The 101,310-nt window shown below is 35.1% G+C and overlaps 4 protein-coding genes across 90 annotated transcripts; 2 read left to right on the top strand and 2 right to left on the bottom strand.

Annotated features, from left to right (window-relative positions):
• Window positions 1-261: 261 nt before the first annotated feature.
• Window positions 262-49,882, bottom strand: adam15 (ADAM metallopeptidase domain 15). 13 transcript variants are annotated; one of them, XM_001335282.9, is made up of 27 exons: window positions 49,351-49,882; window positions 45,544-45,638; window positions 31,583-31,659; window positions 31,428-31,506; window positions 29,674-29,750; window positions 28,273-28,483; window positions 27,705-27,770; window positions 27,179-27,250; window positions 26,488-26,657; window positions 26,314-26,398; window positions 24,769-24,917; window positions 24,512-24,689; window positions 22,392-22,484; window positions 22,126-22,321; window positions 21,925-22,033; window positions 21,294-21,489; window positions 18,723-18,800; window positions 18,527-18,638; window positions 18,210-18,357; window positions 16,118-16,168; window positions 14,152-14,260; window positions 11,392-11,460; window positions 11,190-11,270; window positions 8,606-8,674; window positions 7,072-7,232; window positions 6,852-6,964; window positions 262-1,124 (listed from the first exon to the last, which is right to left on the bottom strand). In XM_001335282.9, exons 1-26 carry the CDS (start codon window positions 49,526-49,528, stop codon window positions 6,895-6,897), a joined length of 2,979 nt encoding a protein of 992 aa, XP_001335318.4. In that variant the 5' UTR covers window positions 49,529-49,882; the 3' UTR covers window positions 262-1,124; window positions 6,852-6,894. The 13 variants fall into 13 exon arrangements, with proteins under 13 accessions (XP_001335318.4, XP_073782177.1, XP_073782176.1 ...); XM_073926076.1 differs by lacking the exon at window positions 16,118-16,168 and having other exon boundaries at window positions 262-927; XM_073926075.1 differs by lacking the exon at window positions 16,118-16,168.
• A 263-nt stretch (window positions 49,883-50,145) lies between these two features.
• On the bottom strand, window positions 50,146-68,170 carry dcst1 (DC-STAMP domain containing 1). Of its 50 annotated transcripts, none has more exons than XR_012392133.1 (19): window positions 67,915-68,170; window positions 67,478-67,542; window positions 67,267-67,392; window positions 66,312-66,386; window positions 65,880-65,941; window positions 64,461-64,589; window positions 64,216-64,355; window positions 63,553-63,724; window positions 63,321-63,464; window positions 63,134-63,234; window positions 62,884-63,038; window positions 61,874-61,973; window positions 61,709-61,804; window positions 61,191-61,317; window positions 60,989-61,105; window positions 60,103-60,188; window positions 56,550-56,665; window positions 53,923-54,033; window positions 50,571-52,034 (listed from the first exon to the last, which is right to left on the bottom strand). XR_012392133.1 is itself a non-coding variant. In XM_073926094.1 (18 exons), the coding sequence occupies exons 4-18, from the start codon at window positions 66,323-66,325 to the stop codon at window positions 51,795-51,797; spliced, it is 1,851 nt and encodes a 616-aa protein (XP_073782195.1). In that variant the 5' UTR covers window positions 66,326-66,386; window positions 67,267-67,392; window positions 67,478-67,542; window positions 67,915-68,170; the 3' UTR covers window positions 50,252-51,794. The 50 variants fall into 50 exon arrangements, 32 of the variants coding, with proteins under 32 accessions (XP_068070255.1, XP_073782195.1, XP_073782191.1 ...); XR_012392131.1 differs by having other exon boundaries at window positions 63,134-63,255; XR_012392132.1 differs by having other exon boundaries at window positions 63,134-63,255; window positions 67,893-68,161.
• dcst2 (DC-STAMP domain containing 2) lies at window positions 66,356-94,312 on the top strand. Of its 26 annotated transcripts, none has more exons than XM_073925018.1 (18): window positions 68,582-68,655; window positions 69,985-70,084; window positions 71,924-72,100; window positions 73,750-73,842; window positions 76,601-78,377; window positions 80,080-80,181; window positions 80,289-80,483; window positions 81,009-81,074; window positions 82,933-83,146; window positions 84,505-84,662; window positions 88,075-88,239; window positions 89,715-89,882; window positions 91,390-91,490; window positions 91,789-91,919; window positions 92,613-92,743; window positions 92,838-92,925; window positions 93,960-94,046; window positions 94,145-94,310. In XM_073925018.1, exons 5-18 carry the CDS (start codon window positions 78,275-78,277, stop codon window positions 94,221-94,223), a joined length of 1,788 nt encoding a protein of 595 aa, XP_073781119.1. In that variant the 5' UTR covers window positions 68,582-68,655; window positions 69,985-70,084; window positions 71,924-72,100; window positions 73,750-73,842; window positions 76,601-78,274; the 3' UTR covers window positions 94,224-94,310. The 26 variants fall into 26 exon arrangements, 19 of the variants coding, with proteins under 19 accessions (XP_073781117.1, XP_073781118.1, XP_073781124.1 ...); XM_073925024.1 differs by having other exon boundaries at window positions 83,018-83,146; XR_012391474.1 differs by lacking the exon at window positions 91,390-91,490.
• Window positions 94,313-94,709: 397 nt separating this feature from the next.
• s100v1 (S100 calcium binding protein V1) lies at window positions 94,710-100,243 on the top strand. The gene is made up of 3 exons (NM_001366340.1): window positions 94,710-94,770; window positions 96,006-96,137; window positions 99,512-100,243. Exons 1-3 carry the CDS (start codon window positions 94,759-94,761, stop codon window positions 99,683-99,685), a joined length of 318 nt encoding a protein of 105 aa, NP_001353269.1. The 5' UTR covers window positions 94,710-94,758; the 3' UTR covers window positions 99,686-100,243.
• The last annotated feature ends 1,067 nt before the right edge of the window (window positions 100,244-101,310 follow it).

The raw sequence follows: 101,310 nt of genomic DNA on the forward strand, positions 1-101,310 counted from the left end.
TCTCTAGTAAATTCACATCAACACCCTGAGGAGCATCAGTCTAGTATCACAATCATTAACTTTATATGGCCAACTCGCACCATAAAAAATGTGCTGTCACATCTCTCTGTCATATTATTTTACGTCTTAATTTTGCCTGTTAGCACATGTTCATACGGTCATAACCTGTGAGATAAATCTAAACGACTGGATAAACACAAGAAATAACCATCATACAATACAAGGATTAATCATAAACACATTAAGTCAATCAAATCTGCATTCAACTGTAAAAATAGATCCCATGTTTATTGCATTAAAAATACTGCATATTTCAAAATACACTTAAATATTTTCATCGACCTTCCTCAGTGCTTTGATCAAAAAAAGGCAATCTTCATCTTTCAACCAGCCAGCAGCAGCATTTACAGTCACAATCTGTAGTCTGACATTGATATAAGACTTATTACAGTAAAGACTTTACAGTGATCTTGTGCGCGTGTGTGTTTGTGTCTGTACTAAAATCAACCTAGGTTGAATGGAATGAACTAAATCAGACAGAGTTTACTGAAAACCTTCAGCTATAGAAATAAAAGTTCTGGGATTCAGATCTGTGTCTATTTTGAACAATCACTGCTAAAATGTGACAAGTCTAATTTAATTAGGCACCGAAGAGATTCTGTAGGAAAAAAACAAACAAACAAACATTGTTTTAGGCAGGCAAATCGATCATGCATACAGCATCTCAGAGAAAGAAATCCTTCCTCAAGGCATCATCTCATCATATCCAATGTCCATGCGTTTAACTTAGCGTCTAAACGCAAAAGGAATGTATATCCACTTTCAAAAGCTTTTGTTTGTCCACTCTGAAAACATCTTCAGGTTGATAGCATCCTTTCAGCTTTATTGGAGTCCGTAATTCCTCCCATAATAAGTTCAAAGTTGAAGCTGTGATTCAGAAGCAGAGCAACAGAGGCCTGTAAGGTGTTTAATGTCCACCCTGCAGAGTCAAATCCTCACTCATGGTCAGTGCAAAAAGAATTGTGCAAGTCTTCGTCACATTGTTTCCCACAGTGGATCCATACATTATCCATACGGCTTTTTTCCTAAATCAGTGTTATTGTCTTGTTCTCCAGTAAAAGTCCCTAAATTAATAATAATAATAAAATAAAATCTATCATAGAATAATTCTTGAACTGCCTTTTCATATTTGGCTTCCTAATATGCTAACTAAATCTAACAAAATTTGTGTAAAAATATCAGGTTAAATCAAACTACATAGAAATAGAAACTACATTTGACTTAGATTTACTTCACAACCATCAGAAAAGTTTAAATAGCAAATATCAGTCCAAGGCACTCAAAAAATGTGGAAAGAGTATTAAAAGTATTAAAAAATATTATTTTTTTATTACTTTACCCACATTTTTCAAGTACTTTGGACTGATTTTTGCTGTTTATTCTGATGAACCTCTTTCCCAAAGAGCACAGACACATTATTTAAGCTACACCTAAGCACTTTTTGTTAGATTTTGCATTAGAAATATATGTTTAATATATTATTAATAGGAGTAGTATTAATGAAATTCAGGTGTAGTGCAGCCACCGTTTGTTATTATCACATGACCTATCCCCATCAGTTGCGTCAATCTTATTCATAAATTAATAAATGTTTTTTTATTGCTGGCGCGTTGCTATTTTGAGAAACTATAATCGATTATTCAATAGACCAAAACAAAGCCGGTCTAAAGTAGAGCACAGAGTTGCGCCTTGTTTACACACTGCTTAATACACACAAGATGTAGAGCAATATGCAAATATCTTTACATATGAAAAAGAATTAAAATATTAAGGATATATAGGATATAATAAGGATATATATATATATATATATATATATATATATATATATATATATATATATATATATATATATATATATATATATATATATAGGATATAAATATAAAGGATTAAAATATTACAAAACATATTATTTTCTAGCCTACATAAATATGAAAACCCACTGCCTTCATGCCTTCTTCATCTCGGGAGGCTTTTTCAGTTTATTCAATTTACTTTTGTATAATGTTATTATTATTAGCAGTATTATTTATCATATCCATATTTATATTTGTTTTATTAAAAACAAGCTTAGATTTGTCCTGTCAGGTTTTAGACCATATGGTGCACAGCATGTGTATTAGGATATAACTCAGGTTTTTGAACACACTTCGTTATTATTGTTCATTTATTCATTTGCTGGAAATTAGAACTGAATTTAGAAATAGTTTTGAAATAAATATTTGCGTTTAACAAACAAAATGAATTATTTTTAGGCTAATTGATGTCTGTGCGTACAAGGTTTCCCTATCCACGAGAGCGAAAGTGAAAGTAGATCATTTATCTCTCATTCTCGCGCTGTAGATGCTGTTTAACTGTTTGCTTGCTAGTGAAATGCTCAGTTTTTCCACTTACACTTATTTTACATCATGTAAATAGCAAATGTGCCATGGCGCAAAGCAACTGGCTTTTAAAGGGAATGGGAGATGAGACTCTGATTGGTTTATTCTCAAAACACCAATAACTCATTAAGAAAATAAACTTAACCCTTTTAGACCATGCGCCCCGGATTCTGGATTCTGACACGCCCTGAAAGCATTTGCGCACTGTGCTTTGTGCATGGATCGTCAAAATAGAGCCCAGAGAGATTATTAGCCACACACTGAAGAAGATGACGATGAATTCTGCATGCCTGGCCAGTAGGTGGCGATGTCACTTATAAAGAAACACTGCGCCTACATACATACAATCCTGCAGTCAGCAACTGTTGTCAAGTACTCATGAGTTGCTCTAGGCTTAACACGAAATATATCTGTGCATGACATCACAGTTTTCACGAATGCACAATTACATAGTTTAAAACTTTTTTTGCATTTTTTTATTTTCGAACCACCAAAATACTGTTATCATATACTTGAACAAATAAAGTGCATTAGTTTTTAATTGTGTAAATCAGGAGTTCTCAAACCTTTTAGTCTGCGACGCCCAAAATAACAATGCCAGTGACTCGCAACTCCCAATACCCTCTAAAGTTGTTATACATATATAAACCTTGCACACAACGGGTGCATACATACCAATAGGCCCAAGTCTATTCGTCAATTTATTTTTTGAGAACGCCACTCGGAGACCATCCTCTATGTTCAGTTGTGGTCTGTTTTATTTTTAATGTACAGTATGTGAGTGTCTTAAAGGTGTCAGAGAGGTGACATAAAATCAATGTCTGACGCTATTGCTGTGTCTTTAATATAACGTAATCACCCCTGGGGTCACAAAAACAAAACATTTCTAAAGGCTGATGGCTTTTTAATTGCATGTTGTTTTTTAATGTTTATTATTAACATGATAGCAATGTTACTATTAAAGGGCAGCTATGGTAAAAAATCTACTTTTTAAGCTGTTTGGACAGATCTGTGTGTTGGTATAGTGTATAGACCGTCATACTGGGGTGATATGAACACACCCAGTCCTTTTTTTTTCAATTTAACTACAAAAAAAAGTGTCGGCCAATTGGAGCTGTTTTCAAATCGATCGCACCATTACGTAGGTGTGCGATTCCCCCGCCCACCGAATTGATTGACAGCTGCGCGCATTAACATGTTCCGGTAGTCGCGTGTATATGTCAACAAGACCAGACAGACATACGCAAAGCAACCGGGAAAAAAAGCTCTGTACTGTTCGCTAGGATCAGCAATCATCATCAAATGTGATTAGGAGTAAGTTTCACATGTTTAAAGTGTTTTAAAACAGAGTATGTGTGTAATTAATTACAGCTTTTTACTTCAGCTTTACTTCATCAGCACAGCCGCGTGTCAGAACAATTATAAAAGAAGACGCTTCAATCCCGGTTTGTGGAAGTTAAATCAGGTTTATTTTGTACATTAGTATAACAGATATCCACACTTGAGGTTAGCCTTAACTAGGCTAAGTGCGCTCTGTCTGTCTGCCTGCCTGCGTGTGTGTGTGTGTGTGTATCATCTGCGGTGTGTGTGTGCGTGCGTGCGTGCGTGCGTGCGCGCGCGTTAACTTTGTAACGATATTGTGTGTTACTCATCTATGCAACTTCACAATACTGATTAGTAAAGGTTAGTTCTTACTGTAGTATCTCACAAACGCTACGTGAGACCTCCTTCCTTTAAGTCTGTCTGTTGTCTGACGCAGCTGAGGGAGGAGGCATGTAGAAACAGTGGGCGGGAAAGAATTGGCTTAAAGGCGCAGTACGACAAAACCACCCCCTGCTGGAAATCAGTATAAGACTGCATCTTGTAAAAGGTATAAGGAAAAATCTGATGGGTATTTTGATCTGAAACTTTATATACACATTCTAGAGACGCAAAAGACTTATATTAAATCTGAAAAAAGGGGTAACCTAGGTGCCCTTTAACTACTTATTTGTTCTTCAGTAGGTTATGGATAAATTATGGTAATTAATAAAATGTTGATTTTTGGAAACCGCTAAGCGACCCCCCCTCATTGTCCCGCGACCCGCCTAGGAGTCCCGACCCCCACTTTGAGAACCACTGGTGTTAATGACCTCTAAACCAACAGCACAAATTTCAGCACATTCAGTGCTCAGCTTACAACAAACGTTCACCCAATATTTGTTGTTGTTGTAATGGTTTTGTATAATTGCCACATCTTCCTTTGAGTTCCACTTGCTAATTGAATCCTGTTAACTGAATCCAGCTAAATTGTCTCTGAGTAGTATTTCAGAGAGAGGGTGAATGATATGGTAGTTGTAATTTGAGCATGGAAGCAGATTCAGCGAGTTGAATGTTCATGTTGGTTTAGTATTTAATCACTTGTGCTTTTTTGCACTGTAGGGACTGTTTTGAGATATTTGCTAAATGCAAGGCACACCATGTTTTGTCTCTTTACGTTCAGTTAATAATGAGAAATAATGTAAATTATAGATATATCTGAACTGTTTAAAACTGCTAAAAATTTTCAAAGTTGGATTTTACAGTTTATCATTTAGCCCTTATAGGGTAACAGTTGTCAAATAGAAAATGTTTTGCTACATCATCTTATATTACTGTCCTTCAGGATTAATCTCTGAGCTTCAATAATGAAATCTGCACTCTGCACAAACCCTGCTGATTAAGGGACTACTCACACTATGCCATCCGTACCGTGCCCAGGCCCGTTTCCCGGATTGTTTGAGAAGTGTGAGTGCGCTGAATCGGGCTCAAGCACGGTTCACTTGGATGGCCCTGGCCCGGTTGGAAGAGGTGGGCCTGAGCGCGGTTCACTTGGGCTTTGGCGCGGTACGCTTGTGTGGGAGTGCAAAACGCGCCAAAAAAGCCAGAAACTGAAAGCGAGACGTGACTTTTAAGGGACTGTTTCATGTGGCTTTATTAATCTTTCTTACTGTTCAGTGAACGCAAACTGCTTGCTATTAAAGATGCAAACTCCTTACTGCACGACAGCTGCGCGCCTTCAGCAAACCTCCACATTCCTGCAGCACAAGAAAATTATGATTGTTTATGAGCGGCAAAAGTGGCGGATCTGTTCGGCGAAATATCTGACTGCGTGTCACCGCATCCCTAAGGACTGTTTGGCAAAATATCTGACTGCATGTCACTGCATATCACACGACTAAAACGAGAGAAATCTCCACTGTGCTGCTGAGTGAGTGAGAGCGCTTTTCACTGAACAGTGCAGCAGCGATGACGTAAGCGTGCCGAGGCCCGATATGGTGTGAGTGCGGGCCGTCAGGGGAGACGGGAGGGGGGACAAGCGTGCTTTGGCCCGGTTCGAGGCAACTGTACCTAGTGTGAGTACGGCCCTAATTGAACTGGCCATCTTAGAAATTTTTACTTTAATGAACAGCATTAGAGAGCTGATGAAAACCAGCCAAAAATGTACCTTTTGTACACATACAAATGACTTTTTGTCATCCTTACAACACTCAAAAAATTATGTTTGCATTTTTTTCAAACTACTTACTTAAAATGAGCAGCAACAACACACTTCTTGACTTGTTTGGGGGATAACGTATTTGTATTATGTTCAATCCACTAGCTACTACTAACTTTACTAATAAGTAGGCCCACACGGAATTCGCGCACAGAAATCCCTCCATAGAGTCTATTTATTTACTTGTGTGTACATTTATATTTATTCATTTTTTTTATGAATTTTATTAATATTATTAATTAATAAGAAAATGTTCATAAGATTCATTTACAATAAAGTTTGTAAAGTAATATTTTCCGTCTTTTAGAAGACATTTTATAAGAGACTTGCTTTGTTTACCAAATAAATGGATCTAATTGAGATCTAATTTGATTAACATGTATTGTTTTTTTTTAATTTAACATATTAAGTTTTTATGCGATTCCACAAAAATCTGCAGATTTTTTCAATATTCTGTGCAGAAATAGCAAAAAATGTCAGCCGATTTTGTTTGGCCTAACTAATAAGTAAACTAAATTCCTCCATGTTGTCTCAAAACAAACCGATCATGAAGATCCCAGCATTTTTTTACAGAGAACAGAGCTCTGGCTATTTTATTTACTTGAGGACTTGTGTGACTATTAATCTCTTAGTTTGGTTTGACTTTTGTTGTAGACTTGTTCTTTTTGAAAAGGAAAGAATATTTGAAGTCTATAAAATAAATATACAACATTTATAAAGAATATATTAAACTATATTCATATATTAACTAATTAATTTATTCATTAATAAACAAATCAGAATCTATATTTAAAACAAACCTAAAACGTATTATCAAAGTTACCTTGCTTTCAAGAAACTCAGATGTTTTTTTTTTTACTGGAAAACAAGACAAAATACTGAAAACAAACCATAGTGCAGAAATTTGCAGTAGGGCCGGTGTTTCCTTCCTGACTATACGGGGTGAGAAGAGTGGGGTTTCCCATGGTACTGCTGTCTCCGTAAAGGCGGATGAGGAGCAGGCCTGTACAAATAAATACAATTTCAATCAGATTCCTTCTTACAAGCTAGTTTACTCACTTGCACAGACTTCATATGAATGATTTGCTAAAACAGCTTCAGCGGTCTCACCTGGCGGGAGCAGCGGCTGACGCAGAATTTCTTGAGGAGTATGAAGAAGAAGATGCAGCAGCAGATACTGGATGTCCCATCAGCGGAGGGACAGGAGGGTGACATGAAGGATCCACAGGCAGGGGTTTCTTGGGAACAGGAGGTTTAGGGGGAACAGGGTTCTGAAATAGGATAAGGACAGTTTTTCAGACTTTTTTAATCTCAAGTTCAACTTGTTAATCATTACAGTTTAAAAGAACAGCAAAAGTCTTAGATGTATTAGAAGAAGAGCAGATTAGTGTTGTTAATAGAGGGCCACTCTTAAATAGACAGTTAACCCAAATAATGAACATTTACTCACTATTTAAGCACCCTCAAGTGGTCACAAACTTGTTTGACTTTCTATAGTTGAAGACGTAAGAACCCAGCAGGCACACAACATCATAAGACGTTAATATTAGGTTAGATTTAGGTCGTGATGTCAGGTGATCAAAATTCAATGTCTAGCCCACGTCTAAGGACAACATTATTTTGACATCCAATAACGACATCAAATTTGGTTGATTTTTGGTTGGACACTGGATATTGACGTCGGCCTGACATTGGGTTCTGACGTCAACCTGCTGGGTTCTGACGACAACGTCCTCACGACGTTGGGGTACATTGGGTACAAGGTCAATAAGACGTCAGGTAGATGTCCAGTGCCTGCAGGAAAGATTTTCTGAAAATTGTTTGTGGGTATTAACTTCCATAGTTTTTTTGGCTACTGATTATTACGAACAACATCCAGATCAGACATTTTTATTTTTAAATAAAACAATAATAAACTATAAAACATTGTTAGTATAATGCCAAATGGTTATTTAATAACAAAGTGTTTATGATTATAGTCACGGGCAGGAGTAAAGAGTTCCTATAAAGCAGCATCAATTTGATAAATGTCCTTATTTACACTGAATATGACATTATTTTGTACTGTTTCATAATGTAGTCTAAATGCTAATGTGCGAACTCCTGCTTTTCCACTTGGAATAAATAGCATGTAAATACAATCGAAGAGTATATAAATAATAAAATAATATTTTTGCATCAGAAACTAAGCAGAAGGAAAACAAATAAATAAATGAATATGTTTATATATAGTATTCAGTGTTGGGTACAAAGAAACACATCCCAATCCTAAGCTGATCTTCATCTTTAAAAAAGCAGCAAAAAATAACATAACACATATTTTAACATTAGTAATCTTAAATTCTTTTTTTAAAGACTAAGATAGGCTAAAGATTGCACCGAAAAACAAAAATAAAATAACGTTAAAAACACTGCTATTTTCACTTGGTTCCTCATTGCTATTTGCATTTAGTGTGATTAGAATCTATCACTATTTGTTTTTGGCCTAAATAGCCTCTTATTCTAATAAAGTGTGTTATTTCCATTACTTAAACACTGACAAAAAAGTAACCCCAAAAGATTTGTAAGCACTTGAGTTCAAGTAAATGTTGAGTAGGTGTAGATTTCTGGGTCAACTCTCTCTTCAACAGGGCTGTGGTTATACCTGTCTGCTGGAGAGAACAGGGTCAGGTGGTAGAGGTTTGCTTGGTGCTGCTGGTCGAGCTCCTGTAGGCTGGACGTAGTGTTGTGGATGCAGGCATGTGACAGAGAAAAGCAGGCGCTGAGTGAGACTAATTTACGGGGGTTTTTACTGAGATCACTGGGAATTACCAACTACTGCATCATGATTGCACCCCTTAACCACAAGGCTAGTTTGTCTAAGACCAGACTGAATCACAGGCCATGCATTGCACAACTGATTCTTCTGACTATGCAAAGCAAGCAGCTGCACTTATATTTTGGTTTTCCACTTGCAGAAAGACTGGGAGAGATACAAACGTGTGCAAAAACTCAGCTGTGTAGACCTTCCACAGCAACTTGGTAAGACTAAACTAAGGTTAAATTATGTTTTATATTTCTATATGAATAATGTTCCCCCTTGGGAGGGGAACTTCAATGCTACGGAATGAAAATGCTATGTGGAAACGTCCACTATGGGGATTTCGTAATAGTGGAAGTTTTCACATAGCTTTTCTGTGCGCCTCATGCAATTTTCAACAATTGCATTGCGCAGTGCACCACATTGCGCTGGGTGTATGATAGGGCCTAATGTTTTACCACAATGCCTACCTCAGTGTGTGATATGCTATTTTCCTATAAAATAATGTTTTTGAAGGTAAAGATATTTTTCGTGTTGTTGATTATGATATACTGAAATGAAAAACAGACTGTTGGTACCCATCGAGTAGCCGTCTAGACTATAAGAAATGTATTTTTTATTGTTTTGGTCTGTTGGAATTTCATTGTGTTGATGTAAATATGCTATTTTCCTGTGAAAATGTTTTTGAAGGTGAGAGTAAATAATTCTTGTGTGGTTAGTTATGTGTGTTGAGGTGAAGGTAAGATTGTCTTTAATCATCGAGTGACCGTCAAATGTATTTTTTTTGTTATGGACTGTTGAATTTTCATTGTATTGATGTACACTTGGCAAATGATGATAATTGATATGCTTTTTCTCAGTGAAGTAATGTTTGAAATATGAAGCTAAATAGTCCTTATGTGGTTAATCATAGAATAATGAAATGAAAATGAGATTGTTTTTTGATCATGGAGTGGCCGTCTAACTAATGACGCAGTGTAATTGCCTATGGGATAAAAGGGTGGAGTGAGAAGATTGCAGCACACACTGAGGAAGGCATTGTGCCGAAACGTTTGTGTTTTTAAATCACCCGTAAAAAAAATAAAAAAAAAAAAAAAAAACAGTACGAAGCAATTACTTGATGAATGCAAATCATTACTATTTTACATCACTTTTTGAATAATAGCATTTACAAGATTGACGCACCAAAGAAGTTTTGTTTAAAAAACTGCGAGCGCACAGGGCAAACTTCATTACTCTACGCACATTTTTTTATATTTCCCAAATGATGTTTAACAGAGTATGGGAATTTTTACAGTATGTCTGATAATATTTTTTCTTCTGGAGAGAGTTTTAGTTGTTTTATTTGGGCAAGAATAAAAGCAGTTTTAAGTTTTTCAATGAGCATTTCAGGGTCAAAATTATTTAAGTTGTATAGAAGTGTCTTGAAAAAAATTTTGTCAAATATTATTTACTGTCATCATGACAAAGATCAAATAAATTAGTTATTAGAAATGACTTATTAAAACTGTTATGTTTATAAGTGTGTTGAAAACTCTCTCCCTTAAACAGAAATTGGGGGAAAAAATAAACAGGGGGGCTAATAATTCTGACTTCAACTGTACATGCAAAAATATCTAAATAAAATAACATTTCATTTAATAAAATAAAATTACGGGGTCTGCTGGTTCTAAACATCACTATTAAATATCTTCAACTGTCAAAAAATGTTTGAAACATTCATAAAAAAATCAACTTAATTGCAAAGTTTCACTAAAGACCACTAAGAATTTATGTTTTTTAGTTTCTATTCAAGTATTATTTAACATATAACTTAAGGTGTAAAAAACAATAACTGAGTTAAATTTTTACATTTCCAGATCACTTGAGTTGCAGTTTTTTATTTTATAAAAAAAAATCATGTTCGCGATTTTTGTTAAACTATCTTCACATAAAACGACCTGCAGCAGTAAATAATACATAATAATTTAATTGAATTTACCCTAATTCAAATAAATAAAATATTTCCAAAACAAATTTTAGGTTAATTTAACTTTTAAATAAATTAAATTAAAGACTTTCCCAGTACTGGGGTGCAGCTGGAAGGTCATCCGCTGCATAAAACATATGCTGGAGTAGTTGGCGGTTTATTCCACTGTGGTGACCTCTGAAATGGACTAAGCCAAAGGAAAATGAATGAATGAATTAATGAATTAAGACCTCTAGTTCTCTCTCAGTCTGATCTACAAACTCCATTCACTCCAGAGGAACCATCAACTCATCCACATGCACAAAACACCATCATCCTCACTGTTTAACCCAAATCACAGAGATGTAGACAAACCAGACAGAGACACTATTCAAAACTACAAACATCGAGTTTCTAAAGCTAGACACTGAACAGACAGTCGAACACGGCTGCTCCAGCAGCAGCAAGAGCACATTCTACCTTGCACTGCATCTTGCTCTCTGAGGGGGCGGGGTCAGGTGGAAGGGGCTTGGTAGGAGGGGCGGGCCAATGCGCCGCCAACTGAAGAACCACAAAGAGTAACAGAAACAGCATTGGATTGTGTTAAGCACACACACACTGCTAAATCCACTACACACATCTGTGTTCCTCACAAGCGTTCCTGGGCAGCGAGGACATTTACCTGAGCAGGTTTAGAGACAGGTGGATCGGGCGGAAGAGGTTTAGTTGGAGCAGCAGGCCTGTTCTGGACCTGACAAGATAAACAGGGTTGCAGATGGGGTAGTAGAGAGCGAGTGAGCGTTTACAGCACATGCATGTTAAAATAAGAAAAGTTAGTCAGCTTGTTTGAGTTATGACATAAAGCTATGAAGAGTTAACTGGTGGGGTTGCAATGGCAGCCGAAGCAAATGAACTTCAGTTACTGTCAGATGTTTTTGCAGGTTGTTTAGAAATAAAACTTCATGCAGGAAAGATTTGACAAATGAGAAGCAGCATATGTGTTTCACACAGAAGGTTTCATAAAACAGGCAGATCTTTTTGTCATTGGTTGTGTCCGAAATTTAAAACTACTAAAAAGTACTTACTATATATTATGTGTGTGTAGTATGAATAAACTACAACAAAAATACATAAAATATCTCAAAATTCATAAATCAAGAAGCATTTTCTAGACTAGCAAAAAATATTGTCTTGCTTTAAGAAATATTAGGCCAAAATCAGATGTTTTTTTTCCTTAAAACAAGCAAAATAACCTGCCAATAGGGTAAGCAAATTAATACTATATTATTATACTATATTATTATGCTATATAATATATATAAAAACACTTTTTGTGCAGTGTGTAATCTGGTCATGCGAAATTCACCTAGTCGTCCTTATGAGTAGAGCTTACTTATTTTGAAGAAATCCTAATTTTACAACTACTAAAAAGTACTTGCTATGTTATGAATGTCAGTATGAATGTAATCTGCTCATACTACATTCACCTTGTCATCCTGGTAATTTTTACAAACATGTTGAGTTTAACCAGGTGAAAAAAAAATCTGGACTATGACCTCTAAAACCCAAACATTGACTTTCAACCCTTAGTAGCTTTGCTCGTCCTTACGTTGGGTCATAAAACTTAGAATTTGCCTCTGTCCTGTCCTGTAACTCATAAAAAAATGAATAATTTACCACAGAAAATCACAACATGCAATTACAGTAGGTGTTTGGATCGATATCAGAAGTCTGGCTTTAATACGATACTAAATCTAAATATATTACACTGGATCTGTTCCCTAGGCAACAGTTAAACGTAGGATCGCCTCGGGCAACTGATGAATCAAGACCTCCACATTGATTAATACACTACATTTAATGATAAAGCTTTTACTTACATTATTAGCTTATTAGTTTAACAGTTTGGAGTTTAGTTCATTTTTAAGAAAATCGTAATGTGTAGCATTTGTTGGTTTATTTAGATTATTTTATTAAGTTATCACTTCTCAGTATTTGACCTTACACGAAAAAAATATTCACTGGATTTACAAAATTTCTTTATGGTAAATGGTTGCAAACAATTTATTTGGGATGAATTTAAACAAACAAATTAAGTTGAATATTACTGAATTTATTTTATTTGTTTAAATTCAGCACATATAAATAGTTTTCAACCATTAAGCAAAAGTCATTTTTTTATCAGTGTAAAATGTAAATGTTCATGTTCAACTAAACGTTCATACCTGATAACACCTCTTAAATTTGTAATTGATAATAACTGATGCAATTTGTAGCTTTTTATTTTATAAAAAAAAACATCTAAGAACATGTATCTCATGGTCAGATATTCTGAGGTGACAACGAAAAAGTTTAACAGGTTCAAACTGTGAAAAAGGCTTCTTTTCACACACAACCTGAACTAAGCTGAATCCTATTGAACCCTATTGAAAGTCTTGAGATGACCTGGAGTAGACAGTGTCAGATAGTGGTGATATTCCCGGTACAGACAAAAGATCTCAGCCAAAACAATTATGCTTCTGTTGATTAAAATAAACACTGTGATTTTGCATAAGGTTGACCAAACAATGCAATGGAAAACCATGCTGTAATCAAAGATGATCATGTACAGTATATGGTCACTATCTGACCCAGAGAGTAACCACTTAATGACACATTTAGCAAAGTTCAGGCCACATGGTGGTCAATTTATAACTTTCAACTTCATAACCAACTTTCTAATCATAAATTAATGTACTGGTTAATTAAATCCAAGTAGTATATATCAGCATATTAGTGCTGTTTAACAATTAATCATGAGTAATCGAATACAAATTTAAAGTTTGCATATATAATAATTTTTAGTGCACTGTGTATGTTTATTACACTGTAAAAAATGCTGGGTTCCACATAATTACTTCATGTTGTCCCAGCATAAATAGATTAAGTTAACTTAGAATTTTTACAAATTTAAGTGGATTGAACATAAAACAATTGAGCTGTGCCTAAAAAACTCTTTTCAACTCATTTTAAACAAGTAATTTAAACAAGAAGCAAAAGTCATGTTTTGAGAGTATGTATACAGTTTATAAATAATATATTAATCATAAATAATAATTAAACATGAATATATGTAAATGTTTTTTTTATTATGCATAATTTATGAAAATATACATAATCAACATACATAAACATTTTATGTATATCGAAACTTTTATTTTGTATGCGACTCGTCACTGTTAATCATTAAACAATACCAGCAAAACCCAAAATACCTTATATTCTGTTTGATCACCAGCTTCTACCAGCTCTCTGTGCTATTGTCCACTCTCAGGACATTAAGCTCATTTTTCCTAATTCTGACTCTCAGTAACCCTAAACCCCATTACAGCCGAGTAATCATATCATCGTGTGGGCCAGATGCTCTGAAGCAGTGCTGTTTTTTGGCAGTGCTTGACTGTACCTTGCTGATTGCCTGGGTGAGGGGGATGTCACTCTGGTGAGGCCACTGGTACCTGAGCGGCTGCGCCTGATCACCATTTCGAGCGTTCGCAAGCTCCATTGCAGGAGTCCTAAGTGGAATATAATATTTACTTAATGTACAATACTGGACACTTTATACATTGTTTTAGCATAGAGAAATTAAAGAGTTTGTTCAGCCGAAAATAAAAAATCATGTTCTTAATTATCCACTCTCATGTCATTCCAATTCCCGGAGACCGCTGTCTCAAGATATTTTCACACAAGATATTTTATAATGAAATCTGAGAGCTCTCTTATTCATCATAGACAGCAAAGGTCCTGAGATGTTCGAATACTAGAAAAAAAAACAGTGTCAAAACATTCATGTGGCTTCAGCAGTTCACCTGTAATCATGAGAGGCTCTAAGTAAACTTTTGTGCAAAAAATAGTCCAATTGACTTTGTTTGCCTTTGTTTTCTCGTCCTCAGCAGGTCATCAGGGTGCATGTTTACTACTGGCAGTGTGACGTATTGCCACTTGAGTCAGCAGTGCAACACGCTATTGCCATATTGCACATAGTAAAGGTGCACCTTGATCTGACGCAGAGATAATTAGCGAACATAGCCAAACAAGAGTTATTGGAGCTTTGTAAGCTTCCTGTTGAACCATTGAAGACACATGGAATATTTTGACAATGTTTGGTTCCTTTTCTGGACTTCGAATGTCACATGACCCTTGCTCTCTATGGAGGATGAGAGAGCTCTCTGATTTCCTCTAAAATATCTAAATTTGTGTTCAGAAAATGATCGAAGGTCTCCGTTGATTGCAATAACATAAGTGTAACTAATTAAAAACAAAATTCAAATTTGGGGGTGAAGTAACCCTTTAAATTGAATGAGACAAGGGCTGGATGATAAAACAATAGCAATCATTATCTCAATCTAATGTGTCCTTAATAAAACGGCAACACGTGTTTGATTAATGTTGTAATGATGATTGCAAAAGCAGTGGACCACAAGTTTAGCTTTTATTCGAACTGATTATGCAACCAGCTCCAAAGAAAAACCACAGAATTCATCAAAGAACACAACTGTCTTTCAGTTTTAGATTAAAGCTAGATGAAAAAAAGCAATGCTCTCAACAGCACTGACAAACAGACAAACACTGTTCCATGAATTACACAGTTAAAAGCCTACTGCATTGATTTACTGAAGTACCAGCATCTGACACTGTGGTAGTGTGGCAGGACTGGAAGATACAGATTTGGATTGTATTCTATCATTAGACCAGTATTATTTAACGGTTGTATTAGTTTATAAATACAGTAAATGTACTCATTAAGGCACAACATGTGTGCATTTGTACTTCTTGTATTCAGGCTAGTGTTTTTCATACATTAAAAACCACATATACCCACATAAAACCTCATATAACTTTCTAAAAAAAAAATATGCCTTCAAATTTTTATCAGGACATTTATTGTAATAATTATCTTTGTTAATTACTTACTGATAATAAAAATGTATCATCATTTATTGGTATTGATTTATTTAAGCCATATGATCCAGCCCTACAAGCCTCAGTCCATTTTACATCCATTTTATACTGATAACATTAGAGGGAATGCACTGTTACAGAACCGGGCAGATAAACATGCATCTCACTATCTAAATCTACCGTTGAGTAATAGGAAACTGGAGATCTGTGCGAGAAAGACAGCTAGCAGAGAAACACTGCACATTTAATACTAAACAAACATCACCACTGATCTCTGGTGTTTTACAAAGACTCTTCAGAGTAACTATTCTGCTTGAAGTCACACAACACACAGAGGAGCTAGCAAATCACAGAGGACTTCGTGCCTATTTTGTTAATTTCAGTTTTTTTCATTGAGAAAAATCTTTAACAAAGTACAGATACAGCTAATATGCTATACAGCTTATGCACTACAATACATTTGCAGATACCTCGGGTTTTCCTCCTTCATACAGTATTCAATGTAGGACACTGTGATTCCACTGCACCATGGGTAAAACACAACATAATAAATGATTTAATATGTGATAGAAGAATGTGATGGAAGATCTGACTGAGTTTCTGTTGATTTACTGCACGGGTTTTGTTTATTGTATCTTTAGATTGAGCACACCAATTAAAAGAAAAAAAATCTTTCAGAAACATGGGTAAAAATTTCTGCATTGTTTTATATTCAGAATCAATTACAATTTTAATATAAATCTACATCGTTTACCATAGAACTGTTATTCAAGATATTTTGTTAACAACTTTAATATATTTATAGATATTTATAAGCTCTATTTATTAGTGAACGGTTATTTGCACATAACAAATGATAATGGCTCTGCAGAATGTTTTCTGTTAAAAATTTTATCTTTCTTTTGTTTAGGGATGTCCAAATCTGATCATATGATCGAAAATCAGGCCCAATCATGTGATTTCAGACTCGATCGGAATCAGACGTTACCTCCCAATCAAGACTCGAATATATATGTATATTATATATATTCTCGTTATATATATATAACACATCTATAGTGGTGGCACAGAGTTAGACTTCTTTCTTGACTTCACACAAAAACAGCAACGCGTGTAGCATGACATCACTTTGTTGCAGAAACACTATCGGTTAAATGCAACTGTTGTGCCGAGAAACGCACCGCTGCCGCAAAATGCACCCCCTCATAGACTTTCATTAGCATTCTCAGTCCGCATTGAAAAAGCAAAAAACAAAGGCCATATATGATTAAAACATAAAATGATTAATTTTGATGGATAAAACAAGGACAAGAGGTGAAAAACATTTTAAAACGCACAAGATTTACAAATAAATGTTAAATTATAGTATTGACTGTAGTGTAGCGGAAAATGTACATTTTAAACAGACATTTAGGCTACATGGAACACAAAAAAAACACACAAGCAATTTAATTAATCTCATCTGTATTGTATTTAAATAAAGAAAATGTATTTATTTATTTATTGTTGCATTAAAGTCCGAAAGTGAAGAATTTGTGTTATTTATTACTTGATTGTTCATGCTACCTCACAGAAGTGCTCTGTTTGTTACCAGAGTTGTTGAATGTTAAAATATGGTGAATTAAATAAAAAATCATCCTGGATCTGTTTCATTGCTCTTCTTCATTTTTTTATGTTTTATAGAAGTATCGTTTCGGGTTTCGTATTGGTAGATACCCAAAATCAAATGACTCGGAGCCAAAATACCTGATAGTTTTTTTTTTTGTAATTATATTATAATTAGAATAATGTAATAGCACATGGATTATTCTAATTTAATTTAATTTAATTTAATTTAATTTAATTTAATTTAATTTAATTTAATTTAAAAATGTATTAAACATTAAAAAAAATTTATTTAACATTTTTTGTTCTGGTCCTGCATCTGCTGATTTTTGGATTGGTTTGAGCCTATAATTATATGTTTAGCTTGTAAAACTACAAGCATATGTTCATCAAAGTTATAGCTTGCATAAATTTACATAAATTAATATAGTTTCATTCATTTTCCTTTGGCTCAGTCCCTTTATTTATCAGGGGTCGCGCACAGCGGAATGAACCGCCAACTTATCCAGCATAAGTTTTACGCAGCAGATGCCCTTCCAGCTGCAACCCATCACTGGGAAACATCTATATACTCTCATTCACACACATACACTACGGCCAGTTTAGTTTATTCAATTAACCTTTAGAACATGTTTTTGGACTGTAGGGGAAACCGGAGCAGCCGAAGGAATCCCTCGTGAACACGGGGAGAACATGCAAACTCCACACAGAAAGGCCAACTGATCCAGCCGGGAGTCAAACCAACAACCTTCTTGCTGTGAGGCGACAGTGCTGAACACTGAGCCACCATGTCGCCCTAATATAATTTCAGTACATTATTATTATTATTATTATCATTATTATCATTATTATATCTCTTGAAATTGAACAGCAGTTAAACCTTCTTGCACTAATTATATCAATTACTGTTATCATCATTGTTCTTTCTGTATGTCTTTTGATTTTTGTCAGTCTCACCGGCTCTGTCGGGTCTTGTTGAATGGTGTGTGCCCAAGGTACACAAGGCCTCGTCGACAGCGAGGAAAACGGAGAGCCACAAACAGCAGAGACACCGGCAGCACAAACAGGAAAATGACCAAAAGAGCCACCCGCGCAGGATCTGAATCTGTATACAGACAAAAGCAAGGCTAAACACCAGCAGAGCACTGTAATCAGAGTGGTGACGTGTTACTAACTCAGTCTAAATGTTTACACACAATTTATTTTTGCTTGCGTGTGTGTGTGTGTGTGTTTGTGTTTGTGTGTGTGTTTGTGTGTGTGTATGTGTGTTGTACCTCTGGGTTCTTGTGCAGGTCCGCTGTCCACACTTCCTCCATTTCCAGAGTATCTGCAGTCAGGAGGAGCCCAGCCCTCATCACAGTGACAGTTCTTATTACTGTTACACACCTACCAATCAAATGTTTTAATGACACATGGCTTTTTGTTAATTGTTTTGAATTCTGTGAAGTTATAGCAGTGTTCGCTACTCACCCCGTGGCCATGGCACTTGCTGCGGCATTCGTCAACACCAAACATGGACACGTCCCGGCATTTCTGGTCCACACATGCCTAGGAATACAATGATACAATACAATTCATAAGGCCTATCAAATATGATATTTAATATTGGGAAATATTAAAGGGCAATATTATGCAAAATCAACATTTGTAAGATGTTTGGACAGAACTGTCTGTATCTACAGTGTGTCCACTGTCATATTGGAGAGATATAAATCCAACGAGTCTCTTTTTTAAAATTTCCTGACATTAAAATAAGATCCAAATCCCAGTGATTTTGAGGCCCATCATTTGAGACTCATCATGTCAGAAAGGCTTGAATAAACTCCACAACAAATACATGAAATAAACTTACTTGGTATTTTTGACTAAGCTGTATTTCAGCGCCATCCAAGTCTGTCTCTATCACTGACTGCTGTTAACACTAACATGACGCAAGTGAAGCAGACACGCACGTGGGAGTGGTGGGCAGGAAGAAGCAGCTCATTTGCATTTAAAGTTACAGGCTTCAAAAACAGCTACAGTATACTCAGACAACAAAATGGGCAGATTCTGAAGGTCATAATAAACAATCTGATGGTTATTTTGAGCTGAAATTGCTACAGACACATTCTGGATACACCAAAGGCTTAATCTTACATCTTGTAAAATACTATACTTTAATACTCTTTATTATATATATATCAGTGTATACAGTCAAGCCTGAAATTATTCATACCCCTGGCAAATTCTGACTTAGAAAGTTACTTTTATTCAACCAGCAAGTGTTTGTTTTTGTGACCAGAAATGACAGACTTCTCCCAAACCACAATAATATATACTAAAGGTATTATTATGGAAAAAATATTTCTCTTCAATTCAATCATTCATTTTTTTTTCAGCTTAGTCCCTTTATTAATCTGGGGTCACCACAGCGGAATGAACTGCCAACTTATCCAGGATATGTTTTACGCAGCGGATACCCTTCCAGCTGCAACCCATCTCTGGGAAACATCCATACACAATCATTCACACTTATACCCTACGGACAATTTAGCCTACACCATTTCACCTGTACCACATGCCTTTTGTCTGTGATGGAAACCGGAGCACCCGGAGGAAACCCACACGAACACGAGAAGAACATGCAAACTCCACACAGAAATGCTAACTGACCCAGCCAAGGCTCGAACCAGCGACCTTCATGCTGTGAGGTGACAGCACCACCTACTGCACCACAACGTTGTCTGCTTTTATATACATTTGAACATAAATTAATAATAAGTAATTTTCCAGGGATAATTTCAGGCTTGATTTATATAATGGGTTGTGTATATACACACACCTGTACACAGAGAATATAATTAGAAAGAGAGAATATAATAAAATTGTATAATAGCAATGTGTATTGCTTAAAGGGGCTAATAATTTTGACCTTAAAATGGTGTTTAAAAAATTTAAAACTGCTTTGAAATAAAACAAATGAAACTTTCTCCAGAAGAAAAAATATTATCGGACATAATGTGGTATTTTCCTTGCTCCGTTAAACATTATTTGGGAATAATTTATTTATTAAAATAAATAAAAAAACATTTAAAATTGAATAATAACTCTGATTTTGACTCTAAACACACACACACACACACACACACACACACACACACGTTTTTGTGAAAAGTGTGTATATTACATAGGTTTCCATTCATTTTATGCAACACAAACCATATATTGTATTGCCCTCACCCCACCATACCCCTAAACCCAACCATCACAGGAGACTGTGTACAGCTTTACTCTCTGATAAAACTCACTCTGTGAGATTTATAAGCATTTTGAGAAATGAGGACGTCACCAATGTATATATTTCACCTCCTTTTTGAAATACCTGTGTCATACCTATGTCATTATACAGATTTGTGTCCTGATATGTCACACACACACGCGCACACGCACACGCGCGCACACACACACACACACACACACACACACACACACACACACACACACACACACACACACACACACACACAACCACACACACACACACATTTTCAAATACTTCCCAAGTATTATTTAACAAAGCTGTAAAAAAATTTCACATTATTTCCTATTATATTTTTCTTCTGAAGAAAGTCTTATTTTTTAGCTTGGCTGGAATAATAAAAAAATAGATATAATTCTTTTAACTGTTCAATATTAAGGTCAATATTATTATTGGTCAATATTATTATTTTATTGGGAAATAAAAATGTTGTGTATTGTAAAATTTCAAAGGAGGGCTAATAATTTGTCTCCAATATATGATATTTAAAGTTTTATATGGTATTAATTCGAGTGATCATATTTGTTTCTCTCTATATAAATATTTAATGTTTACATGTATGAAAAAGCTGCAATCACTAGATGGTAAGAAAATCATATTGCTAAAGTAAGCCATAATTTGAACGCAAGATCTATGAGAAATTAGATAATTACATTATTTCTACAAAAACAATTTACAACAGATTTGTAACAAGTATTACATTAACAATCAAAACAAAAAGTACACAATTTATAAGCATTCACCTTGTTGGGCCCACAGGCTGTCCCCTGTAACACCATGGCTGGGTCAGAAACATCATCGCCCAGATTAAAGTAGGTCCCGCGACAGGTAAAGTCACTCTGGTTGAGTATGACCGTTGTGGTCAGAATCTCAGCATTAGAGCCCAGGAGAGGACGTTCACCTCCACCCTGACACTGGATCCTACCACAGTGCACATCCCTGAGCAAAACAAGACAAAGTCATGATGAAAAGTCCTCATTTTACTAAAAAGGCAACATTAAAAAGGGGTACAAAAAAAAAGGTATAATACACCCAAAAATGATAATGTTCACACCATTTACTCCCCCCTTAAGTGGTTACAATCCTTTATGAGTTTTTAATCTACTGAACAACAAAAATATGTTTTGAAGAAAGCTGAAAACCTGTAACCATTAACTTCCATAAAAGAAAAAAAAGTCTATGGAAGTCAATAGTTACAGGTTTCCAGTTTTCGTTTGTGTTCAACAGAAGAAAGAGCATCAAACTGGTTTGGAACATATGAAGGGTGAGTAATTTTTAGTTTCAGATGAACTATTCCTTCTACCCTAATTTATTAAAAAAAAAACAAAAAAACACACACACAAGCAAAGAGAACATTAGAGAACATTCTCTTACCATTTCAAACAGGGGATGTAGGAACCATTGGGCATCTGACCACAGTTCCCATACTTATTGCCCTGCTTGTTCACAGAAGAGAAGCAGATGGGGGGAGCTCGGGTGGAGTCTGAGAGAGCCAGAGAAATGGACAATAAGACACATTAAAGTCAAAGTTTCATCAATAATTAAATGTATAATTTCAAAGCATGAAACACTTACTCTGTCCCCAGAGCATCTGGCACTGGTCATCCAGACTGGCACACACACCGCTGTAGCAGTAGGAGGAACCACCTTTGCATGGTTCTCCATTCTGTAGAAAGACATTGGGAGGACAGTATGGAGAAGAACCAGTGCAGTGTTCAGGCAAATCACACTCTCCCAGTGGCTCCCGACACACTGAACCGGCCACACGCAGCTGCAGGCGAAGAGACGGGCATTAGTGGGCATGCCTGAGTGTGTAATTGTTTAAAAATAAACTTACAAACCTTGCAGTTTTCACAGCAGATGCCATCTGAAGAACACTGGGCCCCTGGAACCAGTTTACATGTGCTGGCATTGCAGCAGGGATCATTACATTCCTGAACACACACATAGTACACACATATACACACACACACAGCGAAGAGACTGATTAGAGATGTGAGAGCTTATTAGATGCTTTCCAGACTTATATGTTTGGACAGTGTTGACAATGGCAGTAATTATTAGAAACGGGTGTTGTTTGGATTATTTTATTTGATTTTGACGCTTGGGATGACCTTTTTTTTATCCTACCCTTATTTATCAATGATTTATTATTCTAGTCTGTAATTTATTTATTTATTTATTTTCATGTCATTTCAAACCTTTGATCTTCTTTGTAGATTATTGTTTGATAAGTTCAATGAACACAATTGATATGAAATAGAAAAATTAGTTTTTGTTACAGTCGTCGGAGGGGATGCGGTGGCGCAGTAGGTAGTGCTGTCGCCTCACAGCAAGAAGGTCGCTGGTTTGAGCCTCGGCTGGGTTGGTATTTCTGTGTGGAGTTTGCATGTTCTCTCCGCGTTCGCATGGGTTTCCTCAGGGTGCTCCGGTTTACCCCACTAGTCCAAAGACATGCGGTACAGGTGAATTGGGTAAGCTAAAATTGTCCATAGTGTATGAGTGTGAATGAGAGTGAATGGTGGTTTCCCAGTAATGGGTTGCAGGAGGAAGGGAATTCGCTGGGTAAAACATATGCTAGATAAGTTGGCAGTTGATTCTGCTGTGGCGACCCCAGATTAATAAAGGGACTGAGCCTAAAAGAAAATGAATGAATGAATGAATGAATGAACAGTCTTCGGACTGGGGACAAAATCTTGAACTGTACAGTATTTATAGCCTATAAAACACCATTAAATATTCATCTACAATATGTTTATACAACAGAAAATACATCAGATGTAAATATGACGATTTAATATTTACACTGTAACGTTTGCTTTCACATTAAAGCAGTGGAATTTCAGTAATTATTAACTTTTCAAATTTGCATTGCTTTCTTTCCTTGAATTATTTTTTTGAATCTCATATTCTCCTCATCTACCATTTACCCTCTTGGTCTTTGGCACCTGCTGGACACATCGCATCAAAATAGGCTCTTTTAATTACAACAATGATAAATAATACTTATGTACTTCTTAACAATATGTTTATGCTCTGTGTTGGAGGATATGCAGTACTTTCCCCATTTACCACAAAACACTCAAATACAACATTGGTTTGAATAAGTCTTTTTAAAAAGATTAATTACCTTAAAGATGATCTAAATTAAATAGAAGGTGTTTGTGGATACTGATCTAGGTGTTCGGATGAAATAATGTGCTAGTATTTTAACATACATCCAGCAGAGGGCTATAAAGATCCATTCATTCTACTGGACGTCATGTTGCCAACTACTACCATCATCTTTTTTGATATATTTCTTAACTAAAGAATATGTACAAGTCATACATAACTAAAATGTAAATAGAACAGGAGTTTTATTTTTGTGCACTTTCATGTATGTAGGATATGTCCTTCATATCTGTTTGAGATTTGTAGCTGATTTTGTTAGTCAAGTTTATGTTCAAATGCAAATTTACTCACCATTTACTTACCCTCAAGTGATTTCAAACCTTTATGAGTTTCTTTATCCTGTTAAAGACTAAATAAGAGAAAAGCTGAAAACTTGTAAACATTGACTTCCATAGTAGGAAAAACAAATACTATGAAAGTGAATGGTTACAGGTTTTCAGCATTCTTCAAAATGTCTCCTTTTGTGCTTTAAAGAATGAAATGAAAGCCATAAAGGTTTTGAACAAAAAGGCCAAAATAATGATGACAGAATTTTATTTTTTTATGAACTATCCCTTTAATGCCTAAAGTATTTCTATTTATAAGCAAGCAGCAGACAAAAAGAAAAACACTTTCATTGTATTGAAATATGTCTATTTCACACTAATCACCAAGAGTGTAACTTTTTTTAACCATGGCATCAGAACATGCCAACTCAAACCCAGGTATATTTTGTGCGTGTGTACAATCCTCCAATTGGAAAAATTGTGATTCAACAATATCAGTAAGCAAAAAAGGTGCTTCTTACATCCAGCAGGCCGCAGTCACACTCCTCTCCTTTCTCCACGTACAGGTTCCCACAGCGTGGTCCCCCAAGAAGACTCTCCGGCTGAGGCACATTAAACAGACACATGCCGCCCCCGTGCAGCAGACTAAGAGACAGGTCGCGTTCACTACAGCTGCTGAACAGCTGACCTGGCATAAACCTGCACATGAAGACATTTACATCATGATTAATCATCAGCGATATGGTATCAGACTGCCACACACACTTATTTTCCTCACCCGGTGGACGGCTCCATGATGCAGCCCCCAAGGCGAGGCTCGTTTTGGCAATGACAGCGCCTGTCAGCAGTATCATGACTCATTCCCAGGTTGTGACCCAATTCATGTGCCACTGTCGACGCCACACCCAATACACTCACCAGGTGATCCTGTGAAACAGAAAATACAAATAAACACAAAAATAAGGCCTGATTTGTTGCAGATTAAAGAGGATATATTATACAACTTTTCATAAGATCTAAAATAAATCTCCGGCGTCCCCAGAATGTGTCCCTGTGAAGTTTCAGCTCATAATAACTTACATATCATTTCTAATAGCTTGTCAAAAAAAAGTGTGTGTCCCTTTAAATGCAAATGAATAACTGCATTACAGAAGAGGGTGGAGTCTTTGTGCTATCCTGACACTATAGAAACAACAAAGCAAGTGAATCTCACTTTAATCTTACTCATAAGTTACCGTTAACAGATTAAAGACTTATTTGATCTAACTACATATGTAAATTTATGTAGTTGTTGTGGATTAAACAATCTTCTTATTGATTGAATAATAGTCTTCTTATATCTTATTTATTTTACATTCGTTAACAGGAAAAGGCACAAATGTCTTGGTTGAAAGCTTTCCTCTTTGTGTGTTTAACAATTAAACTGATCTACACACTAAAGAAGGCTTCTTAGTCAAAAATTCTGTGTGTCTTTTCCCAGTATTGAATGTAAAATAAAATGAAACAAGATAACTGCTCTCCTGAGTGCCATTCATAGTTTTTTTTTATTAAATAAAGTCTCTTTAAAGTTTTAAACAGAGGTGGAAAAGTATTGTGACATATTTAGATATGTATATTTAGAGGTTGCTTAACCTATCATCACTGTAATTGGATGTAACTACAATGCAACACAATGTAACTTGATGTACAAATGTATCTTCTGTGAAGTAATTATGATGGCAATATCTTTTATTTTTATTTTTACATTTTTTTTATTTTATTTTTATTTTCTTTCTTTATTTTCTTTATTTATTTTATTATTTTTTATTATTATTATTATTATTTCATCATTATTATTATTATTTTTTATTTATTGTATTCCCTCGTGTGTAAGGGGTAAAACTGCTGGGAAACATTGTTCTGTAAAAAATATATATTTAAAAATCTTAAATAAAAAGTATTTAAAAAAAAGTCTTTATTTTTTTTTAGAAATAAGCTTTTTTTTAGGCACCAGAATCGGAGATCAGTTGAATGGATTCAAAAATGGACCCAACTGTTTAACTCTAGGGGAGCTGTTTTCAAAAATAACATTGAGCGTTCCTTTAATTAATATAATAGATCAATATACCAAAATAAGGGATAAAGTTGTGGAAAAGCGTGGTGCAAATGGCATTGGTAAATTTGACCTGTCAAATAGCATGTTGCTGCTCACTTGTGATGTGTTGGCTTTTGCAAACAGCCATTACACTATTAGTACAATTATCTTACTTTTAAAAGAAAGGCATAAAACACTGAAGCCTGATTATTCAGTGAATACTGTGATAAATTCATTTTTTTTTCTCACCACATTTACTCCTCCTGACCGATCCTTCGAGCACATGGAGGATTGAGACGCCATGCCAACCGTAGTTCCATCAAATGACTCACCCCTGAACATATAAGCAAATTATGATTTTGCCCAAAATGTTCAAATCTGATCAAACTGTTGTCATCATTCCCACAGTGCATCTGAACTTACATGATGAGCTGCGCATTGTCATGTCGTAGTCGTGGCAGTAACTCCCTGGTCCTCCAATCCAGGAAGCGGTTTAGAGTTTCAGTGGGACTTTTATCCACTTTAATCTTGTCCTGGTCACTCCAGATCTCCAAACCCAGCAGAGCCACACGTACATTCAGCGGCCGGTAGAACTGAGACACAGAGCAGACAGTGATTTAAAAAAATGGCAAGACTCAAATGCTTTCAGTATATAAATAGTGACAATTTCGTCAACTGAAATATATTGTAAAAATATTTGGATTAGCTGATGTATTAGCTAAAATAATGAAAATGAAATAAGATGAAATAACCAAAAACTATTAAAACTGTGCAAAAAAAATATTTATTTTATTAAATATATATAATAAAATGTATACTATAATTTTACAAAGACATTAATTACCTGTTCTCATTATAAAAACAATAATACACGTTTCTTGAACACCAAATAATCCAGATTTCTGGAGGATCATATGTCAATGAAAACTGAAACAATCTATGAAATTAATAATATTAAAAGAAAAAGAAATCCATAAAATCAATATTATCATAATCTAGTATTAGTGTTTTTACTGTATTTCATATCCAATGAATTCAATATCCAATATATCCAATAAACTCAAAACATAAATAAAGGTTTGTGTAATATAAAACAGGTAAATGTATAACATACCCAGTCTACTTGGTTTGCGACATCCAACATGCGGTAAATTATAGTTTTGTTATTCTTTTGATAATTCAAATACTGTGAGGAAGACAGAAAAGCAAAACAAATGCAATGTTGAAATCCCAAGTATTGATAAAGATAAACTGACTAGATGTCATGCATTGTATGTACCAGCAGAGGGTGGAAGAGTCTCACAGATGTGTGCGTCTGCATGCGTTTTGTGTCTGCGACAATATATTTGAATTTGTAAAGACTATATAGCTTTGTAAAAATCATCGTTTGTGTGTATAACCTTTATTATGGGAACCAAATGTCCTCACAAAAAAACAAAGAGCTCAAAGTGAGATAAAATATTAAAAACACTAAATGATGTTTATCTGAGAATGTAAAATAAAATGTAATAAAAATCTGTGGTTGGGTTGACATTTAGTTGATAAAAAAACTAAATGGTTAGGTCAGTATAAAAACAATACAAGTCTATGACAACCCACAAAGTGTGTTTGTGTGTGACATTATGGCTTCACTCTCTTACCTCTTTATGATCTGCCACCAGAACCAGCTCAATATATTTGATCTCAGAGAGAATGTCTCTCTTACTCTGTAAGAAAACATCAAAATAGTAATCATAAGTACTATCTATCATACACGCATTCGCAATGTCTGGAACCATCTTCAAAGCATTGTTCATTTGTGCTCAAAATTTCACTGAGTTTCCTTGCGAAGTGTTGCATCCTACTGCGAACAGCAGGTGTTGAGGATGGCACATAAAATAACAGAAGATAGACACACTCCTTAACTATGTGGATGCCCCTGCCTTGGGCGACGTCTAAGGACAATTAGTTGTTCCACAAATTGTTATAAATTTACTTTTGTGCCTGAAGCTATTTAATTATGTAATACATGTAGCTGATCAATGGTTCATTAGTATTATTTTTTATTCTATTATTATTATTATTTGTTATATTTGTCTAGGCTTGTGTACTTAATGTTACATGTTGGAATCTACTGTATTAAGTGTGTCATTTGAAGCACCATACCATGTCAGAATGAATTGCCCAAAGGGGACTAATAAACGTTTAAACTAAACACTCCCTGCTCACCCTGTGTGTGTGTGGGATGATCTGAATGGGAGGTATAGAAGTGTGTGACACCCCACAGTCTCTAGACTCAGATGTTGGCGAGTGTGTAGAGTAAATTGCATGCATCTCTCCTTCTTCCATTTCTCCACTCCCTTCATCATCTTTTCCTCGCTCTTCTTCTCCTTCAGGAAGCAGTTCAAAGCTCAGTGTGGCGTTAATGACTATCACTCCCCTGCAGAGAGAGAAAGATGTACTGAATAACACAGACTGAGCATCACCTTCCAGCACACATCTGATGATATTAGTGTAGCGGCCTCTTCCTAGTTTATGGAAAGGCCCTGAATTATGAATAATGTCTCTAGATTATTCAATATTGTAATTTTTAATTAATTTTATTTTCTACTTAAAGAAACAGTAAACACGGCCAGTCTGGTACAAAATCTAATTTTAAAATGGGCTTAAATTCAAATAAAGCAAACAAGTGCATATAAAAGAAGGAAATAAAGGTTTCAGTTTCAGAAAAGCTCGTCTTGTTTTCTCTTTTTTTTCACAAATTCAAACAAAACATTAAAAGTCAAGCATTCAAGTTGGTTAAAGCTTTTGAGATGGTCTATTATGAAACATTTTAAAAATATTTTTTATTCATAATCAAGTAAAATACAGTCAGAATCAATCATTTGGTTCAATTTTCAATAATCAGAAATTCATATTTTAAATGTAACTCTTAATTATTATTTTTTATTCACATTTTTGGTTGGGTTTGTCCATATTTGACCAAAATTTGGGTCAAAACTAAGCACCGAATAAGTACATTACAATGCTTCTAAAGGATCGTGTAACAATGAATACTAATAAAAATTCACAATACAACACATGAAAATATTTTACAAAAGATATATTACAGTCACAATATTAATACTTTATTGTTTTTTTTAATAATTACAGCTTACATAACTAACTAATGGCGGTTCAATCCGCTGTGGTGACCTCTGATTAATAAATAAAAGAAGCCAAAAAGAAAATAAATAAATAAATGAATAACTGACTAATATCAAAAGCATTGAAAATACTAAACTATTGAATAGAAGTGTACAGCTCCTGCGGTATTTAACTTTTGATGTGTTAATCTTGTAAACATGTATAATTTAAAAGGTCATAATCTTCCAAGTAAATCAATTAAAGCATATTACATTAAGTAACAAACTTTCCAAAAATTGGCTTTCAAACCTATAAATAATACAAAGTAATTATTATAGTGAAGAGTCTTTCATGGTCATAACCTCTGAACTCTAAGCTGGTTTTACCATTTAAAAATACTTTAAGCCACAGGATTCTTAAAAGTTTAGCAATGGCCATAATACGGTTAAATCTCTCACAGGAAGTCGTCAGTGAACTACATGAGTGATGTAAAGAAAGTATTACCGTAACCCAGAGCAGGAGCTGAGAGCCACGCGTGACTCAGGGAAACCTTGCACTGAACCATGATAGTAACAATGTGTCTGACAGAGGGAAAAAAAGATAAAATTTGCATTCAGTAGATTAAATAATGATGCTGGGCAGTAGACAAAAATGTGCAGGGCAAAAATATTTATTGTGCTTAACCGCATGCAACATAAGAGTTTGTGTGTGTGTGTATTATATATGTGTGTGTACTATAAAAACAAAACTATATATATATATATATATATATATATATATATATATATATATATATATATATATATATATATATATATATATATATATATATATATATATATATATATATATACATACATATATATATATATATATATATATATGTATATATATATATACTTATATATATACATATATATATATATATATATATGTATATATATATATATATATGTATGTGTATATATATATATATATATATATATATATGTATATATATATATATATATATATGTATATATATATATATATTTTTTTTTTTTTTTTTTTTAATCAAATGGATGTGATTTAATCATAACTAGTATTTGCCCAACACATTTTTTTGACCAATGGACAGACAACAAAGAAAAAAAAAACTTTTGTCATACTTCAATTGGCCACATTTTTGTTGTACTACACTATAAACTTGTGTCAATACAAAGTGAATTTTATTACATATTTTAAAAGGCAATTTTTCAAAATCAGTCATAAATATCTACTTCAGCATCATTTACACCACTGGGTATACAACACATTAACCTTATGTACATGAAGTTTTATTTATACTGCATACTGTATACTCTCAAGAGATTTGTTCCTTCATAATTTTCCTGATTATATAAAACAATTACTCAACAAAAAAAGTGTGATTTCCTTTTTTTGCTTTTCTTGCAGTATATTCTGAAATAAGGAGTGATAATTGAATATAATTGAATACACACACACACACACACACACACACACACACACACACACACACACACACACACACACACACACACACACACACACACACACACATATATATAAATAAATAAATAAATAAATAAATAAATAAATATATATATATATATATATATATATATATATATATATATATATATATTTATGTATGTAAAATAAGTATATATATATATATATATATATATATATATATATATATATATATATAAAGGAATCAAAAAATTTGACTTCATCCAGTGTTTAGATTTTTTTTTTGCAAGAAATGTATGCACATATTTAGCAAATATTCAATGAAATATGCGTCATTTGCGTATTTAAACATTTTATAAAATGTACTATTGCAGTTCTTAACAGTCAATCAACTGCAAAAAGCGAAGTATAGTGAATACAACCCGATAAAGGTGTAGTTCACCCAAAAAAATGTAATTCTGTCATCATTTACTCACCCTTCACTTGTTCTTAAAATATTGGTATTGGTATTGGTAAATAACTGGTCACCTTTGAATTTTGGTGTTTGCTTCTCCTATATGGAAGTCAATGGCTACCGGTTTCCATCGTTCTTCAAAATATGTTTTTATGTTGAACACAAGATAGAATCTCAAACAAGTTTGGAACAAGTGAAGGTTGAGTAAACCGTGACAATTGTGTTTTTTGGATGAGCCATCCCTTCAGTATTTTACCCTATTCAACTGCAGTGTCTTGCCTTAAACCATTATGAACTGAACACAGACTGACATATGAAAGGCTTTACTCACCACTGTGTTCTCTTTCATGGACACCCCAGTTCCATTTGGCAGGTAGTAAAACACATTAGGTGGTTTTGGCAAAAGATCTCTGCAAGCAAATGTTCACATATAATGACTGTATCTTTATTAGTTGCTGATCAGACCCCAGACAGGAAATGACTTACTGGTTTTTCTCCAGGTCGAGGATATACAAGCTGCTTCCCACTTGTAAACCACACTGCAATCTGTCAGGGTGACCCTTCTGGAGAGAGAGAAAAAGAGAAAGAGATAGATTTCATGATAAAAAGAAAGAGATTACCCAAATAGTGTATTATATACAGATTCAACAAAGAATTTAGTATGCAAACTCATAGACTACATTAACAGTTTTGTAAATTACACAGTGTTTAACTGTAATGTGAATTGTATTTTACTATAGGACTTTTATGCAGTATGTAACTATATTTTAAAGTTGCATTCTGAAAATGACTATATTGGTTTGTACAACTGTTCTGTCTGGTTCTCGATTCTGAATGGCTGATAACCATGCATATCAGCACTCGTACAGCCTGTTCTGCCTTGTATATTACTCAGCCCACATAGAATGACAGCAGATGAATAAACACTACAGTTTGGCAAATATTGCAGGTGTTGGACAACATAATGTAACTTTGAGGCTTTCTTAGGCAAGTTGTTTAGATTGCAACTATGCAGTTTATTTATATTATTTATAAGTCTAAATATTTATAATTTCGAAGATACAGCACGCCAGCATCCATCAGCCTGTAATACTGTGCAGAGCAAAGATGGTTGATGTTTACCATCCACAAGAAGGTGACAGAGATTGCACAATAAGAGTTTTGAGAAAAAAACATCATTATAAGGCGGGTAAGTAGGCATGGGGCGATAACCGTATTCAAGGTATACCGTGTTTGGACAAGTCAAGGTTTTATTAGTTCAATTTTTCTGTAATACCATTCCTAAGGTAGGTGTAATATTTTTTTGTTTACTTTTTTTGTTTTGTGTTTTAGGATAACAGTATCTCTAGTAGAAAAAAAATATCCAAATATGTCGTTTTAAATTGTAACAAAATCAAAATAAAATATATTATGTTCAAAGGGGAAAAAGGTTTTAGTTTTTTACCCAGACAATTAAAAAGAATATATTTTAGCACAATACTGTAAAACCGTGATATTTTTATCCAAGGTAATCATACCGTTAGAATCTTATACCGGCCCATGCCTACGGGTAAGTGACATTCTCAATCTCTTTTATGTTGTAGTGCTGTACTTATTCCATAGTAATTGTAGTGTATTGAGTGTGAGATGGGACTCACATATCAGGAATGTATGTATTTTGTGTTGGCAACACTTTGCAAAACCCTGAGTAACTTTTTGGTTGGCCATCTGTTTGTTTCTAATGAGTCTCCGGTTTTTAATAGTATCTGGATTCAGCCTTTATGATGCAAACTGAGACTGCATATTTCAGAGATGCAATGTCAGACACAATGCACTTAATGGAGTTATAGTGACATCACTGTGAGTGGTAGGGTTAGGGGTGGGGTTAGGTGAGCACATTAAAAAGCATTGGATGCAGCTCAGATTGCACTGCACCAAGTCTGCAGCCAGACCCCTCTCCCTGTTTTATTACTGCAGACTAGTTCAGGAAAAACAAAGAAAGTGATCTCAACAGTGATCTGGTAGTGTTTGCATTTGGCTTTTTCTTTTTTAATTTTTTTAATTTTTTTTAATTTTTAATTTTTTCTTTTTTATTTAACAGAGCAAGGAAATTTTCACAATATGTCTGATCTTATTTTTTCTTCTGGAAAAAGTCTTATTTGTTTTATTTTGGCTAGAATAAAAGCAGTTTTTAATTTTTTAAAAAACATTTTAGGTCAAAATTATTAGTCTCTTTAAGCTATATTTTTTTCGATAGTCTACATAACAAACCATTGTTAAACAATAACTTGCCTAAAAGCCCAAACCTGCCAAGTTAACCTAACTAACCTAGTTAGGCTTTTAAATGTAACTTTAAGCTGTATAGAAGTTTCTTGAAAAATATCTACTAAAATATTAATTTCTGTCATCATGGCAAAGATCAAATAAATCAGTTATTAAAAATTTGTTATTAAAACTATTATGTCTAAAAATGTGTTAAAAAATCTTCTGTCCGTTAAACAGAAATGGAGGAAAAAATAAACAGGGGAGCTAATACTTTAGAGGGGCTAATAATTCTGACTTTAACTGTATACTTGCAAACTCATTACAGTATCTCCACAACAGTTTCCTTGTTTAAGGGAAATATATTTCATTTGCTGCAAAAGCATGAAATCTATGCAGGTTTGAGATAAGATAAAGACATTCAAGTTGAGTAAATGATCACAGAATTTTTTTCATTTATTGGTTAAGCTAGGGCGAGGCAGTGGCGCAGTAGGTAGTGCTGTTGCCTCACAGCAAGAAGGTCGCTGAGTCACTGGTTCGATCCTCGGCTCAGTTGGTGTTTCTGTGTGGAGTTTGCATGTTCTCCCTGCCTTTGCGTGGGTTTCCTCCAGGTGCTCCGGTTTCCCCCACAGTCCAAAGACATGCGGTACAGGTGAATTGGGTAAGCTAAATTGTCCATAGTGTGTGAATGTGTGTGTGGATGTTTCCCAGAGATGGGTTGCGGCTGGAAGTGCATCAGCGGCGTAAAAACTTGCTGGATAAGTTGGTGGTTCATTCCGCTGTGGCGACCCCGGATTATTAAAGGGACTAAGCCGACATGAAAATGAATAATTGAATGGTTAAGCTGTCTGATTTTTATTGATATGAAAATACTAAATTGTACCAGACGGTGACAGTAAATGTCGAGGCGTTAAAATTATATAATGAATGAATAAAATATTCATTAAATTCGTTAAAAAGGTCTATAGTCAATAAAGTCCGAAAAGCCCTGAGACACAATGGCGCAGGATTTTACTTGAATATGCATCATTATACTACTTATCCATTTTTTCTTTTAGCAAATCTGTCATATTTTAAAGAAGTTTTTTTTTGACATCTCTGGACTTAAATACAGTATATCAAATATATGGCGTGTAAATATGAGAAAGAATAAAGTTTCCCCAATGATTTTTTTTTCTTAAACTGACTTAATGAAGTGATGAGCCAAATTAAAAAGCTGTTTTGTTCTCTTACTAACACTTAAAAATGTACTATGTAAATGTTATGTTAATATAATACAAACAGTACACAAAAACTCATCTTGAATTGGTATCTGGAATTTTAAGGGCATATAACTGCATTCTGTAAGCTTCATCATGCGGCAAGTTGTCTGCCTGCATCAAATGGCATCAAGAGATTTGATTAGAAAAGTTGGGAAAACACATTATTATTAATATTTTCACCATGATAAATTTAATAAACTGGTTAAAACAGAAAACCCAAATTCTAAAGAAATAATTTTATTAACCCTTAATCTAAAAGTGCCCTGTTTAGTTAAAAATATTATGTAAATACAAATTTACTATATCAATAGTAAAAAGAATAATTAAATTTAGATTATGCAGGAATCTACAAACATACCAGTCACTGTTAATGCATGATTGGTATCAAATCACAGCATCAACACACTGCCAGAGGAAAAGATGGGTTCTTCAAAAGGATAAAACAGCATTTTAAGGCTAAAAACAGACTTCCCCCTCCTCTAGACTCTTTCTGTGCCTTTCTCTCATCTCACTTCCTATTCTGAGCACTTTTTCCTGCCATTCTATCACATCCCCTTGGCTCGCGCACACATTCAGCAGTCTGATGAAAAAGTGAAACCCCACTCAGCTTCCTGTTAAACCACTGCTGCTGTTTCCTGCTTTTCTCTAATGTGCTAACGGGAACAGCTCCATTTATTGACCCCTTTCTCCTAGCCAATAAAAGCCACCGTATCTGACCTCTCTCTGTAACCAACCATTCAGAACAGGGTTTACTGGACTCTAGTCAAAGCAATCGTCAATTTCATCTGTTCTCATGATTTTTTTTTTTCTGGAAGTCTAAGCCAGGTAAAATTATTTTATTTAACACTTTACAATGCCAGACAAGTGGTTAAATGTTAGTTAATGTATTTACTAATGCAAATAAACAACGAATAATACATTTATGAAAATAAATTATGTTGTTAATTATTTTGTTTTTCAAAAAAAAAAAAAAATATATATATATATATATATATAAATAAAATTGGCCTGATTGGATAGCTTTACATGGACATAAGAAGACCTACAACCCAATATTTCAGTAAATCTAAGACTTTTTAAAGCCCTAATATTCTGTTTTGGAACTGTTAGACATTTTTAGACCTTTTAAAACCCAGCGGACATCCTTTTTGTAAAACACAAATATGAACTTGTGTGTTGTATGTAATTTGCATGTAATTCTATGTAATATAATTCCGCATGTAACATAACTCAGCAAGTTTTGAGTACTTGTATATATTGATGAATAATGCATAAAAGGACCAAGAATGTAAATTCCAAAAGTAAACACGGCCATTTTCATTTCACATCTCAAGTACAAGACGGTGCTGAAATCCAGCGTTTTAAATGCAAATGGATGTTGAATTTCTTACAGCTCAGATCTCATTCAGCCTCGAATAAAAAAACACAAATGACCTTCAAGATACTGTGTTACTGTGGTGATGCACACAGTTTCTTCAAAAGGCCATGAGACTGACATCACACAGACTAACCAACATCTGCAGTCATTTACCAAGCTGCACAACACACCCAAACATACACTTCAACAGCGAATTCAGCCATCAGATACCGTTCCAGCATTGTTCAGGTTTCCTACAAAATCATAGGCATCTAAATTGAAGGCCATGCATTTATTGGTATCAGATGCTACTGGTTAGTGGCTTGCCTTCACTATGAACTCTTGGGAACAGACTATAGTTCACATGGAATGGGTGGATCACATGATTCAGAGCAACCAGGGCTAAGGCAGACTGGTAACTGAGGGAATGGTGAAAATGAGGAGTTTTGTATGTATGAACTTTGCTATTACGATGAACATCTCCAGCATACAATGTTTATTACCAAGTCATTCAACAAAACCAGCAAGTTTTCTTTTATTGAGTGTCTTCGTTGTGCGTCTTTAATATTATGTTAATAGTCATGAGTGTGTGAACGAGTCCCATACTCCATTCCATTTTTATTTTGTTTATTTATTATTTATTTATTTTGGATTGGGTTAATAATACTTTCACTTAACCTTTAATACATCTACAGTTTTTTGCATTTTTTATAGATTTTTAAAATTTGTATTATGCATATTATTATCCAGCAGCTAGCTGGAACTCTCACATGGTTGCCCACTGAAGCTAAGCAGGACTGCTCCCGGTCAGTAGCTGGATGGGAGACCACTTGGGGAAGCTAGGTTGCTGCCGGTTCTGGTGTTAGTGAGACCAGCAGTGGGTGCTCAACATGCGGTCTGTGAGGGTCCTAACACCCCAGTATATTGAATGGGACTCTATACTGCTCAGCTTTTGGATGAGACATTAAATCGACGTCCTGACTCTCTGTGGTCGTTAAAAATCCCAGGATTTCCTTTGAAAAAGAGTAGGGGTTTCACCCTAGATTCCTGGCCAAATTTTCCCATTGGCCCCTGTTCATCATGGCCTCCTAACCATTCCCATATCATTATTGGCTTCATCACCCTGTCTCCTCTCCACCAATCAGCTGGTGTGTGGCGTGCATTCTAGCGCAATATGGCTGCCATCTTGTCATCCTGGTGGACGCTGCACACTAGTGGTGGATAAGATTTTCCCAAATGCGAAAAGTGTTTGAGTGTCCAGAAAAGCACTATATAAATGTAAGGATTTATTATTATATATATCATATCATTGATATTGTTTGTTTTAGTATATTTCTGTCATTTACTCTTTAGTTTAACCGGCCAGTTTGCCCTTTTTAATTGTTGTTTTTATTATTATTATTATTATTATTATTTCACAACTCTCTGTATTCCTGTATTTTGGTTATTACATGTATTTTCTTTTTATGCTCACTGTGGTATGCTGATTGTCTATTTTTTTGTGTTCACACAACTTCCAAAAAAAGTGCTGGAAAAGTTGGTTGTTCTTCTGCTGTGGTGACCACAGATTAATAAAGGGACTAAACCGAAAAGAAAATGAATGAATGATTGATTGAAATATGATTTGTCCCCTGAACCAAATATGAGTTTTCAGCATTATTATTCCAGTTCTTCAAAAACTAATAAACTTTCCCAAACATTGCACCAATGACTTTTCAAAAATGTTAAAACATTTTAAATAATTTTTTACCTTTTTAATTTTTTTATCTTTTTAATCTTTCTGCCTTAAAAAACTGTATTCTGTGTTATTTTTTTTTATTAACAGTATACTGTATTTAACAGGTCAAGTTTACTAGAAATATTAGAGTAAAAACTGGGACGTCAGGGACGTTTTATTTAATTTAACCCCATTTTAGTTGCTGAAAATAAAATGTAACAAACTAAATATAAAACTAGAGGGTATAATGAAAACATAACAATTTTTTTATAAAATTAAAACATACAGTAAATGCTTATGTGTATGTTTAAAGGCTGCATATTAAAGGTAATATTGTTCTAAATAATGCTCTGTGTATTCTAAATGCCTGTATAGGTCAAACATTTTCATTTATAAGACCTCAATGTACTACTAGGATCCACATGTATTAGATTGGATTTGTATAAAACATTAATTAATTGTTGGTTCATTTCGCTTTGGCAACCACTAATAAATAAAAGAATGGAAAATTAATGAATGAATATGTGTTTTGGGTACGACGGTGTATTAGGTAATGTATTTACTAACATGATCAAATAATGAACAATACATTAATTACAGAATTTATTCATCGTTGTTAACACTAGTTGATGGAAATAAAGTTGTTCCTTGTTAGATTGTGACATTACATTAACTAATGTTTACAAATATGGGTGTGGATTTTATTAATGCATTAATGAATGTTAAAATATGATTAATAAATGCTGTACAACTACTGTTCATGCTAGTAAATACATTAACTAATCAAAGCTTACTTTAAAGTGTGACTTTGTTTTGTTTTTTACTCAGTTCAAACATTTTAAAATTAATGATTACGCAATAATAATCTTAATGATCCACTCATTGATCTGGTGGTTCTCTAAATAACTTCAGAACAAATCCTGTAAAATGCCACTTTTTAATAAGGTTTCTAATTCTTTTTAATGGTTTCATTGTGTTCGTTTTAAAGCCTGAACCTCTCAGTTCACATGAGGATTAACAGCATTAAATGAGCCTATTGTGTTCTCCAGAGGAAATAAAGTCATACAGGTTTGGATTGATATGAGGGCGAGCACATTTTCTGTTGAACCACTCCATCAACCGCTACATTGCTGAACACTCATTCCTGATTCCCCTCTCTCTTTCTTTCTCTACCTCAGCCTAATTCTTCTCCTCTTTCCCCATCTATTCAGCTCTCTCTCTCTCTCTCTTTCTGCCCTTCTCTGGTTCAGTGTGAGGTAATGTCCCTGAGCACATGCTGTAAGCAGCTCAATGAGCTCAGCAGTAGATGAATGCTGGGTGCGGTACTTTTACTGAGGCTAGCAGAGGGTGAAGCAGAAAAAAAATAAAAGAGTGTGAGGAAAGGGGGAATGGGTGGAGGTTTGAACAAGAACTCATGGTTTGCCTCTGACTTAACTGCTCAATTGGGTTTACATTTTACTGTTATTAATATTAATTTCTTAAAGATTTCAGTTTGCTTGTTTTAATTTTGGCAGCCTTTATTATGATAGGACAGCAAATATATCTACAATAAAAGAAGAGGGAGAGAGAGGGGGATGGGATTGGGAAAGGCAGGGTTTCTGCAGGTTTCATCAAGTCAGATTAAAGACTTCTTTAAGACCCTTTTAAGACCGTAATGAATGAAATTTTAGGCTTATATGGGGCTAAACATTAAGGATTTTCTGTAATGGCCTGGTTGGGCCAATAAAACAAAAACAAAAAATCAAATGTAGTTACATCTTATCCACATATTTAATATGTCAAAACAAGAAAACTCTAGTTCAGAAAAGCCCAAAGTAGGACCCATGGGCCAAGGTTGGCCCATTGTAATCTTAGATTTGGCCCACCATCCGATCTGAAAGGAGAATGAGAATGATGGAGAGGTTTGGGGCGAATGCCTTTAACACAGAGATCGTCAATTCTAATTTAACATAACCTTTTTTTGTTTGTCTTATTGCTTTTTATTACTTTTATTTAGAGTAAACTGAAATGAAATGTTTCAATTAAATGTTGTAAATGAACTTTATTTTCTTCAAAAATGTAAATTGCAAAGAAAAATGCATAGAGGACTATGTTGAAGACATCAGTGAGCAAATCAAGGCAAAAACTAGTGTAATTCTGTTATAATTCAGGTGTTTTTTTACTGTAATAAGTTCATTATAACATGTAAAAAATACTGTATTAGTTAATATAAAGTAATGGTTTCCAGTCATTGTTAAACATGAATAAATTAGGAAATTACACATGGCAAATATTTACCTTGGGCCAACTAGCCTTGATCAAGTTTGGTTCTTGGCACTTCATAAGAAAAAAAAGATAGGGCACCCCTGCTCTAGTTGTATATACTTTTTATTTTCAATATATACACACACACACACACACACACACACACACACACACACACACACACACACACACACACACACACACACACATTTTTTTAAAAGACAAGTTTAACATTGTTAAAAGTATATTTATTATGAAAGAAATTACATGAAATATTCAAAAATGTATATTTGTATATTTGTTTGCTTTTGGTCCAAATTAATTGAGTATTTCTCCTATTCAACCTAATGCATTTCTGCTCTATGCCTTTTTATAAGTCTTATGTCCACTCACACTTACTTCTGTAAATGTTTTTTTGTGTCAATGGAAGATATGTAAAGGGATATATTGATGTTATAACTATAAGAAATTGTGTAATTGTTTTTAATTTTCATTAGGGAATTTATCTAAGATGTCTTAAATGTCTAACAGCTATTGTGAAATAAACACATCTCTGCAATAAAAATGTTTTTGTTTGTTTACTGCCATAAGAGTAACGTATTAATATTAGATAAAACATATTACATTATAATAACAACTTTGTGAATTAATATGAGACAATAGAAAAAAACACTTAAAGTTTTACTTTAAAAACATTCATTGTGATAGTTCACTTTGATTCCTGAAGATTTCTGAAATGATTTCAATATTGAATCTCACAGCAAAGATGTAAGCATTCTTCATTTGAAGGTAAAACGAAATTTGAAGCACATAAGCATGGCTTTAATGTTTGCTAATATGGAAAATCTTCATCACATTTGGAAGAAAATATAAATAAGTGCTCCATGCTTTCCTTATATTAATGAAAAAAATGACAATTAAAGCAATGAGAAATCAAAAAAAAAAGTGTCTGATAACACTGATGTGGATGTTTGCACAAACTTGATTGATTTCAGCTGTAAATGGTTGATTAGCACAATACATGATGGGATGTGTAGTCCGGGTGAAGGGCTGGTGGAGTGTACACATAGCTGGGGTGCACTTTCATGAGGCTGATGGGTACTCCAGCAAATTATTTGGTAGGTGAATGAATACAGCCTTTTTTTATAGTTCACTCAAAATCAAAAAGTCTGTCAGAGCCTAGTGGTACTGCGCACCGACAAATAGTACAGAAGTGCTCACGGCGACCCGAGTTCGATTCCCAGTTCAAGGTCCTTTGTCGATCCTTCCCCTCTCTTTGCATTCAATGCTTTGCTAAAGGTGAAAACCTCTAAAAAATAATCATAAAAAAAAACAAAACAACAAAAAAAGAAAATTCTGCCAGTTTACTCATCTGCCACTTGTTCCAAACAAGAGTTTCTTTCTACTGCTGAACACAAAGGAAGACTGTAAGAATAGTTGACTTCACTTAAAAAGTAAGCAAGCCAGTTGCCCTAAAACTAAAAAAAAACTATGTGTGTAATTAAAAAAAATCAAATCAACATAACAGTTTCAAGTAACATCGGGTTTACTCACTTTTTTTAAACTAAAGTCAGCTTGTCGCATTTAAGACAATGAATTTATTCACTTATAAGTAAAGGAACTAATCGCTTTTTACAGTGAAGGTCTCCTGAAGAATGTTGGGGGGAAAAAAACAGCCACTGACTTCCATTGTATTAAGGATGTCGATGTCTGCCTTTTACCAACATTCTTCAGAATATCTTGTTATGTGTTCAACAGAAAAAGCGAACTCATGAAAGTTTAGAACCAATCGAGTGTCTGTAATTTATAATAAAATTTTTTTTTTTTTTTGGATGAAGTACGCCTCTAAGCAATAAAGACAATTTTCAGTAGTTAGCTTGAAATGAACACTTTATCTAATTGCTGTTTTATTTTGATCTAGTTTGTGGGTGGTGGATGGTTTGAGGACACTGATTATAATCAACACTGTATTCATTGACACACACAAAAACAAACACACACACACATACACACACACACACACACACACACACACACACACACACACACACACACACACACACACAAATCATCACCCGCCTTTCCTTTCCACGGCAAAACATGCTAAAAACAGCCCATGGTTGCCTCGGTTTCTGTGATTCAGCCAGGCAACAGAGGGGCTGCTTTACAGTGTGTGACAAAATAAATGAATCAGCTTGTAACCCAGAGACCATTTCACAATGTCAGTGGTAAAAAAAGAGATTATGGCATGAAAGAATGAATGAGACAGTGAATGAGTAATTAAAGGTTAAGAGAGGGAGGTGGGATTGTGTCCGTATCTGTCCCATCCTGGAGGAAGAATGTAGGTGTGTTGACATATTCGGCTGGAAACTTCCTGACATAAAGCATGATCTGAGAGGAGGGGAACTAGAGGCAACATTAAGGGGACGGACACTTCCTGTGCAGCTGAGAGCAGCTCTGAAGTCATGTCCTGCCAAATTCCCCCATTCCTCAGTCTGCACACGCGCACACACACTTTCTATAACTAGTTTCCGTTATGAGTAATTCCATCCACATAAGCATAAATTATGTGTCTTACTCGATTAAACATCGCATCTTAAAAGGCGCCTATGATGAAAATCAACTTCTATAAGCTATTTGGACAGAACTTTCTCTATAGTGTGTCCACTGTCATATTGGAGTGATATAAACCCAACAAGTTTCTTTTTTTTTTACTTTATTGACAATAAAATAGGACCCAAATCTCAGTGATTTTGAGTGTGGTTTTCCCCGCTCACCGAGTTGATTGACAGGTGCAATGTTTTTTATAATTACATGTATACTAGAGCTGCAGGATTCTGGCTAAAATGAGGATCGCAATATTTTTTTTTGTTTAAAATAAAAATCACGATTTTCTCAAGATTCTGTAGATGTAAAACAAAGCTTAATATGAGATTATTGTTTTTTCTCAAATATATGGTAAAACAACAATATTAATATTATGTGTAGGTATACTGGTTTCTATAAATAATTCTATTCTACTTATAATAACTCTGATGTTGAATTATGTTTGAGATATATGCTTGCAATTTGTCATAGACAACATTTTTAGACAATTCACGGGTAAAATCAACATTATATAGGCTAGAGTAGTTATACTGACACTAAACATTTATTTTCATGCACAACTCTGTTTGCTATGAAAGAAAAAACTTGTTGCAGTCATAACTCTAAAATGCGACATGATTATTTAAATGATGTGACGCTTTCGGTTTCATTTTCAATGCTAAGTGCTGTTCATACTTCGCACGCGGCTCTCAAACGACCACTCTGTGGCACAAACTGAAAATTATTAACCACTTTAATACCAGTTACTCAGGTATGCAGGTTCTTTTCATTAAAGTAGACGCGCACGCGTCTATCATTAAGTAGGGCCAAGCCTGCACAGTCAGCAGCTTACGTGACGTGAAATTTCCCGGCCGCGAATACAGCATTACATGAAAACAAAAATGACATTATTAGGTGATTTATACCTTTTAAATACAGTATGTGACTCTTTTAACATCATTTGGAGGTGTCCATGTAGCTGAGCTACGTGTGTGAAACAATAAAAAGACTTGTGTGGCCGCCTTTGCTTCCCTCCTGAACTCGAAAATATATTTGACAGAATCGTAGAAATGCTGGATTAAGATCGTCTAGGGGTTCGAACCCAGATCGTGATTTTTTTCGATTAATTGTGCAGCTCTAATGTATACACATGTTAACAGAACTTTTTTTTCAAATACACTGAGATAAAAATATTTGTTCCAACTTGTTTTTAATAAGCTTTATAAGTTTAAAATGTTTTTTAAAAAAAGAGCAAATTTGTAATAATGACAGTGAATCTCTATTTAATTCTTAATCGCTGTAATCACCACGGCCACATGGTGTCAGTAAACGCTAATATGTGTGTGTACTGTAAACGGCATTTGTGTGAGACTCATCATTTCAGAAAGGCTTTTCAAATTCCACCACAAATACATCGAATAAACTTGCTTGGTATTTTTGACTAGTGACCTTATTTCAGCTTCATCTGTGTCTATCACTGACTGACTTTTATCTGATGTAACGCAAGAGAAGCAGACACGCAAGTAGGAACAGTAGGCGGGGAGAAGCGGCTCATTTGCATTTAAAGTCACAGGCTACAAAAACAGCTACAATGTACTCAGACACCTAAATGCAACACAGGCTCATTCTGAAAACGTAAGCCCGTGGACATTTCTGGAGACTGTTTATTACGTAGCCGAAGGTATGGCTGCATTTAATTTTTTTAGCGAACGCTATGGGGCGGTATGACGCCGTTCCTTTTCGCGCTTACCGGCTGACCGCTTACCTCCGTGTGGAGGGCTTTCCTGCCGCAACCAGTTTGTCCAATTAGCTTGTCGTGTGCATCTTGTCGCGGACTTGAGACTCAGAGAGGAGTTGACTACGACAATGACCCGAGTTTGATTACCGGCTCAAGGTCCTTTGCCGATTCTTCCCCTCTCTCTGCTTCCAATGCTTTCCTGTCTGATATCTCTACAATCCTATCATGATAAAAGGTGAAAAACCCCTAAAAAATAATGATAAAAAAGAGAATATGGTAAAATCCGAAAACGTGGTAAAAATCAGACGAGGGCTTTTCTTTTTCCGGACGACTTTTGAAAAGCTTTGGTTGGGTTTAGGGAAGTAAGTGAGTGGGCGGGTCAATCGGTAAAATTGGTTGGGTTCAGGGAAGGAGGAGGATGGGTCAGTCGATTGGCCGGTCGCCCAGTCAATAAATTAGTCAGTCAGTCAGACAGACAGACAGACGGTCAGTCGACAGCAGCCTCTGGTGGGTTTACGCAAGAACAGCGCAAGATGAGTGTGAAACATTTGAGATGCAAAAAAGTGCACACAGCAGCCTCTCGTGGATTTGCGAAAACAAAAACTGCAAAAATACGCACCTCCCGGGACGTATTTCCCAGTCTCCAGAAACGTCTACGGGATTACGTTTTTAGAATGAGCCTGGGTTGCCCAAATGGGCAGACTCTGGAGGCAATAATAAATAATCTGATGGTTATTTTGAGCTGAAACTTTACAGACACCAAAAGGCTTAATCTTACATCTGGTAAAAGAGGTAAAATAGGTGCCTATTAAGATTAAAAGATTGTTTACAGCAAAATGTCAAATCTGTCTACCTTTTTTCTTCTGCTAAACACAAAATTAGTTATTTTGAACACTTTTGGACACCTGTAGTATTTGACATACATAGTAAGAATAAATATAATATCAATGTCTACTTACTTTAAAATATCTTCTGTTTAAGTCAGTGGTCACCAAACTTGTTCCTGGAGGGCCGATGTCCTGCAGATTTTAGCTCCAACCCTAATCAAACACACCTGAACAAGCTAATCAAGGTCTTACTAGGTATACTTAAAACATCCTGGCAGGTGTGTTGAGGCAAGTTGGAGCTAAACCCTGCAGGGACACCGGCCCTCCTGGACCGAGATTCGTGACCCCTGGTTTAAGTGAAAAAAAAAAAAATAAATTATGGAACCCAATGAGGGTGCGTGAATTCTGATACAACTTTTTGAGGGTAAAAATGTATTCCTTTGTTTTGTTGTTATTTGACAGTACAAAAACATACCTGTAAAACATCGCTCAGGCTTCTCCTAACTCCATCAACAAAAGCAAACGGCCTTGTCATTGCCAGAGGCTTCTGTTCTCTTCTATGGTTTGTGACTGTTGAAAGAGACAACATTAGTTCTTTAAACTTACTAATATGAAGCAACAGTACAGTCAAGAGTCACCAAAATATGTACATTTACAAGGCTGTTTTCAATCACTTTTGGCATCTAAAAAAGGATAGTTCACTCAAAAAGTAAATTCTGAAATCATTTACTCACACTCAGCAGGTTCCAAAGACACATACATATTTGTTTCACTAAAGACAGGGGAAAGTTTTGATAGAAGAGATTATAAGAGATATAAGAGATTTGATAGAATGTCAGTAACTAAACCGATCTCACCACACATGTACTGCCATAGCTGAAAAAATAAATACTATGGGAATAAATGAGTTTGATGACCAACATTCTTTCAAATATAAATGTATACAGGGTTGAAATATCCTCACTGTAAGAAACAAAGTTGACTCAACTTAAAATTGTAAGGCAATTTGCTCCAGGGTGTTTTTGAGTTGACAACTTAAATTGAGTCGAGTGCAGTACTTGGGTTGAAAGTTGAGTCAACTCAAAAATCTCTGCAGCAAGTTGCCTTATAATTTTGAGTTCAGTCCATAATATTCTTACAGAGCTAAAAGTAAGTAAATGATGGCGATATCTTTAAGGTGAACTATTCCTTCAAGTGCTTCATAACACAAACTGAATCTCTAGATCTCCACTGAATCTCTGCATAGTCAGTGTGTTCACATCTTTTGCAACAAAATATCTGAATGGCACTTACATGAAGCAATGTCTATTTAAAGGAGCTGTACGAGTTTCTTTTGCATTGCCAATTTGTGACACAATTTAGAATTAAAATAAGACCTTCGCCTACTTTTTCCTTTGATGCAAACAGGCATTTGTTCAAGCCCTCTCAAAGAGGGCTTTTTTAAAAATTTTTTCCTCTTTAATTTTTGCACCCAAAAAGTATGAATTCCTCATCATTTCTTAGTGATGCTCAATTTTTATGAATTTCATTTGTCTGTTTAACACAAAACAAGATATTTAGAAAAATGCAGGGGGGAAAGGCAGCCATTGACTGTTTTTTCCCCCCAGCATTCTTTAAAATATCTACTTTTGTGTTCAACAGAAAAAAGACAAGCAAACAAATTTTGAACAAGTGGAGAATGAGTAAATTATTGCAGAATGCGCAATTTAGACTATCACTTTAAAACAAGTCAACTATGAGCCATAAACCTATTTTAAAAAGCAGTAGAGACAGGGAAACATGGAGACAGGGAAAACAATAGTTTCTTGTTTGGCTATAGAGTCAAAAACCTCCATGTATGTCAAGTACAATGAAATTAACATGACCAGTTCAGTTTCTTTTCTTTTTCGGAACAGTAAGACTCTTTTCCATCTGTATATCAGTGTTGTAACAATACAGTATTATCTTACGAGATCATGAATCTATCAATTACAAAAGATTTGCCTTTGGTGTTTCTTCATTTGTAATAATGCAAGCTCATCTCACAATATCAGTGTGGTTTTACTCAGACGCATACTCATACACAGATGTCCTAACAGGAACACGCTGTGAATGAGCAATACGCATTATAAAAACTAGCTGTGTTGTGAGGGCAGCTGTTGTTTGGTCTGTGACTGACAGCTGTGCATGGATGGCACTGTTTGTAGGGCGTCTAAACTGCACCAGAAGCACAAGCTAATGAATCTGGATCAAACAAACAGCTAGAACAAGCAGCCAAAAATTACAAAACTTTCAGGGGTGACATTACGGTTCTGGGATTCTCAACTTGGAAAGAAGTCAAAAATGGAAATCCTGAATGAAATGAGCAACTGTTTTGGATGCGTATGTTTTTTTTTTTTTTTTGCTTCTGTCTCCGGCAGCTCGGATCGAAGAGCCATTATGCTCCAGAATAAATCGTTCTATATAATACTCCAGCAGCAGTTTACAAACATTGAGCCTGTGATTAGGTGGGTAAATGACACCGTTGATCTGCCTTCTTAAAGAGCCTTTAGACTAGCTAAAATAGCTGAACTCTTTTGCCCAAGTAAGACAGGAGCTTTTTAAAAAATAAAGTGCAGGCACTGCTGGGATTCTCCATCCAGAATACCCATCTTGATAATGTCATTATGCTGGTAGAAAGTAATATTAGCTGGAAGTAATATTTTTTGGGCCAAATATGTCAAAATTTAAATGACAAGCTAAGCAAACGAGTGCTGCATCTGCTTTCACTGTCATTTTCATTGTGGCATTCAAACTAATTTAATAATACAGACTAATTTGCATATTCTATGTATATACTAGAATCTCTCAGTGTCAGTCCTTAAATATCAAGTGTCATTATTGCTGTTAATATGCCTTAAGAGACTTTTTAATATATAAACAATTGTTACACTGAATGACTTTATTTTCATAGTAATTGCATTATTGCTTTAACCCAAATAAATAAATAATTTAAATAAATAAAACCTAATTTAAATGAACAATTGCATAGAGTACTTTATTTTATTTGTATTATTTAAATTTAGATACGTTGATAGATAAACTATATACAGTTGAAGTCTGATTACTAGCCGCCTTGTTTATTTTTTCCACAATTTCTGTTTAACGGAGAGAAGATTTTTTCAACACATTTTTACAACATAATAGTTGTAATAACTAATTTCTAATAATTATTTATTTTATCTTTGCCATGATGACAGTAAATATTTGACTAGACTATACAGCTTAAAGTGACATTTAAAGTCATAACTTATTGTATAATGATGGTTTGTTCTGTTGACTATTGAAAAAAAATTGCTTAAAGGGACTAATAATACTGACTTTATAATGGCTTTTTAAAAATTTAAAACTGCTCTTATTCTAGCCGAAAAAAAACAAATAAGACTTTCTCCCAGATGAAAGAAATAATATCAGACATACTGTGGAAATTTCCCTGCTCTGTTAAACATCATTTGGGAAATATTTAAAAAAGAAAAAAAGAAAATTCAAAGGGGGGCTAATAATTCTGACTTCAATTGTATAAACACAATTAAACTAGTATAGACAGCATGAAATCTCCATTTGAAATAAGTCATCAAACATGACTGGAAAGATTGTCTCACAAATTAATTCAAACCTAAAAATAAGTGATGCCATAAAAAAACAAGATATTTTAAAGAATTTCAGAAACAAGTAGTAACTGATGCCAATAGTAAAAACAAACAAACAAACAAAAAAATGTCATGGAAGTCAATAGCAATTGTTTTCTTAGCATTCTTCAAAAATATTTTCTTTTGTGTTTAACATATATAATTTAAATAAATTAAACCTAATTTAAATGAACAATTGTAAAATGCAGAGTATTTTATCTGTATTGTTTAAAATTACATATGTTAAACTATATGTAGAGAATATTAAATAAAGTATAGACAGTTTGAAAATCATCAAATCTGCATTTGAAATGGGACTGTCATCAAACATGACTAGACAGATCGTCTCACAGATTAATTTAAACCTAACCATAAGTGAAACCACAAATCAACAGATTTTAGGTTCTTGAGAGAACCTCTCAGTGAACAGTTCTTTCCTCCCTCGTTTTGCTCAATGGAAGGGCTCCACGTGTGTGAAAGGTTCTTCATGGAACCACTGATGTCAATAATGAACCTTTGTTCTTTCTTGTCAAACGTAAACCAACAATTGTTTTAGTTGGAACTTTGAAAATTATGTCATTTTAATGCAACTGTTGCTTCACAACAAAAACAAAGCGGAGTGTTCTGTCCCGTACCGTTGTGTGAGGAATGAGTTATGCGCGCGTCCGGCTGCGGTGTGAAGCTGCTGTCATTTCTGTGTAGGGTCAGAGTGAGAGACCCCCTGAACATCATCAAAGGTGTGCCTTCAAACAGAAGAATGGTGACGAGAGTCCGCCAGAAACACCTGAACAGCTGGTGATGGTGCTGCTTCATGGTTCGGTGACGCACTGATTTTGCCTTTATGAATTCTGATCGAAACACTTCTCAAAAACAGTCAGGCTAACGTTAATCAAGTTAATGCGGTCCGTCACACGTAAACTCGCACCTGACCATTCACCTGCTGGACGCCCAACTGCAGTCCGTCCTGAGAGAGCGCTCCCGGCCCAGTGTGGGCTCTGTCCATCCTGCTCAAAACCTCAGGTCTGCCCCAGCAATAATAGTGGTTTTTCTGTAGCGCTCGTTTCGTTTTGATACCAGCAGACTCGTCTGTGATGCTAACCGCGTTGAAGCTTTCTCTATGAGCCGGATCTTATTGTGCGCAATCCGTCCGCTCGCCCGCGTTAAACTGAGGCAGTATAATCGCATTTCTCCGTATGGCCAACCAGATAGGATTTCCTCTTTCGCCTTAACTCTTTGCTGTCCGGCAGGGCGGATTTACATCTCTGAAAGACTGATTATACGCATAGTTTCACCAGCAGCTGCTATAATACAAAAGGGTCCTACTAGAGGGCGTAGCCTAGTATTTGTTTACCCCTTAAAGCAGGGGATGGGGTGTACTAGGGGGTCAAAACAAGGTTGGCAAAGATCTGAAATGACATATAAACATACATGGTGTATATCGCATAGCAACATATTCCAGCTGGTTCCAGCTTTATATGGAAATTATAAATGTCTAAAATTCCACAATACAAACTTTAAATGCAAAGCACAAAATTTGGTTATGTAAAAGTGACCATTTACTAAAAAAGTTTTAGATGAAATTCACCACTGAGAAAAACAAAACTGAAAATTGTGTTTTTGTCTTTCACAATTTACTTTCGTAAACTCATAATTGTAAAATAAAGGGGTAACTCACCCCAAAAATTTAATTCTGTCATTTATTTACCCTTGCAGGAATTATTAGCCCCGTTTATTTTTCCCCAATTTCAGTTTAACTGAGAGATTTTTTCAACACATTTCTAAACATAATAGTTTTAATAACTCATCTCTAATAACTAATTTATTTTATCTTTGAAATGATGACAGTACATAATATAATATAGGTACACAATATTTACTAGATAATTTTCAAGATACTTCTATACAGCTTAAAATGACATTTAAAGGCTTAACTGGGTTAATTAGGTTAACTAGGCAGGTTAGGGTAATTAGGTAAGTTATTGTATAATGATGGTTTGTTCTGCAGACAATCGAAAAAAAAAAAAGCTTAAATGGGCCAATAATATTAACCTTAAATGTTTTTTAATGCTCTTATTCTAGTCGAAATAAGACAAATAAGACTTTCTCCAGAAGAAAAAAATATTATCAGACATACTGTGGAAATTTCCTTGTTCTGTTAAACATAATTTGGGAAATATTTAAAAAAGAAAAAGAAAATCTATTTAATAATTCTGCCTATAACTGTATATTCTGATATATTCTGCCATATTTAAGAAACATTCTTTAAGTATCTACTTAAACATCAGTGGCATCACTTTTCTTCTATTCAATTACCCTCCTGTCAGAGTGTCTATTAGAAGGCCTCAGTAATCTTCTAAGCAAACTTTTCAAAATGACTTTTGATTAAGTGGAAAAAAAACTGTTTCCCACTGTCTTGAAAAGCTTACAGGTAGCCCACAGATACAAACATGGACAAAACCGTTGATACCCCTCCACTGAAGAAAGAAATCTACAGTCACTGGAATAACTTGAAAGTGGAAAAGCAATGATTGATTAATAATGACTGGATAAAAATTAGATATTGCTTTCGAATTGTGGATCAACACATGCATTAAAAAAGACAAACTAATAAACCTGGCCTGGATAAAATTGAAAGGTACCAACAAGATTGTGTACATCTGTATCTGTGGGCGACCTGTAAGCTTTTCAAGACAATGAGAACCAGGTTTGTTTCCACTAATTTAAAAGTCATTTTGAGAAGTTTGCTTAGAAGAATACTGAGGGTCCTCAGACAACCTGATGTCCCAAAAGGCCATAGGAGGGGAATTGGTATACTTACAATTACAAAATGTAGACCTGAATAAGCCAGGTAAATTAAAACACATAGGTATTTTTATACACATTATGAATATATATTTTTTATTTAGTCCAAGCTTTAAAATATTTTATACAGTAGAAATTCTTTATTTTCTACCAATAAAAAAAGTCTATTGATCTACCATCCTTTTTAAGTTTCTACGCATAAAACATCAGCCATTCATTGACTTTGGAACTGTGAAAACACAGCATGTAAGAAGTTGAAGCTTGGAGGTAAAGTTTATCAGCAGCCATAATAGACTTCAGAATCATAGCTGCTGTCTTGCGGTGCACATTGGTTACGAGGGTAGCAGATGCAGCAGATGTTGTCCAGGTCTGTCCAGCACTGCTGACAATAGATCATTGTGCAACCCACAGAACTGCACTCCACAGCTTGATTCTGCCTCACAAACCCCTCACACACACAGCACCAGAGCAATCTACAGCCCACACGCTTCAGAGGAGCCAACACACCCGACAGCACCTGCCAGAGAACAGGAGAAGTAGCCAAATATGAGATCAAACTTTAAAGGTGTATTTTCAGATTTATTAAATAAAAGCAATACATTTGGTTGCTGAATTTGCTGACTATTTTACTAAGTAGGGTTATTGTTGTGCATTTACTGCTACAGCTGGAGAGGTGCAGCATTTGAAGAATGGTGAGATTGTTTTTGTTTGCTTGTCAGCTACTTAAATCACAATAATCCCACAAAATAGTTTCCAGTTTTTTAAGAGGGGAAGAACATCCAAATGAGTCTTAGATTTTACAGAATGTACGATTCATAGCAACCCTAAATGCACATGGTCTATATGATACATATTTTAATATGAATATAACACATTTAATTATACTTTGTGTTCTCATGTAAAATGTTAAGTTTGGGGATAATGTGAGGTGGGGGTGGGGGAGTGGATATTTTACTGCTTTCACAAATGAGCACAGAATTTCTTTGGAGAATGCACAAATTCTGTAAGAGAAAGTAAATATTTTATGAGAGAATGAGACAATTTTTTGCAATGTTTCGTAAGCAAAAGCACTGAAGCAATATTTCCTCATATTTTTTCCTCACCATGTTCAATAAAATTATAGACAGATCTGAGAGAAGACCTTGTCCATATTTGTTTATTCTTGTAATGTATGTTTACAGATCAAATCCTAAAACTTTGACAGGTAGACAGGCTGGTTCCATAATCATGTTTGATATTAAGATTTCAAACCTTAAAAGATGATTGCGTAAAAATGAAAATCTGTGAAGATTTACGCATGATGCAAACTAAATATAACTCTCCACTTTTTTGGAAATGGGCTCATTTTACAAGTCCCCTATAACAGGGGTTCCCAAACTCTTCAGCCCACAACCCCAAAAATAACAATACCAGTGACTTGCGACCCCCAAATTCCTCATAGGTGGTAGACTGGTGGGCACAATGTTTTCAGCACAAGTGTATTCTTGGTTTAATTTTGGACCGCCAATCAGAGATCATCCTCAATGTTCAGTTGTGGCATGTATTTATTTTGAATGTATTGGATTGCTATAAAGGTGTCAGAAAGTTTAACATGGTGCTATAAAATCAATCACTATACACACTCCTATGAAAAACCTAATTTAAAGGTATTATTTGACTTTTGAAAATCACCAAGTGACCACCTATCATTGTCCCGTGAACCCCCAGGGAGTCCCAGCCCCCACTTTGGGAACCACTGCCCTAGTGTCCCATTGGAGCAGTATAGGTACAATGATATTATGCAGCACCTGAAAACCATGCAACCATGAAGACATTTCTGAGAAGATTCAAAACAATTTGAGGTGATAAGTAATATTCTGCCTGCTGCAGCCAAGGTATGACAGCAAAGTTGCTTTAATATTATGCCGGAATAAGAGTATTGTTTTTAGCCATATCAACAAAAAAAATGTAATTATCCCTCAGTCATAGTACACAATTTAACTACAGAAGAGTTTTGTTAACTACATAAGTGTTAAACAAAAAAGTTTTAGAAGCTAATTTTTGAATGAGATGCTAATGGTCTAATCCGATTCAATAATTTATGCTAAGCTAAGCTAAAAATGCCCCAACAGACCCAGAGCTCAGCTGAATCTAATAATAAAATGGTAAGACTCAACTGTTTAACATCTGGGTGAATTGTAAAATGAGCCTATTTTCAAATAATTGGAGTGTTTCTTTCAGTGATTAGCATATAAAAGCATATGTAATGTGATCCCACTGTCAGGTGTTCAGTGTTAAATGCATAAACTACTGAAACACATCAAAGTTTAAACGCTTGAATGCATCAAAACAAAAGAACTGAGATGTGAAAAAGCTAAACAGGTTTTTCATCAACGACTTCAACAGTGCAGATGTATCACACATACCATTACAAAGGTTTGTTTTGGATTTCTAAGCCGATGACATTGTCTGTTGATGAAAGAGATGCGCTTCTGAATTTGCAGGTTGTACAGGAAGAGAATGCGTTTCTTTTCTCTCTAAAAAAAAAATCATGACAGATCAGAAGCGAACCGAAAAGTTCTGAACATAACATTTCAGATTAAAGGACTGAAAACCCTATGAGGTTCACCTGTAGGATTATAGGAATGAAAACACTACCAGAGTACACCTTTTCGTGAATGAGGCAACACTTGCACTAGCTGAATAAGGCTTTACAGGGGGTCTGTAATCCTTCTCACGCCAGCACGGGCACACAAAATGCTGTAAATCTAATGCTATTACTTTAAAACCCTCTTATCTGATTAGTGTTTTACCCACACCCTCACTAGAGAACACATATTTCACTCAGTATATGTGAGAAAGTATGCACTGTGTGCTGTGTCTCAAAGGCTTTGAACTTGCTGATTCAGGATATCGGTTTCAATAGTACTAAAGCTATTAGATTGCATAAGGTATTTGCACATGTGCTCCAAAAACAGTGCAGACGTGAACCAAGAAACCAAATCTGCAGTGTGTGTCATTAAAATCCTCTCAGTTTTATTATTTTGTTAGAATTTTTATGAATAACTGCTTAAAAATGAATCGTTCTTTTTCTCAATCCAGACCACCTATCTCATAAAAACAAAACTGTGCATAGTTTATTTTATCAGCAGAAATGGCTGTAAACAAAAAATGATATCAGAGGAAGTAATTTTGCCTGTCATTGTGCTTTTTGTTTGTTTCAATTATGTTAGGAAAGACCTTTAGCATTTCTTCAAGCTTTCCTGTGCCAAGAGTACAACGACAAAACAACGGCCTGCGGAATAATAAATATTCTCCTGCTGGGGGAAATCTTTTATGAAAGGAGACCTCATACCAAAACGTATTCCTGATACTCTGATAAAATGTCATTTAATAAAATAAATGAAATCTTTTTTGTTGATAAAAATGCAACACTAAAGAAAAAAGCCTTTAGATTGTATTTGGAGATCAGAACATTAGCTTGATACTTGCCAAACACACATTACATTACTCCAAGTCTAACAGCTATTATTCCAACATCTGTCGGGTTATGTAATGCTAAACGTGAATAGCATTAGAAAGCAGCAGCACATGCAGAACCGTGACTCATTTAAGCATCTTAGCCAAATAAAGCATAAGGAGCTTCTGATGTTTATGACTGACCAATACCGATAATGACAAGCACGCTGCCAGGAGTACTACAGGAGCTTCTGTCTCTCAAATCCAATCAAACCCATTCACACAATCAGTCATTCGTAGGGTGCTATCAACGGTCAAAGTTAAGGTTTGAAAATTAGTCTGGGGTTGTAAACAAATGTGCTATATTAATGGCTACAATTAAAATATATGTGTATATATTAAAATATATATATACATTTAATTGTGCAGTTGTGAGCTTTTTAATTAGTTGTAGCATTGTAGTTACTTGCACTTGCATCTCACCTGCCTCACCAAGTCCCTTATTAGTCTTTGGCCATAGTATGCAACCGTGGAATACAATAGTGCATATATGAAGACATCAGTATGTCATAATCAGTTATGATCTACTACTGGATGGATACCAAACTATCCATGTTTGTTTTTCAATGCATTGAAGAAACAATTCATTTTGAAACCCCTACAACCTAAAATGACTAGATCTGGCGACATGGAGGAGCTGAGGTGGCTACATGAGGTAAGATGCTTCCCTTAGGCTGCATCTGACAGCTGCTGTAAGTAAGCAGGGTATATGCAGGAATCCTAAAGATAATTTCAACACCTTTTTAAAGACCTTCTCCGAATATTTTAAGGCCTCATCACCACTTCAATTTCTAATCAGAATCAAACCTTCTACTTAATAAACAGTTGTTAATAAACAGTAAATAAATCAATGCAGCAAAACCACACAACAAAACTCAGATAAGCTCGGAAGACACAAAGCTTGAAAGAATAAATTACGTGATTGTTTTCAGTGACAGGCTTCAGTTAAAACTCGTCCTCTCCAAACAAAAGAGTACGCAAACTTACATTTTTTCCATTTCGCCGTCTGTTTCGTTCAATGGTTTTGCTACATGTGAAGAGCGTCAAATTACCTTCGAAAATTACGTCGCAAATTACGTGACATCCCCCAGATGGAGGAGCTTGGCCGGACACACCCTGGCCCGAACCAATCGCGTGGATCGAGCATGCCGTTATTAATATTAGGAGGAAAATAAATATATTTATGTTTTTTTGAAATCAAACACTTTGCACAATGCTTAAACGAAATGTAAGACCTTGTAAAAATGCGATTAAGACTTTTTAATAACTTTTGATTTTCTCATAATTGATTTATCAGCTTTTAATACTTTTTAAAATCCCGCAGACACCATGGTTAGACATGTGAATGTATTCAGAGACATGATTTTAAATAAGGTTTAATTTCTAGAACTTAAAATTTATTTCTTAAACATTCAAATTTTAGGTCCTCGCAATCTCAAAGCTGGCTATGGGCCTGAGTGCTTTATCAGTGAGAAATAAGTTATCTGGGCTTACACGGTGGTTTTACCTTAGGGAAGTAAAAGGCAGTGATTACCCTGCGCAGTCGATTGCTGTACACCTGCAGGAGACACATTAGGAACATCAATAAAAGAGGGATGAAGATCCTTAAGTAGTCTGACAGGATCAGAGAATGCGGCTGTGGCAAACAATCTGTAAACACATAAAAACACAAGTAATAGACTAAAAATGATGTAATTTGTAAATGGAAGAAAGAAAAAAGGAAGACAATTTGAAGAGATCTCAGAAAAAAAGACTCATTGGAATTATTTATGTCAAATATTAATGATGTATTCATTATGTTTTGTATTATTTCAAGATTTTTATATGTGATATTATATATAATGTATTGGTTATAATATTCATTCATTCATCTTCAGCTTAGTCCATTATTTGTCAGGGGTCACTACAGTGGAATGAACTGCCAACTATTCTGGCATATGTTTTACACAGCAAATGCCTTTCCAGCCATAACCTCAGTACTGAAAAACTCCTATACACTCTCATATTCACACATGCACTCATACACTAAGGCCAGTTTTGTTTATCCAATTTACCTTTAGCACATGTCTTTGTACTGTGGAGTAACCAGAGCACCCATAGGAAACCAATGCAAAACGAGGGAGAACATGCAAACTCCACACAGAAATGCCAACTGGCCCAGCTGGGACTTGAACCAGCGACCTTCTTGCTATGAGGGGACAGTGCAAACCACTGTTTTCCCTATTTATCATATTTATATGTAATATTATAATTTAAAATCTAATATAAAAATGAGACAATATTATTCACAGTGGCGCAATGGGTAGCACGTTCATCTCACAGCAAGAAGGTCGCTGGTTCGAGCCTCGGCTGGGTCAGTTGGTGTTTCTGTGTGGGTTTCCTCCAGGTGCTGTGGTTTCACCCACAAGTCCAAAAACATGTGGTATAGGTAAATTGGGTAAGCTAAATTGTTCGTAGTGTATGTGTGTGGATGTTTCCCAATGATGAGTTGTGGCTGTAAAGACATTTGCTGTGTAAAACATGTGCTGTATAAGTTGGTGGTTCAATCTGCTGATTAATAAAGGGACTAAGCTGAAAAGAAAATGAATGAATATTCACAAAACTAAACAGTTTTAATTAAGTATGCATCCTATAACATACAAATATGTACACTACAGTTTACTACTTTGTGGTCGGTGTGTTTTTTTTAACAGGCTATACTGTACGTACAACTTGTAAAAACCTTTGTTATTAGTATTATTAGAATACACCAGTGACCATTATGTGAACTGCATCCAATAATTTATTGCTTTTGGTTGCACTCAGAAGACTAAATGATTCAGTATCCTAAAATACTAAGAGCTCTTTTTTCTTCTTGGAAAAATCAATGCGGCAATATAATGATAATGAAGAACCAATTGCATCCCTGACAATGCAGCTGAGTGACATTTAGATAAATATGTGATGCCCGCTTTCCTATGATTAACAACATAAAACCTAAGAAAAGGGTCAGGACAATAGCTGATGTCTAACTGATGTACAGTATGTTGTCTGGAATGCATGCTCCTAGGCTAAGGCTTATATACATTCCACTGAGGAACAGCCTGCATGTGTAATGCCGTGTGCCAACCAGTCTAGAAAAGGGTCAGGAAAATAGCTGATGTATCTAACTGATGTACAGTATGTTGTCTGGCATGTATGCTGCCAAGCTAGTGCTTGTATACATTCCACTCAAGAGCAGCCTGCATGTGTAATGCCGTGTGCCAACCAGTCTAGACCAATTTAGACTTGAATAAGGCACACAGTTTAACTCTGATCAGATTAAACGGACATCCAGACCAAAGACGTCACTTAGCCTCAAAAGAAACCGACTGAATCATTGAGCCACTGCCAACAGTCACCTAGTGAAGCCAGTAATGAGGCATTGAGTGTCTCTCAGACTGCATTCTCAATCTCTCTAATGATACTACAGCCTGAGAATTAAAGTCACCAAGGTTTTCAGGGCACTATGAATATCTGAAAACTAGATATTTCTGAAATTAAAAAGTACTAGAAGATAGATTCTGCTAATCACAAGTAAATTAACAAATTTATTAATTAACAGTTCATCAATTAAGACAGAGACACATATTGCCTCTCATTGAGCCCATGTCAGAGGAAGTTTGCGAGATTCAGCATGTAAAATCGCCATGTGTGAAAAAGGCAGCTGTGATTGGCTGCTCAGCTAATTATTCAAAAGACACTAATCAAGAGTGAACTTAAAGAAGCCGACTATCATGTCAGGTGCTTTATGTAAGTTTTTGACTCTTCTAAAGCATAAAAATACCTTAATATGTCTGCAGATATTTAAGAAACATGCAAAGTGAACATTCTTGTTTATCTAAAAAACAATGATGAAGATATTCTGCTTTGAAAATGTGTGTTACATTTCAGAACGTCGGTCTTTGTTTTGGTTCTTTTAACCTGCTCACTGTCAGTTTAGCCAATTAAATTTCAGCACCCCGAGTTGCCTTGGTGGAAAACAGCGTATTTTATTTATTCAGTCAGGAAGGCTCTCAAAGTGAAATGAGTAGCAGATTCCGAGTTCCACAAGAAGTGTTTATTATTTAGCAAATAATATAAATATTAGAAAACATAAAAAACTAGGTGAGCAGGTTACATTGTAACACCGTGTCCTTACAACACACTGTCGCAAGATTTAAAGTGACAAGCAATTTGTGTGCCTGTACCAAACGCAACACGACATACAAATACAGCCATTCAGAAGCAGAGAATAATGCACTCACTGCACTCCAATGAAATGGTCAGGTTCACAGTCTCATTAATAGACCTCTTTACCTTTTTAATATTATTAAACATGCATGCTGAATGACTATTGCAACCTGCACTTGTGTGGAGTCATCAGAGAAGGGGCTGAGTGGAAATGTGTTTTGAACTAGGAGTAGAGGTCTGCAAATTTCCGAATAAATCGCGGGAGCGGTCGGTAACAGGTTTAATTTGGAACGGGAGCGGGCTGTCTAGCAATATCGCGAATATTGCTATGCGAATGAGAGAGAGAGAGAGCTTTGCCTGTGTGTGTGCTTGGTGCTTGTGTGTGTGTATGTTAGTGCGCGCGCAAATGAGAGAGAGAGAGCTTTCCCAGATACACTCGGAGACTTACCACTCGGCCCGGCTCCGGCTGCCGGAATCAATCGGGCCACATGCGGCGGCCGTAAGCGAGCCGACTCAGTATTTATATACCTTTATATAAAACACTTATTAAAAATTATTTATTTATTTACTTGACCACAGCCTTCTAATTCATTATTTTATCGCAGCTCTGCTCTTTTTATCCATCTTCTCGTAGCTTCGTGAGCAAGCTGCAGCCTGCAGGTTAATGATGATATAAGTCACCATTCAATATACAGTTGTTGTGGTACTGTGGTTAGCACGTTAGGTTATGATGATGCCAGCCCAGGTTCGATCCTCAACTGAGTAACTTTTTTTTTTTCATTTTTATTGTTAAGACATATAATACTGTAAGGGTTGTTGAACATTTGAAGTTCTAAAACAGCTGTTTTCTCAAAAAAAGATGTGATAGTGTGATTAGAAACTGAAATGGAAATGACCTTATTTTAGTATAGTCAGTGGTGAACTGAGGTCGGCCGGTCTAAGGCTTGAAACTCCAGGGCTGAAAAAGAGTCCCACTCCGGCCCTGTTAACAGACGTATTTGCACGAGTGAATTCCTCTGTGGTGCGAGAGAAATTGTAAAAATTGTAACTTTATGTAAACGCTGATTTGTTTACGATTTGGACGTGTGCAGCACTAGTTTCAGTTTCCCTTAGTGGAATGATAACACAGACTACTGCCACCTTTCAGATCCTAGATCCTTTCATGCAGGCACATAACATACATTATCATCTCAGTTGTTCGTCATACAGTATATTTGGTGCATTCTTGTGCATATTCTTAAAATCTAAAAGTAAAATCTGACCAAGGACTTGTTCATGTTTTGTTTTACTGTAATTCTTTTGGTCTTGACCAAAAATAAATAAATACATTTAGTCCTGGTCTGTTAATTGTTTAATCTGTTCATTTTAAGGATATAAAAAAGAAACATACATCTAAAATAATGCTGTATGCTGAACTAAATGCATAATAATGTCATGGTATTTATATCAGCTGGAAACTTGGGAAGTTCTTCTGAAGTACCATAACTTTTTTAGGCAATTTTGCTACAGTTATGAGAAAAATCTGTTGTGCTTGAGAATTCTATGCCTTTCATGGTCACATCTAGTGGCATGATATCATCTCTTTGGTTTGTTTAGATGCCTTTGGCCTGTTTTGCATACACATTTCAGTGAAAGTGCACAGGGTTTGGATGGCAGCATTCATGCTTATTCAGCAACATAGCAATCCAGTAGTTTGTTTTAAACTAACTGAATCCACAAACATGTAAATACACCATAAGTAAACAGATGCAGTATTTGCACAGTAGTTTTGAATAGACCTACCCAAATTACTGGATTCTATGTCAAAGTTGGATGAGGTGTTGAAGGCACCAATAGTTTTCCGCAAAAGTCTGGCTAACATGGAATCACCACCGATCACAATGTCTGCATGCTGAACACCTTAAAAATCAAGCAAAGAAAATAAACGTATTCAAAATTTAATAAGAAAAATTATGCAAATTTGCAAGTGTGCATTTGTTCTCACTAGTAATAGAGTATGTGGTGAAAGTGTGCCTTCGAATGAGGTCAAAAATGTTGTACAGGATTCCATCAACAGCAAGCAAAACACACACAAATAGAGCTAGAGATGCAACTTGCAGGAAGCCTACAATCTGCACAAGAGACATTGTTTAAGAACTAACATCAACACAATTACATACACAAATATCTAGGTCAAATCATAGGTTGATTTCCCTGATAAGGCCCAATACTGGCACAATAGTGTTATTCCTACAACAAAGCATTGCTCTGTTTCTTTAAGGGCACAACAGCAGTGCTGATTTCAACAATGGCATGAGTTTGGGGGGAATTTTCTGTTTAAATATTTTAGAAATGTGTTTTAAAACATTAAATTTGCTACTCTGTTTGGTGCCATAACAAGAACAAAAATGTCACAGTTGACTTTTAACCGTTATCCATTTTTAACAGACTGAATGAACAACAGATAATGTATTTAATGCTGAAAACAGAAACTATAATTAGCATATGGCCCTCAAACAGTACCACAGGCATGAGCTCGCTGGCGTGAATAGATAATCTCCATGGGTTGATCAAACTCTCTCGCTCTGCTTTTTTCAGCGGCAGCAAATGCCTCTTCTCCTACAACAGATGCTCAGATTAGTGCAAACACAGATATGGATCTTTGTAAAGTGTAAGGTTTTAACTTACAGCTCTGATTCTGCGAGCGTCAATCTGTCTGAAGTAAGTAGTTATGTAGACATTGTCGAACAGTATGTCTCTGCAATATTGACGAACATATCCAAATGCTCTGCAAAAAAAAAAAAATACAATAAAAACTTGATTGTTCAAGCTTTGTTCAGGTTTCAGGTGTTCTTAAAAAACAATTTCTATACTCTTATATTAAAACATAGAAAAAACAGTACTTTTATGAAATGCTCTTAAAGTTTAAACTATATTCATTTACATTTTATAAATTATTGTAGGAGCAAAGTTGAATTTTCAGCCCTCATTAAATTTATTGAGCTACATACATTTTTTTTAACTGTCTGAAATATATATATATAGAAAAAATATTTATTATGTAGCATTCAAATGGTCAGGTTAGTGCATCTTTGCTCAATAAATAAAATGTTTTTCTAAAAAAAAAAAAAAGACCACAAAGATTCTTGTTTTGAGATTACTGTCAGTTTCTATCTATCTATCAATCTATCAATCTATCAATCTATCTATCTATCTATCTATCTATCTATCTATCTATCTATCTATCTATCTATCTATCTATCTATCTATCTATCTATCTATCCATCTATCCATCTATCTATCTATCTATCTATCTATCTATCTATCTATCTATCTATCTATCTATCTATCTATCTATCTATCTATCCATCCATCCATCCACATATATATATATATATATATATATATATATATATATATATATATATATATATATATATATATATATATATATATATATATATATATATATATATATGTGTGTGGGTCAGTAGGATATTTGTTTTTTGCCAATATATAAATATATAATATTTTGTCATATAAAAAATAATATATATATATATATATATATATATATATATATATATATATATATATATATATATATATATATGAGTATTTTATACTCTAAGAATACAATAGCCCATAAAAATCATAAATACAAACACCATTAAACATACGAAGGAGGGAGAACTTACGAGGTAAACACAGTGATAAAGGTGAATGAGAGAAGGAAGTTAATAACCCCAGATATCTTCTCAGCAATGGCTGTTTTCTCCTGAAACTCACGGCTCAGCTCCTTTGAGAAATCCTGAAGGACATTCACTCCAAGCACTGCTTGCTGCTCTAATTCCTTGAGGACCAATCATGAGAAAATATTCTTTTAAAAATGAACCAAACATCAGGTTATTAGCCTTCTATCTGAAAATTGAATATTTTTCATTTTACCTCAAGAACTAAATTGGTGGTGAAGTGTTCTGCAAGCCTGTTGATCGAGTCATTTAATTTATCAAAGGTCTGACCAAAGTTTCCTTCAACTGGAATCTTCTCTGTGCACCAAGGGTTCATCACTATGAGAAAAACGACGTATTACGCTGGAAGTCATTGGTGGTTACTAGGTTCATGTAAATCTTACCTCTCATGATATCACAGAGAAAGTGGAACTGCATTGGTATGCAGATGAAGTGGTTAATAAGAGGGACTTGAATAGTATTCATACATTCATCCCACTTCACCCTGAACCAGTCTTGACATCGGGTGATTCCCTGCTGCACCACATCTGTTACACATGCCATCATTTCAATAAAGCTAAGCTTAAAACCCCAAGCACAGTCGATAATATTTGTTCTCTGGTCATTGACACTCACAGTCACAGCGTGCTCTAGTCTTGGCTACATACTCCTCCTGAGTGCTGTTGGCTGTATGGACAGACTCCTTCCCAAGAGAGTTAAATCCATACTGACCCATTACTTCATCCCGAACCTTCTGGAACTGCATGCTCACATTTTGAGCCTCGTTTTGAAATTCTTCACTGTCCTCCTGAGGTTAAACATAATTAAAATCAGCAAACCATTTGTGCATATTAAGGGAAAAAAAAGAACTCCAGTCCTTGGTTATACATATAATGCAAGTCAATGGTTATCAGAACTTTAAGAGTTAAAATAAACACATAGAGGCAAAAATAATACTTCATTGAGGTTTTACGAAAGAAAACACTTAATCTATGCAAGAAACTGACCATTACTTGCAATTTCCCTTTGACAGCCTCTATAAACAAACCGTAGCATGAACTAGTTTAATTTGTATATGCGTTTAACTTTCAAAATGCCAGCAGCTGTTAACTTGTTTTTTCTGAATCACAATGCACAACAGTTTCAGCAAAGCATCCTCAATATTCCACTGAACAAAAAGTCAAAAACATCTTGGATGGAGTTAATTAACAGCATATTTTCAATTTTGTGTGACCTACCGCTATCTAAGACTAAGAATAAATAAAACAATGGCTGACGATGTGAACTTTAAAGATTCACCACTATCTCCTGCACTACTTCCACATAAGGCTCTGTCAGCATTCTCCACATCAGCTTGCTGTGTGTGATCTGCAGGTCTATGTTACAGCCCATGGAGGAGGCCACATCCTGTACATTATGCTGGATGTTCGCAATAGGGCCTGATGGGAAGAGCACAACTAATGAGTGGATAACTACTGAACATTCATGGCTGTCCTAGTTTCCAAGATCTGTTCCCATATACTGTAGGGTTCTTGGATTTTTACCTTGATAAAGTCCATGGAGCACAAAAACCATCAAAAATGTACGACCATGAGATCCAATCATACTAGGAAACATCAGGAGAACAGAGCAGCGAAACAGTGAGGAAAACATGCCTCCAAGAGTACACAGACCTGCCCAATCACACAATACAGCACAAAACACAAAATAATGGTCACATTTTACAATTACATTTATTAGTAATTGTTAGTTCATGGATTTACTAAAAAGAATGAGTTAACAATGAACATTACTTTACAGCATTTATTAATCATAGTTCAACATTTACTAATGCATTATTAAAATGCAAATTCATCAATATCTTTACAGTATCAAACACTCTCTTGGTATGGGAAGATGTGGTGAACTATTTCAATATTACTTATACTCTTTCCTTAAAATCTCCTATTTCGTGTAACCCTGATCTTCCCCCTGCTATTCAGAACATTGGTTTTTGATCAAGAAGACTAAAAGGGATTATGATAATTTTGGAATTACATCAGATTAGGCCAGATATTTCATTTTCTAGAATCGTCCCTTAAGGATAACTGAATACATCTTAAACTTTTTAACATGGAAAAACAATTGTATTCTTCACTTTTTCTCAAAAGGAAGATATCTTTTTTTACTCACTGTTATCTAATGTAGGGTGTTCTTCCCTTACCTCCTTCAAAGTTATGAGAGAAAGATTGTGGAACAAATTTTATTGAAAAAAAAAAAAGGCTTTAGGTCTGTTTTGGCATATTTTTCAAAGGTACCACAATATCAAACCACAAGCAAAATGTTTAATTCTTTTACAGAACTTATTTACCACCAGTTCATCTCAATAAGATATTTGCTAATGTTTCTCATTGTTTTTAATGCAAATCCAATGCTGGTACTGTGATGCATATATTCTGGGACTGTGACATGAATAAGACATACTGGAAAGAAATCCACAAATTAGTTCAGAAGATTTTTGGTAAACCTTTTGCCCTATCTCCAGCTATTTATCTTTTGAATTGTAAAACTGCTCTACACCTTAGTGATGGACTATAATCTTTGTTACACTTTTGTATGTATCTAGCAAGGAAATGTATTCTTCTGTCCTTTTCTTCATTTCTTCGTCCAGTGTGGATAAATCAGATTGCCATTTTCTTAGCCTTAGAAAGACTGACTTATGACTTGTGTCAGAAATCTGATGATTTCTGGCATACCTGGAATCCTCTACAGGCGTTTTTTGATGTATCTTGAAAGACTATTAATTCATTCATTTTCTTTTCGGCTTAGTCCCTTTATTAATCCGGGGTCGCCGCAGTGGAATGAACTGCCAACTGATCCAGCATATGTTTTACGCAGCGGATGCCCTTCAATCTGCAGCCCATCACTGGGAAACACCCATACACACTCATTAACACACATATACTATGGCCAATTAAGCTTACCCAATTCATCTAGAACACATGTTTTTGGACTTGTGGGGGAAACCGCAGCACCCGGAGAAAACCTACGTGTACACGGGGAGAACACTTGAACACTTATTTTTTTTTTTATACATTTTTTGTTAACTTTACTCTTCACAAAAGGTTTTAATAACTAGCCGATGAACGATTGTATAACACATGGCTCTATCATTGTATGATGACATGACACCTACACCACTGTTCTGTCATTGTAAATCTTTAAATTCATGTTTAAAAAAAATGCTTGTGAACATTAGTTAATGCACTGTGACTTAACATGAACTAACAACAAACAACTTTATTTTTATTACCTAATGTTAACAATGTGAACATTGCTTATTCATTTTAGTAAAAAAATATACAACATTAATGCAAAGTGTTACACAGTATGTTCACTTTCTGCAGTGTACTTACCCACAAACACACATCCAACAATAATATGCTGTACCGTTGTCATGGCGATATTGTAAATGAGTCCAAAAAACAAACCTTAAAAACAGGTAAAGACAAGATCAGCACCCCAAATCGAAGAAATTATCAATTGCACTTACAAAGTTTTGATTTAGATTTAAAAAAAAATTTAATTCGTTTTTTTATTCAACTAGGATGCATTAAACCTTTAACTTGGAATATAATAACATGGAATGTTTAATATTTTCAAAGCATTTTATTAGAATGATTCAGCTGATTCAAATGTTATCAGCTGATAAAATATGGGCCAGTAGAGGCCTTCTGCACCATCCATCCACATGGTTAATCAGCAATACCAATAGAGAAGACTGCAGATCCAGATCTGTTTTTACTGTGACGGTTGGATTTAGGGTTGGGGTAAGGGCAGACGTTAATAAAACAATGAATGGGAAATTTAATAAATAATTAAAGAAGAGATGGATTATTGGTGATTATAACACGTGTCAGCCCAATAGGATAGCTTTAACTACACTTAAGAGAATAAAGACCTGTTTAAAATAATTTAAGTCCTACAACCCAATTTTTCAACAAATTTAAGACTTTTTATGACCTAAAATTTTCAAAGTTTTTAATTTAAGACATTTTAAGACTTTTTAAGACCTCGAGGAGACCCTGCCATCAGCTGATAACCACTGATAACACCCATTCAGTCGCGTGATAACATTCAAAGCAGGTGGAATAATTTCTGAAGAATAGTGTGAAACTGAAATCTGGAGCAATGGCTGCTGAATATTCAGATTTGCCTTCTGAAGAATAAATGATATGCTATACAATTTTAAAATAGAAATCAGTTCATATAAGTCGTAATAATGTATTTTTGATCAAATAAATGCATAATACATTTCACAGACCATACATATTTAAACAGCAGTGTACAACTGGTTTTGCAGTTACTTACCAGCTCCACTCAGAGCTCCAAACACAGCACCTGTGATCCTTCTGGCCACAGAAAACTCTGACAGAGGCCCAAACAGGAACTTAAAAACTCTAAGTGGGAGAATTCGCTTACACACCTGCTCCAAAGCTGCCAATACAAATAATGACAATTTATATCTGCATGACAGCTACAGTAATAAATTGATGTTGTCTAAGAATGTAGTTAAACGCACTTGAATGGGGGGTTTTACGTCTAGTTTCCATTGCTGTTTTCTTGAGCCACCGCTAGGCTACACCGCTAAAGAAAACAGGTTTAAAAGATGCAACGAGTCAGTTACCGTTAGAATGAGCTCTCGTAGACTAACGAGATGACTAAGATGTCTATGAGATTTATGATAGCAAAATGTATTATTACGAGCTTCATAAGGAACAAATATGAAAACTGATTATATTTTTCACTGAAGACCAGTTACAAGCACAACAAGATTTTCAGGTAAGTCTTTAAAAAACAGTGATGTTTTTGGTTCCATCAAATCGTCCCTCTCTCTCTCTCTCTCTCTCTCTCTCTCTCTCTCTCTCTCTCTTTAATCACTAAACTGATAATAAATTTTTGTCACGTCACGTATTATAAATATTTTCTCATTTTACTTCAGGATGACTCCACAGGAACCTGTTTTGACGTCTCTCAGGAGGAAACGGTTGCGGAGGAGTTTGGCGGTGCGGCAGGTGAAGCGCAGTCTCACTGGGTTTGCTCTCGGTCTGTTCCTCGCATCAGTTTACGGGGTCACGGCGCTTTACATCCAACATCACGACGTTTGGTTCTGCGTCATCAGCACCGCCATCCTGGCCGTTTTCGTGGGGTTTGGAACTGGTCTCTCCGAGCGCGTGCGCACAAATGTCATGCTGATGTTTCCAGTGCTGTGCTCGAGTAACTAGACACCTGTCACTCTCTTCTCTTGTGTTTTATGTGGAAAGTTTACATGAAAACTATGCTGTTGTGTTGAGGCACGCATAGGAGATGAAATTGGGTAGACATGGGATAATTGTCACGCATTTCTTGTAGGTTTTCTATTTTTGCAGTAATAAATGAAACAAAATATTAGTATTTACACTGAAAAAAATGATTTAGGCCTCTATTAAATTAAACATAATTCAATTTAGTTTATTTTAAACAATTTAATTTAGTTGTTGATTTTATTAAGTTATTTTTAATAGGTTTTAAGTGAATTAGATGTGTTTTGATCCAATCTAAATTAATTAATTAAAGTCTATTAGAAAAAAATATGTTAGCTTTGTGCGCATGCGCGTTATGTTCCGTTGCCTCGGCGCCAAAGCCCAAAGGAAGTTTTACAGAATCCAGTCAGATGGAAGCAAGACGCCAGAGCCGGATTTCTGTACATCCATTTGCACAGTAAGTCACATTTTATATTGTACCAGACTGTTTATTACAGAAAAAAACTTTGTGGGTAACATAGACGCATAAAATGGTCTCTCGTTCGGACTGTCTCTTTTGGTCGTTTTTAAATTTCACAGCGACCAGCCGTCGAGCGCGCTCGCAAGTTAAGCTAACAGTTAACGTTACACACGGTTTGACAAATCTCGCTTTTATGTCGCAGAATATATTTAAGATTCTTTTTAGCAAGAATGTAGTTATGTAGACTTGATATATAATGTTTTTAATTAAGTAAATGGCTATTTTCAAGAGAATCAGCATTTTCTTTGATGTGACGACAGTGTCCGTGATCCGCCATTCCAAACGAAAAAAGTTTCGTTGCTAACGTTAGCTCAGTCCTTTGTGAATTTACCGTGGCTTTTTACTATGGTTAACATTAAACATGCGTTTAGATAGTTGTGAACGGACAGTACCATACTGATTTTGTTTTAGAACGATTTGGTCTGGCGTTAGGGCACTACTGACTGTCTTAGGAGGTTGTCGAATGTGTGCCCATACTGGCGTAACATAACCTTTTAACGTAAAAGGCGTCCATTTATACAGTTCTGTATTTTTTACGTAAGATGCTGTAATTATGTCTTTGGGGTTATAATGCTGTTAATGGGCTAACTTAGATTCACAGCAAGTGTTTGTCAGCCACCGATAAACGTCCAGCGCAAGGTTAACTTAATGTGACTTTTTCCATATTCATAAAGTGCCTTTTACATCAATGATAATGTAATTTAATTAAAATAATATCATTTAAATAAGCTGAAGCATTCCTTTAGTTGTTCAAACGTAAAACACATGCAGACGACTGCTAAAACTTCATGGAAAATACTGTGGTTAAAATAAATGTACATATTTTTAAGACATAGCGTTGAAGAATGGAATTTAATGCAGTGCTTTGTCTGGTCTGAGACCCACTTTATATCGTATCAATCAGGCAGTGACATTCACTGATTTAAAAAAAAATCTGACTTTGAAGGAGTAAACCCAAAAATTCCCCATTAACGTTAGTTTACTTACCCACAGACTTTCTTCAGTAAAACATTAAAGAAAATTCAGCTAAAATATTTAATGTTGAACTGAAGAAAAAGTTCTTGCTAACCTTATTGGTGTTGGTATAAAAATAACCCTAACTAAACATATTAATCACGTTCAGCAATTTGTTTAATAAGTAATTTATCTAAATGTTGCCTAATATAATTAATCGGTAAACAATATGTTGATTAAGAAGTTGGTCATGTTGTTACTTGTGCTGAATTTTGAACCTAAATGATAATCATGTGCTTCCTTTCATTTGAGGTACTGTACAACAAGTTTCCTTTGCTGAGTTCCTTGGTCAGGGGTTTAAACACATTTTCTGTCCAGTACTGCAGTTGGAATTTTCCATCAACTTTTTATGGTAAGTAACTGCAAAACATTTATCACTACACATTACAGTAAACAGTCTCTTAACTGAATATGTTGCTCTGAAAAATCTAAATAGTCCCAAAAAAGGAAATTTACTCACTATTCACTCACCATGTTTCCATGGTCCCAAACCTTTGAGTTTTTTTTATCTGTTGAACACAAGATAAAATATTTTGAAGAGTGTTAGAAACCAGTAATCATTGACATTCATAGTAGGAAAAACATTATGGAAGTCAATGGTTACCGGTTTTCATCATTTTTCAAATGATCTTATGTTGTGTTTATCAGAACAAAGAAACTCAAACAGGTTTGTGACAAGTGAAGAATAAGTAAATGTCATTGTTGCTTCCCTAGTTTTCACAGTACTAGGGTGCAGTAAGAGCACAATTGATTCATCTCCGTGATTCTCTCAAGAGGGCCGACCAAAATGTCTGACCTGACATAAAATGATTCGACTATCTGATTGCCGACCAAGAGAGGTTATTCACCTCTTAGTTCCTCCTGTACATTGCATCAACACAGCACAGCAAATATCGAAGTTGAAATTTAATTTGATTCAAAGAAGAGTCGCATCAGAATTTGGCTCAAAATTGCACAATGCACATTCGGCCTTAAGCCTGGTTTGTACTTCTGCGTTGAGTGATTGGCGTGACCTACGGCGCCTGCCCTGCGTGCAGCTGAGCACTTATACTTGTGCGCGCTGTTTGTGTTGTTCTACAATAACACTTACAAAAGCAGTAGGTTTATATGTTCCCTCTGTATGGAGTTTCTTCGCTTGGGTTTTGTTTTTTCTGAACACTACCTTAATGAACAAGAAAATAAAACTCGCTCATTCTGAGGCGGGAGCCGGCGGTCATACAACAACTTTAATCATAAGGTAAAAACAAAGCAACAGTTTCCACCTCGAGCTATTTCATGGGACTCTACACTTGTAAACACTCGCTCCAATGGGTTGCCGTGGCTCTCAACCCTGCCCACACGCGTAAGCGCTACCAAGCCCACTAATAGAGCGTGCGCTACGTGTTGTTGCGATGTGTAGTTACATTTTTGGAGAGATGCGCCACGGCAAGGGCTATTCGACTGCGCGTAGGCTGCGTTGGACCATACACGTGCATTTGACGCAGAAGTATAAATCAGCCTTTACATGTCTTTATTTTGGCTGAACATGTCAAATTACAAGGTAGTCGAAAAAAGAAATCACTTTAAATATAGTGTAACTAAACAAACTATTCACAAGTAAACAGTCAGTTGATTAAATAAATTTGAGTATCATTATAAATGTAATATACATGTAAGGGACAATCGTCAGATTTAGGTGTGTTAAAAGATAATAAATGCACAACATCGAGACAAAGTTTAATGTTTAGATTATTACTGCAAGTTGAAATTTAATATAGTTTTAATTTCTAAATAAATATAACATTTTAAAAATAAATATATAGGCTATGTTCTGAATAATGCTCATGTCCATGCTTATCATGCCATCTAATTAACCACAAACATACTTATATTCTATGTATTAGACGATGCAGTCAATGCATGCACTGAAAAAAATATGCTTATAGGCTACCTTTACCTGCAGGTTTCGCTAGCTGGGCAAAACTTAGATAGGCTATTAATAATGGATATACATTAAATATGTATAATTTTATTTGTGAAAGCAAGAGAGAAACTTGTGGGAGTGCTGTAATAAAGGAGTCTCAAATGACTAACAATTGTGCATTACGTTAACGTGTTCGGGACATGGCATATGACATAAATAATCGATAACATTTGAGCTGGTTTCAGTTATTAATTCTTTTTATTTTTTAAATATATATTTACTTAACAGGTGGCGCTGCGGGTAGCGCTCTCACCTCACAGCAAGAAGGTTGCTAGTTTGATTCTCGACTGGATCAGTTGGCATTTCTGTGTAGAGTCTGCATGTTCTCCCCGCGTTCGCATGGGTTTCCTCCGGGTGCTCCGGTTTCCCCCACAAGTCCAAAGACATGCGCTATAGGGCAATTGGGTAAGTTAAATTGTCGTAGTGTATGTGTGTAAATGAAAGTGTATGGATGTTTCCCAGTGATGGTTTGCTGCTGGAAGGGCATCCGCTGTGTAAAACATTCTGGATAAGTTGGCGGTTCATTTCGCTGTGGCGACCCCAGATTAATAAAGGGATTAAGCCGAGAAGAAAATAAATTAATATTTATTTAACTTAATGTTAATATAACACTACTGATGATTTTTAGCTGAATCTGTTTTACATGGTGATTCAAATAATAACAGCGAATGGGGATGGGTTTTTCAGTTTAAGAATAAAGTCCAAATCTAAAGCCATGGCTCCTGATGAAGGTCCTGTAAAGTAAAACAATTGGTCTGTGTAAGAAATTTAACATTATTTGCAATATTAGCATTAATCCACAGCCTGGTCAAACAGATGGTTTTTGGGTTGTGAGACGTAGTTTAGACGAAGTTGTCGGCGATTCTTCCTATTGTAAAGTCATGCAATGTTCAAGTCCCTGTCGCCGATACATCTTGCAGTGAAAATAAAGCAGCAACAAAACGCTAGCCCAGATAGTCACGCAGTGTGAAAACATCTATGACACGACTACTTTCAAAATCATGCAGTCTGAACTCTGCATTAGTTATTGATTACACTTAGAGACCTGGATATCGACTCGTCTCTCTGCAACTGGATTATAGACTTTCGGACTAAAAGACCTCAGAATGTCAGATCAGGCCACATCTGCTCCACCATCGTCACACTTAACCCTGGTGTACCACAGGGCTGTGTGCTGAGCCTCTTCCTCTACTTCTTTTTTTACTATCAACTGTAGGCCTGTGAATAGATCCAACATCATCATCAAATTTGCAGATGACACCACTGTGATTGGTCTAATCAGCAATAATGATGAGACGGCCTACAGGGAGGAGATACATTATCTGTCCACTTGGCCACTACCAAGTCGACCAATCACAGAGCTTGCGCTACGCATCGTTGCGATGTGTAGTAACATTTTTTGAGAGGTGCACGTCAGCGACGCCGACAGCCACGGCGAAGAGCTATGCGTCAGCGCCGTAGCATACGCGTGCGTTTTGACGCAGACGTATAAATCAGCCTTAAGGAACAGCACTTTCCTCAGAGCTGTCCCTTTTTCAACTCTATCCCCCACTAATTATTTTGCCCTCCTAATACACCCCCACTGTCCTCAGAACTTATACTCCTCATTATCATTGCACTATTTAACATTTGCACATTTAAAAATTACACATTCATTGCACTACATTAGACTGATTCATTCATTTGAACTGTACATACTGTATACTGTACACTTTTAATTGTTTATCTATCTGTACACTTCTGATTATTAATAGCAACTTGTACATATAATAATTTATTTTAAATCTCTGTTCATAGCTAATACAACATGTATATAATGTTGATAGTACGTCCATCTGTAAATATCACTAAAGTTTTTCTATATCTGCACTTTATAACTTATACATGTATACTGCACTTGCTGCTATTGCACTGCTGGTTAGACCTAAACTGATTTTCGTTGCATTGTACTTGTACATGTGTAATGACAAAGTTTAATCTAATCTATTACATTTCTTAACGTTTTCCAATTTATCATTTATGTGTTTAACTAATCAAATTTGTATTATTTACAGACAACCGATGTCCATCTCAAAAGAGCGTCTATTCTTCAAGCTCTCTTTACTTACCTTGGTGAGGATGAGGCATGCCTGGTGAAAGAATACATGGTGAGTGCATCATAGTACTAGTGCTTGCACCTGGGCTATAAGAAAGAACTGCTTTGTTCAGAGGCTGAGGGTGGGGTTACAGTGGCCAATGAGACAAACGGAAACTTTGAGTGCCATATTTGAATTAATAGGTGAACCTAATGTTGAACACATTATGGTCTATTAAAATCACATTGCGCTGCACAAACACTTGCTAGATTCGTGCAAGTAAGTTGCATACTAATTCAATGCAAAAGTATGAATAGAACAATGAACAAAATATTTTAATATCTCAAAAACAAAATTAATTAATAATTTTAAAGAATTTGAAAATAGTTTTTTCACTGTATATGTCAATGGCTTTTTTCTTTTTTCAAATGCTTTTTATTTACATATATTTGTAAATGAAGTAAAAAAAAAATACCATTGGTCACTACACGCGTAAGAGCAACCTATTATCTTTTGCCTCAAACTCTCGCATTGTAACGGTAATACACACTGTTATTGAACCGTGAGAAAACTATCAGCTTGTTGAGTGTGACATCACATTGCTTGACTATATCAAATAGTATTGGGAGACTCAACAAATGGTAATAATAAACATTTACAAAGCGATGTAATACTTTTTGAAAATCGCAATATATGTGCCTAATATTAGTATGCCTAAAAATACTAAATGATTAAAAGTTGCATATGTTTCTTAATCCTTTGACGTTCTCAGCATTGGGTTCAGATCTGTGTTTGACCCCAGAGATATTCATTGTTTAGTCCAGGGGTGTCCAAGCTTGGTCCTGGAGGGCCTGTGTCCTGCTAAGTTTAGTTCCAATTCCAATTAGACACACCTATGCTAGCTAATCAAGCTCTTACTAGGTGATCTAGAAACTATTTTGCCTCAACACACCTGCAAGGATGAGCTAAAATCGGCAGAACACTGGCCCTCCAAGAAGGAGTTTGGACACCCCTGTTTTAGTCTTTCTAAACAGTATTATTATTTCTAAATTACAAACAAATAGTCACAAAAGTACAAGTAAACCACTTTTTTCCAAAAAAAGAGAATTTATGTTTATGTTAAGATTAAAATTACTGTTTAAAAGCAACTTGACTTGAATTACATTTTTAGGTCAATGGGTGGCAGTACTAACAATCAAAAATGTATTGCTGAATAATTCTTCAAAAATGTTTAATCTAATAATGAAACATGACGTTTTTTTAAAGTATGAATTCAAGTTTTAAATTTGTATATTTACTTATACATTTAAAATATACTTAATATATTTAAATTATTTTGGTTTAATTAATGACTTGTAAAAATACTAATTAAATAAATATACATGTCTATTAATTTGTCCAATTAAATTTGTTTTATTATCATTGTACTTTTTTATTATTTGCAGAGGTCCTGTGGGTCTTTGAAAAGTCTTAAGTATTAAATTAGATCTTTCAAATTTAAGGTCATAAAAAGTCTTAAATTTGAGAGGTCTTAAATTTTGCATTAAGGTGTGACATTTCTACTGAATTTCATTCGCTGATGTTTATTTTACTTGTGCACAATTATTCTTAAGCCTTGTGTGCTGTTGAGAATATTAATTTGGAGACAGATTTCTTTGTTTGAGCTCATGAAATGATTTTTGGTGACATGTTATTTTTACTCATATTTTGGGAAAATGCTTTAAAATTTTTAAAAAACTTAACAGTACACAACAATTGCAAGGTCATGATAGTATATTAAATATTTTCGATCTTTAATGGTTTTTCTTATTAGGAAAAGGTAAAATTTGTCATTTTTATAGTTGATCATCAGTTGCAGAGCAAAACATTGCAAAGGTTTGTGGTTTTTATATAGAGTTATACGGAGTATTGTGTGTGTGTGTGTGTGTGTGTGTGTGTGTGTGTGTGAGAGAGAGACTTTTGCACACATTGTTTTGAAAGTTGCTTATTTATATTTTTTCAGACATATAGTAAACATAGTAAGTGTATTTATGCACACATACACACACACACACACACACACACACACACACACACTATCATTTACTGTTTATACAGAACTCCATATAAAAGCCAGAAACTTTTTTGCACAGGATCTAAATGGTTATGCTGTCAACTGATCATCAACAGTAAAAATGACAAAATATACATTTACCGAAAAGGGACGATAACCAGCAACAATGCGTGATTACATGCTGTCATGGATTTGCATCCAAAAAATGTTTTAATGGAAGTCAATGGGGCAAAAAAAACAGCAACTAACATAAGGAAAGGGTAGTAAATTTAAATAATACAGAAGGGTTAAGGTGAACAATTATGACCAGGTATATTGATATACAGTGGGTCTGATCAGAAGGTATTTCCACATTCAAGTGGCCAAATCTGTGGTTTTCAAGCCTTAAACCTTGGGTAATATTATTTAAATAATAATGCAATAATGCTGCCTTGACATTATATTTAGTTTTCAACATATTACTGTATTGTTTGCCTTTCAATTATTTTTTCCAAAATTATGTTTAGTTAGTCTTAAAAGATCTTAAATTTACCCTGATAAAACCTGAATGAACCCTGTAAATAATTGTGAAGAAGTCGTACTTGCAGATCATGCACAAATATATGTACGCCAATATGCAATCATAAATGATTGTTATAATATTTCACAGGTATCAATGTGGGTGTGGGGAGGGGCCGTTAAGGTTTTGGTTTTATTTACATTTGATTTCTTCTGACTTTTTACAAAATATGTTTCAAAAACAATGTCTAATAATGGTTTCTTTTTATTCAAATATAGGGCAACCAAAAAGAAGAATTTTTGAAGGACCTGACAAACACCGCCATGGCCATATGTGTCATCAAAAAGGAAAGAGGAGATTATGAGGACATTGGCATCGTTGTGGATGGAACAGTGATTATTGAACAGATAAAATCTGTTGCACAAGCCTGTGCACTGATGTTGGGGGCAATTTATGTGCTTGATTTGGCCTACCCAAAAGAACTCAAATACTATTACGAGTTTGCCCAAAAAGTACTTGTGCAAATGAACTCTGACAAGCTCTCCTCAAAGGTTCTCATACTGGAAAAGTGTGTGATACATTAATTTTAAGCATTAAAGTGTTAATAAATGCTCAACAACCAAATGTATATCATATACAAATTGCAGTTTAGTGTAGGAATTGTTTAATAAGTGAATTCAGTTTTCTTTGTGTGCAAAATTAATTAGCTGTAGGAACTTGTTTTAAATGGTGTGTGTGTGCGTGTGCGTATGTGTGTGTGTGAGAGAGAGAGAGAGAGCATGTGCATTCTATAAACTTTGTATTTATTCCATTTCATACAACTTGTAGTTGCTCAATTTGTTAATGAGTTAATTTTTTAAGTTAATTAGTTGATTATTTTGTGTATTGGGGTGTGTGTGTGTCATAAGGATTGCAGTTTGCTCCAAGACTTCATACAGTTTTCTTTTATGTGTTGGTTTAAATTAAATGTGCTGTACAAACTGTTTATTGTGTTATGGTGTGCTGCTAAAGCATTTTTAGGCAGTGATTTATGTTTTGTTAAAAAATGCATCTTAAAAAGTCATTAAAATGAATTCAAAACAAATGTGGTCAAGTGTCATTTCAAAGTGTATTTGCAAGCAATTTAATGATCATTTTAGACATCAAAAATAAATAGATATAAGTAGGAATAACATAATTAAATTATAGTGAACTAAATGAATTTCATTGGATAAATGTAACTAAATAAAATTGATTAAATCCAACTTATTTTGATTGTTTAAATCCAACACATATAAATTGAGTAAATCCAACCTAATTTGATTGTTTAAATCCGACACATATAAATTGAGTAAATCCAACTAAAATTGTTTGCTTAAACTTAACCCAATTCAATTATTTGCAACAGCTTGCCTTAAAAAAATTAAGTAAATCCAATGAATCATTTTTTTCAGTGTACAGTTGCTGTTTATGGGAAAAGAAAAGAGAAAAAATAGGCAATCTGGGAACACAAAAGGTGCTAATTGCCTTGCCATACCTAAAGGGGACAATATCTTTGTCTAATGTACAATTTGTAATTATGATGTCCAAAAAGTGCAGAATATCAAAAATAAAATGAAATGCAAACAACTATAAATCGTTTTACCATTTCGTGTTTGCTCTAAGTAAACTAGCAATCTCTTAAACAGAAAATACGGTGAATAGATGAGCTTAAAAACAAAACATTGCTTATTTAGCAAGCTTTTTTAATTAGACAAAGTCCTTCCTCATGTGACAACTTGTTCTTGTCTCCCCTAAACCTTTTTTGACTTAATTTTAAACTACTGTATTGTGAATTTATTTCTCTCTTTCAGTTATTTCTATTGCGTTGCTTACCTTGACACTCAATTTATTTCTGTCTTCAAGTGAGAGGTAAAAATTTGCTTCTTTTCTTCATCTGTACCTTGGTGATCCACGGTCCTGTGAGCAACACGATGGAGAATGTTGAACGGGCAGCAGACAGTGTGATCTGTGGCACAGAACTTACCATGAACCAGACACAACAACTCCTGCAGCGTGCTGCCAACCCACTGCTGCGTGAGTCCATCTGCAAAATTATTGTCAATGACATCAACAATGCACCTTTATCAAAAAGACCAACATCTGCTCAAAAAAAAAAGTGAAATTATTTAGAAATATACTGTGGATGCTCTTTCAGCTGCAAAGCAGCTCTGGGAAACATCCATACACACTCATTCACACACATACACTACAGCCAATTTAGTTTATTCAGTTCACCTGTACCGCATGCCTTTGGACTGTGATTGAAACCAGAGCACCCGGAGGAAACCCACGCAAACACAGGGAGAACATGCAAACTTCACACAAAAAACACCAACTGACCCAGTCAAGGCTTGAACAAGTGACCTTACTGCTTTGAGACAACAGTGCTAACCACTGAGCCACCATGTCACTACTACTGGTTTTAGACCACAATAGTTCATTAGTATGGTGTAGGGCCTTCTTTTGCTGCCAATACAGCATCAATTTGTCTTGGGAATGTCAGAAACATGTCCTCCACAGTGACTAAGGGAATTTTGAGCCATTTTCTTGCAGAATAGCGGCTGGTTTTGTTGGAAACGGGAGAGTAGAGACGCACATTTAATTCTGCACTGAGCTGGGCAGCTGTGCTTTTATGATTTCCCTTTCAGACAGCTTCCTCTTGCATCCACAGTTACTCCTGTTGCAAGTGGTTCGTCCTTCTTGGTTTTATACTGACATTAGCCTAGTTACTTTGACTCTTGATACATCACAGAGACATGCTGTCTTGGTAACAGATGTGCCAGCGAGATGCACACCAACCAACCTAGGCTCATTCTGAAAACGCACAGCTAAATACATTTCTGGAGAGAGCCTAATACGTCCCAGGAAGTACGATTTTTGCAGTTTTTGTTTCAGCAGATTCACCAGAGGCCATTGTGTACGCTTTTTTAGGATCTCAAATTTCTCCTGTTAGTGCCATTCGCACCTGCTGTTCTCGTGTGAATCCACCAGAGGCTACTGTCAACTGACTGACTGACTGACCGATTGACTGACCCACCCTCTTCCTTCCCTAAACCCAACAAATAGTGTTTTCAAAAGCACCGATTGACCAGCGCCCACCTACTTCCCAACCGACAGTTTTGAAAAGCAATCCAGAAAAAGAAAAGCCTGTGCCTGATTTTTACGATGTTTTCAGATTTTACCCCATTCCTACTCTGTTATTTACTTGATTATTTTATTTTTTGGCTTCGGTTTCGTCTTACATGCTTTCTGGAACTGTTCTTTGCCGGACTCGAACCCCCTCGTTGAGGTCAACTTCTCTCTGCATCTCAAGTCCACCGACATACATGGCAAGCTAACTGGACAAATTGGTAACATCAGGAAAGCCGCCCATACGAAGATAAGTGGTCAGCTGCTGTGCATGAAAAGGAATGGCATCATACTTCCCATAGCATTCATTTTAAACACAAAATGCAGCCATACATACTTCTGGCTACATGATTCGCAATCTCCAGAAATGTATTTAGGGCTACATTTTCAAAAAGAGCCTATGTTGGCACTAACAATTTGTCCTTTTTCAAACTTTGATATGTCAGCCATAATGTTGTGTGCGTTGCAATATTTTAAGAAAAACAGCGCTATTACTCTGCTAATTAAACCCTCTCTATTCAAACACTTCTGATTCAGGCAATCACAGCCTTCAGATGTATTCACAAATTGCATGTTTTCTGTTCTGATATTCTGTTGTGTTTTTTAGCGGCCCTGAATAAGATCAAGGAAATGGCGAGGAATGCTTACTCGATGGCAGGCCGAGCACAAAACTTCATCATGGCTCTTAGTGAATCTGTTCGGCACGTTGGTAAGTGAATCACAAACATTCGGTAAACCCATCATCTGTGCCTTTCATTTTATTCCCTGAGGTTTGTGCATGTTTGACGTCTCAATGTCTCCCTGTTTCCTTTCCAGCTCGTACTCTAAGAAACGTATTGCACTTTCTGGCAGATATCGGCGACGCGTGTAATGACAATCTGGGTCTGCCTTATGAGAAGTGCACTGGGTTATTTGATGAAGCCCGTGAGAACTGCATGGAGCTGCTGTCTGTGTTTTCATTTTTCTGCCACCTCCTGGATGGTTTCCAGTCTCTCTGCGGACTCGCACGCGGTGCGTCACTAGCATGTGATTATAGTGCCACGAGAGGCCTGTCATTACACTCCAACGGGAAGCCTTAAAACCACAACACACTGATTCTGTACTGTAATTCACTGTATCCTGTTTTTTTTCTGCGTCACAGTGGTTTGGCTTCATTGCATTTGGTATATTAGGTCTATTTTGCTGTTGCAGCAACTGTGACGAATCGTTCTTGTGTTATAGAGACTCTTAAGTACTGTTCATCTCAGATGCTTGATATATACACAGTTTATTTACAATAAGTGTCACGTTAGTCATGCCTAAGTACCCTAAATGTTACCGTGTGAAGAGGGGTGGCTGAGTTCCCATGTGTGTATGTATTTATTACATTTTTAACAGTCTGACCTCATCTTCAAATCTAAACATGAACTCTTGCTGCTCCACACTGCGTTCTCAAATAATACAAACACAAAATTTGTTTTAAAAGAAGCTATTTTTGCATATGTTCTTTTTAAAATGAATGCCTATTATTAATTATATCAATGAACTTTCCTGCAGTGGGACAGCTGTTCTGCATCTTGCCATCATACATTGCAGAACACTTGAAGACCACTCTGGCTTACCGTAAGTACAGCTTTTCTGAGATTTGTCAGACTTTGAAAGGTATTAAGTGATTTCTTGGTATACAGTGATTCTTTAACCCTAGTGCATTCTTATTTGAAAACAAAACTATAAAACGGCTCTGAACCCCAATAAAAATAAATAAATTATTTCCAGTGCCAAGTATGCAAAAAGCTATTTAGTTGTCAAGGATACATTTTAACATTATTTTGTAAAATTACATGATACAAATGGAAAATATGTAGTATTTTGTTTTTGTTTTTTTCAAGTTTGGCCTGTGGATGATATCAGAGTTTGTTTTGCATATGGATACATTTGTATGTGTAGTAGTTATAAGATATCATTGACTTATCTAAAACCTGTTTAACCTTCAGTTTATGAGAAAATCGATTCCATCTGTTATGATTTTTTATTATAATTGAAAAACAACAGCTGTGATTTGTAAACCTAATGTAATTTAAATGTTGAAAATCCTTCAAATGGGGCGTCATGGTGGCGCAGTGGGTAGCACGATCGCCTCACAGCAAAAAGGTCACTGGTTCAAGCCATCGTAAAACATATGCTGGATAAGTTGGCAGTTCATTCCGCTGTGGTGACCCCAGATTAATAAAGAGACTAAGCCGAAGAGAAAATTAATGAATGAATGAAATCCTTCAAATGGATGAATTTTCTGTAGTCATATATCTTCAGGACTTGTGTTGGAAAAGAAATCTATTGTATGTTATCTTCTGTATGTCAGTGAAGTGCAATTTGTTTCTTAAATATGACACATTTAAAATTGTTTTAAACACAGAATATTTAGTCCTTTTGGAGCTGTTTTTTAGCCGCGAGACCCGGTGTTTCTAGCTGCTTGCACTCTTAGCAGTCGCACTTTTTTTTCATTAATTTATTTATTTGACCATAGCCTCACTCTTTTTATTCATTATTTTGCCGCAGCTCCGCTCTTCTTATTTATTGTCTCGCAGCCCCATGAGCAAACTGCAGCCTGCAGGGTGATGATGTAACTATCATTCCGGCCACACAAACATAGCAGCGCTATTGTGGTCCAGTGGACAGCACGTTGCTTTATAGCGTTGTCGATCCGTGTTCGATCCTCACCTAAATAATTTTTTTTTTTCATTTTTATTGTTAAGACATATAAAAGTGTAAGGTTGTGTAACATTTGAATTGTAAAGCAGCTGTTTTCTTGAAAAAGACGTGTTAGTGTAATTATAAACTGAATTGGAAATGACCTTATTTTAATATAGTCAGTCGTGAACTGAGATTGGCCGGTCTAATGCTTGAAACTCCAGGGCTAAAAAGGAGTCCCACTCTGGCCCTGGTAGGTGACACTATAATATGAGCATTACTGCCGCGCCTTCTACCGACGCAGCTCTAAAGAAGAATGTGTTTTTTAGGTATGACCGCAGTTTGCCACTATGCCACCAGGGGCACAAAGGGACGGGATGTAAACAGACTGAAATAGCCTATACAGTTGCTGTAAATACTCTGCCACTTGTAAATAAAGATAAACAATAAAACAAAGCATTATAATTCCTTCATTAATTATTAAAAACTAGTTAGCAAGTTTTATTATCATTGTAAACTTGCTAAGTGCAATGAGGTTTCATTTTGGAAAGTAGAATTAAAGAAATAAAAGACAACTAAAATGAAAGTACAAACATAAATACAAATAAGTAGGCCTAAATAAATAAATAAGCAGTGTTTTAGCCTAAATATAGAGAGATGTACAGTGTTTGTTACAAAAGATACAAAAGATAAAAAACAAAGATTAAACAAGACTGTATAAGGATTAAAATGTCTATTTAACCCAATAAAGTTTGTTGTTAGCCACTTTCTTGTTTTTTGTTGTTACCTCTAGCAACCATTGCAGCCTTTGATCGAATTAAAAAAGAGTTTGAATTCAACATTTCTACATCCATCAACTTTACGCTTCTCATGAACAGCAGTCAGTCCATGCAGGACGCGGCTCAGCAGATCATGGAGGAGGTGTCTGAAGAGCTGGTGCTCCTGCAGGAGCTCAAGGCCTTGCTGACATACACAGGCTTCTTCATGCTTCTCTTCATCTATGTCCAGTATGTACTTCCTGTTAATCACAACATGACATAGTAAACAACAACCACATACATTTATAACATGTTTACTATATCAGTACTACCAAAGAATTTTTGTCAATTTGTTTACATTTTTTAAAATTGATTTATTACAGTAATAATCATTGTAATAATTTAAGACATTGAGTATTAATTAATTATAACAAGGCCCACCCAGAATCTGCACACATAGAGATCCACAGATTTCTGCAGATTTTTAGCCCATCATTGAGTCTAATTATATATTTGTGTAAATGTGTGTAAATTTATATTTATTCAGTTTTTAACTAAATTTCAGTGATATTATTATAATTTTTTTATTGATTATTGATAATTTATTTTTTATTTCATATATTACGTTTTTAGTTATGATACCGTCAAATTCATTCCGCATAAATCTGCATTTTTTTTTTTTTTTTTACAAATTCTCTGCAGAAAGAGCAAAATAATGTCTGCAGATTCTGTCTGGCCCTAATTATAACTATTTTTTATGAAAAAAAAACTTTTATTTTATGAAAATTATTGTTAATTAATACTTTTTATTATTAAATGTGATTAATAATTGTAAATATAGCTAAATAGTAATTCTAATATCATTATTATTTTTGCAATTGCATTGTTAATTTTATTTTTGTATTATTATAATAGCTATTAATGTTGCTGTTGTTTATTGTCAGATGAAAGTGAAGAAAATGTACAATATTTCAAGATGAAAAAGTTACTTGAGTTATTTGAGATTAACTAAACATAGCACAGTTTAATTTGTTAATAAATTATGATAACTACATATGCTTATGTGTGCATACATAACTTATATAATTTACTGAGACCAATACTTATTTACTCCAAGGGCTGTTTATAGCGAAGTTGATATTTTAACGCACCATGTTGGTGTTTCGTAACATCTAAATTTTTATGAGGTGGGTCATTAGCCCTACACTCAACCCCTAACCTGGGGAACCAGGACATACACCACGCACAACTTAGTTTCTATAGCACCTGTCTTTGAACTGTGGGGGAAGCCTGAGCACCCAGAGGAAACCCACGCAAACATGGGAAGAACATGCAAACTCCATACAGAAATGCCAACTGCCCTAGCCAGGGCTTGAACCAGCAACCTTCTTGCTGTGAGGCAACAGCGCTACCTACTGCACCACTGCGTAGCGCACTGAGACTTATACTTAATATTAAAGTCCATTAGAACTTCCTGAGTGAATTAATCCTCTAGATTGGTCTACAGATCACACAGACATCATAAAGAACAAATCTATTATAAATATACAAACAGTACCTCTATTCCCATTTGTGTTATGCTCATTTGTCTTTTTTATCTTAAACAGGGTCGTTCTGTACAAAAATAAGTACCTCCATAACGATGAATTCGAGAACTTCTACATAACAGACCAGTTCATTGAGCTGGACAAGAAGTGCTCCAGACAAGGCAAAGCTACAGTACTTCCTCTCAGCCACAGAGAAGCTCTCACCTACATCAGGCCCTGTGAGTGAATGAATACACTGTAAATGTGTCTGTTAGCAAAGAGATGGTGTGGGGTGAAGGGTCAAGAGGAAGGAAGAAAGGAAAGAATGTTTAGATAAGTAAAATAGAGCTGAAGAAGGCTGAGGGGTTCAGAAATGTGGAGTAGGACACTTTCCAACCAGGAAAGAGGAGAACAAGTTCACAAGGCAAAGGTCATCAACAACTATCAGAGAACAGGAATTGGATTTCGCAATTAGAGCAACAAAACATGTCAAAGGGCTGTAAAGTAGCCCACAAAATTTAGCACATCTGTACTTGGGGGAGGGGGGGTGGAGCAAAACTGTCATTGTCATGGAAAATGTTATATATTGTTTGGACCTACATGCATATTTGCAATTGAAAGGGCACCTATGATGAAAATTATCTTTTGGGAGTTGTTTGGACAGAACTATGTGTAGGCAGGGGCAGACTGGGACTAAAAATCAGCCCTGGCATTGTAGCCACACCAGCCCACATTACCACACCGACACAGCCCCATCCAAGGACACACACATTGACTACTTATATTGGTGTACAGATGGTGAAATTATATAAGCAGTACCTATTTCAGAGATATTTAAACATTTAATGTATGTGACTATTTCCCAGAGATGGGTTGCGGCTGGAAGGGCATCCGCTGCGTAAAAACTTGCTGGATAAGTTGGTGGTTTATTTCGCTGTGGCGACCCCAGATTAATAAAGGGACTAAGCCGACAAGAAAATTAATAAATGAATGAATGTATGTGACTGGAACAAAAACAACCCATTTATATATGCAATCATGTCATTCATTTTCTTTTCGGCTTAGTCACTTTGTTAATCTGGGAATCGCCAACTTATCCAGCATATGTTTTACACAGTGGATGCCCTCAAAGCATAATCATGTCAAAGACAGGACGTAGGGCTGTGCAATTAATCGAAAATCCGATTTCGATTTTGACTTCTAACGATTATGAAAAGCCATTAATCGAGATAAACGATTATTCCATCATATACTTCCCCCTTTCCAGTTGTACACATTTGTTGCGGGCAAAGCTTAGTTCCACGTGAAAATGACTAAAAGCATGTACTGTCATGTAACTTTTGCAGCCGCGCTTAGCCTCGGACAGGCTCGGAGAAGAGCAGAGCACACACATCTAACGCCATCTTAATGTGAGCGCTTTAATGGTCAAATACATGGACATTTGTGTCAGAGCACGGTGTTTAGTGATTATTCATATTAACCCTTATTTGTGCAATAAACAAACAAGTTGAGAATCAAAAGACTCGTAAAACAGAACCATATCAGAGCCGCACTGTTCTTAAAGTGACAGCGCACAATATTCCTGCTGCCACCTTTTTTTTTTATTATTAATCAAACAACAAAAGGAGAAAATCCCTCACTGCTCTTGACTGAAGAACTTTTGTGGCTAAAGTTTTTTTCTTACAGTGAAGATGCTTAAAGCACAGTTTAAACATAACAGATTTAAAAACAAATTTCTAATAACTGATTTCTTTTATCTTTGCTATGATGACGGTACAATATATTTTATTAGATATTTTTCAAGATACTAGTATTCAGATTAAAGTGACATTCAAAGGCTTAATTAGTGTAATTAGGCAAGTCATTGTATAATAGTAGATTTTTCTGCAGAAAATCAAAAATATATATTGCTTAAAGGGACTATAAATGATGAGCTATTAAAATAGGTTTCAAAACATTTAAACCTGCTTTATTCTATCCGAAATAAAACAAATAAGCCTTTCTCTAGAAGAAAAAATATTATGGGAAATGCTGTAAAAAATTCCTCTTTTAAACATCATTTGGGAAATATTTATACATTTAAAAAAATTCACAGAAGGGCAAATAATTTTGACTTCAACTGATAATCTTGATTACAATTATGACCAAAATAATCATGATTATGATATTTACGTTAATCGAGCAGCCATAACAGCACGTGCGAAAAGTAACCGGGATTAAAAGATCTGTTCAGCTCGCTGTGATCATCAATCTTCATCAAATGTGGTCAAGAATGAGTTTTACAAGTTTAAAACATTTTTAAAACAGTGCATGATTGTAATGAATTGCAGCGACTTTACTTTAGCACCACAGCCACATGTCAGTAAAATTATAAAAGATTAATTATAAAACTTCAATCCCAGTTTGTGGACGTTAAATCAGATTTATTTTGTACATTAACATAACTGATATCCATACAGCAGTGTATATTAACATGTATCCTGTCAAATTTGCCATGCAAAAACAGCGCAAAGTTAAACATGCACGCTGTGTGTCTGTGTCCACTGTGTGTGTGTGTGTGTGTGTGTGTGTGTGTGTGTGTGTGTGTGTGTGTGTGTGTGTGTGTGTGTGTGTGTGTGTGTGTGTGTGTGTGTGTGTGTGTGTTTGTGTGTGTGTGTGATATCCAATAGATGCAGTTTTTGGTATTTTGACGAATCTGGGCTTGGAAACAAAAAAGGAAAGGAAAAAGGGAAATATATATATATAATTTTTGTGCAAGATTCCCATCCCATACCAGTCAGGTATCTCATGTTGTCTGGTTCTAATAAATATATTTATTTATTTATTTATATTCGCAAAGAAATATAAAAAAAAGAACAAATTAAAAGATACATATATAGTGAATATGTAAAGAAAAGTAAAACAACAATAACTCTATATTTATTGATTTGTCATTTATTCATATGTGTGTTTTTTCCATGTTTATACACTTACATTTTCATATTTACATTTTAAAGGAGATAAAATGGGATACAAGTTTGGTCATGACCAATTCCAGCGCTATGGATGTGACATTTGCAGTAAAATCTCAGAACATAAATTCACAGAGAAATAAACATGCATTATGGATGTGACCAAAAAAGTTTGTGAGTTTACAGTAAACAACATACTTTTTAGAAAATCTGTGAATTTAACTGCACAACCCATAAGAAATAATGCTAATCAGTTCGGTCTTTATATAACAAAAACGATTGATTTTATTTTATGTGACATTTTTTGCATTTGTGAGAAAAAAGCACCGTTATGGATGTGCAGATGTGAAATTGGCACTTGTGTCATTTTGGTTTATTCAATTTAATAGTTTAAAAATATTACCAGAGAGTATTGAGTATTTTTAAAGCACTGTAAAATACTTGCCTACACAAAAAAACGCAGAAACAATTTCGATATTTTGCCGAAAACATTTTTTCATGGCAAGATTGACATTTGCTTGGAATTAATCTCATGTTGGAATGCCAAATATCTCTAGAGTAAAACCAGTAAACAAAAACACTGATCTAGAGCACTCTGTGATACTACCACAGATAATAAACTGTAGTATTCAACTTCACCAGGACCACAGACACACAGATCTCACTGTGATAATGACTTTGTTTCTTATGTCTTCCTCAGACTCTTTGTATCTGACAGTGAGGGAAAGACGAGCTATAGCAGGTCAGATGTTGTCTTTGCTCAGGTTTATGGTCATGACCATCGTCCTGATAGCTGTTGACCTCATGGTGTTCTGGATGTTCGAGCTGGTTCACCACCTGGCCCAGGGTGAAATCGTGGCACAAGGTACACATGAGATGAAAATCACAGTTTGATTTTAATCTACGCTTTTTATTGTTGCATTGCACAGTTTGACTAGTATGTAAATAAATTAAATAAGTAGTATATGGCTGCACAATATATTGTTTCAGCATGGATATTGCAGTGTGTGATTCCGCAATAGTCACATTGCAAGATATGCAATGTTGAGTCTGGATTATAGTTGACAGGAGCTACAGAATTGTTTTTAATTACTCTCCAGAACTTATACAGTTTATGTAAAAAAATGTCGTAAATGTCTTGTTTCTAGTCCAAATGTCTACATTTTGAAGCAAAAACAAGATTATTTTACTCCACTGGCTACGGTGACGTACGGAAGAATTTTAGTACCTGAATACTGTTAGGCTCCCCAGAAAACTATCAAATAGAGCTATTTAAACCATCTGGTGAAACTGTATTCATATCGCAATATGTACAGCAGAAAAATAAAATATCGCAAGATCTGATTTTTCCAATATTGTGCAGCCCTAATTAGTATGAAATTAAATTAAATTAGATATTTTGGCTTGTAAGAGATTATTGTACTTTAAAAAAGAAATTTCATAACTCAAAGCTTTCTTAGGCCAAAACAAAGCTTTTATTAAAACTGAGCTGCCAAAATGGCTCCTTTTAAATTTTAATATATATAAATTTATGATAGTGATGAAAGATGGCCTCTGCACAATAAGACCCCTTTTTTAGCTCTTTTCATTCCCTCTTTAGCCCTGTCCAATTTTTCTGTTTTTATTGGAGAGAAAAAATACTAGGGACCAAGCACACGATTACTTGAGCAACAAAACGACAGTGATCCCTCAGACGTTTACAAGACATTGTGTAGTGTCAATTTGTTGCAAAACGATGTTTTTGCATAACATTGCATTACTGTTGGCGAATTGTTGGGCCACTCCACACTCAATATAGATAAAATCATCACCTGTCTGCCCTAAGCAGCTGCTTACTTCGCTTGTTGGTTAAATCCGCCCCTGAAAGGGAATAAGGCGAAAAGAAAATATATGAATGAATGACCTTCAATGCAGACTTTTCACGTGATGTGCAGTGTGTTGTCTATTTTGGATTTGAGAGTATTGCTTTGACAGTAAAAAGATTATTTGAAAAATTTTGATATTTAAAAAAATGATTATTTTGATTTGTTGACAAAATGTCCCATATGATTTTTAGTGTACGCTACACTAATCCAAAAAAGTATTAATTTACCATATTTTTCAAACCTTATCTTTCTGTCTCTACTGTTTCTGCCTATTATATCTAAAGTTTGTTTTTGTTTTGTTAAAAAAAACTATTAAAAGTGAACCAAAGAAAACATTATAAAACAACATAAAATCCAGTTCATAACACCTTTAAATATAAAATGATATATAATAACTCAAGATCTTTCCATTTTTTTTTACAGCCAAATGTTTTTGCAACCTCGTGATTTCTGTCACCGTTTTGTTTACCTTCAGCTCCAGTAGTTGTTGCAGTACAAGTTAACGGATCTGGTTATGCCTCAGATATCTTCCGGGACATTGCAGCCTCATTTGACATCTTGCAGAAAGGAAACATCACTGTGATAAGCAAGAAATGTCTCGTGAAGCCTTCGGAGCCTGATTACATGAGATACCTGCTCATTGGTAAAACTACAATTCGAAGTATTATGTACTTATATTGCACATGCGGTCATCAGTTGTTTTACAGTGACTCCCAGTGGTCAAGCACTGAACAGCAGAACTCTGAATCATTGATTTTTTTAACACGTGTATTTAACACGATTGTTAACTTAAAATCGAATATGTTAACTTAATTATTTTTGCAGATTTAAGTGGATTGAGGATAAAACAATTAAGTTGCCTTATTTTATATAAGTAGTTTGAACAAGGGTGACGCGGTGGCGCAGTGGGTAGTACATTCACCTCACAGCAAGAAGTTTGCTGGTTCGAGCCTCGGCTGGGTCAGTTGGCATTTCTGTGTGGAGTTTGCATGTTATCTCCGTGTCCGCGTGGGTTTCGTCCGGTTTCCCCCACAGTCCAAAGACATGTGGTATAGGGTAATTTGGTAGGCTAAATTGTCCGTTGTGTATGTGTGTAAATGAGTGTGTATGGATGCTTCCCCGAGATGGGTTGCGGTTGGAAGGGCATCTGCTGCATAAAACATATACTGGATAAGTTGACGGTTTGTTTCGCTGTGGCGACTAAGCCAAAAAACAAAATGAATGAATGAATCAGTTTGAACAAGCAGCAGAATTACTTTTGAGTGTGCATGAACAGCATGATATAAACATGGAATATTTGCGTACTATAATATTGAAGTGACGTTTAATTATAAACTAATTTCGAAAGGATCATGTGCTTATGATTGACCGTGGCTGGTCCTGCATTAGCTAATGCATGATTCACCAATCAGATGACTCCTAACTCACTATAAATAACCAGAGTGCCTTACCTTAGTCATCTTCGAATTGAAGTTTACATGGTTTCCCGGTGCTCACTTGAGTTTACCCCAGGTTTTCCGGTTTCCTCCCACAGTTCAAAGACATGATACATAGGTAAATTGACCAAACCTGCACCATAGGCAAGCTTTTAATCAGCAGTGTATCTTCATTAGCAATCTCTAATCTGCCATAATAAATGGGGGAGTTCTCGAGACCTACCTGAGCTCTTACTCCCCTCTCCCCCTGCAAAAGCCCTGGACTCGAGCATCTTATGAGCTCAGAGCTCTCTTCCGGGACGGCATGCCAAACGCTTTATAATCAATTATCAGCTAAGTGTGAACTCTAGAAACTCTTACAAACATTAATACAAAAAATTACCCCCAAACAGTGCTTCAAGAAATTATGTTTTTTTTTTTATCTCAACTGTCAAAAACGGAATGCACAGGATTTTTCGAAATTCGATCAGAATATGGGTCCTCAGGAGAGGATTAAAACAGAAATTGAATGGCTTCCTATCCTGGAATGCAACCTCTGAACTCTTTTTATTGCTTTTAGATGCAGCCATATTTTTTTTTCTAGTCAGAAATGTTTTTATATTTTACAACGGCTCCACAGACCACAGCTTAATAACAGCAAAAACAATGGCTATATGCAAACATTTAACTTTTATTTGGTTATATCCCTGACCTTTGTCTTCTCTTCAAACAAAGGTCTCCTTTATGGCTTCACCTTGTTTATTGTGATTGCTGGTGGCTACATCAAACGTTTAAAGAGGTTTGTGTGTGCCAGGTACCATCCCGAAAGAGAAAAAGTAAGACAACGACAGCTTTAATAGTTTCATGCACATTTACCATTTATAGAATTATTCCTGTATACTGATATAAAGCATTTACCAAAATATACTAAGCTGATCACACCGAGGGCTTGCTATTACTTCTAATGCACTAAGAATTTTAATCAGTTGAAGGGAACTGTGTATAATGGAGAAGAATAAAGAACTTGTATGTGCTTTTTTTTAACAATAAGTCAGATTTGGCTTGTAAATGGACAATGACTAAACAAATTAATTAAATATAAAGTTGTGTAAACTACATGAATGTATGTTGCAGAAGAGGATTCAATACCTTCACAAGCATATTCTCACTCAGCGTGGGTCTTTGGGAAAAGCATTAATGAAGGCTTTACAACGTAACAAGGTAGACCAGCAACAAGGTGGCATTATGCAGGCACTGGCCAAACAGTGAGTTTGAACTGCTATACAAATCACACTAAAAATCACTTGTTTTTCTGCTTAATAACATCCTAGCAGCAATATTTTTAAAGTTAGAGTAATAAATTAAACAATTCAGATTAAATTGACTGAAAGTGAAAACATATTTACATTGTTACAAATATATTTATATAGATAAATTGCTATTCCTTTTCATTTTTAATAAGTTCCAAATTTTTAACACAGTTTCCATAAACATTTGAGCCCGCTAAAATATTTTCAGTATTAATAATAACCAGAAATATTTAGTGTAATACATTGTAAACATAAAAACATTGTCGAAACAAAGTTGATTATCTGTCAGTGAAGTATGAAAAATTGTTCTTTTGTTTCCCAAGTAAATATATATTTATTTAGAAATCTTTACAAATCTGCGATGCAAAAAAAGCACAAAAGTACTAGAGAAAAACAGCAGTTATTTAAACCATAATCAATTTGTTTACTATTTTTTTATTATTTAAAACAAATTAAAAACTAATGGAGATGAAGTTGTATTTTCCAAATGCTAACTTCTGTGCTCCCTATAAATGTATATTTATTGAACATTATAGCATATTGCATTCCTTTCAAGCAATTAACTTTCTTTACTGTGTCTTAAATTAAAGCCTATTTAATAAGTCATACCTGTACCATTATAAAACCTGAAGAACCCCTGTTTTACAGTCTGCCAGGGGGTTCCATCATAGCCAGGCTCCTGGATATTGGGAAAGAATCTTGCATGGCTTGTGGGAAAGTGTTGGAGACAAGAGGTTGTGATGATGAAGTGCACATCTGTCCTACCCCTCGCTGCACAGGTTGGTTTATTCACTCGAGGGAAAAGATTGATTTCAGATTAGATTGTCAAAAAGAATTGACTAACCTGCTGGGTGAAATGATTTCCTTTCACAGGCCGTTACTGTTTGCTGTGCTTCAAACTGATGGGGGAAATCTGTGTTTTCTGCACAGGAGCCCTAACAGTTCAAGAGGAGCAAGAACTGTGAGTAAACAAAAAAAAGATATAGTTTGACACCTTAAAAAACATTACTGGAATAAATCAGAGTGGAGCCTTGTGATTTCTATAATTTAAATGCTAATGCAATTCCACTATAGTCCTACAGTAATCATGGAAATCTTTATTTTAAAAAAATTCAAGGAATTTAGAAAAGTTTGGATGAATAAATCAAATTGTAAATCTAATACTTTTTTTGCATTCCATTACTATTAGAAATACACTCATTGGTCAATGTATTAGGTACTATACCTTACTAACCAACTTTTGCCTTCAGAATTGCCTAAATTGTCCTTCACATAGATTCAACAAGATGCTGGAAATATTCCTCAAAGATTTTGGTCCATATTGACATGATAGCATCACGTATTTGCTACAGATTTGTCAGCTGCACATCCATGATTCGAATCTCCCGTTCCAACACATCCCAAAGGTGCTCTTTTGGATTGAGATCTAGTGACTGTGGAGGCCATTTGAGTACACTGAACTCATTGTCACTCATTGATGCTCGGTTTGAACTGCAGCAGATCATTTGGATCATGTCTACATACCTAAATGCATTGAGTTGCCACCATGTGATTGGCTGGTTAGAAATTTGCATTAGCAAGTAGTTGGACAGGTGTACCTAATAAAGTGGCCGCCTTTGTATATGATGACCAAGTAATGAAAACAGGTCTTAAAAATGTGGGTTAAACTGTCAAAAATATGGTAAATAGCAAACATTTTAATGATTTTAAATAAATCAACAAGGCTTCTAAAGTTTTAATCAATAAATTGATTTAAATTGATTGAATTTTTTTAAATCTACTGGAAAATAGGAATAAGGGGCTTTCTCTCAAGGGGCTGAGAGAATAATACATACATTCATCTATAAAGAAAACAATCACACGAGTACAATCATGCAGGGAGAGATTTTGTGATTCGAAAAAGTTAAAATATGACCATTGTTCAGAATAATTTTTATTCCTGTTATTTTCAAAATGCACAGCAAAGTTTTTTAAATAAAGGATACCTTGTTGTAGAGACTCCAGTGATGAGGAGCAAACCAGTTTATGGGAACCAGCTGAAACTTTACCTCAGAGCACAAAGGAAAAGAGTGCAAAGATCAGGTGTGTGTCAAGATTAAAACACCATTTTTTGAGGTATACAGATCCAAAAGAGACATTGACAGTTAAACCTTTTGTCTTTTTTTGTTTGATTGCTACAGTATCTCTGATCAGGATCATTCCGTATGGATCAATGGCCAAAGTAGCAATCAGAATACGGAGGCTATTAACATAATCTAAGGCAAAATATGCTTTATGCTGTATATTTGGTGTGTTGAAAGCATTCGGGTATATGGTCGTGAATAAATGTGCTACAACAGAGGCAGCTAGTGTTTGTGTGCATGTGTTTTTATTACCTTGGCCACACTATAACGTGGATCTATACGTGATGAAACAAATATTTGGAAAAGTTAACTCATGTTATCTCATTACATCTGTCAGAATGTGGTATGTCTGGTTACATTGGCTAACGTCATTCAATGTTTAAGGAATGTAGAGTAAGCCTACATGATGTTGCTACAGTTATTATGCTACCTGTAACAATGTATTTAAAAGAGCTTTTTTGAATTACACTGCAATGTATATCCCATTCCCAGTCTTTATCAAAAATTAAAACGAATTCACAAACTGAGTACTGTAAAAACTTTGACAATAGCCGCGCGCTCGTGAAGAGTGGGCGTGTCGGGGGCGCGCAAAGCTACACTGGTCAGGTGATGAAATACCTTCACTTCTCTTCACCTGCTCTAGTTTCCGCACGGGACTTGAAACCAGCCCAATGGCGACAGAGGTAAGTTTTATTTGTGATGTATTTTGTTGCTTGTTTCACGTGTAAAGCCTATTTCACTTAAGCTTATCTTTTGGTCATAACTTTGATTTCAAAGACAGACTCTTTTAAAACAGGCTTTTCTATCCATCTAATTGTATTCATTCAGATTAAATTTTGTATTACTAAAATGTATTTATGTAGGCTATTTTACATTGACTAATTTATAATGTCGACTATCGCATGAGCTAATAGGCCTATCTTACATTTAACGTAGCCTATAGATAGGCCACATTACAGTAGCCTATTTACAGGTTACTTTGTTTTTAACAATATCTGTTATATATGGACATTAGATAGTGTAAAAACTCTAACAAGACAATATTAATAATTATTATTATTATAACCGCGTTTAGTAGACATGTGTTTAATGTCTTTTTTGTGACCAACGCCCAGAGTTTTAGTAGGATGTCAGTCATGCTGAACTGTCTAGCAGTGGAATGTATTGTAGAGCCGAGGTATAACAGGTCTCTACAGCTCCTGTTCAACAGCAAACAAATGGATTATAACTAATATACAAAGGATTTTATGAGGAATGGAACAAAGCTTTAACAAACACAAACCCTTATAGGCCAAGTCAATATGCTAAGTTACAGTCTGTAATTTAATTTCACTCTTTAAACAGTTTAATTACCCTACGTTTTACTACATTATTAACTTCAAAGATTTGGAACTTCATTAAGTAGAAATAATAGACATTTTTGTAAAAGGTTAAACAAAATTAAACTTAGTTTAAAAAAAAGTTGTGACAATTTTGAAACCATTTTTTGCTGTGTATTGTAAGATAGAATATTATAATATAAATATTAATATAATGGGTTTTATAATCTTGTATATTATTACTGAACCACCTTTTTAATGGACATGGTTTCAACTTGAAGTTCTTAAAGGCCTAAAAGTTGGTAAAACCATATTCTTAAAAATAAATTATCTTTATTGGTATCTATAGATTATTTACATACCACAAAAAGCGTTTCTTACAGTGGAAAAAAGTTCTATAAAACCCTAAAATCCTCTTCAAAGTCAAATATGTATTATTTTAATAACTCTTGACTGGAATGTTCTTCAGGGAACTCAGGAAATTTCTTCTATGGCATTGGTATACGTATATATTTTAACAATGTTTTGAATATTTTATTTCTATGTGGCTATAGAGACATTCTAGCTGTACTTGAATCTAAACTGCTCCTTCTCTGTAGTACACAGATCTAGAGTTGGCCATCAACACCTTGGTAACAAACTTTTACTCAGCATCACCGAATAATGCTGATTCGCTCACAGCCCAGGAGTTCCAGAGCATGCTCTCCAAAGAGCTGCCCACCATGGTGAAAGTAAGTCAGGAAAAGCCTTGAGTAGCTAGATCTTCAAACTTAAAACAGTAGTCTAGCTTCCTTAGGAGTTTTTATTGACCACCCAAGAGTACCTGACATCTAAAGCAATCAACCATAGTATATTTTGTTCGTCATATTGTTTAGGTTCATGAAAATGTAATGTTGATGTCCCTATAATAACAGACTGACATGCAACCTATAAAACTTCATTTAAAGACATTATTTCGATAGTTAAGAGTCTTAGAAAATCAGCGATTTGTTGATCCTAATAAGTACTCAGCTAAATAACAGAACAAGCTTCTTCCAAAAATCCCAAAAAGTATGAAAACTTAAGAGCTCCTGTAGTTTCTTCCTATTTGTGTGCCCACAAATTCAGCCAGCAATCTGTAATTGTAATATTAGCACCAAACATTCTGTCATCACATTATTTCAGCACATTTAAGTCATTTAAGACTCTCAAAATCAACAATATCATAAAAATAACCCAAAATAAAAAAACACAATTAAACCAGAAGCCACAGCTTTTATTTACAATAGCTTATCATAGTTTAGAGCTGACTAGAGTTATGTATTGAAAATATGATAATTTAAGAAACTCAAGCAATTCCTCCATTAAAAAATGCAGACATAAAACAGTACGCAAACCAAATAGAATGTCAGAGTCATAGTAATAACGACACAGTATGCAAAAACCACATTACACATATGCAAAAACTAGATCCCTACTCTCTGTGAGAGTCTGAATTGTGCATTCCATGAATATTTTACTATCCCTTGAGGACATAAGAGAAGAATTGTGAATGACACAACTGATGCCGTAGTTCACATGACAGTCACAGTCATCCACATTTCACATTTATGCTACATAAGACAACTTCGAACCAAATGTAGCACAGCATGCAATTCAGAAGCAGGTTCTGGAATGAAATTCTGGAGTTCAATTCAGACATTTCAAGTTTTTAGCATTTTCTACTAAATGTGAAACTTCAATAAGAGAAAGGGATGCACGATATATAGTTTCAGCATCAATATTGCAATGTGTGAATAAGCAATGGTCACAATCGCAGGACAGGCAGTGTGGAGTCAGGATTATTGTTGACAAGGTACAACATTTTACAACACGATAATTTATTTTTAGTTTAACCATAATTAAGTGAAAACTGTATCAATTGCTTGTGTTTTATGGCTTGTTTAAACATTTTGAGCAAGTTTAAAGCACTTGAGCACAAGGAAAATTCTGTTTGTAGCTTTAACAAAGATTAATTGTATTTAATTATTTACACAATGAAGAATACACTGCTTTATTGTACATTTGATCATTTTATTTCTGTGTCATTTGTATATGTGCTCTATTTATCTCCACTTATAATTTGTTGATTACATTTTTTGCACTCCCCTACAAAATCCTCCCAATCAATTACGCCTGTCACAATAATCAATATATTGTTTTATCATTAAACACATGGACATAACCTCAATCATTTTGGTGATGCAATTATACAGTTATAGTCAGAATTATTAGCCCCCCTTTAATTTTTCCCAAATAATGTTTAAGAGAAGCAAGGACATTTTCAAATAATGTCAGATAAAAAAAAAATCCTGGAGAAAGTCTTATTTGTTTTATTTTGGCTAGAATAAAAGCAGTTTTTATTTTTTTTTTAAAACCATTGTAAGGTCAAAACTATTAGCCACTTTAAGCTATATATTTTTTGATAGTCTACAGAACAAACCATCACTATACAATACATTTCATATTTACCCTAACCTGCTTAGTTAATCTAATTCACCTTAAGCCTTTAAGTGAAGCTTATATATAAACTAATTTCGAGAGGATCACGTGCTTATGATTGCTTGCAGCCGGTCCCGCATTATTCAATTTATGATTCACCAATCAGACGATTCCTCAGCCACTATAAATACCCTAAGTTCCATATAACAGCTATCTTCATTTTAAAGAACCCTCCTTCCACCCCTACTCCTCCTCCATTACTAGATGGGTGGCACGGTAGCCCAGTGGTTAGCACTGTTGCCTCACGGCAAGAACGCCACTGATTCTAGTCCTTACCAAGCCGGCCAGCAATTTTGTGCGGAGTTTACATGTTCTCACCGTGCTCACGTGGGTTTCCCCCGGGTTCCCCGGTTTCCTCCCACCGCCCAAAACAAGCAACTTAAGTCAATTGACTAATCCAAATAGGCACCATAGACATGCTCTTAGTAAGTAGTTATCTCTTAAGAGCAATCACTATATGTTCATTAGCTATTATAGCAGGGGAGTTCTCAAGATCTACCTGAGCTCAAACTCCCCTCCCACCTTGCAAACGGGAGGGAACCCCTGGCTCAAGGATCTTATAAGCTCAGGGCTCTCTCCCGGGACAGCATGCCAAACAAGCTTTATAATCAATCATCAGCTAAGAGTGAACTCTTGAAATGTCACTTTAAGCTGTATAGAAGTGTCTTGAAAAATATCTAGGTATTTACTGTCATCATGGCAAAGATAAAATAAATCAGTTATTAGAAATGAGTTATTAAAACTATTATGTTTAGAAATGTGTTGAAAAATCCCTCCGTTAAACAGAAATTGGAGAAAAAGAAAACAGTGAGGTATAATTCAGGGGGGCTAATAATTCTGACTTTAACTGTATATTGCCTATACATAAAAAACAATTCTAGCTTAATTTAGCTGATTGTGCAACATCTTTATCTCTACTATCTCTATTGGAGGTGTCAGTATTGTTAAAAACACTATAGTATTTACTATAAATTACTATAGTATATTTTCATGTGGGTGTCTGACAACTGAAAATAAACCTGGTAACATCCTCTGTTACTTTTACTACACTTTTTTTGATAACTATTTTTTTTTTATTTGTTTAGGATACACATTTTCACATTCTGATACCAATGGCTAATTATTAAATTGTTAAAAATACTATAATGAAATAAAATCAACTTAAGAATAAAATATTTAGTTTTATTTGGAAGTGTACTTGCTTTGTGATGATATTATATTGTCCCTCTGGCATTATATAATGAGTGGTATAAAATGGTTTTGAAATAACACTAATATCATTTATCGCAATATATTTTGGTGCAATATATCATACAACAAAAAATGTATATCGTGACAAGCCTACAATCAACCTAAAATCATTAAGCTATCTTGAAAAAAATTGTGATATAAATAATAAAAAAAAGAAATACTGCAATGTATATTTTTTCCTAATATCATGCAGCCCTAATATGAGACGTTAATCAATGATATGTTTATTCAGACCAGTGAAAGCGTTTGGTCAACAATGTATAATCATGATAATATTTGATTTGCACAGTTTTCCACACCCTCTAATTTCCCCACCCTTTTTATTCTCTTTCAGACAGCAGGGGACCAGGAAGGACTCAGCAAAATCCTGAAGGATTTGAACGTGGAAGAAGGGCAGGGCATCACATTCAAGGATTTTTGGCAACTGGTTGAGTCTCTGGCCAATAATCAATTTGGATTGCAGAGCAAAGAGAAGCAGGTGAAATGTGTGAAATGCAGTCTGATGTAAGACCGGCCCTGAGCAAACAAGACCGTTCAACATTACGTAGATGTCCGCCACTGCCCTGAGAAAACACGTCCAATCTGTCACTCCTATTTCCCATCATTCCTCTGCATTTTTCTGCTGGTCGCTGAGGTCTTATCATAATTAGGTGTCACAAGGAGCTTCCTGAATAAATACCCCTCAAGCTCTTATGAAACAGACCGCCAGTATAATCTCTATCATCAGTGTAACCTGAGCCACACCTGCTCGGCCAGATAGCATAAGATCCAGTGGCACGTTTATTTCCTTATTTGTTCTGGTGCTGCAGGTTTTTGTGTTTGTGTGTCACTTTTAGCCTGCTCAATATTTTAACTATATTTTTTATACACTTAATTGGAAAAAAAAGTTTTTATGTGACAATTGTGATCGTATTTGTTTGTGCTGACTGACATGAATTCATAAACAGATAATGTGAAGTATTTTAGAGGGAAATAGAGATGACACGACATATTCTGTACTGTATTTGGGTTTATGGTAACACAATGTAATTTTCTGTGTTGATATTATTAAATATGTGCAAAGATTTGTGAGTTGGCATAATTTAAATATAGCTGAACTTGATGGAGATGATATTTGTTTATCTCTATAGATGTTATTTAATCCTCATTGGAACACAACAAACCATTCCACATCCCTTTAGGCTTACAGAGAGCCTAGATATGAAACTTAGAAGTGATGATGAAAGAGTCGGGAGCCAAACGTGGAATTATTTTTAATTGTTTTAAACGTGGAGTCATATTATTCATATAATACATTTAAGGTAAACTTTTTAAAAACTCAAGTGTCACCATGTTTTTAAACAATACACAAAAGATTCACCATCATCAAGAATCACCATCTGAAAATCTGAGATTTTGGTAAGGAGAGGGGTGTTGTAGTAGACTCCTGTTGCTTTGATTGATCAGCCAGAGATCGGTATCAGCCAATAATCACATTTCATGACTTGATTGGTACTCGCTAATCTGTCTGATCTCATGAACCGACCACAATTGTTTATTTTTGAGTTTCCAAGCAGAGGACAAATAAGAACTGAAAGAACTTTTTGCCTTTCAGAACTGAAAGTTCTGTGTTTTCAACAATATTGCAAGTTCATTAAAACCTTGCTGGAAATGTTAAGGAAATAAAATATACATGAGCAATATCACACGAGTAGCAGTGAGATATGGCTGTATATCGGCACTGGTGGGAGGCGTGCGTTGGCACGAGGCCGCAGTGCCTCCACCAGTGCCGATATACAGCCATATCGCACTGCTACGAGTGTGATATTGCGTTTATACAACAGTTTGATGGCATAATTGTGTATATAAAAACAAAATCAAACATGGAGAGTCTCAAAAACCCTGTTGTATGAGGAACTACTTTCTTTCAGATTCAAATCATAAGCTGACAGTTAAACAGCTGAGCAAGCATCTTTTAAACTTTAAATCTGTAGTGTCTGCTTTTTGCTTGCTGTATGTGGGCGGAGTAATACACAAAGGGTAAAGAGGCTGTACAGGTGCTGATATTACTTAAATATATTACGGCTTTCAGCCAATCAGATTTTATATATATATATATTTTTTTTCCTTAAATATTTAATAATATAGTTTATG

Source organism: Danio rerio, chromosome 16 (genome assembly GCF_049306965.1).
Source record: "Danio rerio strain Tuebingen ecotype United States chromosome 16, GRCz12tu, whole genome shotgun sequence".
In the NCBI taxonomy this organism is placed as follows: Eukaryota; Metazoa; Chordata; class Actinopteri; order Cypriniformes; family Danionidae; genus Danio; species Danio rerio.

What these genes read in the sequence shown, in the direction of transcription:
- adam15 (XM_001335282.9), bottom strand. Translation starts at nt 49,528, where the DNA reads ATGAAGCAGCACCATCACCAGCTGTTCAGGTGTTTCTGGCGGACTCTC. An exon ending in GGTCAGGAGGAGTAAATGTG is followed by an intron (nt 24,918 to 26,313) that starts GTGAGAAAAAAA and finishes TCTGTTTCACAG; the next exon opens with GATCACCTGGTGAGTGTATT. An exon ending in TCTGCTGTGAAAACTGCAAG is followed by an intron (nt 22,322 to 22,391) that starts GTTTGTAAGTTT and finishes CTTCGCCTGCAG; the next exon opens with CTGCGTGTGGCCGGTTCAGT.
- dcst1 (XM_068214150.2), bottom strand. Translation starts at nt 67,508, where the DNA reads ATGGAAACTAGACGTAAAACCCCCCATTCAA. An exon ending in TGTTGGATGTGTGTTTGTGG is followed by an intron (nt 64,590 to 66,311) that starts GTAAGTACACTG and finishes GTGATTGGGCAG; the next exon opens with GTCTGTGTACTCTTGGAGGC. An exon ending in CATAGAATCCAGTAATTTGG is followed by an intron (nt 56,666 to 60,988) that starts GTAGGTCTATTC and finishes ATGTGTTTACAG; the next exon opens with ATTGTTTGCCACAGCCGCAT.
- dcst2 (NM_001366341.1), top strand. Translation starts at nt 67,899, where the DNA reads ATGACTCCACAGGAACCTGTTTTGACGTCTCTCAGGAGGAAACGGTTG. An exon ending in CTTCTCTTCATCTATGTCCA is followed by an intron (nt 83,147 to 84,504) that starts GTATGTACTTCC and finishes TATCTTAAACAG; the next exon opens with GGTCGTTCTGTACAAAAATA. An exon ending in ACCATCCCGAAAGAGAAAAA is followed by an intron (nt 91,491 to 91,788) that starts GTAAGACAACGA and finishes TGTATGTTGCAG; the next exon opens with AAGAGGATTCAATACCTTCA.
- s100v1 (NM_001366340.1), top strand. An exon ending in AGCTGCCCACCATGGTGAAA is followed by an intron (nt 96,138 to 99,511) that starts GTAAGTCAGGAA and finishes ATTCTCTTTCAG; the next exon opens with ACAGCAGGGGACCAGGAAGG.